Consider the following 144179-nt stretch of genomic DNA (forward strand, 5'->3'; position numbering starts at 1 on the left):
TGCAGAGTTTTGATATTTGGGACTCACATTTGGGATCCTTATATCTAGGCTACACATAGTAAAACACGAATAATTCGAATATCGTGCAAAAGTTAATTTATTTCAGTAATTCAACTTAAAAGGTGAAACTATTATATTATATAGACTCGCAAAGCAAGATATTTAAGCCTTTATTTGTAATAATTTTGCTGATTTTGTCTTACAGCTTATGAAAACCCCAAATTCAAAATGACTTAATTTACTAAAGTTGAATTACTGAAATAAATGAACTTTTGCACAATATTCTATATTATTCGAGTTTCACCAATATAAAATTCAAATGATTCCAAATGTTTCATGTTTGCCTACTTGTTGCATATGTCTTGGTCATTTTAATGCATTTATTAAATTAATGCTGCCTTTATTGACCATAGGTTTGTAAATTCATACTAAAAGTTCAAGTGTCCGAGTGGAAAATATATATAAATAAATTAACAGAATTTTGAGATTTGAAATTGTAATTCTTTATTTTCTTTAAAACTTAATATTTTGCATAAATTTTGGAAAATAAATGTAGTGACTTTTTTCTAAGATCATCAGCTATGAAACATCATTAAATCAAGTGAGTTAGTGGCATGATGACATTCAATAATTCACTTATCACTTATACAGGTAAAAATTTAATTTTACCCATAGCTTCCCAGACAACATCATTTTCTTTCCTTAAAGGACAAACTGCAAGTTACATAACTTAATATAAATAGTTTAAAACAAGTGTATAAAACAAAACAACTGCATTTACAAAAATAAGCCAAAAAAAATTAAAAAAATAAGACTAAACTTGGACAATACTGAATCTTGGCAATCATGGAGACCAAGGAAATCCCTCCATCAAACTATACTAATATAAAGACTATTAGAAATTCAAACTAAAAAGATAAATCAATTTAAATTAGTGCATGATCCAAAAAACTGGCACATAATATGGAAATCTCTGTTAAGACAAAGGAATCCAATATTGAAGTGTGTTTCGACACTAATACATTGGATTTTACTCATTCGATGGATGTGTAGGCCACAATGTCTCATTTAAAAGAATGTTATCTGCTTATAAGGCATGTTGCATTTCAGCATCACACAATGTTGAAAAAATAAATCTTTTTTTTTCTTATTAAAACATACGGATTATATTCACGAGCCTGATAGATTTATAACTCCGTTCCGTCTCGAGGGTAAATAAGACTGTTCACACTGAAGCTGTTGTAGAAGTGTCCGTTGAACTGCGCGCTCTGGCCGCCAGTAGTAAAAGAGTTATAGTACATTCCACGGTTCACGTGCACACTGTCCTGGAGTTCACCCGCTCCACTCGCCTCAGGTGCTGAGCTGCCATGGTAATGGCTCAAAGCGCTGATATTTCGGCTGGACAGTTCGTTTACCAGCCCCAGAGAGCCCTGTCTGCTTGTCGGAGCCGAAGACGAGCTTAAGGAAGACATGCTGTTGAAGAAATTGTTGAAGCAAGGAGCGCTCGCGAGGCCTGCAGGAGACGCGGCTTTATGACTGTCACTGGCCGCATCAGTGTCAGGAGATGCGGGTCCGGTGAGGTGAGGGCTGACGGTGGGTTTGATCCCTGCGAGCTGTCGGTCATCCTCCGGTTTTGTGTTGCTGGCAGCACCTGTGCTGGAATCAGATCTGCGCTTCCTTTTTCGACGAAAGTTCCCGTTGTCAAACATCTTTTCACAGTTGGGGTCAAGAGTCCAGTAGTTTCCTTTCCCTTCAAGCAAGATGGATAGTATATTAGGGCCAAAATATAGCAACTTTTCATTTACTGTAAAATTCCATTAATTTAAACATTAAACGAGTTTTTAAAATTAATCACTGGGCCTATGACTAAAAGGATTGTCGTTAAGGGAGACTCATGTGCCAAGTTCTTAGATATTTGATCTGTGTATTAATACCGGTTTCATTTGTTAACAATGCCTATACCATTTTTATTTATTATAAATTTTGATTGCATGATTCAATTTTATAAAAATGTCAAGCATAATAATCAAAACAATAAAATACGCCCCTTGCACACTGTAGCTACATGTCTAAATTAACATTGTCCAACTTCTGTTTTCGAACAAGGTCTTTTGTTTCTTTATTTTTTCAACGTCTTAAAATATGGGGTATATTTAATTAATATCAAGACGTTTTCTTATGGGTTATTCCACTTGATAAACATGTTCAACATAAACATTTTTTCCTTTCGATGGCTATAATTTAATAAATAATGAAAGATAATGCTTTATCTTTTTCTTAAATAATCTATTTATAGTCCACTTTCCAAGAACCCTTTTAATTTATTTATGCAGGCTATTTATTTACTTGGGGCCTATTTATTTTATACATTTTCATTCTCTGGACATGTATGACTTTTACTTCAGAAATAAATCGAAGGTACCATACGTGAATGTGCTTATGAGCTAAGTGTTCTCAAGTCATTTTAAACTTTAGTTGCATTTTTTTAATAACTAAGGTCTGGACAAAAATGACTATCATGTCATTGTCGCTGTATCACAGTAGCTCACTTGTTTCGTAGCCTACTAGGTGCAGGAGCATCACTCACCTGGGTCGTCTTCGTCACGCGGCACTTTTTTGAAGCAGTCGTTCAGGGAAAGATTGTGCCTGATGGAGTTCTGCCATCCTGCTTTACTCTTCTTATAAAATGGGAAATTTTCCGCCACATATTGATATATCTGGCTCAAAGTTAACTTCTTCTCGTGCGCGTTCTGTATTGCCATGGCTATCAGAGCCGAGTACGAGTACGGCGGGCGCACGAGCTTTAAAAGTTCCTCTTGGCTCGCAATGGAGAGCCAGCCTAGGTCCGGACCGGCGAACCCAGAGGAGTTAGTGAGATATTGCCTCTGAGAGCCGTAAGCCGGGGGAATGAATGAGGGGCTGTTGTTTCCATGTATGTAAGACGAAGAGGAGTTGACACTAGGTCCATTGAGCCACAGGTATGGGTTTGGGGTCGCGTAGTCCCCGAGGCCGTAGCCAGTTGGTCGCTGCGTCGCAGGTAGACTCTGTTGGTGGTAAACACTGAAGTTGTCACAGTACACAGCCATATCCGGGGTCTCGTGCGCGCTTTTTGGCAGTTGCTGGAGAGGGTTGACAGCAGCGTTACTATTGTTATGGATCTGCGCGTCGATGGTGTTCATATCTCCAGTGCCTATAAGGCAAATGTGTCTCTCTGGAGCTCACGCTCTCACAGTAACGCACTGTGATACTATCTCTGACTGGTCAAGTTAAAAACAACAAGTGTCTGCTTTTTGTGAGCTAAATGTGGTCATATATACACCCAAGTGCGGCAAATACGGTGTCTTATGTTGTATTCTTGACTCCTTCAGCCAATAGATGACAATCTCCTCGAAGTAGGCGTGGCATATAGATTGGGAATGGGATTGCATGGAGATGATTTAAATCATTCATAGAGAGAGAAAGAGAGAGAGAGAGAGAGAGAGAGAGAGAGAGAGAGAGAGAGAGAGAAAGAGAGAGAGAGAGAGTCTCAAAACAATAGCGTGCCCTCTAAAAGCCCCTTTTGCAAATTAAAAAACTGACCTTTGTTTTAGCTATTGCGTAGCCTATATTATGAACAGAAAGTTCATAAAACAGAGTAGCCTGTTCTTGTTGTCTTTCTTTTTGAAATCTCAGCTGATTTGAAAAAAAAAACAACAACAAAAAAACAACATTATAACGCATTTGTACAATTGTTAAAATTATTTTACCTGAATAAGTTAGCTATTTACAGCCACTAGAAAAATATACGATCATTACATAAATAATCCGATATTTTCCGAAGCATCTTATTATTAGTGTTGTTGTTTTTGTTGTTATCAATTGTTGAAGTTTACTGGCCTATAGCCTATTTATGTAAAACTTCCCGGTCTGGAGTGTCACTGTATGCCTCATTAAATCGTTTTATAAAAGGTGTATCCGTGACAATAAGTTTGTTTCATTAATAAAATATTAATTCATCATTTTAAAATATGTTATGTGAAGTTACTGTACAATTAAACAAAATTTTACTCGCTGCTTAAACATAATTATGAAGGCTAAAATATAAAATCTGCTTTACAGCCAATATTTTATGCCTATATAGCTAATTTTTTTTTTTTTATGCCTAGCTAATCAGTTCCAATTTTTCATTTTTTTTTTTTTTCATTTTTTATGTTTTGGAGCAACACTGAGCATCAAAATGTCACCGTTTCAGAATATAAATAGTACTCTAATTATTCTTTATTTTAACTGATTTAATTTTTTTTTGATTTCTGCACTTGCCAGTTTCTGTTCCGAGAGGGCATCTTGTAAAACCTTTTCTTTTCTTTTCTCTAATTCAACAAGTAGGCCTAGTTTTCACAACCATTTTAACAAGAACAAAACCTTCAGCAAAGGATTTCGATGAGGAATATTCATCATCACAGACAACTGAATATCATATAGGCTACCAACGAACCATGACACTGTCATGACCGATGGGTCCGTGGCAGCTGTACACAGTTTGACCAGACAATTTTTTTTTGTATAGATAGATAGAATAAAATATACGGTAAAGTACACAATATTTTTTGTCATCTAAAATTACTCCCACATAAAATAATAATGTAGATTATGCAAATGATATCAATAATCACAATTATATCATATCAACAGTCCTATGCTAAGAATGATCTATTCAGATGGAGGCCTGAAATATTCTCAGGTAGGTTTTTGTTGTAGGTAGTTGCTTTCTTCAACTAATAGACAGGCATGCCATGATGCCTGTATCTTTGCGCCACCTAGTGTTGAAAGTGGACTAGTGACGTACTACTGGTATGGATGTTTCCATTACAGCGAGATATTACTCGCTACTCTCGCACGATGACGTTCTAATTGAAACCCTCTCAGAGAACTGACCCAGTTTTAACTTTTGTGACCCTGGACCATGTGTTTTTATGTAGGCATACATCAACATACACACCTATTATCAGTGTTGTGCAAGTTACTTCCAAACTGTAATACATTAGGTATTACTTGTTACTGTTATTTAAAAGTAATTCATTACCTTACAATATTACTTTCTCAGAATTGTAATGCGTTACATTACTCAAGTATTACTTTTGAGTTAGCCTACTTTCACCAAAATAACTAGAACTTAACTTTGGGGCTGTAACGATCTGCAAAATGAAACCGAAATCGCGATTCGCCACACGATTTAGATCCACGAACGTACAGAATCGCGACACAATTCCAACTCCCAGCGTTATTCTCCTTACCGTCCAGATCCAATGCTGGCTTATCTTTAAATTAGGCTATTAGTATTATTTGAAGTTAACATTATAAAATACGTAGACCTACACCACAAAATTACCACAATAAATTATTTAAAATTGGGGAAGTCCAGCATTATGGACATGACATTTGCAGTCAAAACATGAAATAAAAATTCTCAGAAAATACATGTATTGAAACGTATATAGGCTACTTCCTTAAAGGACTCCAGACATTAGACAAATATCAGTCTATGTTTTATTTTTAATATTAGGGAAAAGACACACATTCGTGACAAAAAAATTGGGGGCAAAATATATTTTTTGTAATTCTGTTAATTACACTGCGCAAATCGGATGAGGAAGGGTTGGCTCTCCAGTCTCCATAGAACTTAAAATATTCATTTTATTTTAGTTTTTTTAGCATTTATGAGGAAAAAACAATGTTACAGACGTGACCGCTCTGAACTGGCACTAAAAGACTGCTTTAAAACTTTCACATAGTCTGTTGCCTTTAAGAAGTAAAAGCAGACAATACACTGTAATACAACTGTAATACAAGCCTCACTGAACATGTAACGAGTAAAATATTACTGAAAATTGATTAGTAATGCCTTACACCTACTGCGTTACAGCAAAAAGTAATATGTTACTGTAATGTATTACTTTTGTAATGCGTTACTCCCAACACTGCCTATTATAGCATATCTATCGTTGAATCAAAGACACGTCGCCAACCTATAATTAGAAGATAGCCTACTCTTTCAACCTATGTGCCCCAGTACAAAATGGTCTAGCGAAGCCACTAGATGCCCATCGCTCCCGTCGTGTTGTCCACGATTTATTTCACCACTAGATGGGGCTAGATCCATTCAGAAACACGGCAAATGTCCCTGTATTTGTTGCATTGCAAATGTAGGCTATGTTTTAAGAATAAGAAAATATGTCAGTAGCCTATCACCATCAAAAGATTTAGCTGCATAATCAGAAGAGCTATCAAAAATTTAAAGTTATAACATTTAAAATGTAATTATTCATTAATGGCTTTCTGCAATTATTGGAACATGAAAGAGTGTATAGAAAGACACAATCTATACAAGTTATAGTGGTATTTTTTTCTTACACAACTGAACTTTTCCCACCTCAAGGCCAAAGTACCAGTATATATAGCTACTAATATTGAAAAAAAAAAAATTTTATTCTAAATTAATTTGAAAATGTTCTCATTGAGGTGCAACATTCCTTTTACATTACATGCTACTCAAATATATTATAATAACAAAAAAAACATTAGTATTATTTAAACACTAGTTTTTATTAATACATTTGACCTAATTTTAGTTAGGTGCCAGGGAAATATTTTAAAATTGTTTTTATAATGTTTGATTAGTTTAACAATAACAATGCTGGAATACAGAATTGTAACACAAATGGCACATTGCAACTTATATAAAATGCATCCTCCAGATAGCAGTTCTCTAAATGGGAATTTGACAATACGTTCAAAAGCAATATGGGAAGGAAATCCATAATTCAATATGTATGTGTACATGAGCGGTGGCATCATTAGTGTGTGTTACTTATATCTGAGACATGCTGTCACTGTGCTGCTACAGCAGAGTAAAGATCAAGGCCTGCTGTTGCCTGTACATCGAGAGGAAACCCAACTGAAGGAGAGGCTGTGTGTGTGCGTCAGTCCATGAAAACAATAGGAAAAGTGAGTTTCACAAGCTCATTATGAGTTCACCTCAGGCTCCTGCACCTTGGTGACAGAGCAAACGACATGAGAAATGAGAGGAGTGTGAGGCTTCGACAGGAACAGGCGAGAAGGGAAAAAAGCGTGTGAAAGAGGCTGCGCTCCCCTCTTCTCGAGTGTGGTGACAGAGACAGATGGAGGTAGATATACTCTGTGCTTCTCATTTACAATACAGTGTCACTCTTTCTCTCTTTTTTCTTTGTTTCCGCTCTGCTTCCCATTTCCATCCCAGTTTAAGTTATTGAGATAAAGGCCCATTTATACCCTGGTCACTATTCCTGTAATGTTCTGTGCTCATTTTATTCCTCCGAAGAACACAAAATTGATGCAAGATTATATAGACCAGTGTTTCCCAAAAGCTTTTGTCTCAGGTGCCATCAGTAGGGCTCAAATGAATAAAATATATGTTAAAAAGAACTCTTGCAATGTACTAACAGACCATTTTTTAAAATTAATTTATAATACACGTACATGAGTAAACACAGCATGAAATACTTTCGGAAGTTGATGTGCAGTCCGACATGCTAAATTATAAAAATATTTTTCTAATCATTTAGCTTTTTTAAAATAAAATAGTAGCCTATAATTAATTAAATAACGGTCTCTTAGTTATAATCAATGCTGCATGCAAAATCAATATTAAGCTATGTAAGCAGGTACTAATAATTACAAATTATTAATAAAAAAATCTATTAATTAAACAAATAATAATATTAATATTTGAATAGTTCTAATTTGTTTTATTATTTTTTTATTTCGTTATAGTGAAAATGTGCTATTGTTACAGAGATTTTGATGATTCAGTCATATAAATAAATATATTGTTGCGATAATTCGGACATTTAAAGCCACATTTTAGGTTACCTGACAAATATTTTGTTGTTGTTCAGTTCATTTTTTGTTATTGTGGGAAGATTCGTTTTGTGTCTATTCTGAACTTAAACCAGTTCTGCTTTAAACATGATAAACAAGAGTGACTTTGGATCGTATTCTAATGAATGCCTTTACAAGCAGTTAGAATCGTTCACCAGAGGCCAGATAACCCACAGAGAGCTAACTACAGTATGTCTTTAATATAAACACACACAAGGGCAGTGTATGGCAGAGACATGTGAAGGAAATACCAGTGGTTTGCTTGGCTAAGCTAAAAACATTTAGAGTCTAAATAAATCCTCAGAAACACACAAGGTAAACAGGGCTGAATGCTTTGTGTGTGTGTGTGTTCTCATAGCAGTGTCAATAAGAGCATAGAGCGCGAGGGCAGGGGACACTTCTGCATCACAAGCAACCTCTTGTCCACCTCTCACTATTCTGTAATGCGCTTCTGTGTGTCAAGTCAAATGGGCCATAAGCTCAACAACCTGAAGCAGATTTGTGAAATACAGATTGTTTTCTCAGTGCAGGGGTTGAGAAGAGGTCAGGCTGTTACACTGGCTGTTCTTCTTGTAGGCCCGGCCGACCTCACATCTTTCAGCAACTGGCCTGTACACCACAGCAGTTATTAGTCCGTTTTCACATTTTTAGATCTCATCTGTCTCTCTCAATCAGTGGGTAGCAATAGCCTACCATTTTGAGAGCGTTACAGAGTGCGAAGTCAGAGCAGAAAAAGGCGTTATTATTTTTGCGAGGCTTTTATTTTGAAAGTGAAAGCTGTTGACTCTTCTGTCAGACGCAGTTTAGGAAAATACTAGTGTCTGAGAAAACTACACAGTCTCATCCCAAGTCGTCATATAATTGACGTCTTGGGACATCTTTTGACCATACGTCAACATCCGCCTTTTTAGGGTACCCTTAAACGTCGGTTGGTTGACGATCCCGGGCCGTCACACAACTGACGCTTTACCTTTAACGTCAGTTAGGTGACCGGGTAGGTTTAGGATCCGATAACGTAATCTAATCGACTTTTAAGGGTACCCTAAAAAGGCGTCCTGATTCAGTATTTGCTGTTTTCAGGCCATATGTCAGTGTAATTATTCTAGCGTTATTTTCGTATCTTGCTACTCGTATCTTGCAAACCAGTTTTGGACCAGAACAGCTCGGCGAAAACTAACATTGTCCCACATAACCACAAATCTAGCAGGCTCCTGATCTGGATCAGGGACAAGCATTGTGTAAATTGCATCCAGAAAATAGAGCATATGGTCGGTGTTGTATAGACCCAGTGCATTGTGATGGAGGATCCCGTTATGAGCGTTGGCAGGACACATATTTGTATTACCCCCACGCTGTCCAGGGACATTGGTAATTGCCCTATGTCCTTTAAAGTCCCCGTGAACCGGAAGTTGCAAACGATTTTTCTCCAGTGCTGTGACGTATTTCCAAGTGAAACGGAATATTGAACAGAGGGCAGGGTTTTACTCTAGCGCTCCTCCTCTTCATCTCTCGCTCATAGCAAACTAACGGTTTGAGGGGAGTGGTTAAGCGTTTCCCCACCCAAGTTGTGAAACCTACGTCATCAGAAAAAGAAACCGTTCCAGACCGGAAGTAACTTTTCAGATTTTGATTAAAGATTACCAAGGTAAAACATTTTTTTAAATATATTTTTACTTGCACGGATTAATTGTTCACCACAAGACTAGTAATATGCGCTAACAAAGTAAATAGGTTCAATTTTGATTTCACGGGGACTTTAAATTTCTTCCGCCTGGTTTTGGTTGAAGTAAAAACTATATAAATACTGTTCGTTTTCTCACACAAAGCGCTCGTTTCGTGTCTTAGACCATCAATGTACTTACATTTATGAGTCATTAAATCATGTTTAATTTGGACTTCTCTGTGCATGCTCTTTGAGGTGGACCCCATATACCTCCATTATATGACCGACAAACTGTTTGACCTAAAGTATCAAAATTGATAATACTGTGGAAACAAAGACACCTACATCTTGGATGCCCTTGAGGTAAGCTAAAACATATCAAAAATTCATTTCAAAGTGAACTATCCCTTTAAGTCTGTGTTCCAAACATTCAAGATGTTTTACTTCAGTTAAAAAATTGAATAGATTATAACTACTCCACCATAAGTATAATTTAGTGCCCTAAAATCCCCCAAAAATGTAGTAATTTCAGTAATCCAGTCATTTTTGACTGACACATGAAGAGAACCAGAGGCTTAACATTTCAAGCTAGTATTGTGAATTTATAGTTTCCAAAAATGCCATGTTTTCCCACTTCTTTTAGTTACTGTGGCGGCTCAAACTAACCTAGTTAGGGACTGCTATTTAGCATTACCTTATACTGTTCAAACAGCAGTGTTAGAGAATGATTCTTAAAATGTATATAATTTATTATACATTTTACAATTATATAATTATAATATACAAAGCCAAACCATGCATCCCATGCTCTAAATCATCATATTAGAGTACCAGCAATGATTATGCTTCCACAACATGTGCACTGGGTCACAGTGTGATACAGTTAAATACTACCAGAGGAAGGCGCTATGTGTCTCCACACAGCTTCAAGTGTCGTACCAGACGTTCACATGCTGCATTGGACAGCAGCACTGGAGTGCGTGCGTTGGTGTGGCTGGACGTTTTACTACAGATGCCACCTGATAAAGTGCACATGAGCTGCCAAACAGCCTGGCACACAGGAGGGTGTAGGCCTCGTCCTGATGGCTGCCCTCTTTTTTTTCTCTCTTGCTCTTAAAGCAAGAGACTCCTCCACCCTGTAAACTGCCCCACAGACAGACCTCTGGCCTCTTGTTAGTGTGAAAATGTAATACAACAGTGTTTCTGAGGGAAAACACAGTGTGTATAGATTGGCAGAGGGTCGTTTGTTGTGTGGATATGTTGTTGTTAAGTATTGAGAGATGCAAATCCACAATGAATGTGTGAAGAGTTATTGTGCATGCATGTAAATAAAATACTCAACATCAATGCTAAATTTAATTTGCATGAATGTATAAAGGAAAATGGTACTTGTGGTCCTGTAGTTGATATTGTTTTCCATTTTCTTTCCCCCCCCAAAATTTCAGGCACTGTTTGTCTTCGATATATCAATTTTAAATGGTCTATAGAGGTATAATATTAAAGGGATTGTTCACCCAAAAATTCTGAAAAATTCTGTCATTATCTACTCACCCTCAAGTTGTTCCAAACCTGTAAACATTTCTTTCCTCTGTTGAACTCAGAAGACATTTTTGACAATGTTGGGAACCAAAGAGTTGATTGGACCCATGATTTCCCCCCCCCCCCCCCCATAATATGGAAGTGAATGGGGCCCTTCAACTGTTTAGTTAAGTATATTCTTCAAAACATCTTCTTTTGTGTTCAGCATAAGAAAGAAATTAATACAACTTGAGGGTGAGTAAATGATGACAAAATTTTAATTTGAACTATCCCTTTAATATGTCTTTCAATATAAATGTCATAAAAGCTGCAAACAAAATAATTATCATATTTGATTAAGATGTACCGTATAAAAATATGTTTGTTAAATTAATAACTTTAATGTATTAATTTAACAAATGGATTAACAGCAACAACTACAAGACTTTATTAATTGTCCGGTGCTGTTCGGTCATTTTAGACCCGAATGGCCTGAAAGGTTTTGGCACAAAAAAATAAAAAAAAAATAAAAAAAATTAAAAAATAAATAAATAATGGACATGATTCAAAAGGTTAAATGGTCCTAATAAAAAGTCACACTTGTACTCCTATTGGTCAAAATGACTGTATTGGAAATGATTGGGAGACGAATTTCATCTAGTGGAAAAGTTTGGTACTGCGCGCATACAAATTCTTACAGAACTAAATAAAATAAAATTTGGAACACTTGTTTAGATTAATGGCTTTGGTTTTCTTACAGTTTTAGAGTAAAACGTGTGTTTTGAAAATATATATTTAATATATTTTGTGCATTTTTTCATAACAATACATGTACTTTTTTTTTTTTTTACTTTTTTCAAGTTCAATTTTTAAAATTGTTTCAGCAATAATCTGCCATGTGTCGTCTTAAAAAAAGAGACCCAATTTAAGTCTGGGCACCAAAGCATTCAAGATTTATGACAGTTTAAAGAGTTGGTCTATTTTTAAAAACTGAATAATAAGAACTACTGCATAAACATATTTTAGTACCATAAAATCCCCTAAAAATATATAAGAAAAAACATTATCAAACTAAAATATAATACAAACAATAATAATAAAAACAATCAAAATGCTTTATTATAGTTTTAGAGTTTAACATGTCACATTGTAGAGCTTCCCAAAAGTATTTCACGTCGACTTCCAATTGTATAAAGTTCTTTCTAAGTTTACTTCTAAGTTTGCTTTTAGTATGCTTGTGTGATTCAAGAAGCAAAGCATTGTGGCTAATGTGCCCATTTGAGCATGAAAACACAAAGATGCAATGACAAGGCATTCTTGTGTGTGTAAAGTTTTACTGTGAGAGCGTGTGCGTCTGTACAGTGTATGGAGGCAGGTGCAGGCCGGCTTCTGAATTAGCTCTTTGTGTGATGTTAGTTTTAAAAGCACTCCTGCCCAATCTGTCTCTTTCTCTTCCTCCCTGCCTCTTCCTCTCTTTTCTCTCTTTCTCTCTCGCTGTCTGTAGGAAGTTGGGAGTGAAATGTTTGCTGCTGAAACAGTGGCAGGTCTGTAGTGCAGTCAGACACAGAGTCATATATCTGCAGAGCACGCTGCACTTCATCTATCACTGACACACGCACACACACACACACACACACACACACACACGCACACAAACACCTTTTATAACAGCGTTCATTGTTTTCAAGCCTTAAGTCCTGGTGACAATGAGAGGGTGAGGTTGCCATAGTTACCAATAGCCTTGGTGCTAAAGAAAAGACACTCAACTAAACGGCTGTCCAGTAAGTTAAGGCCAACCCAAGTATATAAGAGGAACTGTGTCTGAAAGTTTGGAAAATTGCAGTTTTGTAAATGTGCAAGGTCTTTCATTTTATGACTGTGCTACATCATTGTGTTACTGCATGCAAAAAAAAAAAAGGTTACACTTTATTTTAATGTGTTCGTATTACAGTTATTAAACATGTACGTACTGAGTAATAATAACTACTTAGGGTTAACTGTAAAATAGTGTTACCAAAAAAAACAAAAAAACACGTTTAGATCTTATGAAACTGATGTTAACCCTGTAAAGCCTGACATAAATAATAGTGCTAAAAAAAAATAATAAAAAATGGCCAAATGTCAAAAATTCTGAAAGCTTGTAATGAGATCTTTATGACAATATAGTAGTTTACTTACATATTATGTAATCTATTCAGTATCTCCCAATAATATGTCTTAGCAAGTTGATATTTCAATTTGTTTTATGATCAAAGTTATTATTGTGGGTGCAAAACAATGATGATTGAGAGATGTACAATGCATCATGGTCCCACTTTATATTAAGTGGCTTTAAGTACTATGTACTTACGTATATTGGACATTACAATGGACTTATTGTGTACATACACGTTTTTACCTTGTAATTATATATTTTAAAATTCCAGCATGTAATTCCAGCTATAATTAATTTATGTAATTACATTTGTAATTACACAGTTGACCCTCCCCTCACACCTTAACCTACCCTTAAACCGACCCATACCACCACACCTGTCCCTAACCTTACCCGTATCACACCTCAATAGCAGCAAAAGTGTTTTACAATACAACAGGAACACAATAATACATTGTACTTATTGTTCAATGTAAGTACATATTACTTAAAGCCACTTCATATAAAGTGGGATCCAAGGGATCAATTATCTCGATCATTTAGAGGCCTTAGAATTATCGGTATCAAATATGATTGGCATTATAGCATTAAAATTCATTAAATCGTATAGGGTTAAAATTCTAAATGTGGTCAAAGGGCAAAGTCTGAGTAATACATTTGGTTTCACTTTATTTGGATGGTCCCCTACATCTCTACTAACTCTAACTAGAGTGTTAGTAGATTATAGACTGGTAGGGATAGAATAAGTTGACATGTAGTTACAAAGTTACTTATAGTCTGTAGAGTGTCTGTTGGAGGAGCATCACAATAAAGAGTTGGAAGATGTTAAGCAGACAGTCTACTGCTCTAATGAGAGGTAGTTGACATGTTACTTATAGTCAACAGAATGTTCAAAAGGGACCATGGGTCACTCTACTCTATTTTTTAAGATGATTAAAAAAAATACGTATATTTCTTTGATCATTTTGGTGCTGCCTTCACACAATTTGTAAACACATCCACAAATCCTTCCCTTTTCCCGTCTCTATCACACACCGATATCCCCTGTAATAAAAGCGCATAGCCATGTAATCCCAGCTTGCCCTGAGTCTCTATCTCTTCTCACTCACGTCAGAGACCTGATTCCTCTCTGTGAACTGTTTGAACTCTCTTTCACTTCTCATTTACTGAAGGCATGAACGGATCATATCCCCAGTGCCACAGCTGAACTCTTCCTCACTTTCCTGACTGCTTCCCTTCAACTTCAGGTTTCATCACATCACAGGCAGTCTGAACGTTTTATCTTGATTGGGTGCTTAGCATTTGAAAGAGTCTCTTGGACGTTTTTCTACATTCTATTATTTCTCCACTACGACATGCGTGACATCATAAACCAATGTGGTTGAACACCACTTTGTGACATATGGTTTCGGGAAACAGTCACGCTATAGTCGGTTTAATCAACGATGCATCGCACTATGGTAGTTGAGCAGAGAGTTATGTCGTTGTATGGGAAACGCACCCCGGCATGACATGACAATGTGCTTTTTTGTAGTTTGATTTATGTAAATAAAACTGAAAAACTGTTCAACACTGCAACTGTAAGATATTTACATCACAGGCACACACTGTTTGGACTCATAAAGGGAACATTTTCGAATAATGATCTATCATTAGGTAACTGTGCAGGAAATAATGTAGAACAAATTAAAGCAATAAGCCCCAAGAAGCTGTGGTATACATTGGATTTAGAACACCCAAGGGGCGTTGTTACTCACAAGTTTTAAATTCACAGTAAACCACGTCTTCACGGGTCTTATTGCTTTTGTGTTACCACACAATGCATATATTAAAGGCAAAATATATAAGCCTAACATGTTACTTTTTAAACAGGCAATATGCACCACAGGATACCTACACTTTATTCTCTTGTAGGAGGCAGGACAACACATTTGTTTATCATATTGAGTCTGTTTCACATTTTTTCAGTTTGACCTTAAGTCAACATTTCCGCCCATGGTCCTGGACAGTGGTGGAGGAAGTACTGAATCTCAGTACTTAAGTAAAAGTACAAATACCCAGATAAATATTTACTTTAGTAAAAGTAGAAGTAACACAATGACAACCATACTAAAGTAAAAGGTAAAAAGTACTTTATTTTAAATGTACTTTAAGTATTAAAAGTAAAAGTACTTGCATAGCAATTTATTATCTTAATGTCTATTTTCTAATGATTAATAAAACATTTAATTCTAACTCATTCAACCTAATAGCCTACTCCTATAATGATGTTCAATAATGATGGAAAAAAATGTCACCATTTCTGAAACAAGCTTGCAATTAGGCAATATCATGCTTATCCTTACTATATGTTAATAACTATGTTTGGCAGTAAACGCGATTCATTTATGGTGTAATTCTGAACCTCTTGGCTTGCCATAATCCTAACCAAACCAAACATATATTACACACGGTGCGTTTCCTATGCACGTAAAAACAAATTTTCGCGTATGAGTTGCATGATAAACACACTGCGTGCGAGACGCATTTAGTGCGACCGGGTTGATATACTGTATCTATGGCAACCAAACGTCACTGGTGAGACAAACATGCAACGAACGGACGGTCAGATTACGTTTTGGCAGGGGAAAAACTGATCAGAAAATGTAACGAAAATGTAACAGAAGTTGTAGAAATGTAGTGGAGTAGAAAGTATAATAATTGCTGCAAAATGTAACGAAGTAAAAGTAAAAAGTATGCACTATTTATTGTACTTAAGTAAAGTAAAGATACGTGAAAAATGTACTTAAGTAAAGTAACGAAGTATTTGTACTTCGTTACATTCCACCACTGGTCCTGGATGGCATTAAGAAGTATTAACTATGACAAATTATAAAGATTTACTAATTAATTACTAATCACAGCATTAACGTGTCTGAGAAGTGAGCAACTGTGTGTTTTTTTACCCTGAATATGGTCATAAAACGCATCCCTTATTATATTAGTCAAGTGTTACCTAGTCACTCTGCAAGAACTAGTGATCTGGACCATTATTTTAGAATGAAAGTTTGTTTAGTAATTAAATAAGTCTTTATTATTTGTTATAGTTTTTTAATGAGGCTAAATGTATTCTGTAATTATTGATTATAAGGAACTATCTATTTTTTTTTTCAATCTTAAAGTGCAGTAGCTGAAGTGTTAATGTAGAACTATTTTTGAAGTGTTGATTTTGTTTATACGTATAAGAACATTTAAAAATTAATGTTTCTATAATTTAATGGGAACGCTACAAAACATTCTTAGAACTTTTTTTGTTGTTGCTCTGGGAAGATCCACCCTTAAACCTAACCATCAGTGGTGTGTAAACACGATCAAACGAAAACATACAGGAAATTAAAATACTTATGAATTGTAGTGAAAGTGTCTTGGATGCATTGTGTTCTTGAAAGTTATAAGTTGTCAGAACTTCGCAAAAATAATTTAACCTGAGAATTACAATAAAGAGTTTCTTTTTCAGCCTTATTTACTAATCTAAGAGAGTTTTGTACAGTTCGCGTTTACCAACTACATTAGTACCAGACCAGCAGAATATACAGACTGCAAAAAAAAAAAAAAAAAAAACATTGTCTCAATTCTGCTGGGGCTACTACTGTATATATATATATACATAGTATATATATAAAAAAGAGAGCATGATAGAGCAAGAGGGAGAAAGAGAGAATTCATCATATTTGCCCACACTTGAAAACACCCTGCCAATCATAACAGTATTTGCAGCTATTCTGGCAGAGAATGAAAAGAGCAGAGAGACGGGCGATGGGAGGGGGGGGATAGTTCACAGATCAAAACAGACAGCTCACTTCTATACAGCCCACGCCAAATATCAATCTAATAACTGCGGGGTCAATCACCACGGCAACCAGGGTTATATGTGACATTATCCACTGCGGTCCACCAACTGAAGAGAAGAGCTTAAAAGCCTGTTAAAAACTGCCTACGCTCACACAGGCACACACATATGTTCAGCTGGAGATTTTGATTTCTGTGCCAAATTATGCCCCATAACACGCCCACTCTGGACTGGCTCTTAGATGTGGAGGGAAAGGTGATCCCCAGAGAAATCTAACATGCAAAGGCACTAAAAAAACCTAAGTGAATACCCCATATATGGCCACTCCGGAGGTCCAGATGAGAAATGCGCAGGTAAAGCTCATTCAGGACGCAGGAAACTATGTGGATTAGAGAAATATTCTGTCAGAAATTCCTGTTAGGTGCTTGTCGTTTTGAATATTTGCCCTTATCCAGGTAACAATTTCAACAGCTGAAGGCCTTGTTTAGGAACAGGTCATCTCTTACATTTGCATGACCTGAAACTAAATCTTTATTAGTGGACCCAGTGGCTACAACAAACTATTTAATTTTAAAATGAGTACAACTGCAAAAAAAAAAAAAAAAAAAAAAAAAAAAAAAAACCCTTTCTTGTAACACAATCCTATGATAAATAAAGGTCTTTGAACCACTAGAATAAAAAAATAAGTTCTTTAATAGAAGATAAATACCAAATATTCATAAAACAGTATCTAAATGCATTTGTGCCATTAAAAAAGTGTCTTTATAAACATAAAATAACTGTGCTTAAGCTAAAATCGATCAGTTAAAATAAATGAATTGATAGTCTAACATTTATCAACCATTACCATTATGACTGCTAACATATTGCTTCCCTAGGATTTACTGTACTATTCGTCCAGCAACAACTAGTTTATCAATACTTTTCTTATACTGTTCAAAAGATTGGGGTCGGAAATATTTTTAAGAATGTTTGTGAAAGAACTGTCATTTGATCAACAAAGCTGAATTTTTTATAACCACAAATATAGTATGACTGTAATATATTATTACAATTTTAAATACTTTTTTTTTTTTATTTGAATATATTTTCAAATTGTATTTATTCCTGATGGCAAAGCTTAAATCAAGCATTATTGAATCAGCATTATTACTCCAGTCTTCAGTGTCACATGATCCTTCAGAAATCATTCTAATATGCTGATTTGCTGCTCAAGAAAATAATCTTATTATTATTAACGTTTAAAACAGTTGTTCTGCTCTGTAAAATTATAAATGAAGAGTTCAGATGCAAAAGCCTCTAAGTGCCATTTGAAATTTTCTTCTAAAATGATCATTTTTATCAAGCTTGTATATTTAAGTTCAGTAATTTCACTTAAATGGCAATGAAGATTACCTATTAATTGTCATTTAAGTGAAATTACTGAACTTAAATATACAAGCATTTTAGAAGAAAATTTCAAATGGCATTTAGAGGCTTTTGCATCTGAACTCTTCAAATGTCTTTCTTTTGATCCATGACACCAAACCTTTGAACGGTAGAGTAATTTGTTCACTGAAATCAACATTACCTAACTGTAGATAGATGGTTGATAATAACCAGGAAAAAAAAAATAAATGTAGAACCTTTGGATGAAATGCTAAAAATAGTTGTGCTTTACATGTTTTCCTGGGAGAAATGGGCCCTTATAATGATGGTGATGATGGCAGAATGCAAAGACTGACTCCCCTGTGAACACTGCAACTCCTTTTCATGACCACTCTCTTATCTATTCTTCTTCCTCTTCTCTCATTATCAGGAAACGTACCTACTCCCTTAAGCTGCTCATTAAGTCACAGCAGCTGATTTGCTAAAACAAGAGGCCTGTTGCTTTCATCAAATATGAATGAGGCATTGTTCAACTACAAGGCTGAAGTCTGATAATGGAGCAATCAACACCAGCACTGTCCGTGAATGGAAGATGAATCACTGATCTGTTTATGTAGAAACATCTTAGATAAAAATTAAAAATAAACCACCTCAAGGTAAAAGATCAGGCTTTCAGTCATTGTTTATTGAGTTGTACCCCTCTGTGTCAGGCTTTGATCCCTGTCTAGTTCATTAGCAGCAGGTGAGGGGAAAGGTCCCACAAAGAAAGTTACCCAAACAAACCCTCCTTTCCAGTTCAGAAGGAAGTCACGAAATGAAGCCTGCCAAGGTTATGCACACATCAAAATAAAAATAACCACAGAAAGGGATGAATTGAAGTGAGAAACGGAGAGAGAGAGTAAAAAAGAGGGCAGGAGAAAGAAAAAAGGCTTGTTTCTTTACACTCAGCTTATTAAAATCTGAAAGAAATATGGCTTGCAGGTTCAGCTGTCATGGCTGGCTCATAAACACGTTCCCTGTTTACAACAAAAGCCTTACTGTAGACCAGCCCGTCTGACCCCAGCACTGTGTGTTTGTGTTCAAAGACATGTACTAGTGTGTTCAGAGTCACGTGAACATCTGTGCGGCATTACATGCTTAACCTTTGACCTGTAGCATCTCATATGGCAGACATACTATTGTGTGTGTGTCTATATAGCCTATATCAGAGGTTGCACGCCTCTGGAGCAATTAGGGGTTAAGTGTCTTGCTCAGGGACACATTGGTGTCTCACAGTGGATTCGAACCCGGGTCTCTCACACGTCTTATCCACTGCGCCATCACCACCCCTTGTTTGCAGAAAGGTGCACAGATCTGAATGTTCGTGACTGTATATGTATGTTATCAGAAGCTCTGCTGAGCTGAGTGCGTGTTGAATGAGCAGCTGTGACTCGGTCATGTGCGTGTCTGGGGTTGTTTGTGCACACAGGTAAACCCATGATGCCGCAGCTGTGTGTCCTAACTGGCTGTTTGTGTCTGTGTCCTGCTTACAGAACCCGCATGAGAGGTTCTCCTCACTGATCTGAAGCCAGTCTGTTGCGTTTCTGGTGCCAGTGACAGGAAGCAGATATTCATGTTTGACACAGCACAGAAGGGAAAAAAGTGTGTGGAGATGTCAGTGTGGCAGTCCAAACATTCAGTCCCTCTACTCTTTTATTTCTATCGTTAATTCAACATATACCCCCCAAGCCATAGTCCCAGACTAAAATGCATGTTTTGAGCTGTTTTAACTAAAAGCAACTTGGACATATGCTAAAATACATCGGTGCCATTGTTTTGTCTCAAGATGTACACCATGTAATAAAAGGCCTAATTGCGGTCCGTGAAATCAGATCTTTACAAATTTGCACCGTTTAGGACAGGTATGTGCAGATTGCTCTCAGATGGACACTTTAGCTAATCATAGATTGTTTGTGATTGGTTATAATAGGTCAGTTCCAAGCTGATTTTGAGAGGACTGTATGCTGGTACTTATCTATGTGTGTGTGTGATTAATGTCCTGTTTGTGTCAGGATGAACAAGCCATCTCCATCTCTGTGGTGACGCACGACACAGTGTTGAAGGTTAGGATAAACATGGCACCATGCCAGAGACTGTACCCTGCTCTCACTCATCATACACAATCACTGACACTAACCAGAGCTGACACACACAGACGGACAGACAGTGTGTAGGCAAAGTTCATCTGTCTTGCATGCTGCAGGGAAATTAATACCCTATATATCCATTATTAAACCCTAATACCCAAATGTTTCTGTTATATTGTTGTTGCTAAGGTTTGTAAAAGGCAGTTAGATGGTTGCTGAGGTGATTGGCCTAGCTCTAAAAACATTTACTTGAAGTATTTTTATTTCATTAATATTCTAAGCGAGTACACTGGTTTAGAGTTCCTGTCCTGGGCAAAAAATCTATTAAATGAATTAATTCGAATTTTTTGTTGGGGGTGATTTAAAAAATAAGTAAATCGGGCGGGCGGTAATGGATTCACTCTGTGTGTGCGGTTTGCGGGAGAATAAAACGATTCACGGGACTCCCGCAAACTAGAAATATCTATGATTAAAACATAAAGTAATAGATTTGTATTCATCTGTTGCAGAAAAGCATCAAGAACAACTAAAACAAAATAGAAACGATTTACAGGACAGAGTTTCTATTTATAACGTTTGCAGCGTTAAGCGATGTTCTTGAACGCAATGCCCAATCAGAAACATTTAAGATACTTTTTGTTCAGCGCTGAATTCTGTTTGCTGGCAAATCCTCGAATTATACAAATTTTCCTCAGATTTGAAAGTATTGTTAATGCTTTCGTAAAATAATCGTAAATCGAATTAAAAAGAATAAAATCTGAGATTTTACTTTTAGGCCATATCGCCCAGCCCTAGTGTACAGGTATGTGCGCGTGTGTGTACGTACGCGTGTACAGAAGTAAGCATAGCCCATTTTGGTGGATAATTCTACAAATCAAACGAGAGTACTTCAGTAGTCTCAGTGCCACCTGATAAGGTGAGCTCCATCTTCCTATTGTAATCATCCAGACATCAGGTAATGGACACAGGAAATGAGTTCAGCGAGACAGCACAGGATCTCCAGAGCAAAACAATCAGAAAACACCTGCTTTCACAACTCTTCATCTCCCTCCCTCTCTTCATTCCATTATCTCTCATATATATATAGATGGCAGGGAATTTGGCTTATTAAGATATTGTGATTTTAATGGTTTCTTTTATCCAAAAGGGAAGAGAGGCTTGTAGGTGTAAACAGAGACATCTAAAGAGAAAGAGGAAAGAGGAGTATTAGAAATAGAATGAGAAATGGAGGAAGAGGGAGGACAGATAGGAACCTGGAAAGAAAATGATCTGTGCCAGATGTGGTGAGAGTGTAATTCCTCTTTCAGGCATTAGTAGGGTGCAGCCGCGGTGTAAATTGGTTTTTAATAGCACAGAGGAAGACTTTGACTGTTAATTATGTATGGCATCTCCGTTAATTCTAGTCCAGAATCTCAGCTCGTTAGCTTAACGACCACGGGTCTGACGTAACAATTAATACTGATAGCCTATATAATGTGGCTCTTATTCTGAAGTTGTAGTGATTCCACTAATAAAGTGATGGATCTGATGACTAATTAACCCCAATTTCAAACTTCATGCCCTTTCGCCAAAGCAGACGATTCAGAATTTTTTTTTTTTTGTGAATTAGAAATTATATAAAAAAGGCTGAGTTAAAGAGACAGTGCAACAAAACATTTAAATTGTCATAATTAATTTACTCAACCTCCTGTCTTGCACAATTTAGATGACTTTCTTTCTTCTGTGTAACAGAAAAGAAAATATTCTGAAGAACTTTCCGAGAATATTTTTTTAAACAACAATAATGGCCATAATAAAAAAAAAAAAACTATTATAAAAGGCGTCCATATGATTCATGCACCAGAGAGAGAGAGAGAGAGAGAGAGAGAGAGAGAATGAGAATAACTAAATTTTGTAAGAGGATTAACAAATCAGTGTGCATCAAATCAGTCAGTCAATGAGAAATTAATGCGAGTATGCAAAATATCAAGTAGGTCCAAGGTGTGAAACTACAGAATTTTGCTCTGAATTTGTAGGAAACTCAGTAGAATCCTTTCAAATTAAAGTCCCGTGGTGAAAATTAATCTTTTAAATATTGTTTATATGTCTATGTGGTGTTTTTAATATGCTTTAAGACAAACCATGCGCACATTCATAATTTATATTCTCTTTAAAACTGCAGTGACATCTAAAGAAATCGCTGGTGTTTCTGAAGTCACAAACCTTGTAACAAATCAGGTCAACGTGTGATCGTCAACGAGTGAGGCAAGGGTGTAAAGCTACATTCAAGTTATTTTAAGGCATGGAAACATTTTTTTTAAAGGAAATAACCATTTAAATATGTCATTTCGGTGATCAAAGATGCGTTTTAAGGGATAAAATGATTGACTAGGACTTGTAGGAGCTGAGAGTAGTGCACTCTTATTAGCTGGAAAGCATAATCAAATAAATCCAAATGTTTCATAAATGGATCGGCAATGGATTAATTATTTCTAGAAATTTGTAAAAGATGGGTGTTTCAATTCAGTGGCCGATGATTCTGTGTGGCCCTGAGAGGATGAATGAATGCTTAAATGAGCAAACTCTCTAAGTGCACCTACAGGACAATTCCAGCACACATGCAGTACAAATTAGGTTTCCAGGGGAACTAAAACAGTAATAACTTTCTCCTGTGTGTATGTGTGTACATAATATAGCATCTGTATGCTACCGGGCTCAAATCGCATTACAGCGCTTGGCTCCGGGGCGGCAAATCTCTCTTGTGTCTCTGTTCAACCAGAACAGAATTAATAAAGAGAAGATCCACAGCTGCCGAACACCAGAGCCCACGCCATCAACCTACTACACTTTCATTATTCACAATAATCTCATTCTGTTCCAGAGACCTCATACTGTATTCAGTGCACAGCAATATAAACAATGAACCTGGTCTCAGTCCCACAGGTCTGATCGTTTCTAATGCAATTTCACAGGTTCACATTCCTGTAAAGTATACGAGGAATGTAGAAAGGGACAGGTGTATTTTTCGGTCCGTGATGGATGGGCTTGAGTATTGTGGTTGTAAAACCAACTCTAAGCTCCACCCCTGACAGATCGTAAGAGCTACAATGGAGGCTACTGATCTATTTATATGGCTTAACTCCATGATATGTACATATTCACCTAAAAATAAATGTATAAATGAGGAATTTTTGCTAAGACACTTCGTGAGCTTAGAATTATAAGGTTCTATCTCCGTTTAGGGTAGTTCTGAGATATTGAGCATCAAAGTTTTTACATCCCAGCTGGCAAAACTGTTATGTAGTATAATCTTCTATTATAGCTCAACAAGACCATCACCCTACAGGTACTTTGTGAATAAAATATCAAAATCCTGGCACATTTGGAAATGGGATTTTTTAAGATGACCCCAATGGAGATAGAACCTTTTAAGTCTGAGAGCTCTGATTCTGTTTGAAATTATAAGGTTCTATCTCCACTTTTACAAATAAAACCCCACATTTCAAAGAATAATTGTATATAACCATTGATAATATAATATAATAGTATAGTATCAAAGCCAAGCAAGCAAGTTTGTAAGAAAAAAAAAATATTTTCAAAGAACATGGACATTGAGTAATTACACAATACTACACCTCACTCCTCTGTACTGTAAAAAAAAAAAAAAAACATTTAGGAAGCATCTTACATTAAAAACGTTTAATTTAGTAGATTAACACAAAATATTGTAACATCATGAAAATTATGTTTTCATCCCTTATTATTCTGTATGTCTGTTTTGTTATGTATGATGTACTTCATGTTATGTAATTTATGTTGTCATGACTCTTTCCAACCTTCTATCTTTACTTTCTAAATACTGCCTTGTAGTATGCTTTGTTAACTGCAGGCATGTACTTGAACATGGATAAATATTAGACAGATTAGACAATGGGACCCACTGAGGCACTGTCCAGGACTCAACAGGATAAACAGTCACAGTTGCATTGCTTGGATATTGAATCTACTGGAGATAGAACCTTATAATCCCAACTTGGTTAATGTTTTGTGAGATGGAACCTTTGTATTTTATTAATAACTACTAACAAAATATTTTTTTTTTTTACAAAAATAACACCACACAGGCATTAATAAATACCTAATACCTGACAATTGCATTCCTTAGCACCTGTACAGTACTTCCTAAATTGAAGGGTGTTTTCGTATAAAATTATTTTCTCTGTAGTTGTCTTTATGCCACATTTTCTTTCTGTGCCGTTGGTTTCCCAGATACTTTTCCAGTACCGCAAAACAAAGCAGTGTTTATACAAAACACAATCTTACTCACAATCTTGTCAGGCTACAGAGCTAAGAGGTGGGTTTTGATTGGTCCGTCCGTGTTCATTCAGGGTTTTGATTGGATATTGAATCTACTGGAGATAGAACCTTATAATCCCAACTCGGTTTATCTTTTGTGAGATGGAACCTTTTTATTTTATTAATAACTACTAACAAAATATTTTTTTTTACAAAAATAACACCACACAGGCATTAATAAACACCTAATGGATCAGATTATGTCAAAAACTCAATTTCGACCAAAAGTGGAGATAGAACCTTATAATTCTAAGCTCACGACTTGACATTTCTCTGTGCACGTTTTTGTTACGCGTAATCAGAATGCTTGCAGTGTTTTTACCCAGAACGGTTATGAACTACTTTAATAGCTCTTTCTGTTTCACCATTGGTTTCTCTGTTCATGCTGATTATTGAGGAATATTTCCAAATAACAAGTAGTATTTGTTTTGCATGCACACACATGGCTTACACAATTCAGGTGAAAATATGAGATAAACACTTAATTTTTTTTATTAAAACCCTGTGCACTACCACTGTTCAGACCTCTGACCTGATTCTTGTTCATTTTAATTATTCTGTCCCATTTTCATGCATAATAAACACAATTAGCTCCCCCTCCCTAATGACTCTAAAAAATAACCAAGCCAAGTTGCATGCAGGAGAATATTAATGAAGCCCAGAATGTATGTTGGAGAGAGATAGGAGTGGGCTGGATTCATGAATGTTGAAGTATATGTAATAGAATAGATAAGAAACTGAATATACATAGAAGTTGTATTCCGTCCATGAATACAAAAAAGAAACAAGGAATACGTTTCAAAACATGGTTCGTGGGCACGAGTGATAGAGAGGGAAGCTGTAAAAATAGAACAGTCCTTAGTTGGGGTTTGCAGTAATGCCATGGAAGAACCATTTTTGGTTCCCCAAAGAAACTTTCAGTACAGAACCATTTTTTCTTAGTGTAAAAAACCTTTTAATAATCTAAAGAACCTTTACCTAACCTTTTGCGCAATGGGATGATGTTAAAAGGTTCTTCATGGAACCACAAATGCCAACAAAGAAGAGTATGCAAAGCAGTGCATTATCCAGAACACATGTACTATGCTGATGATAAAATGTACACAGCATGCATGCCCGGCCTAGCCTACACATAAAAATCGAAGTATAATTCGTGCTTAAGATCCTTTTAACACTTTGCTTTCAAATGCAAGTGATTTACATTAATGCGTTAGGTTGACGGGTTGCACTTTATTTTATAGTACAAGAAAGTACTGGGTAATATAAAGGTAACTGGTTTAATGGTTATCACCTAGTTAGTACCCAGTGATTGTAATTACAATAAATATGTGCACTGGGAATCAGGACTGCAAAATAAAGTGCTACCCGCACTTCAATGTATTCTTTTTATCAGTTCATACATTTCCTAAGAATCAAACCCATGACCTTGGCATTGCTGCTAGTTTGAGCAACAGAAATGTTTCCATTAACGATTGGATCATCACCCAATCAGAACACACTTTTGCACATGTCTGTTAAGCACATGAACAGCACATGTATAGTAGGTTCTGTTCTCTCGCAATATTATAACCAATAAATCGTGCAATGTTTCAGATACATTTTCTGAAGAGCATATTGATAGTGGACAGGATTATGTGCGACGTCAATCGGTCAATACAGATATGATGACTAGATAGCTTTACAGTAAATTACACTGCATCACTTGACTACCTCAGGACCAGGACATGCAGATAAGAGTCCAATTAGAAACACATTTTCTCGTCTTTTCAATACATGTTTGCACAACATCCACATACAGGGCACTTGTTAATGTTAATGTAAGTCTGAATGGCGTCTAAAAGCTCAGACAGGTCAAGAAGAGTACTCTCTATTACACCCAGTGAGTTAGCTAGTGTGGATCCTGCAGTCCAGACATCACTTTACTGTAAACTGTCATCTACAAGATCAAATTCATGAAGCAATTTATGAGTTTATGAGGATGCAAATAGCCTGAGAGATGAATTATCATAAAAAATTTATACTCATAACAGATAAAGGTAGAGTGTACTTGTGTGTGGAGGAAGGCAGAAGGATTCTGCCTATTATAATAGGACAGAAAAATAAAGTTTCTGTAGGGGGGCTTTTTGAGGACAAAAGCCCCCAGCAGAGTAAATGACCAGAGATGAGGAGAAGGAGGGGCCGAGGAGAGGACCGGGGGTCCATTGCTGCTCACTCGAGCATTCCTTATGAAATCATCAACCAAATCCTCACTCAAATGCAACTGTTGTCAATGAACTCCCTTGCTCTCCTCCCCTTCCTCTAGAGCCCTGAAAGAGAGTCCATTCCAAAACCCTCTCTAAGGCTGGATTAGGATGCCAGCACATGTATTGTGAGCTGCTGTGTGTGTGTGTGTGTGTGCTCATTTCACACATGAGTGTGTGCCATTGTTTGTGATGTGTGAGAGAGTACAAATTATGACAGGGAGAGAGAAAGAAAGATAGAGATAGTGGAGGGGAAAAAGAGCTAATCTGCACCTCTTAACGTAGTTCAATTTGTGTGTGTGTGTGTGTGTGTGTGTGTGTGTGTATAGTGTGGACTCTGGATCCACTTTACATGAGAAAACCAGGCTTATCCCAAATATTTATCCGTGCTGAGAGAGACGTTTCCCTTGCCTTTTTATCCCTACAGGAATCCTATTCTTCTTTCCCTCCTTCTCTTTCTTAAGCTCACACTCTCTTTCTCTCCCACCACCTTCTTTTTTCACTCTTTGTTTACAATGACTCAGCTTACTCATTTGCTAAAATTGAATATTTTTCAATTATGAATTTATTACATGCTCCATCAACAGCTTCTGTAACCACAGAAAAAGATAATCCTTCAATTTGAAAAAAAGAAAGTCTATGGGACAAAGCAGTACACACTGTTTTACACAATGTTTTGAAAATATATTATGAAAAGTATACAAAACTTATACAAAAACTTGCAAAAATGTACATTTTTATGTTCTTGTATCATAACACAATTTGTATTATAACGTATTGTATCCTATACTATCCTATATCCACTTCCAAGTGTATACTGTATATACTACAAATAAAGGTGCTCTGTTGAACTGGGAAATGTACGCAGTGTGGCGTTTGTGTGTATGACTTGGTTAACTGAATACAGTTTAATGAGGTTGAACCCCTGTAAATCAAACTGGCTAGTGTTTATTGTTTGCTGAACTATATGTTAGGAAGCAGGAGTTCTTTATGTTTGAGCATCAGGACAGACGGTGTACAGTGAGCATGGCATTGTTTCAGACAGCTAATGGGGATGAGATTGGTGCTAAATCAAGGGCGTCGTCATGGAAATGACCTATGACAGTGTAATTTCAGTATTTTCTGAGAAGCTCTGTGGGTATTCTCTCTCATGCTGCTGTAGTCATGACAACTCTGACATACTGTAATTCAATTCAGAGTCTGTAGAATCTTGTGTGTATGTGTTAACCAGTGGGATATTGCTTAAACTCATCATGCCAAGCTACGTTGATACATTCGTGACACTTCATGAGCAAAAAACACACACATACTCACTCACACTCCCACCCTGACCCTGAGATGGAGATGTAAACCGGCTCCATTCATCCAAGAGAAAGGCTCGGCGAGGAGAGGGAGGGGCCAGACCGTCACCCACGGAGACCAGAGCAGGGAGTCATGGGAAAGATAAGCTGTGGGAGTGAAGCGAGGTAAGGTGAACATCTTTTCACACATTTAATCTTACACAGACAAACAAAAGCAACAGATCAGCACCGAAAATAAGTTTGTGTAAAAATATCACATCAATACCTAGTTTATCACTTCACATATGTGTCTCGTTAAAATAATACAAACAGTCTTTTTGCAGCCGTGTATCGGAACCAGCTGTTTAACCAGTTAACCTTCGGGCAACCGACGGCGCTCTGAAGCCCCCCCCCCCCCCCCCACTAGTTTAATGTTTATGAATGGATTTAACATGAAAGAAGATCATTAATCTTGGCAAACTAAATATAATTTTAAAGGTCTAAGCCTCGGGCATCGATGTCAGTGCACTGTTTTTCGATGGAAAGCTTATAACAAATGTATTTCTTGCATTTAGGTAAGCAGTACACATAAAAACGCACGTAAACAAAAACGGAGTACTCACCATTATTTTGTAATAACGAGCCAGACACGCATCCACTGTTAAAAATTCCAGATTGAATGGAAAGCTGAGGGTCCACTGAATAACATCCCATAGAGCATTTTTTGTCCAAAGAAAAAATAATGTTGTAATATCCATGGTTATTCCTTTGTTTACATCGCGTTTCTTCAGGGTGAATATCATGCGGTTTTGTTATGCAATAAAATAGTCCATAGAAAACAGACTCCCGGTAGCAGACCCTTATATGGGTGTGTTGCTTAGAGTGTAATGAACAAATTACGACCGCGCACACACACACAAATACAAAGATAAGCGATATTTAGTTCAAAATATGCAAACACTGCAGTCCGTTTTTTTGACGTCATGATATGCACATCATATCATTCTGTCTTTACAACGAAAGCTAATAAAAGAAACGACATGATATGACTGATAAAACGTGTAGCCAACCAGTGCACGATTCCAACGATGCCCGGGAAGTTTGAATTTCTCACACGAACATATGTTTTTATTTGCTCTCCGTCCGGTAGAGGAGCTAAACTCAGGCTCTGCAGAGCCACACCCACCGCCGTCATGTTTTGACAGCCTGCAGTGCTATAGCTAAGAGCTAAGATAACAAGCTAAGAGGTAGCTAGTCAACAAACATCTGTTCGTGCAGACATGCAGACTGTCATAAAATGATTTGTCAAAAGAAGTATTTTTCTGCTGAAGTAACGTTAGTTATTCGAGATCACTCGAAGATGGATTATGTCGACATTGATGAGAAGATGAGTGATGAGAAGATCGTGACGACGGTGATAATTATGCTTGAGGGCGGAAAAGATTATCCAATTTTCGGTGAGTTGCTTTATACATAACTTATGTAACATGCACACATTATACGTATGTGTGTCTGTGTGTGTGTGGGTGGGTGAGAGAGAGAGAGAGAGAGAGAGAGAGAGAGAGAGAGAGAGAGAGAGAGAGAGAGAGAGAGAGAGAGTGTGTGTGTTTGGTTTCCAGTTGTTTCATACGGAAAATGCATTGTGTAAAGTTGTGTCTGAAAAGATTATGCTACTTTATATGCATTTATTTATTTGTATATATGTATTTATATGCGTTGTACGGTTATGCAGTTGTTTGCCGTTTTTTTCTGGCACATGTGGTGTGCTATCTGAAGGATGGAGGGGCTGGACACCTGTGCAATATACATTTTTTCCTAGCACACATACTGTATATTTTTACAGTCTAATATACATAATATTTATAGTACAAATGCAAATATTTGTACTGTAAATATGATGTATGTTGTACTGTAAATGTATATGTTGTATGTATATATATATATGTATATATATTGTTTTTTTTTTGTTTTTTGTTTTTTTTGCAGAAATTGGTGGGAAGAATTGCAGAAAATATGTGCTATATAGGAAGGAGTTGTATGCTTTCAAAATGCCACATTCCTGTCTGATGGCCGGCCATCAGTGTGATTGTTGGTTCTTTGTCTGGTCATCCATATGAATGCTGTCTATATCACTGGCCATTGATTGTTGATTGAATGGATGAGCTTTAGTACGAATGCTGTGTAAACGACTGCCCATCAGTTTGATTGTTGAATGAATGGCCAGCTATATAGAAACTAAACAGAATTATTTACTTGACATGCAGTGCTAATTATCTTTCCATTCTTTCCCATGCAACAGCCATCAAGTTGAATCTTCAGATGATGAATGGCATCCAAGCACCAGCCAGAGATGCAAGCTCTCAGTTTCTTCACTATTCTTCACTTTTTCCATCCTTTTCAGAACATTGCAATTGTCAAGAGGATGGTGGCATCAAAAGCTAGGAATGGACTAAAGCAATATATGAAGGCCAAGCCAACAAAGTACAGTATTTATATCACTTGTATTTTCTATTGCAAAGAACCTCAGTTATTTATTTTTTATATTTCATAATATTTTACTTATGTATTTTACATATATATTTTTTTGTTCTGTTGTGCAAATAAATCACTTGCATAAAGTCTAATGGTTGTGTGTATTATTTTATAATTGCATTATTTTATGAATTGACTGAAATAGCTTGCAGTGCCCTGCATAACATTTGGTCATTAGGTTGCTTTTTGATGTATCCAAGGAGGTTTCTTGGTACCTGGACATAGTCTTGGAAAAAATATTGTAGTAATCTCATTTTTCATAATATCTTCCTCAAATTTGAAATATAAACTGATGAGACTTATGTCTTTCAATCAATTACCTAACTGGATTCCTACAGGTTTGTTTTCATTTATTTTTACATGAAATTGTAAAATATTACATGCAGTATAAATTACCTTCAAGACACTTTAAATTCTATAACTTTTTGTCTGTGTAAGTTTTTTCAACTTTAACAGTTGGGTAATACACTCTAAAGTGTCTTCTTTTTAAACATGTCTAAATTGTGCATGTAGTGCAAATAGTTGAGCAACTGCAAATATTTTAGTTTGGGCATGTTATTTCTGGGGATGTGCCTCAGGCAGGGGGAGGGAGAAAGGGAACTGACATAGTCTTGGAAAAAAGTTTGCAGGAACCCCATTGTTCATTATATCTTCCTCAAATTTGAAATATAAACTGATGAGACTTGTGGCTTTCAATCCTTTATCTATCTGAATTACTCCAGGTCTATTTTTATATATTTGTACATGAAATACTAAAACATTTTTGTGGCGCACATTATTTTTGAGGCATTTTTAACTTTTATAACTTTTTTTCTGTTTGAGCATTATCAAATCTGATTGATTGTTAGTAGAGTCCCAACTGTCTTCTTTCCAAAGATACCTTAATTGTGCCTGTGGTACACTGTTCTCAGGAGCTGTATTTATTGTTATCCAGGCATGTCATTTTCAGCTGTGAGCCCCCTTGTGGAGCTGAAGGTTAACAGGTTAAGAAACAAACCGATCAGTAATTGCTTCTTGCGAGATTTGCAACGCTGCAGTTCTCACCCTGCCCACCAGGGGGAACTAGAGACACACCTCCCCAATCTCCACAGCAACAAAATGAAATGTTTTACATCAACAGCCTCTCTCAGGATGTCCTCCACCACACCCTAAAACTCTCACGCGCTCCCCGGCAGTTCAGCACACCGCTTTGAATTTAGCGTGAAAGCACGTCTGAAATGAGAACGTTAGGGATGTGTGTAATTGAGACGTTATGAAGTCATTCAAATCCAGTGGATTGAATGGAACCCCGACCCTCCGTTCTTCTCTCCTCCCCTTCCTCTACGGCCTTGAATGAGGCTCTGTTCTAAAGTGCTACATGCAGACCCTTTGACGTGACGTGTGTAAATGAGTTTGTCTGTGTTGCGCATGTGAAGATACATCTCAATCTCATGCGTGTGTGTCTGTGGGAACGTCTTCATCAGACATTTCATCCTGCACTCCACCCTCTGCAGGAACAATGCATTAGATCAGTCCTCAGACTTCACAAGCTGAACAAAGACCTACGCTGGAAAACACACTCTTGGTTTCTAGGCTGAGAGGAAAAGTGATTGTCCTGAAATTGCAGCGCGTCTCTTTGATGTGCTTCTCGTATTCTCGAATAGCTGAGCTTGAGGAAGAGAGGTGCTAAAAAAGGAATGCAGGTCAGTTACATCACATCTAAACCAATTATTGTGTACCAGTGATGTCATTAAGATGATAGAAAACACAACTGCATGTTGTGAGTGTTCATTTTTCATCCTCCTAAGGCCCACACAGTATGAATTTACAGATTATTCACAGATTTCTCATTCATAAATGAATGAATCCATCCATCCATCAGTTGTTTTCATACTCATTTTATTGTTCTGTGACTAGGTACTAAACTTTCAGCCCATTCTCATCCCAAGGCGCCATGTAACTGGGAAGCATTTTGACCATGCTTCAATATCCGACGCTTTAGGCACCCTTTAACGTCAGTTAGATGACGCTTTCCTAGTGGTCTAACCCTAACCTTACCCCAGACCTAAACCTACCCGGGTCATCTAACTGACGCTAAAGGGCGCCTAAAGCGTCGGATATTGAAGCATGGTCAAAATTGTCAGTTAGATGACGCCTTGGGATGAGAATGCATTAAAACTTTAGAGTACTAAACTACCCACTAAAGGAGTAGGAGCAAATGAATTAACATTTTCCATTCTAATGTGTGTTTTGGGTCATTGTCCATCTGTACTGTGAAGCGTGTTTGCTGCATTTGGCTGAATCTGTGCAGACAGTTTATCCCTATAGGCTCTCTATACACTTCAGAATTCATCCGGCTGCTTCCGTCTTCTGTCCCACCATCAATAAACACCAGTGTGACCCAGTGCCACTGGAAGCCATGCATGCCCATGCCATCACACTTCCTCCACCATGATTTACAGATGATGATGTATGTTTTGGATCACAAGCTGTTCCAAGCCTTCTTAATACTTTTTTCTTTCCGTCATTCTGGTACAGGTTGATCTAAGGGCACGTTTACACGACAACGATGCACTAAAAAAAGGAAAAGTGCTTCCTTGTACAGACAACAGCATTGTCAAAATGATCCCCGTTCACATGGATCCACGAAACCAACTGAAAACGCTGTATTCTGCTGCCAGGCCAGTAGTTGTCAATGTCACTTTGTAAAGAAACACTATGTGTCAAGACTGAACACGTAATATGCATGCACATGACATCACCGGTTTCCCAAGTTAACATTTTTGTAGTTTACACCGAGATGATAACTGTATCGTTTTCAAAAACTATAGTTGTCAGCCCAAAAAAACACAGTTGTCATGTAAATGAACAGCCGAAATGCATTAAAAGTTTCCAAGGAATGCTTTTCCAGAACTGGTCTGGTCTGGTTTTGGCAAAGTCTAATCTGGTCTTTCTATTCTTGGGGCTTCTGAATGGTTTGCACCTTGTGGTGAACCCGATGTATTTTCTCTAGTGAAGTCTTCTCGTAATTGTAGACTTGGACAATGACACATCTACCTCCTGGAGAGTGTTCTTCACTTGGCTGGATGTTGTAAGGGGGTTTTTCTTTACAACGGAGAGGATCCTGCGAACACCCACCACATGTTGTCTTCCATGGATATCCAGGCCTTTTTATTGTTGCTGAGATCACCATGGCATTCATCTTTTCTGTGTAACCGTTGATTTGTCTATTCCTAATGTTTCTGCCATCTAACGATGGTCTGTTTCACTTGCATGGAGAGCTCTTTTGACCGCATGATGTGGGTTAAGAGCAATTGCTTCCGAATACCACATTTAGAATCAACTCCAGACCTTTTACCTGCTTAGCTTAAGAAATAATAGATCACACCTGTCCATAAAAAACGCTTTTGAGTCAATTGTCCAATTATGATTGGTCCTTTGAAAAAATAAGTGGGGGAGGGGGTTCACTTTCAAGAGCTGTAATTCCTAAATGCATAAACCCTGGGTCAGTTGTGGTCTGATGGTTAGAGAGTCAGACTTGTTACCCAAAAGTCCTGAGCTTGATTCTCAAAATCGACAGGAAAAGACTGAGGTGCCCTTGAGCAAGGCACCTAACCCCCCAATTGCTCCCCAGGCGTGTTTACTACTAACTGCTCCTAATGTGTGTGCACTATGGGTTAAGTGCAAAGGACAAATTACAAGTATGGGTTACCTTTAGGGCTTGACACTTTAACACCCACCAACCTGCTGAATGCAGGTGGATTTCAGCAGTGGCGTGTAACAAAGTCACTCCTACGAGCCATTTAGGTAGGTTGAATTTTACATACATTTTTTAATTGTAATGTAGTCTTTTAAAAGGGTATCTGGAAATATCAAGCTAGTGCATAATTTTACCCAATGTCACTATTTTGAAGCGGCCCGCGTGTGTACGTCATTCATTGTTTACACAGAGATTTCGAAAGTGTTACTTTTCATTGTGAAGATCTAAATCTATTTAGATGTACACGAAATCACAATGGGAGACGATTTCGATATATCAACAGATAACATTGATTTTTTTTTTCACAACCGCGCGAGAGATCACTTCCGGCGCTTGCGCAGACAGAAGCGCCCGTGCTCTCAGACCTCTTTGACATGGCTGTGGTTACAAGAGGTAAAAACAATATAAATACTGTTAATTTTCTCAGACAAACCACTCGTTTCGTGTCTTAGACAATCAATGTGTACTAGCATTTCCGAGTCATTAAATCATGTTTAATTTGGACTTCTCTGTGCATGCTCTTTGAGGTGGCTCAAATATCAAAATTGAAAATACTGTGGAAACAAAGACACCTACATCTTGGATGCCATCGAGGTAAGTTAAAACATACCAAAAATTAATTTCAAAGTGAACTATCCCTTTAAACAGTCAAATACACACAAAATAATGTCAAAAAGCTGGTCTTGGCGAGTATTCACATAAAAACAGCCATGTTTTAAGTGAATGTAAACAGCTGAGAAAGAAAACGCATAAAAGAATAAAAGATCTGTGCGTCAGGTCTTAAAGTGTCAACAGCCTAATATACAAGCTGCCAAATTATTATATAATCTTAAAAATATCTATATGGCAGTTTTCCCCCATGGTATTAATGTCAAAATTGTGGCCAGTGAAAAAGTTGAGTGACTAGTAACTGGAAAAAAACACTAGCCACAGTGGCTGGCGAGCAAAAAAGTTAATGTCAAGCCCTGGTTACCATACTTGGCCTTCAGTAAACGTCACTCCCTCAAGTTAAACCATCAGATGTGTGTAAAAACACCTGTTTTTGTCAGTTTTCAGATTAGTGTTCATGATATCAATAGCTACTGACGCTGATTAAAGAGCATCCTGACTCTCTACTTGATTTTGCATCATTAAACACACAATGACACACAATAACTCCAAACAGCATGAACCCTGGCAGGGAGTGTGTTATCATACAAGCACAAGGACTGCATGATGAAATGACACACACACATACTCTCTCCTTCAAAAAGCACACAAACACACACCACATGCTGTTTGAAGATAGAGCTGATAAGAGAAGGGATCTCTCTCGCTCTCTATGACACATGGACACGGCCAAGCACTACATCACTCACTTGTGTGATGTGACAGGTCAAGATAAGACCGGAATGAGCTCCTCGTCACTTTAAAAAATCTGTCCTCATCATCCCATCCTTCCCCTCTCTTTCACTTTCTTTCCTAACAACTGCACAAAACTTGTTTCTGCATCCTGACTGAAGGTCTCCTAGATTGTAATTGTGGTTTGTGTGCGCTGTTGTTAAGCTTGCAAGGAAACGGAAGCAACATGAAACCAGAGCAGTTTTGGACTCATCTTGTGGTGTTTTTGTTGAGATGCTCAGATTAGAACCGAGCGGATCGTATGTCTCTCACCACATACTGACCAGCTGGACACAAGCAAAAGCGAATGTGATCTTACCGCAAGTGTAGCAGGCCATCAATTTCATTTCCCAGCAACTTCCTTTTTGTGCCATAGAATAGGATATTTTATATGGCATTTAACAGCCTTACTGTATTATTCCTTTTTAAAATCACAAATTTATATATTTTCTGAACACAGATTTTATTTTTAAGTTAGTAACTGAGTAAAGGATTGAAAAGTAGAGAGTTGACAGTTGTCCTGTGTGTCAGCTGAGTTGTGTTACCTTACACTGAAGCTCAAATAGTGGAGGACAGTGCGGGCAAGTTTTGATTCACAAGAAATGACAGAAATAATTAGATGTGTCCCTGAAATGTGATGTAAATATGTGTCTAATGCACAGCAATGTCTCATGCAGCATTGTTGGATGTTACTATTAAAAGTAATATGTTACTATGCAGCAGTAGTCATTATGAAAAGTAACCACTCAGGTAGCATTTTTACTATTTATAGAAAGTTACACATTAAACGATTAAAGTTCATACAAAAATAATCACCCACCCATATGTCATGTAAAACGCGGAAAAAATTTGTTTCGTTTGTGCTTCGGCTCTGCGTGAAATATGTTTATTTCTCATCCCCAAAAAGAGAGAGATTATCCTACTGCTAATAAAACATTCACTACTAGGCTTAAGGAGTTAGCAGTACTCTGTAACTAATAGACACGGTAGGCTACGTACTTGAAAATAAATTCCAGCACAGCGCTGCAAAATACATAATGAAATGACCCTTCACAATAGATCATACTTTTCAATTAAATTATGGGTTGTTTTAACTTTGGGTCAAATATGGACAAACCGTTGTGTTAAATTAGGATAACATTAGGGGTGGGAATCTCTAGGCACCTCACGATTCGATTCGATTACGATTCAGAGGGATACGCTTCGATGCTAAAGCGATTATCGATTATCTGAATCTTTTTGTGTGTGTGTGTGTGTGACTATAAAATACTTTGCTTTAAAAGTACAAAGTAATGAGCCATAAAGAATTAACATACAATATATTTCATTACCATCGCAAAGAACCAGCAGTGTCCCTGAACTTGCTTCCTTGAACTTGCTTCCCTGAACTTCCTTGGAAAAAAGCTAACGTTATCCCGACATGCTTCATTTACAAAAATAAGTCAGATTATTGTCAGAGGTATTTGTACACCATTGAGGACATATTTATGAAAAAAAATATTGATTTTAAATAATAAATGACATAAAGAGTTATACATAGTCCCTTTAAAATACTATAAAGTAAAGGCAAAGGCAAAGTAAAGGCATGAATAATATTTCAAAAAATGTATCACGGTTTCCAGAAAAATATTAAGCAACAGCTGTTTGCATTGGTAATATTATTAGAAATGTTCAAATGCAAGTGCAAATCAGCATTTAAAAAAATTGTTTTTAAAGGATCATGTGACACTGCAGACTGGAGTAATGATGATACATTAGATTTTAGAATATATTTTTTAAACCAGTTATTTAAGATTGTAATATTATAAACTGTTATACTGTATTTTAGTTTAAATAAATAAGAGAACATAAGAGACTTCTTACAAAAACCTATAAGTGACCTCAAGCTTTTCAGCGGTAGTGTACATTTTCAAATAAAAATTACATCCTGATAGGACAATTGTGCGTGTAAAGTATGTGAAAGCACTACGTATACCATTAAATGGGTTTTTAAATAATTTTACTGTTCGCTCTCAAGTTTCAAAAAGGACACAAAACAGAAAACGCAATAGTTTCATAAAAGAAAATATGACTCATACACTACATTACAAGTCTTTGAAGCCATACTAAGGTTTTATGTGAGGGACAGACTGAAATGTAAGATTTTAACTTGGATGTAACATTATACTTAACTTATTTTACTTTGAAAAAGTAGTCTGATATTATCACATGAGAAATGCCCTCTCAACTCAAGACTCAGAATCATCTGGAGATATAACCATTCTTCATCTCTCTCACTCTCTCTTTCACTGACTGCAGTATCTTTCTTATTCAGAGATATGATTGGTCCCTGGAGGTACAGGTCAAGTTAGCACCCTGAACTTGAGGCCTTGTTGTGTCAGCCGTAGCGATACAGAGTGCCGTCTGTTCAATTACGCTCCCACACAATCGTTTCCTCGACAGTCATCCACAAGCCATCCAATTACATGTTACCAAACGAGTTTTCTGTTCTGAGCTGCCAGCGAGGACCTGGAGAGTTCCACCGCCTCCAACCACGTGTCTGTGTGTGTGTGAACGATGATTTCAGGGCAAAAGGGTTTCCGCGACGCACACACATGCAGAAACGTTTATTCTGAGGTAAAAGTGCGAGCGGGGTACATCCAGCGGCTCAGTCAGACGGACGTACAATCACACAATCCTCTCTCTGTACTTGAGAGGAAGAGAGAGAGAGAAAGCACAAATAAATGACGGCTTGTATTTCTCAGACTTCACTCTTTAATTCAGAAAGCAATTACTTCAGATTTTCCACTTCAGAGGGACAGAGTGAGAAAGTGAGAGAGAAACTGCACAGAGATGATACTTTGAATTAGTTACATATGGAGACAGTGATGAAAGGCTCGAGAAAAAAGGGAAATAAAACTCCTTCATATGTGCATTTGTGTGCACATATGTAGGAGAGAGAGAGAGAGAGAGAGAGAGAGAGAAAGAGAGAGAATATGTGTCTTTCTATATATGGAGACTCTTTTTAGTGGGGAGAACCACTCACACACACACACACCCGTGCCCTTCACAACTCATTCCCTCGGCTATCACAAATGCTTTAAAATAGATTACAGTAATTACGGTAAGTAGCTGAATTATATACCATGCTTCTGTGTTTTCTATAAGCACATAATTATGTGATAAGGAGATGGTTTCCTTTATGGATATAGAGCAGTGGCTGGTTAAAATCTGTACATTCTAAGTTAATGACAAATAAGAGTGTCCATGATAAAGAAAATGAAAAAGTGTAGTTTTAAACACATGGCCAAGCTCTTAGTAACGATGTATTTTCTTTCTTGGATCTCACTAAGACGTATTTTCTAGAAAAGTTTATTGACTTTAAAAGTCATACATGTGGTGAAACCTTAAAATGTAACAACATATTTTTCTCACACATTGAATGTGTTTACACAATTATATCACGAATATCATTATTAATTAATTTAAATACAAAGTATTAAGTTTTAAATAAATATGACAATAAATAAATTGTATTAAATAAAAAAGACAATGTACAAATTATCTGATATTTTTTAAGAGACTGGCACAGGATCATGAGGGTCTAGAGGTCCGACTCCTTTATGATATAATTTCCCTTTTCTTCTGTTTTTTTTTTCTCTGCATGTTGGCATTTTTTGGCATGTTGGCAAGTAGTTTTGTTAAAATACTCTATTTATAAATAATAATAATAACTAGAACGTACATTTCCAGACGAAAATGTGAAGTGGTGCTTGCAGTGGCAAAACTCACCACCCGGTTGCTAGGGTGTTCTGGGTGGTTGCTAGTTGGTTGTCAGGGTATTCTGGGTGGTTGCTATGCAGTTGCTAGGGTATTATGGGTGGTTGCCAATGTGTTCTGGGTAGTTGCTAAGGTGTTGCTAGGTGGTTGCTAGGGTGTTCTGGGTGGTTGCTAGGGTGTTGCTAGGTTGTTAGTAGGCGGTTGTTAGGGTGTTCTGGATGGTTGCTAGGTGGTTGCTAGGGTGTTTCTAAGGTGTTCTGGAAGGTTGCTAGGCAGTTGCTAGGGTGTTGCTCGGTGGTTGCTAAGGTGTTGCTAGGTGGTTGCTAGGGTGTTGCTAGGCGGTTGCTAGGGTGTTCTGGGTGGTTGCTAGGGTGTTGCTAGGTGGTTGCTAGGGTATTGCAAGGTGGTTGCTAGGGTGTTCTGGGTGGTTGCTAGGGTGTTGCTAGGTGGTTGCTAGGGTGTTGCTAAGGTGTTCGGGATGGTTGCTAGGCGGTTGCTAGGGTGTTGCTATGGTGTTGCTAGGTGGTTGCTAGGGTGTTCTGGGTGTTGCTAAGGTGTTGCTAGGTGGTTGCTATGGTGTTTGGGGTGGTTGCTAGGGTGTTGCTAGGTGGTTGCTAGGGTGTTGCTTAGGTGTTCTGGATAGTTTCTAGGTGGTTGCTAGGGTGTTGCTATGCGGTTGCTAGGGTGTTCTGGGTGGTTGCTATGGTGTTGTTAGGTTGTTGCTAGGGTATTCTGGGTAGTTGCTATGGTATTACTAGGTGGTTGGTAGTGTTCACATATGGTTATTATAGAGTTTTTATATTGTTCATGGCATGATTTAGCACTTAGCTAATCAATATTAGCATGTAGCTATTCACAGCTAGCATGTTTAGCATTTTGAAAGTTCTATGTGCTAGCATGAGTAAAAAGAGCCAACACCCATCTCTATACGATGTTTTGATGCAGAGATGTAGGTCTTACAAAATGGTTGCTAGGGTACTCTGTTTGGTTGCTAGGGACTGGCTTGGCAGCTGCCAATCATGAAGCTCCAAAGTCAATGTGAATGTATAAACCAACCCCCATCTCTATACGATGTTTTGATGCAGAGATATAGGTCGTGCAAAATGGTTGCTAGGGTACTCTGTTTGGTTGCTAGGGAGTGGCTTGGCAGCTGCCAATCATGAAACTCCACAGGCTGCTTGTCAGTATGAATGATATAAACCAACTCCTATGCCTCTATGACATTCAGAATGGAAGATATCCCTCTTTGGATTTTGGTTGCTAAGGTGCTCTACAATGGTTGCTAGGGCGTTGCCAGTAAGTGTTGAGGTGATTCAGGATTGGCTGTTTGCTGGCCCAAGTCAAACGAGCCCACCCTCATGTTTCTATGACACTTCTATCCGGAGATATCCCTTTGATCTCTTTCAATGGAAGTCTATGGGAGTTGTTGCTAAGGTGCTCTATATAGTTGCTAGGGCGTGGCTTGATAGCTTCACAATGATCCTGAGAGACTGATTGGTCGTCTGAGTAAAATGAGCCCGCCCCCTTGTCTCTATGACACTATGATCCAGAGCTATGTTCAATACAAAATCCCTATGCAATTTACCATAGTAGGAAAAACACATGCATTTGATGGGACATCCTTCACCATAGTAAGTCAATGGGGAAAATTTTGGGTAGCTCCTGCCCCCCAGGGGTGCAACTTTTACCCCATTGTGAGGTATGTTCTTACAGAGGCTGCCAGCCTCTTCAAATGTGGCAAATCACACGTTTTTCCGAAATCGTTGTTCGGAGCTATGAGTCGTCAAAGTTTGTCTCAATGTTAAGTCTATGGGATTTTTTGGAAATTTGTTCGCCCCTGGGTCGAACACCGTACCCCCGATCTCTGATAAAAGTGATAGGACACTTCTCTTCAATAGGCCGCACGATTTGATGCCTCATTCATGGGTCTGTGACAAAAACTGTGGACGTAGGAGTGCGCCAAACTTTTTCCTGGAATAGTATAATGCTATACTAGAAATTTTAAATAACATTGGGGTCAATGGGGGAAAATTTGGGCAGCTCCTGCCCCCCAGGGGTGCAACTTTTACCCCATTGTGAGGTATGTTCTTACAGAGCCTGTCAGCCTCTTCAAATGTGGTAAATCACAGGCTTCTGTGATATCCTCGCTCGGAGCTATGAGTCGTCAAAGTTTGTCGCAATGTTAAGTCTATGGGATTTTTGGGAAATTTGTTCGCCCTTCGGGCGAACATCGTACCCCCGATCGCTTAGAAAAGTCATAGCACACCATTCCCGAATATTCCGCACGTTTTGAGACCTCATTCATGGGTGTGTGACAAAAACTGCGGGAGGAGTAGCGTGCCAAACTTTTGGGCCGACTCAAAAAACACAATAGTAATAGTGTTGCCTTGCTTTCAGCAAGCACCACTAATAAATAATATGTTTATTTTATATAGCACCTAATAATAATAATAATACAGTTATGCCAAACGATTTAATGAGTTTTTTAAAAAAAAAAAATCTTTAAATGCATGGATAACTTTTTTGTATGACTGTATGAATTGCAAATATTTATAGGTAATTAAGTTTTGTTAAAATAATATTTTAAATAATAATAATAGGCTACAATTATAATGCCAAACTACTTAATAATGGGTCACACTTTATTTTAAGGTTTCCAATGTAATCATACATTTCATATTAATAAGTAATATTAATTAACTACATGTATTTACATAGGGTTAGAGTTAAGGTTATTATTTGTGTTTAATTATGCAGTTAAGCATATAGTTATTCAACTACAATAATTTATAGCTATTATTTAAGTATATGTACCACGTGTAAAAAGAATACTGTAAAATAAAATGTCAGCTAATAATTTAATTTAAGTATATTTTATGTATTTATTGTATATTTTATGTATAATTTATGTATTTAAGTATATTTTGAATTGCACTGTATGTGCAATGTATTAAAAAAAAAAATTGGAACATAAAAAAAACTTCATGCAATGGGCTACGCATAAGTTCCGCATTTGACGCAAGGATGCTCAACAGTTTCCGGTTGGGGAGATTAAAGCGGAGGAACACCGAGGAAAACAGGATTATGGCAGAGTCTTCAAAATTTACTGTCCTCCCGTCTTTGAAACGAAACGTTCATACGTTTAGATGTAATTTTATAGTTATGTTTATTTAATATAATTTTAAAAAGAAGCATAAACACAACGAGGGATGTCTATTTTATCTGTTTTTGTGACTAACGTTTCTTTAGTATAACCATGGAGTATAAAATTCAGTATAAATGCTCGGTATTGCATTGGACTCTACGTTATCGAGCATCCTTAAACCTTCACCGGAAATACCGCCGTGCATAGATCCCATTGAGACTTCAACACATTTACCCTGCTTTAAAAACACAAAGCATTTAAAGAGAGAGAGCAGGAATCAATCAATAATGGCAGTAAGAAGCACATGCAGTGATTTATTTGGGAATATGTAGCAGTAAATATTAGCATTTAAGTATTTCAGTAAGTATTTCATCGGCAGCGTGGTCGCAGGTTGACACACTGGCCTGGATAATGGGGATTTCCGTTGCTGAACCCCTTTAGCCAACATCTGCCCGTCTGGCACATCTCCACCTCAGTCGATCTGTGATTCCCTTGCCCAACCCCCCGAAAGCATGGCAAGAGAAAGCCCACCACAGGTCTCTAGTTGGCACTGCAGCATTCTTAGTTTTGGCTGAGGTCGCACATATTCAGTGAATGTTGTACTCTGCTGAATGCAAAATCATTCGGCAATGCAAAATATTTTTTCCCCCTGTGTGTTGCAAGCAATGAACCTGAAATTGAACAGTTCAAACTCTCTACTCTCTCTTTATGAGGGCATAGGGTTCAGGGGTCAGTCATGAGGGCTGAGCTGTGACTGTAAATCAGGGTTTAAGCCCAAGATAGGAAAGGTCAAAGGCCAAGCCTCAGGGACCTCCAGAGATGTCGCCGCTCTTTTCTGTCAGAGATGATCTGGATGAGAGAAGTCTGTGTAGAGATGTGTGACTCTGGGTCAGTGGACTAGGCCTGTGTTTGGTCAAAGGTCAGCCAACAGACCATGTTTAAAAGATTCAGACGGCACAAATTCTTTGACTAGAATGTCCACATACCCCACTTACTTTCTGCTAAAATAGAGATACAAGAACACATCAAGAAAGAGCTGAAAATGCATCATGTTCTATAAATGTGACAATGAATAATAATTTAGCTTGCTCATCGTGACAGATCCTGTCTTGTACTTGAAGCCCATATGCAGTTATATAATATAACTGTAAAGGTCAAAGTTCTTCACAAAAATCCAATTTGCCTCCATAGCTAAACATACAGACAGAAATTGTCTGGATGACTGGTAGAGCGTTTAAAACATTTTCATATAGATGTTCCCTTTAGTGTTTACTGGAATGAACACTTTCTGTGGGTGTGCAGGGTAAAATGCAAGAGGATCTTTATAGGGGCCATAAGAGCTGCTGTTGTGGGCGCTCCAAGATTGTGGTAAAGCTTGTAAAGTCAGAGAAGTGCTGAAACACACAAACTCAAGCACACACACACACATACCACAGCGCACCACAGCGCTTTTTGTGCGTCCACTCTTCCAGCTAAACTTTGAATTGCTCTGTACAGTACTGAGGAACAGGAGAGGCACTAATTGGAGGGACACACATTTGCTGGCCAACCACAAAATGCCTTGGAATGCGGGATAATTACTACTTGGCCTCTGGAATTTGATTGAAATACTTCTGTCACAGAATATGGGGACTTTTTAGGAAGAGCTGAGTTATTGATGGCTGGAGATGTTTGTTTCTCTCACCGCAAATTGTACAGCCGTATAAAGCGGTGAATGAGAATGGAGGGGTACATGAACCAGCAGGAGATCATGAAAATATGCTCAGTGTTCAGTGTAGAGATTTGTTGTTTAAGAGACATTTCTAAAAAATAAATAAAATAAAAAGTTAACTGCACATCATGGAAAAGCTTTGCTTTTTTTTACTATTTACTGTAGTAACGCAAAACTTCTATTCAAAGCAAAACTTTCTTCTCAGTTCATTGAGAGAACTAAACTGCACAAATGACATCACAACCATGAGCACAACATGAAAGTGCCTTTCTGCAAATTTGATGAATGAAAGTGTGAAATTCCTACAGTTTGGTGGATTTTGGACTGAGCAGGTTGGAAAAATGTCAGAAAATGTCCATCTTAAACACACTGGTCAAGCTCAGGCTAGTACAATCTCATAATCCTGACTAAATATTCAAAATTTCACCACCATGATGATGTTACATAACATTTTTACAATGCAAATTGTAACAGAGTGGGCCTTAACAGGGTGGGCGTTATAAGCATTAAAGAAAAATGCAAACAGAAGGAATAATTGAACACTTAGCAAGAATTTTAGTAATTTTTAAATCTATTTAGAACAGGGTGGACGTGTTTTACACTATTAAATAAATCTTCTAAAAAAAATAGGGAAAAAAGAGAAAAGACTGATTATACTTTGTTCTTGTAGTTGCACTGCATTGTGATTTAGTGCAGGTTTTTTTTTTTTTTACACAAATGGAACCAGAGCAACAAGGTGGACTGTAGTTTAAGCGACCTCAATTTAATTGTTCTACAGAATTGTTGATGTAGGGTTGATGTAAATGTATGGGTTAGTGACGTCTAAAACCCGGCTGTAGTCCCAATCGAGTCGTCACACGCAAGGAGGAATGCAATTTGGAGGACAGGGTTTTAGACAGAAGTTGATGTTTGAAGTTAGCAAATGATTAAAATCACTTATGAACTTTTAATGAAAAACAGTAGCTCCTACTTTATCTGTGTGCAGAAAATACTGTGCATTATCATTTACAGCAACACCAAAATGAACAGTATCAGTATGGATAAAGATACTCTGATAGTACAACATCTACTGATCTTACTCAGGACAATGGGCAATTCAAGGGTCTCCATTCATTCTAGGAGAGCACCTGACTTTGACATAAGCTTCAGTCTAAAAATAACAGAATTGAGCTAGGATCTCTTTCAGTAAGGACAGGAAGTGACAGACCCTAAGAGTGCTGTCCACAGGAAGTGGGCTGGTTTATGTTGGCCCATCATCACAGCGTAAAACGGCCATGTGCTACACACATGCTCATATTGAGATGAACATCCGCTCGAAACCCGCTCACTTTCTGATTCTCTCTTTCTTCTGCTATCTGTCTTACTTCTGTTCTTCTCTTCTTTTTTTGTAGCCCGATGCTACAATTATATGTGCCATTAAGGACGAGAGGTGGGGACAAATAAGTGTCACTCTGATGCTTTTCAAATGCCATTATGCATAGATTTAATTGTTTTACATTTGTCCTAGACCTGTAAATTATAATATGATTGAAACAATACATTTGAAAATTTGAGGAAAAAACACGTGTTGGGTCATCTAAAATCTTCCAAAATGGGAGAATAAGCCTCGAACATTACCAGAAAGGCTATTTCAGGCTTTAGGAGCCAAATATGAAAAGTTCTCCCTCCTTTAGTGGACTTAGATATCACAGGTACTACCAAAAGCCCAGAGTTTTGTGACCTTACGGAGCGTGATGGATTGTGAATACACAGCTGAATTTAAGGCCTTTTAGGTCAGTAGTAATACTTTGTAATCGATACAGAACTTATGTAACAAGTGTAGAGATTATAAAATTGATGTTATATGATCATATTTTCTTGATCTGGTAAGAACTCTAGCAGCTGACTTTTGGACTAACTGTAGTTTGTTTATTGAGGATGCAGGAGGACAACCAGCAAAGCTTTACAGTAATCCAGTCTGGAGGTCATGAATGCATAAACTAGCTTTTCTGCATCAGAACCAGATAACATGTTTCGTAGCTTGAACATTTTGAAAATATGATCATCAAATGACAAGTTGCTGTCTGTCTGATATAACACCCAGGCCAACTGTAGAGGATGAAGCAACATCCAATGAAGCAAATTGTATTCCAAGAGATTGTTTGGGTTTTGGGTCGTCCAATATGAAATACCTCAGTCTTATCCAAATTTAATAGAAGAAAATTTGTAATAATCCAATATTTTAAATCTTAAACACACTCTGTCAACTTGGAAAATAGAGATTTCTTCTGGTCGTGAAATATATATCTGAGTATCAGTGGCATAACTGCGTAACATAATTCCATGAATACTGAAAATAGCAGAGATCCTAAAACAGACCCTTGCAACACTCCATAATTTAATTACGTTAACTTGGATAATTGCCTGTTTAAATAGACAAAATGATAACAATCAGATAGGTACGATCTAAACCACCCTAATGCCTCTGTCTGGACTCTGTCATGATCTATTGTGTCAAAAACAGCACTGAGAACAAGCAAAACTAGTATTGAGACACAGCCTTCAGAAGCTGTACTAGGTAAGAAGTAACTAGACACAAAGAAGACACTTTTTCTAGTATTTTAGACATAATTGGAGGATTTGAAATTAGTCAATAATTTAACAATTCATTTGGTTTAATATAGGCTTATTATGCTAAATTATGTGGAAAATGTTCGTTTTTTTAAGTTAGTATAGGGTACTTGGTTAACATGGAGACAACAATATCAGTGATATGAAACATGAGATATGTGTGATAAATATAGACAAAAAAATAAAGAGAAATTAATATTATTGAGTCTGTATTTGTGTCAAATTATGCAAATTTGCCTTAGTAACACAAATGGATCAGCTATTTTATTCCAAGAATGTTTAAGAAGAATGAATAAAATTACACTATAATTTGAGATGCGATTTGACTGCTGTGTTTTTTAGGGGTGTCACGATTCTCCAAATCCTCGATTCGATTAAGTTATCGATTCTAAGGTCACGATTCGATTCGATTTTCGATTTAAAAAAAAAATGTAAAGCGCAGATTGCTATGCAATTTTTAGACTACACATTTATGCATTATGCAATATAATTTGTTCACAATGTACACTACACCATTGCCAAATTTAAAATATAACAAAAACAAGTAACATAACTTAATAGTATAACATTTAAAGCCCCTGAAATGACTAGAAAAAAAGTTTAGTTTGAACAATAGAGTCAGTAAAACGATCCGAACTTTCCATCACGGACGCGACATGGGGCGTGGCAGTATTGACGATACCATTTTTTATTTCGATTTCGATACCATTGAATTAATTTCGATCCACCCCTAGTGTTTTTTTTTCTTCCTACATGTATCAGAAAAAAATGACAATGGAATTAAAAGTGCACAGAAATGTGTGTATTATAAGCCAAACACGTCCAAGTTGAAGAAAAACTCTATATTCTCCAGCAAAATGCAATCTGAATCCAACATATATGCATGCAAGGAAAGATGTGTGGTCAGACAGTACACATAACTACTTTCTTAGCTTCTATTTTCTTCTTCTCTCGCTCCCTTTCTATAATCACAGGAAGAGAGTTTTCCCGCTCTCCATTCATCCTCAGCTCAACCCAAACAAGAACCCATTTCTCCTTAAACACTCTAAGTCTCAAGCCTATAATTTAGATTTAACTTAATGTATCCACCAAATATTTCAGCAAATCAAAATGATATCCTCCATCTTGGAGTAATTATGTGTTCATTTTGTTTTTTCCAGCACGACCACAGCTTGAGACGAAAAGTCTCGATCTCCACCATCAATTCCCCCGAGCAAACAAGCGTGTGTTTGCGTTGATCGTGTATGCGTGTTTGCATGAGGTCACATCAACCTCCATCGCTCTAATCCCACCCCAACGCTCCTCCGCGAAGCGACAGATCATCAGAGGAAGACCAGAAGCATTCACAGAGCAATTGTGAATGAAACTTTACCCGGCGCAAAAAAAAAAAAAGTGGAAAGAGAGAATGACAGAAAAAGAGAGGGGAAAAAGCAACTGCAGGCTCGAAACCACAGCCAGGCTTGAGTTTTATGGGAAAATACTTCAGAAAAGTCTGATTCCACAAGAAACAGACTCGCAGGCGAAGACAACACACACAGACAAGACATTTTTGAAACCCTCGGGGCTGTAGACGCACGCACTTAGTCACTTCACATGCAAAAATGCTAATTGGGCCACAGATGTTGCTAATTTAGAGATAATTACAACTGTCCAGTTACAAACAAACTTGAACAACAACATGGAATGTTGGGAAATCTGTGAGGATTCACACATTTGGAATATTTGGGTTCTGTCATCTCACTAAACGCACCCATTTTACCGCCAAGTGTCTCGACAAACCCTCACTGGAGGGTTAAGTGTGTGAGACAAACATGAAATAAAAACGAACAGTGTGTGTATGGTAATATTAAAGGAGAGAACGGAGAACGATTCTGTGACAGCGAAGATGGGGGTGTGTTTTGCTGTGTGTGTGGTTTTAATTATCTAGACTGCAGAGCTGCGGGTATGCGTCTGTATCTGTGTCAATGTGTGCGCGTCTGTGTGTGTGTGTGTGTGTATGTGCTGTGGGTATGTGACTTTGCCAGGACGTCCCATGAGGCAAAGCGCTGACGCCTCGCAGCCCTGCCAAAGCAGCCACAGACTCCCCCCTCACTCACTCACAGACACACACACACACACCCACACAGTGAAAAACAAGGCACGGCCCAGCCGCCGAACTCGGGTCGCCGTAACGGAGGGGCAACGACGGGCCACATCACATCTGACAAAACAATCATACAAGTTCAAACAAACGCGCATGAGTCTAAAGACTATACGAAGTCATTAGAAAAGGAAGAAAAGTGTTTATACTGACGTCATTCTCTCTTCTTGGAGAGGTGGGAGAGAATGAGGCAGACTAAACATTGGGAGGAATATTCGATATGCACTATCATTAAATCTGCTGCAAATGAACCCGTTCCGAGAGATGAGCCGGAGACGTAACACTTATCGGGTCTTAAACTTGAACTACAAAGCAGAGAAGCTATTTGATGTTCATGATATGCAGTTTTAGGGGCTGCTATACATTAGGCGTCTCCTCTCGGGCCGGCAGATCTATAGTACTGACAGCTATAACTACAGATAGTCCAAATGGAGCTATTTTCGCACTAGCTGTGATCCGGTGACAGGCCTGTGTGTGTGTGTGTGTGGGGCATAAAGTGCTCACTAATGAATACCCTAGAGAGGTTTTGCTTTTGGAGAGCACACGGAAAGTATCGTTGTGCAAATGACACTCGCATATCCTTTTATGTGTAAATATGCTTTGCATGCACACCACAAGTATATAAGAAAGAGAAGTCGATGGAAGAAAAGGCCACACGCATCCCTCCTTGCTGATTATATGTTTGGACAAATTGGTTTTGTAGTACAAAGCGAATCCAGACAGTTGTGGCGAGGCGTTTCAAGTTGCTTGTGTATCATATCTGTTTGTGACGAACTAATCTAAACTCGTTTGTTGTTCAGTTTATGCGAATTCTAAATAAAGCCTGAAGCCGTTTTGTTTGAAGTGTGCGAGCCAGTGAGCATTTAAGCATATATGTGAACAATTGTTTCATTATTCAATATGAAAAACCATGTTAAGATTGTAGCTTTTGTCAACATGTACAGTGAAAACCAGTTTCTGCTCAAGTGCATGAGGGTGGTCTGACACGTGGTCTGTTTGGGTAGTGTTCATACTATAGGGATGCACTGGGGCAAAGAGGCTGGGAATTATGCATAAATGAGGAACACTTGAACGCATACTTCTCTAAAGAATACTTTTTTTTTTTTTTTTGTGATGTCCTGAGAAGTTAAACTGCCCAATGTTCTTTAGAAAAATCCATCAGGTCCTGCAAATCTTTCAGTTTTCCAGCATCTTTTGCATATTTGAACCCTTTCCAGTGACCGTGTGAAAAGAGTAAAATTGAGGGACTCAAACACAAATATTAAAAAAAGTTTAAACATGCACTGATACTCCAGAAGGAAACACAGTGCATTAAGAGTTGGAGGTGAATACAAGGTAAATTGTACTTAATTTGTCTTCCATGGAACCATGCAACCATTTTATATATATATATATTAAAAATAAATTATAAAAACAATTGGGACATATTCATCCTGTTCAAAAGTAATGCATTGCGATTCCTACTGGAGCATCAGTGACTATTTGAATCCTATTAAACAACAGCATTTATTATATTGATCATAAATACAGCATTTCTTAGTCTTGGTTAATGTTAATTTCTACATATACTGACATAAGTTAACGTATTATGAGCAAACGTGAATTGACAAATAACAATAGTATATTTAAAATGAACATAAACCTAGATTACTAAATGCTCATTGTTATTTCATAATACATTAATTAATGTGAACATTTTAACCTTTATTATAAAGTGTTTGAGACCTTTGGGACTGTACAAGCATCCATCCCCCATTATGTTTGTCTTCTAGCAGGTGAGCAGACTCATGTGACTGAATTGATTTCATGTGCAGACAAATAGCAACAGAAGTGGGATGTGGCAGCCGGCGACGGGGAAGGAATACATCCGTCACTATGGTTTAAATTGCAGGCACTTTTTCCTCTCTTAAAAACCTTTGGGGATTTACTTTATATCTAAATTTGGTTTTGACAGCTGGCAAGTCGACAGATCCACCGGGAAAAAATTCAGGGCCTCCCAATAGCCAGTCAATCCCTGACATGATCTGACACAATGTGAAGGTCGGACAATTTGAGTTTGGGTCTGGCTTCGTAAATGTTTTGATTTCATTATTCCTTTTTCACCCTATTATTTCTTGTTATCCTCTCCTATATGTATGACAAGCAATAAAAGCATTCAAGTAAATCGTCTATTGTGCAAATCATTTATGACAGGCCAGTTGTTCTATTCAGTTGCCTAGCTCCTCCCAATGTGAATTTTGATTGGTCTAAAATTCTGCTCCAAATAAGCATTTATGAATCAGAAAGTATAACATGATTGGCTGTGATTTTCCACACTGAAAGCAAAAATGCTGCATGAGTGTGTTCATCCCAGTGAACCTGTGATGAGAGGGAGAATAAAAAAAGGTGGAGAGAATGGGAACAAATGGTGCGACAAAGACTGAAAGAGAGATTGATGGAAGAAGAAGAAAGAGGGATGAAAAGCAGGAGAGCAGAATGGCTGGCAGGGAGTATATTTCTGCGGGGGTAAAGGGATCTTCCTTTATTCGGAGAGGAAAGAAAAGTAGACAAGTGAGAGGCAAAACAAAACACAGAGGACAAAAGGAGCAGAACAATGAGGAAGAGCCGTAACTTTGCCGTTTTATTCAGACGAGCATTAATATTTAACATCAGCCTGACACGTCAAACACACATGAATGTAATGAGAACATGAAAGGTGGAGCTCCGTTCCAAAACCTGTGAGCCGCCTCAATGCCTACTACCTAAATAGGCAGCTGCCTTCTTCGGCAACTTCCTAACAAAAATGGATTTGGTAATCGGCTTGGAGCGCTTTACATAGATAGCAGCTCTGTGTCACACAAATAGCTCTCCACACAGGAGATGTGTCCTTAATAGCATTTTGCATGTGACTAAGCTGATGTGATGAAATGTTAGGGCTGTCGCGGTTATGGAATTTCCCTTGCGGTAATGTTGAGTGGCTCAATAGCGTGATATGCGGTATTACCGCCATTTATTTACTTATTTAATTTATATGTATTTGTTGCTATAAATAAAGTTTACGATGTGGACAAAACGAGGACGTTTTCAGTAACCAATGTAACCGAAACTAAACAGCGTCTACAGTATATGCGCATTGAAAGACTTTCACTCAGCGCGCATATTGTTATGACAACGGACTTTGAGCGAGTCATTGAACCGTTCATTCAACGAAGACGTTTAAAAAAGCTGATTCATTAAAAGAGATGTAAAGAAACAAGATGTTAATTATTTTTAACTTTGAGGTTCAACTTTTCAAGGCTCAGCTGAGCAGCAATGCATCGCATGGGCAACGCTGAAGCTGATGCTTCACATAGAGACTCATATAGCATTGATTCAATGCGTGACTCACTGATTTTATTTCCCCGCGACTTCCTTGTGCTGTGGGATGCTGACCAGCGCTGCTGCTGACGCGCATTTATGGGAAAATATCCGTGAAGAGAACGTTAAAATGATGATGCGACAAATATTTCGCTTCCCTTTGACACGACAAGCTTTTCACGACTTCAAAGACAGACGCAGGTAATTGCACACGCTCTGCCGATCATTTACTGTCTGTGTGAAGCCTGTAGGCTACACATCACCATGATAAACAGTCTTTTTATCATTATGAACTTGTTTAACATTCAATACACATGCATTAAGTTCAAAACAAGAAGGGTATAGCCTTATAAAAAAAAACGTGAATATCGCGGTTGCTGCGGTTACGTGCAATCCTCTGCGGTTGACTTGTCAGAAGCGCGGTACTACAATATTGCGGTTACCGCGACAGCCCTATGAAATGTAAAAGAATTTTTGAATTTGGTGCCCTCTTGACCAAGGAAACAAGATGGCGGATATTGATTTCAGTATCTGCAAGTGAAGACCCACCCACTGATCTGTAATAGGCCTGTAGGGTGAGTGGGTCCCACACCCTTGAATAATGAGGAGCTACTGTTTGTAGTCTCTACACTTTAATGAAATGTGACTTCCTGCTTATTATGACGCAAAATGGCGATTTTTACGGCATAATAAGCAGGAAGAAAAACACTAATCCACACAAACACAAATCCTTATTCCTCCCATCTCAGGGGAAAATAAGCGAATAAACCATGACCATTCAAAAATATGACTGGGTTTCTAAAGATGCAAAGCTTAATGCCAATGGGTGAAGTGTCCCTTTAATATTGAGAACAATTTTTAGAACTTTTTTTTTATGGTTATCTTTATCGTCCCTGGTGTGAACGGGCCTTTAGAATTTGGCCACAATGAGGCATCAGAATTACAATGCCTAAACCTGGGCTTAATGAATGTTTTAATGTAGGCTATGTTGAGATACAGTTATGCATTTAACAGGTAAATATCCATGTTAACATTTTTGGTAGTTTACTATACAAAGTAAAGAAAAATAAAATTATCTCATTTTTGGAGGGCTAATGGAATAGTTCATTACTTTAAGAGTGGATACATTTGCTAATACAGCCAGGATAATTTGGATGGATCAAGGTCAATGACATCTATTCTGTAGAATAACCCATCTATGATGCCTTATAATGCTGAATCTGTAGCTATAGGTTATGGGAGCACCACCATTTTTTCATCTTTGTTCTTTAACTAACCCAAAGAATAACCAAAAACTTGTGTGCAACTCATCTGGCTTCAGGACAACAGGTCAATGTTGTTGTTTTTTCATAACGTAGATTATTTGAAGAGAAGCACTTTGAATTAAAACTTAAGACCGTGAGGGAGCTGCATAAACGAAGGTCAGACTGATCCTCAAACCTCAGCTAAGCACCACGATAAAGAAAAGGAGTTTTCCGAGGAGAGGCCTCTTCTCTTTCTTTTATTGTATTTTTCATATCCCTCCTCACACCTGTTTACTACAGGAAGTGATGATGTCAGCCTCTCAACCCTCTGGCAATTGGCAAAGAGGGGAAAGTGTGTGTGTGAGAGCGTGCGTGTGCGCAAGGAGGGTTTATTTATCAGTAATCCCGTTTTTTTTATTTCCTCTGTGCTCAGACTCGCACAATAACACTCAACTGTGCGAGTTTATGCTTTGCCCCTTTCCTCTCTCATTCTCTGTCTTTCTCTATCACTCTCCCTTTCTTTCCCCATTTCCCTCAAAGAACTGAATTTCTCCTCTTTACACGCCTCTGTCTAATTACTTTGGAGAGGAAGGAGAAAAAAAAGAGGGAGAAGGATTACATACAAAAAGAGAGTGAAAAAAGAATACGCCGCATTCTTGTACTGCTCTACACAAACGCAATAAAGAAACGGGGGCTGGAGGGGCACGATGGTCTATAAAAAAAAAAAAGACTCATTCCAGCAGGAGAGGCAGGGGGAGGGGGCTCTGAATAAATTAATCAGCACGATTGGCTTTTTAGAGGCTGGAATCGAGAGCCGTGATTGGCCGAATGACTGTGAGGAGGGGGCTCTGATTGGTCGATGTGGCTGTGAGAAAGGGGAGACCCTGACTAGCCTGTGTTACTCCGAGGCTACGCGGGCTGACCTTCAGCACACACACACATACGGCCATACAAACACGCAGAAGCATCACACCTCTGTGTGTCTGGAGAGGGGTAATTAAAACTTCAGGAGGAGGGAGGTGAAGAGGGAACCGGGAGAAAGGTGGCCAAAAAAGCAAGTTTGTGTGTGTGTGTCCCTGCTGTGTCAGCCCTGCAGACAGACATCTGCCTCATTATCAACAGCACTTCACTGCATGAGCTCCATTATCCCTCTCTCAAGTGTCCCTGTGTGTGTGTTCGCATGTAGTGGCTGTAAGCAAGAGAATGTTCCAGATAAATGAAAATATATCATGCCGATTTCCATTCACGCATCTGGTGAAGAGCAAGTAATACATTTAAATATGTTAAAATATTCAGAAATTCCCTCCCCTCAAGCAGTTAGCTGTGTTTGTATGAGTGTTGTGTGAATATAAAAGTTTTTGTTGATATCTGTGTGTCATTAAATAATTACATAAATGATGCAAGCAAGTTAACTTCTGAGGATGATCACTAAAATCAAACTTGTAATATTTGAATGTACTGGTTTTATTAAGATGATTAAATATCACAAACCTGAGTACATTGGGTTACATTAATTAAGGAAAGTTAGTTTTAAAGGTAAAAATAATTTACTCACCCTCCAGTTGCACTCAACTTTGCTCTGGTGTCCCTTTTTTTTTACACAAAATGACTAAAGCTGTAGTCACAGACTTCGAGCTCGTAAAATCTCTATGGACACTGCAGCTGTTGTAATTTGACATCACACTCTGCTTCTTTTAGAAACAAAATTCAACACATAAAAATATGCAGTATACTCCAGTTTACCGCAACACTGCAATCCTGATTTGAGCATTTTGCTCTTTTAAAGCTGGTGTCACACTGTGAGGCATCGATCTTCTACTGGTCTCACTTCTTTGGTAATACGAATTCGTTGGGCACAGTTCACCAAACTTGAACTTTGGAAAGCAGCTAAATCAGCATGGAATCTGTATGGAAGTCAATGGACCTAAATGTAGTGTGACAGCCCCTTAGTGTTAAAAGAAAGAATGTACTATTGCAGACTAGATCTAGACAACAAAAAGAAAAACAACTAAGTTTAGAAAGTACTGCACTCATGTTCTCTACAGTCCTCTAAAGCTGGATAGTTTGGTCACACTATAGATTGGAGTTCAATTCTTACTATTAATCAACTATTAACCATGATTTTTTACTCAAACTGCCAATTATTGCTTATTAATAGTTACTAAGGTAGTTGTTAAAGGGATAGTTCACCCAAAAATGAAAATTAAGTCATTAATTACTCACCCCCATGGTGTACCGACCCCGTAAGACCTTCGTTCATCTTCGAAACGCAAATGAAGATATTTTTGATTAAATTTGAGAGCTGTATCACTCCTCCATAGGCTCCGGGATTGAAACTTGACGGCCCAGAAAGTCATCGAAGAAAATGTTTAAATATTCCTTGTGACTACAGTGGCTCAACTCGACGAGAATATCAAGCGACGAGAATACTTTTTGTGCGAAAAAACAACAACAAAAATAACGACTTTATTTGACAACTCCTTTTCTTCCTTCTGAGCCTGAGACGAGAGTTCAAGAGATTTCCACGACGCATGCGTGAGAACCGAACAAGAAGTAGTAGAAAAATAACGTAGTTCTCGCGCATGCGTCGTGGAAATCTCTTGAACTCTCGTCTCAGGCTCAGAAGGAAGAAAAGGAGTAGTCGAATAAAGAACACAGTGGTAAACTGGTTACCAACATTCTTCAAACTATCTTATTTTATGTTGCACAGAAGAAAGAGAGACAAACAGGTTTGGAACAACATGATGATTCTGAAATGAATTTTCATTTTTGGGTGAGCTATCGCTTCACATTTCTCTTTGTCTCATAATACAGCATTATGTGGAAGGTTACTTCTATAATAGTCTTCAACATTTCTTCTTCAATTTTATCTTACTCAAAAGTAATTAAGGTTTGGAATGTGATTAAATGATGGCAGAATATTTATTTTTCGGGTGAATCCCTTTAAGGGTCAGATAAGGTAGACAAAGTGCTTACGCAACAACTGCATTTTACAGTATACAGTGTTTTTTTTTTTCACTCTCAGCTTAGAACTTTGATTTATTTTCTCATAGCTTTCCCATTATAAGATTTGCTTTACACACAGTGGTCACCGTACAACCATTGAGCCGCCCAGGCAATATCAAGCCAGGTTAAATGAAACAATTGTTTTATAATTACAGTTCTCATTTTGTGTTGTATTTCAGATCAATAGTCGCACCATAAATATCACTGAAAGACATAAGTGCATTTTCACACCTATATGCGATGCTGAATTAGATAATAGATCTTCACGGCTGATGGTCACAAACTCTTATATTTCATAAGAAAGTTTTTTTCTATTGATTTTTTTCTATTGTATATCTGCTAAAACGACTGAACAGCAGTGACAAAACGAATTCAGAACTGAAAGTGTGTGTGATCTCAAAATGAATATAGGATAGTTAAATAAGGGTAAGTTTACATGTTAACAATAAACTAAAAAACGGAAAAGTCTTTTAATTATTATTTTTTTTGCGTACAGACGTCACAGAATCAAAACAATCCCTGTTCACACTTCTGAACAAAAATGACTGAAACTATGTATTATGGTGCCAGGCCAGTAGTTAGCAATGTCACTTTGTAAAGAAACGCTATACCTACAGTATAGACTTATGTAATACGCATGTGCGTCACCATTCTCACAAATTAGCGTTTTTGTAGTTTAAAACGAGACTAACGGTATCAGATTCAAAAACTTGCACTTTGAAACCAGTTGAAAATGGTGTAGTTTAAAAGGCCCCTAAGACTGGGGTCAGAACCAACACTGCAAGCGCCTGAAATAAAAATCACTTCTTCCATTCAAAGACCTTGAAGATGCAACTAACAACGACATCTCGTTCAGAGCTGACGTCAAAACCACCGGACTCCTTTAAAGGGCAGATTTGATGTGGCGTCGCTGCTGCCCATCTGAGTGAGTGCGTGTTAATGTGTCAAGGTACACCGAGCAATAGAGTAGAAAGAGGTTTTTGTAAGCAAGTGTATATGAGTGTGTGTGGTGGAATTCTTTGCCGTCAGTAGAAAAGGAGCACTGTGAAGGTGAACTGGGGAGGAGACCAACGAAAACACCCCTTCCCACACGCACACACTCGGCCGTTGAGCGTCAGTAGTGTAGTGCTGACTCTCAGTAAGGCTCTCTGTCGTGGACTGAGTTAGTCAAAGGAACATTTCAGCAAAAAATGGAAAAAAGGAAATAAGAAAAACATGCCAAACTTCCCCTGTGGCGTCAGATACCTTTAAAGGTGAAGGCTAGTAACTGAAAGAGGCTGCGCGTTCTTCACCCACAGGGAAAAAAAACACACACAAACAAATCACCTTGGATTCCTAATTCATGTCTATAAAAAGACGACATTTTCAAATAAAAGACCTGATTGTAGCACATTCGCGGTTCAGGTTCTGTGCGTTTGCTGGTTTCCATTGTGATGTGACTATGCTGATTATGTCTGACGGGTTCTGTATTTCATTGGGAGGCGACTGAAGCTTCTTTGAGTTTGGGTTCGTTTGGGCAATTCCATCTGGACCCTCTCCACACTCCTGCAGTGTTCACAGCCTCCACTGAGACAGAAGAAGCCCACACAGCACCATTAAATATCCAGCCTCAGAATTCAGTTTTTATCTCACTTTTCAACTCTTTGTTCTAATGCTACAAAGCTTCATATATATATATATGAGAGAGAGAGAGAGAGAGAGAGAGAGAGAGAGAGAGAGAGAGAGAGAGAGAAAGAGAGAGAGAGAGAGAGAGAGAGAGGAAGGCTACTTAAATACAGATTTGAAAGAGTACTATAAATTCAATGCTTTAAATAACCTGAAGGCCACAAACAAACGTGGTCATGTTTCTGAAAAACGGGGATGTTTTAATGGGATTCTATTAAAAAAAATCTATTTAAAGAGCAGAGTGTCAGTGGATGAGGAAAATGATTTATTTTCGACAGCATACTTTTGCTGTTTCCATGGTTACTTATGTTACACTTATTTGACCTTCCATTATGGGTCTAGGGGAAACAAAAAGCGACGCATTGATTTTCATTTAATCCATTGTTTTTATTTTCATTACATGTTTCGATTACGTTGGCTTAACCGGAACAGATAGCCATCTCTGACCAAAATCGATTTTTTAAAAATATATTATTTTAGACTTGCTTGTTTTGATGTTGTCCGTCAAGTTGAATCCTCTGATATTGTTAGGAAAACTAATGGCTGTGTCAAATGCTTATTCCATCACAACACATTGACATTGCTGACTCAATTTAGGTATGTAGGTCTCAGCTCTTTTTGCCTGGAGGGCACCAACTACCCTACAGCGGTTTATGAGCTATTGTTCAATTCTTTTCTGCAGTCCAGGACAAGCTTAGAATGAGCTCCTTCTCTCTCTCTCTGAGCATGCATTTACATTTATAGTACAGTATGTTCTAAACTTAACCATAGCAACTTGAAGTGAATAAAGAGAACATAACGTTAAATAGCAAATGTGAGTTGGGTGCCTTTAGGGCAAGTCATTCAGCTGCCATTTTGGTAACAACCTAGCGAGACGTTGGATTTTGATGGATTTTCCTGGACCTAGTTAAGGTTAACTTTGTTTTGGCCTATGTCTGTATTATTATGGTTTTGTATTCTTATTTTATTTATTTTTATGGCTGATTGTTTATTTATGTATTTTTTTTTATTGTTTGTCGAACAAAAAAACTAACAGCTACAACTCCATTCTAAAGTTTGGGGTCAGTAAGATTATTTTTGTTGTTGAAAGATATATATACAAATATATATATATATGTTTTCCTACTTATGTTTTCCTATATATAAACTAAGCTTGGATTACTGGATCCCCTGTGGTAAGATTAACTGCTAAATTGTAACACATTTAGTTCTTTAGTAACACAACCCACTTCTTGGGGCATTTTAGGAAGAAAATCTGCAAAAAGATTAATAGTATTTTAAGCATAACTGCAGGGCTGAAGTATGACTAAATTAATCTGACTCAAACATTCCCAGCTTTGAACCATAATTTAAGTGTGATTTTCAAATTATTGTTCTGCTTTTCTACTGTGTGTCGTCAATGCGGCTCACAACGGCTTCAGCTTTACTGCCAAATAGCAGGGATGCAACATGGAGAAAGAACAAGGAATGTGAGAGAATTAAGAAACAATAGAAACTGTGCAGCATACACACACGATTCATCACCATTAAGAGAAAAAAAAAATCACGGTGGTTTAACACCCCAGGGTTACCAGCACGCCAGAAACACTTCCACTGTACGCTTGGCAGTGCCAACGTGCCAACAACACGTACACAAATATGCACAGAGCAGTAAAACAGAACACTCCTACTTCTGTGAGTGTCTATATCTTTTTTCTTCTGTTTGGGAGTGTGTAAATGATATTTGCAATTGCTTCTGATTCTAAATATGTGTGAGTGTGTGCCTTCGCCTTGTTAAAGTTAATGGGCTTAAGCTGAACAGCAGCCCATCCAGAGCAACAGTTGTAAACTGCAGCAAATTATATCACACAGGAGCAATAACAGCTACACACACACACATAAAATGGGGTCAAATGAGTTAGATATCTAATATATGAGATATGCTGAAATGCACACTTAGTATCCCTTCTAAAAAAAAGTAGTAGGCCTACACTTGGCATACTTTTTAAAAAGAGTTATGGAAATGATATACTCTCAAAGAATATACTTAAGTGTAAATTAAATGAAATGTTTTTGAACACTTATTTTCATTTAATGGCTACTATAATGCAATTGTTTTAGTTTAAATTTACAGTAAATGCAATTAGCTGAACTTAGCTGAAGCAACTGATTTTACTTCAGTGTTGTGATGCATTTTCAAGTGAATTGGAATATTGAATAGAGGGCAGGGTTTTATTTTAGCTCCCCTCCTCTCCATCTCTCGCTTATAGCAGACTAACGGTTGGGGGGGAGTGGTTAAGCGTTTTCAACTCAAGCAGTCAAACTGAATACTTTTTGTGCACAAAAATACCCTAAAATAACAACTTTATTCAACTATTTATTTTCTTCTGACTTGTTCACGAGAGCGCCACAAAAAGATGATGCAGATGGGTCTCGATGTAATGTTTCAAATGGTGCTAAAGTGTGCATTTCCTGGATGTCCGAATCGACCCGAGAAAACGTAAAAGTGCCTTAGCAATGCCACAAAATGAATAGCTAAACTTTCACACTTTCCCATCAAGTGATCGTGAGCGCCATCTTCTCAGTTCTCGCGCATGCGTCATGGCGCTCTTGTGAACTCAAGTCAGAAGAAAATGAATAGTTTTGAATAGTTGAAAAAAAGTCGTTATTTTTGGGGCACAGTCGTTTATTTTTTTGCACACAAAAAGTATTCTTGTTGCTTGATAAACTTAAGGTTGAGCCACTTCAGTCACCTGGACTATTTTAACGACGTCTTTACTAACTTTTCTGGGCCGGCAGAAGGAAATTACATAGAAGCCTATGAAGGAGTGAGCCAGCTATCAGATTTAATAAGAAATATCTTAATTTGTGTTCCGAAGATGAACGAAAGTCTTACAGGGTTGGAACAACATGAGGGTGGGAATTTTCATTTTCGGGTGAACTAATCCTTTAAGACCAAGAATGTGTGCTAACTAAGTAAATAGGGTCAATTTTGATTTCATGAGGACTTTAAAGTGTTGTTTTTATCAAATATTACCTTTCATGCAGTGTGCAATATAGCTGTTTGTGAATGTAAAATGTAAAAAGAGTTTTAAAGATCAAAGTGCACAACACAGCTATTGTCCTAAAAGACAGAATCGATTTTGAACAGCTAAAACGAGTCATCAACAATTCTAGTCTCACTTCAACATGGCATAAACATACACGCCACTTTCAAGTCAAGTGGCATGTTATCTCTATGCATTTTGATCTATCCGCGTGTATGTCTACGCCGTTAAATGTCCGAGTGATTACGCATGTATTTACACACCATTAAATGTCAGAGCGAAACGAAGCAAAATGTAGATCTACATCTGGGGAGCGATATTTTTTTTCCTAGGATGGTAGGGGAAGACTCATAAATCATATTAACCCCAGAGACGGGTAGGTTTAGGGATGGGTTTAGGGTAGGTCATATATTTATATATACAGTAATGTAACATTAAGTCAACGGCGTTCATAAACACGCTGAAAAGCGATTATGCGTTTATAGCACGCCAAAAATGGAAATACGAATTGGCTGTTAGTAAACAAAGTGTTTGACCAGCCCTCAAACACTGTAGTTGTAGCTAAGGCCTGGAAGAATGTTTTGTGTTGTCGACATGTTGAGAAGGCACTTCAAATCCACTTTTATTTCATTAATATTGTATTATCTGCAAGTATTTTTTTAAATTACTTTTAAGTATATACACAACAAATGCATATTCAATACAATTTAGCTCACTTATTTTTCACAATAGATATGTCATGTATTAAAAAGCAAAAAAAGCAATTTACCAGGGAATGCGGTAAAAATCTGTGAATATATGTCTACAGTAAAAGTTCATAAAGAAAAATACAATTAAATGCTTTTATTGAGCATATATATAAAAGTTTGGTAGCCTGTGAGGTTTAAGATTTGTATATTCGAGAAAGACACAAGACAAAAAGGGCAACATTTGCTTGGTGCAATCGAAACAACCTAACACTCACAACCGGGCACCTCATGTGCCAACCGCTGTAAATATTTAGAGGTCAGCAGTCACTGAGTGGAAAATCAAAGCCCTCAAACATGTGAATGTGTGTGTACGCACATCGCAAACCACTCTCACTTTCAAAGAGTTCTTTTAACTCCCTTCACTGACAGGGAAAGAAAGCAGTTATCTGTCTGTGTGCGTGTGTGTGTGTGTGTACTTATCAGGACTGTGCCACAGCACTCAGGGCACCACATTAATCAAAACGTTTCCAGTTTAAATAAACAACACAACCCAGAGCAAGACTAAGTGCACCAAAGCGGACAGACACACACATTCACAAACCACTAATCTCTTTGGTGTAGCTCTATCTCGGCTTGTAAGGCAGAGACGGTGTGTGTGTATGGTGGTGGCCAATATCTACATAGGAAAAAAAAGAAAGACAGCGACAGGGTCTGATATCAGAAAATGTTTAAGTCACAGCAGAGTGTACAGTATGTGTTTGCGTGTGTGTCGAGAGGTCTGTGTGTGTACGTGGATATTCAGTAAAGTGTTTTTGTTCTTATTAGTGCTGCTTGTGAAGCAAAGCATCACTTCAATTCATCATTTATCTTTTTTAGGAAGAAAGTTTTGTGTATAACTTATCCCACAAGGTTTGTATACAGACATCAGTGATCCCTCAAATCATGCTGTTTTTTAAGCAGAGATGTGCTTGATCGGCTCTGCGATTTTCATCTGGCCGACAAAAAAAAAAAAAAAAAACAGAAATGGATTTTAAAAATCCCATAGATTTACACTAAAAAAGGTTTAGATTGAAAAATCTTGTCAATCTGTAAATCTCCACCCAGAACCCCATGGAAACCACAAGAACACCCAAGCAACTGCCTAAAACACACAATTGACTAGGGCTAGGAAGTATATCGAGTTTGTATGATATTTCGATACTTTTTTTGCATAAACAATATAGGATGAGGCAATACATTTATGTCGATATAGAGTAGAGCCTAGTTTGACATTATGAGATTCTCTATCTGTAAATGTTAGGAAGCAGGGCCAAAAATGAATACTCGCCAAGCTAGTTTTTTTTTTCACAGAGATATAATTTTTGGGCCATATCGCCCAGCCCTAGTGGCCACCTAAAACATCATGGCAACCACCCAGAACATCCAACAAACTTCACTCCTAACAACTGGCCATTAACGCCCAAGCAATCGCTCAGAGCACCCCAACATCCCCCAGAACACCATAGCAACCACCTAGAGCACAACAGCAGCTGCCTAACAACGTGCCAACAACTGCTAAGCAACCGCCCAAAAATCTGATGTCCTAGGGCCGGCTGCACCAGCTGGAAGTGAAAAAGTTGGGTTCAAGCTCTACACTGGGCTTAGCTACATAAAGCCTCCTGACAAATATTTACACCAGTTGCACAAACTAAAACTATGACCAGGCCAATTACGCCCAGTTATATTAAGATGCCATTCAAACTTTGCTATTAATAGTCCTAACATCACAACAAGTGATGTCACCATTTGATTTCAATGCGTAAACGTTGCCTAAAGAATCAACGTTTTTATACCTGATCTCCCAGTACAACGCAAATGTGCATGTACATAGTTAGCCAATTTATTTTAAAGTCGGGAATTGTCCCTTAAGTGTGAGCGATCTACAAGCCTTCAGCAAACAAAGCACTCATTCTGAAATCGGAATAAAATTGATTTGTTTTTAAATGTGCTTACACTTTATGCACGAAAAGAAATGGTTTTTGATGAAAACATTCCAGGATTTTTCTCCATATAATGCAAAAGGTTCAAGGTCCAAAAGACATTTTCAGTGCAAACTGCAAAACGATTCCAGACGATGAATAAGGGTCTTATCAAGTGAAACGATCGCTCATAATTTAAAAAAACAAAAAAACAAAGGCCGTTTCTCAATATGCCTTCTTGTCTGTACTTGTGTTCTTGTGGACTTGTAAAACGTCATCAGTCGCGGCCCAAGTACTGTCCCAATACACAAGTTTGCATTTAGGCAAGAACGGTTAAAAATCCCGGATGTGTTCTTGACACTCCCATTTTACCGAGGATGCATCGGTTGGTAACTTGTGTGAACTTGACGGCAGAAATATCCCATAATTCATTTCGGCATTCGCGGAAGGAGCGGGAAACAGAGAGAGGTAGGTCAAAAGTATTACCGAATACTACCGACGTTTTTTCGCGCCGTTGGCTAGTGATGTACACAAACAAACAACAGAAGCAGAATTAAAATGAGACATGTGTTGCTTTATTTTTATGAATATATATTACATTGTAGTGTATGTAGAGTAATCCCTTAGGCTTGGGCGATAAAGCCTGGCTGTATAATAATTCTCGTTATGTTTGGGCACTGCAGACGGCGTCTGTGCGGGGGTACTATTGCGCAATACCAGCAAGAACACATCGTCTCAAACTGTCAGCAGCGTTCTGTGTGCTCGTCACCTCGAGAGTTCGTTCTTCCAAGAACAACTAGCAAGAGCTTTCTTCCCAAGAACACAAGTCCGTTCTTTGCACTCTTGGTTTTGAGAAACGGCCAATGTTTAAGTTTTAGAATCTCAAATGCTCGCCCTGTTCTGTTCTGTGATGCACATTCGTGACTCTCCTGTTCGAACTCGTTCATCAAAATGAACAAATCTTTTTCCGAGTCAATTCTTTCATTTCGTTCGTTGAATGAACCAAATGACTCGAAAAAAGATTTGTTATTGTTTTTTTAAATGAATCGCTTCGCTTTACAAGACCCTCGTTAAAAGCCCTTTAAACAGTTTGCACTGGAACTGTCTTTTGGACCTTGAACCGTTTAGTTACCAGAAAGTGCATTATATGGAGAAAAATGCTGGAATGTTTTCATCAAAAACCTTAATTTCTTTTCGACTGAAGAAAGAATGACATGGATATCTTGGATGACATGTGAGTAAATTATCAGCAAAACTTTTTTTTAAAGTGAACTACTCCTTTAAGCTTGTGTATATTTTTAGTAAAAGTTGTTAAGTTATTAAGCAATTTCTCATGTAGTTTTTTTTCTGTTGTGTTTTATATAATGATCACTAGGTACTCTATGCATTTTTTATTGGGTTTCCCTGTAAAGACATGTTGTTGTTGAAAATGAAGTAAAAGATTTTGTTGGTTCGCAGTTTCATTGCCTTTACTGTGAAATGAAAGTTTTGTCTTTATTAAAATCAATAGTTGAAAAAGTCATGACTTCACTTTACTCCTAGGCGTAAGATTTAGTCTATGCCTAGATGGTGCAACAGGTATTAACTCTATGCAGGACTCAAAGCGCATTTTATGTCCAGCCTGTCTTACAACCGGGTGAATGACCAGCAAGTGGAATCGGCCCCAAGTGTTTTGCACATCTCCACTCACATGTTCTTCTAGTCACATGTACAGTACATCTCCATCAAACGCATGTACGTCCACTCAGTTTTGCATCTTTGTCAGGCTTATAACTGAAAGGGTGTGTGTGTGTGTTCTCTGAACCCCACTTCACCTCCATACATTCTCCATCCGTCATAGCCTCCGTTTAACCATGTATGTTTAATGTATGCCACAACGCAGGAAAATCTAAATGTGGTGTGTATGTTTATGTGTGCAGTTTCAGGGAAATCTAAATGTAGTTTTATGTAGGGAGTTTGCGTGCGTGTATGTGAGTGTCTGTTTTTTTTTTTTTGTGTGTGTTGCGGCAGGTCACCCTCTCTCTCGCTGGCCCTCTCTCTGGAAGCCTACCATATAATTTACTTTAAGCCAACCAGTCGCTATTTTTTTCCAACCACTAATTAATTATAATTCTGCACAGTTTCATACAGTCAGTAAAAAGGCATGCAAGAACCTACCAAATGAGTTCAGAGAGGGAGAGAGGAAGAGAGAGAGAGAAAGGGCTCTTGTGGTTTTGTGTTAAAGCATTTACCCTGCCTGTCGTCTTTGTGCCTCAAACACAAACTCACTTTCAAGACTTTTCACATATTGCAAAAAGGGCTTTAAGCAACTGCAAGATAACCAACTGAGACAGTGATGAAATCAAGCAGAGAGAAGCAAAAAAAAGCCTGTTTGACGCTGCGTGGAATATATCAACAAACTATGCACTGACACACAAGCAAACACAAGCCTCAATGAAAAAGGAAAGTTGTTGTTTTAATATGTTGTTGGTAAGGAAATGTGCAGAATTAGGCCCAAGTAACTCATTATACAAACCACTTACAAAACAACCTGGTACGTGTACAAACAAACCACATTTTCAGATGTTATTAATCTCATATCAGTTATTCAACTGCCATTGTTCCAATCAATGTGACATTTAGCCAGATTTTGAACATGTCAAACTCTGATTGGTGTGATTTTGTTATTTTCTAGCAATAAACATAAATTATAAATTCAACAGATTAACAGTCTAAATTAGGACATTATTGTATGACTTGGTGTCAGACCAAAATCCATATTTTAAGGGGAATACATACATTTGATGTTTCGAAGAAACATTTTTTCATTCTAATTTAATTTAGCATCTATTTATATAATCTTTATTAAAACATTTTATGGATGGATTTTATACCTTTATGTTGGAAATCTCTATCTGAAAATGCTTCTCATGATCGGTTTGTCTGTCATTAAAGTTTGAGTGTCTGTAGGTCCACCTCATGAAAGAGATTTACTGAGTTGCTTCCCTGACTCATCTGTCAAAGCATAAGCTGACAGATGAGACTTAGCCTAAATGTTTAATAATATTCCTAAACTGCCACGACAAACATCAGTGACATTTAAAAAGTAAAATCTGTTATTTTAGAACAGTGAATTCATCCAAGTTAAGTTGAAATTTGTGGTCTACGGTCTTTTAGTTATAGTAACTTTTTAATGTTTAATGTTGTGTTATCTTGTGTCTTTGTCTTGTATCGTGTTAGTCTAGCAAAATTATCTGCTGAAGTCTATTTCATAAATAGATATTTATATATGCGTTTGCAGACGTACAGTCAACTTGCTCTCGAATGTTCACGATCTGCCTTTGACTGTTCCAATATGGAGGACAGATTACATACAGTATTGAACCATTAAAACAGTCACTGATGAGGAATCTATGTATATACAACTATGGTTTCAACTCTCTGATTGGTGGAGATTTCTAGGCAGAATAATGGGTAATGTAGTTTCCACTGATTGATAATTTTAAAAAATAAGTTGAAATGATGCAGGCTGATGGTTTCAACAAAAGCATACACCAATGGTTAACAGCCGTGCTGCTCACAGTATTCTGCGTTAAAAGTTTTTAACTTATCTTTACGTTTATTTATATTAAGTTTAAAATGTCCTTTTCATTGATTCCCCTATGGAGAAAAAGAATGGCATTTTCTGGTTTTCTGGAATTCAATCTTATTTTTAACGTAAGATCGGGGCAGCCATATGTAACGTGAATGTGCGAAGTTTCCGGATGTCATTCGCTTCCATAACTGTCCATTATGCTGCCGGAAACAAACTGGTATTCAATTTATTATCGTAAATATAAACACGCTGTTTTATAACGCAAATATTTGACCATTTACTAAACTTTTTTAATCTTAGTAAATTACCTAGAGCGACGAATGAATTGGAAATCTTGAAGATTTACAGAAAGATTACTTCTGCATTGCGAAATATGGATATTAATGTGGCAAGTCATTGCTTGCAACCACAAATTAAAGTCAGTCTGAAATGGAAGTTGCGATAGTCTTTTCTTCTCTATTGTGATGTACAGTATATCAGAGTGAAACGGCTCCTTGAGCAAGAACCAATTTAGGGTCCATTTGGGAACTGATTGGATGGTTGTGGTTTGCTATTGCTGTGACCTCATGTAAGAGACAGCTGCAAGAGGGAGAAAAAGCTGATTAAAGATTACAAGGACACAACAATTTTAATAAATATTTGATATTTGTACAGTCTGTGACTATACAAACCACAACATGTAAATAGAAAAATGTTTGCGTTATTTTGCCACTCATTTGGATTAGTATGAAAGCTGCAACCATTCACATCCAGTCTTTGTGCTAAGCTAGGCTAGCGGTGGGTGCGTCAAACAGACTTATAGCACGCACGGAGATGAAAAAGGTATGTATGGACTTATCTAACTCTGGGGGATATGGTGAATAGGCTAAAGTCCCAAAAAGTCGGAGTGTTCCTTTAAATGATTCATTTTAATCAATGCGACTCTTTATTGAACATTGGTGTCTTATTTAACACAGCCTCTCCTTGATGCTTTATGGTCACAATTGTCCTGCCCAGCCTACACAGATACTAATGTTGTTTGGCTTTTGATCAGCTAATATAACCGGAAGAATCAGAGGACAAAGGAATCGCATAATGCTTTGAGCCTAGAGTTTGCTTCCTATATAATAATGCTGAAAAAGCCAGTCCACCCACAGCGGCTCCACTGAAAGCACTCAATATTCCATGAGCATATAGAGATGTTCAAAGTGCTCAAAATCATAGGAATAAATTAAAGTGAGTCCATGCAGTTTGGAAGGCATTCAGCGGTTCTGCCCTGAGCTCTGCCTGAAGACATAGACTACGCACTCCGCACTTACAGCCACTTCCATCTGTACCTGAGACTATTACGGCACTAGGACAGCCTGTCAGAAAGACCAGAAGAGCCCATGTCCCTGTAAGAACATGATACTCCAGTATGGTTTCAATTGCTAATGTCCCAGAATGCATCTGTCCAAAGTGTTGGCTGTGGACATAAATACACAGACCATTACACCTCAGTTAACCACTTTTTATGGTGACATAAAACTTTTTTCCATCTTAGCACATAACAGCCCCTGCAGTGAGATAAAACAAGAAAAAGAGAGAGAAGCATTTAAAATATTTATTCAGTAAATCTCCTTCCCTGAAACACATTCCCACACTGTAATGTCATACATCAAGCTGTAAGCACACAAAATACAATTTAACTCTCAAATATGAAAGCTTGTCTTCATTTTGTTACCTGTGCCAATACTCCTCCATCTACTTTATGTCCTTCTCTCTTCATTTCTCTTGCTTTCCTCCACCTCAGACATTCAGGCCCCCTCCTTTTTTCTCATATACTGGTTTTTGCTAATGCTGCCTGCTATAAAGTAACTATGTCTTGCTGTTGTCAGAATGGTCATGAGCAGTGACTCATGAGCCACAGAAAAGGGCAGAGCAAGAGAGAGAAAGAGAGTTTTGTTTGTTTGTTTGTTGAGTTTCCATTTGTTTGTTGCCATGTTATTTTCTCCATAACGTGTATTTCCTATTCAATGCCTTATGGAAAACACAAAAGTCACATAAAATTCTGTCAAGTAAAAGCATGCATTCCCTTGTGAAAAATAAGTAATATACGTTATATAGTACATTGTTGGATATAATGCATTACTAAGTATTTAATTACTTTCCCCTCTTTTCAGTAATTCAGACTGATCTCATGAAATGGCGTATGTATGACACGCCAATTCGTATTTCCATTTTTGGCGTGCTATCAACACGCATAATCGATTTTCAGCATGTTTATGAACGCTGTTGACTTAACGTTATTACTGTATATATAAATATATGACTTACCTCAACCCCGTCCCTAAACCTACCCGTCACTGGGGTTAATGGCATTTATGAGTCTTCCCCTACCATCCTAGGAAAAAAAATATCGCTCCCCAGATATAGATCTAGATTTTGCTTCATTTCGCTCGGACATTTAACGGTTGATGACAAGATGACGGTTCGTTTCGGAGTGGACATACACGCGGATAGCTTAAAATGCGTATAGATAACACGCCACTTGACTTGAAAGTGGCGTGTATGTTTAAGCAAAAGTCATGATGCCATGTTGTTAATTTAAGTTACTTCAGATGCAACTGCTTGATAGAACACATTTTTGAATAAAATATATAATAAAAAATAAAATACATAAATTGGTTAAGATGCACTTAATGTGTTACATTCATAAATGCTGTAAAAAAGTATTGTTAGCTCCTGATGCATGTCTACATCTGTATAAATGCTTATCAACATATAAACCATGTAATATACAAGCCTACAGGCTCTTATTGTAAAGTGTTACAAAGCTTTCATACTATAATTTTCTCATGTCAAATTATCAGCATTCAATATCAGCTGAAGGATATTACAAAATGTGTGTTTGTTGTTCTTTCTTTCATTCCAGCTCCAGAAAGGATCATCTATCACTAAAAGCCCCCCACGTGATGGAAAACATTTCGTTCACCTTACGTAACGGTGCACAATATAACCTAGTACATCAGCAGATTACATCAAACATCACTGCATTTAGCGCTAAACTTTCACCTGACCTTTGACCTCTCTTTCAACTCACTGAACAGCGCGGGTTTCTTTGCAGTCTCCCGGTTATTTTGAAGTGGTGAGTTATCATGTCACGGCTAATCCCCGGAGGACAGATGCTTTAAAATAATGCTTGGCACTGGATTAAAACAGTCAGCTAGCTCCCCACGGCAGATTGAGACACCCCTTGAGAGTCTATTTTCTCTTAAATTTGGTTTATATTTAGCAGTAATTGCCTGAAGTACAGTAGTGTTGATGTCTTTTATAAACACTGTAACCTCTCACCTCTTAGACGGCAGCAGTAACCAGAAAGGAATCTGCTGGGCGCTAGTCATTAGCTGAGACGCTAACGCTGGGTACGAGGAGGCAGGGCCTGAGCGAACCGTTTTGCAAGGGAAATCTCTCCATATCTTCAATCAGTACAGACTCAACTTTGAACGGATAAGACACTTACCCCTGATTTCACAGAAACACCCTAAGGGTGTTACATGTGAATCAAAATTGTGTTTGGATTGCCAACTAAAACCTGTTTGTTTAGCAAATGGCAGTGCGGCATTACCGTATTCAGCATTCAAGTGTGAGAGCTCTGATTTGAAAATCTCATTTTAAGAGATTATGTGAGATGGATGTTGCAATATTAAATTGAGCTCGCAGCTGCATTAAAATTGCATGTTATAAACTGTCTCGCCACACTTTTTTGCCTTTTCTCCCCTCTTTCGGTTTCACTCCTCTTCTCTGTCAGTGCGAGAGGATATATGTGCCAAGCAGACATAATAAAAAAAGAAAGGCAAGGGAGGGTTGGAAAAAACTTGAGCGGGACACACTTTGTCGTCCTGTAGCACATTTTGAGTTTCGGTATCCATGAATCAAATCATTATTGAAGCAGCCGTCACACAAGCCAAACAGACAGGAATGCTGTCTTTTTTTCAGGCCTTCAGGAAACAACTCAGAACCATTAACACGTTTATGTATGTCTCATAAGCACATTTTATGACAACGAATGCTGTGGTTTTAAAATCCATACGGAACAATTATTATAATTACAGATGGCACAGACAGAGACTGTATTGTATTAGTGTGTTCAAGGGAACGGGTTAATACGAGTTACATGTAAACAAATGAGGCTATAACGGGGGAGAGCGAGGCTTGATTAGATGGTTATTAGTTAGGAGTGGGGAGAGTGAACACGAATGAGAGGATGTTAATTTGTCTTGGTCTACATGCTTCTTCGCATAGCGTGTTAATCGCCCAGACGCCATGCTAACGATTTTACAACAATAATGGGGCGATTTAATTGAAATAAATTGCCATCATTACAGAGTGAGCGCTGCCAATCTGATGGCTGTGGGCAGCAGTGTTCGGGTCAGTCTCTCCTGCCGAGCTCTAGTTTTCTTTCTCCCCATTTCTCACTTTCCCGTATTGCATTGCTTTTTTTTTTTTTTTAGGTTATTTTCTTTTCCATTAGTTTTTTTTTTTCTCTTGGGGGTGAGATTCCATTTAGTGCTATACTATTTAAATGACCGCTTACTATTTATTTCAGCAAACTGAACATTAAAAAAATTACGAAATGTTCGAAACAAAAATGTTCGACTTCATGCGGGGCTGTGCAGGCTGATTGGTGTCTGACTTGATGCAGTGCATGCTGGTTAGCAATTTTGTCTAACTTGAGATGCTGCCAACCCCGTGTCACAGTGACATATGCCATCAAAGTACCATGAGAGTGATTTGAGGGAATTCAGTCACCACAGTTTCTCTAGAGCACTAATAACTAACTGTTTTACGATTGGCTGAATTCACAGATGACAATGATGATGTAGTGTTTGTGTTTATTCTGACACCTTCTATTCCACTGATGGTTACTAATCCATGTTTTTTTATGTTCTTTTCCTATAATCTAAATGTTATATTGTATAATTCAAAAATAATTATGTATTTAAATAGTGTAAGCTTATGTTGTTAAAAAATATGTAATAATCCACTTTATTTGCGATAGTGTGCAAAAGCTGCATGAGTGTCAACTCCTTCCCGACATCCAGTGGCAAATTTTTGAGTTGGTTCTCACTGCGGAACATGAAATCCAGGGGGAGGAGTCAGATCCAGATCCAACTCCTCCCACCTTACATACACCTAAACCTACCCAACTCCGCCCCCTGATCCCTAAACCCACCCCTAATCCCTAAACCCAACCGTAATCCTACCCATCTCCACCCCTTGGATCGTGATCCGACTCCTCCCCGTGGATCTCATGTTCTGCATTGAGGAGCTACTGAAATTTTTGCCTATCGGTTAAATCTGTTGAGAACACCTTATTTCTGTTGTCAAACAAGTTTCCTTTATCTCATCTTCCATTGGTAGGACAAACAGATAGCCACGCCCCAAACTCACACCATTTGTTGCTTTTATCAGGCAGGTTGTATTGATCAAACACACCATTTGATAGCACCACAGAGACACAGTGTTACTCCGTTTTAGGGAAATTTATTTACAACTTACAAATATCTTGTAATGTATTTTCTGTGGGGAAGTAATTTAAGTAGTTTAAATGTCGGCAGAGAAAAGCAGCTTTAATAATTCCTACCTTTTGAGCTCATGTAGGAAGTAACTTCAGATTGATAGTTACTGTAAGCAGAAGGGAAAAAAATAGGAGCTATAAATAGCTGTGTTTTTTTATCTTTCTCAACAGCTAAGTTGGCAAATCATGTTTTGTCATGATTCAAGTATTTACGTTGTTTAAACAGGCTCCTCCATCTCATTTGTTGTTTTTCTGTCTCTCAGACAAGAACTAATGAACTGTCAGCTAAGACTTTCCAATAGGGTGAAGAAACTGTTAATGAATGATTGCTACGAATGCAAGCACAAGCACGTACACTACACACTGAAAAAAATAACATTGTAACAATATCAGAACGTATGCATTCCTATTTAATTTGCAGGCACGGCTCGTTTTGAATGCTGTGGAAACCCCATTTTGACACGTTACAATAAGTCAAGGTCAGATTTCAATAATGCGACAATACAGAGCGAGAAAAACAGTTTTACTATGGTACAATAAAAAAAAAAAAAAAAAGTTTTTTTTAAAAAAAGGGATAGTTCACTTTGAAATTAATTTTTGATATATTTTAGCTTACCTCAAGGGCATCCAAGATCCAAGAACCGTTCTTGTCTGTCAGACATATAATGTGTATACGGGGTCCACGTCAAAGAGCGTGCAAATTAAACATGATTTAATGACTCGTAAATGTAAGCACACATTGATGGCCTATGACACGAAACGAGCGGTTTGTGTGAGAAAACGAACAGTATTTATATAGTTTTTACCTCTTGTAAACACAGCCACGTCCAAGTGATCTGAGGCAGCGGGCGCTTCGTTCTGCGCAAGCGCTGGAAAGTGCCGGAAGTGATCTCTCGCCCCATATACCTCCATTATATAACTGACAGACAACAACGGTTTGACCATAAAAAAAATTTATCAAAAATTGAAAATACTGTGGCAACAAAGACACCTACATATTGGATGCCCTTGAGTTAAGCTAAAACATATCAAAAATTAATTTCAAAGTGAACTATCCCTTTAACCATGGTATGTAAACATTTTTTGAAAAAAAAAAAAAAAACATTAAAAACTATAAAACATGGTTTCATCATGATACACGTTTAAACAACATGGTTTTGCCACGGTATGTTCAAAAACAAGACAATATCTTATAAAAGGACGCGTTTACTTTTATACCTTACTTCTATGATATGCAGTTCCCTTTTCATTTATTTATTTATTGCTTGTTTGTTTGTTTGTGCTGCCTCTGGCCCACTCTAAGAGCTTCATTAATTGTTCTCACAAGCGTTCTTAAAGGGATAGTTCTCCCAAAAATAAGAATTCTGTTATCATTTAATCAGCCTCAAATTGTTCCAAACCATATGACTTTCATTTTTTAGTGGAACACAAATGACGATATTTTGAAGAATGTTGGTAACCAAACAGTATTGGTGACCACTGACATCCATTGTATATGTTCACAGAAGAAAGTCATACAAGTTTAAAACGACATGATGGTGAGTAAATCATTCCAGAATTGTCATTTTTTGGGGGGAGGGGGTGAAATAATCTTTTTAAAGACTTTCACACACTTCTGATGTTCATCCCAGTCGTTTGGCCCATACGTTGTACATGCGCTGCAGTGGGAGACTGTGGACCACAGAACAGCCTAAAAAAGCGGCCGAGACTGTGTAGAAGGCATAACAGTCATGGTGTACCATATACACTACGAGTTTATCTTCTAAGGAAAGGTGTTTATTAGCTCGCAGAGCCCGAGAGTCTGTGTTTACTGTGGGCCCTCACACTGTGTAAACTCACACATGGGCGAATAAATACACCAAATAAAGAGAAACAAAGATAACTTGCAACACTCATCTAGAAGTAACCTGTGGTGGGATTGCGGGTTTTGCTGTACAAAACCATACATAATATGCAAAACAGTCCTAGCTGGATGATCCATTAAACGAACCCTCTCTGTGTCCTACTTAGCTGACTTTCTTTCTGAAAAATGCATTCCTCCTCCATTTCATGATGAATGAAATCTGGTGAGATAAAAATCTCTGCAGGCAACAAACTTATTTGCTACAAATTACCTACCAGAGCTGTTAGAATTATTATTTCCGAGACAAATTGCAAGTTTAATAAGATCTTCAAAGAACAAACAGCCCATTTAAAGCCCACTGAAGTGTTTAATTTGTCAAATGACAGGTAATAGCAGGTGTATTTTGCTCCATGTCATGTCAGCGCTCGGATATTAAGTTGTATGAATTTCAGGAATGAGGAAAACGTCTCAACTCTTCTCTTTACGTTTACCAGAGATACGTTTTAAAAAGGTTTAATGTTTACGGATAAAGTGTTGTGCAGTGAAACGCACACCTAAATGAACCAGAAAAATCACTAAAGAAAACACAACCAATCCTGCAAACAGAAAAACATTCACACTATAATTAGCAAAGAGGTGGAAAGTGTAGCATATGCTTACTATGCGAGTTACGATGGATACAACAAAGCATAAACACACACATGAACAAACAGCAAGCGAAAACCTCGAGGCTTAATGTTTTTTAGGGGTTTATGCGTTTATGTTTGAGCTCAAAGAGAATAAAGAACAAAGAAATCAAAATGCATTCTTAATTTCTCTGCGGCATAATTTCTTGTGTATACCGTACCTTGTGAAATTTAAACACAGGGATTGTGTTTCTCACCTTATAGACTTTACAGAAACCTCAAGTCAGACTCAAATTTTGTCATCTTTTACTTAGCCTCATGTCATTCAAACCTCAATGATCTTTCTGGTGTGGAAACCAAAATGAGATGTTTTGCATAATGTGTGAGCTGCTCTTTTTCAATGACAGCTTGAGAGCCTCTGTTCAACCTGCACTGAATGGGAAAAGTGCAACTACATTCTGTAAAAAAATCTTCTCTGTTCCACAGAAGAAAGAACAAGTTTTCACTTTTTGGGGAACTTTCTGTTCCATGAAGAAGAATAGTAGTACTTTAAACTTTGTCTCTGTTGCAATTACTTGTGAGTTGATGACTTGTCCCATTATTCATTTGGACGGGTGCAGCAATTTTTAGAAGGATTTCAAATGTGTGTGGAAATACAACAGATTTTCAGATAGAAAAGAATATATTTTATTTACCATCTGTGCTGACTGAAGGTCACATGCTGTTTTATTAATTATGCCTGGATTTGTTTGCTAGAAAACACTGTTATCAATTAGCGATTTGTCAGTACTTCTATTGAAGCTTTTATAAACATCACAATCATACTGACAACTCATTTGTCATTAAAAGCTCACAGGTGCACAATTACCTAAGTCCTGCTGGCAAAAAACAAACAAAAACGCTTTAATTAGCTAGCTCCGTTCCAGGCCATGTCCACACTAATATGTTTTCGTTTGAAAACATATATTTTTCTCTCCGTTTTGGCCTTCCATCCACACTGAGATGCCGTTTTAAGTCAACAAAAACGTATCCTTTGGAAAACGCTCTCCAAAGTGGATAAATTTGAAAACGCCGTTTTCGCTTTGTAGTGTGGACAGTGAAACCGGAGGTATTTCAAAACGATGATGTAAGTTTAGTCATGTGATCCATGTAGTACCAATAGATATTCATGTTTATTGGTATTGTGCCTGTTATATGTTATTCATTTTTACACTATTGCTAAAATATGTTACTTAATATGTGCTATTCTTCATAGCACAGAACTGCAAAGATGACAGATAATGTACTCACATTTGCTGTCCTGCGGCAAAACAGGAGAGCAGTTGCGTTTTAGACCAAACATATGGTGACTGAATGCGACCTGGACGCGGATCAGTGATGGTGAGATATTTTGCTAAATCAAATTATCCTGTTATTGTGCGATAACATTATTATTTATTTTCCCATCTGTATCATCTTAGTGAGCTTTTGTGAAGTTTCACGCATCCGCAGTATTGTGAATTTAGAAATTTCTCATCCACACTGAAACGTCGGAAAACGCCTGAAAACGCTAGTGTGGACGGAGAGCGTTTTTAAACGAAAACCCCGTTTTCAAATGTATCCGGATTAATGTGGACGTAGCCCCAGTTCATCCCAAAGTTGTAAAATGGGATTGAGGTCAGGCTCTGTATAGGACAGTAAAGTTCTTGAAGCTCATCCAACTTTAAGGTCTTTATGGACCTTGCTTTGAGGTACAGTCAGGTACAACTGTTCCCACAAAGTTGAAAGAACATTGTCCAAAACGTCTTGTATGCTGAAGGATTAAGTTTTCCCTTCACTGGAAGTAAGGGGCCCAGCACCTTTTTATTTTAAAAATAAAATATTTCGGTGGAATTTTCTGTGATAATTAGCAGCATGCAACAGACATGCAAAAACACCCTTACACAGAGTGCCTTTAAAGTCAACATGAAATCAAGACTGACCCTATTTACTTCCGTAATATGCTAGAAAAATGGCTTTGAAACAACTTTTCACCTCATGTCACCAAACCGTCAAACCCATCTCTAAAAACTCCCATTTTTACTTAAAAATATGTCAGAAACCATTTCTAAAAAAAGTCCCATTCCTGATATCAATAATGCGCAGAACTAGACATAAACACACAGAGAAAGAAAGAACATGACATGTCTAATAGGACTGTTTTATTGATTTCCCATTTCCATTATTCAGAGACTTTAGCTCCCACTAAGGCCTACTTATTGTGTCCACACACACAGTGTGTTCTCTGTGGGGACCCAGTATTTCAGGAGTTACTGGCAGACGCATGTGCTACTGTATGTTATGGCCTTGGTCATGCAATACTCCCAAAGTGACATTAATCCACGAGCACACACGCATACACAGAGACACAGACCGCTGCTTCACTAAAACGGCTCCGGTAATAAGACACTCCCTCAGAGACTCAACACACGCAGGTAGACACACACAGACATTTTGGAAACATGCGAGCACTTGCGCACACACATGCATGCAGATACTGACAGAGAAGCTCTTTACTTGAGACCATCCACTTCAGTATACTTCGGAGAAGAGTTGTTTAAGTGCGGCACAACGGCAGATGGGGGGCTTGAGTCTGAGTGGAGGAGTGAAAGATGGGGGGGGGGGGGAATGGAGGTGTGGAAAGGCAGTAAGTGGAGCTGAATTCAGCAGGACAGTAATTATTTCTCACTGCTGGTATTTGACACCTGCCAGGGAACGTCTGTAAAAACCCTGCAGCAAGCAGAACAGAACAACGCACAGAGAGAGAATCTCAGTGCTTAGGATTTGATTGATAACTGTACTTACTCCACTCGACCTTTTACCCCCTGGGCACTGAAAAGAACAATGAGACACTTCTTCATAGTATGTGTAAGTATCTGTGAGAAAAAGTGAGAGAATCTGCCTCTGTGTGTGTGTGCGCGGCCTCGTGCACATGCATGTTTCCGTGGTAGACATTTGCTTCCTGCACTGTAAATCACTATTACGCTCTGCTATTGCAATTTTATAGTGTCACCTCACAAATCCCACCCGCTCAATTCAATCACACCCATTGTTCTTTGACGGGTCCTGCTGAGGATGTGATATTCCCAGCCAACATGACACCTCTGTCGTGCTGGCTGCCTTCATAAAGACGTGTAAGGCAACATTTCTCAAAAACACAATTTGGACAAGATTTCTGCAAGCAGGGCTGAGGCAGCACTCTTTGTAAATGAAACAACAACAACAAAAAAAACACAAATCTGTAGTTTGGTGGCGGACATGACCTTTTAAACATGCTATAGTTCAACTAAATTTAAGATTGTTTATTTAACCATGAAGTTGTTTGCATTTTCATGACACTCATTTGACTATTAAGTTGTGTGAAGAGTTTATTCTGCCTATCTCTTTGTTTTCTTGTGTTTTCTCTTTGTTTTCTTGGTTTAAAGAGTATGTTATTTGTGGCAGTGTTGTAGTCGAGACCACCTCACTCGAGTTCGAGTCGAGTCCGAGACCAGAGACGGTCGAGTCCGAGTCGAGACCGAGACCAGTGAGGGTTGATTACCTAATTTACTTTTATTTACTTAGAGAAATCCTTTTTTTTTTTTACTGAATTTACTTAGAGTTTAAAAAATATGATCAGTTTAGGGTAAAAAGGCCACACAGTAGGTGGTGTTAAAAGTAATTTTATTACAATTTGTCATGCGTAGTTGCGCACTAGAAAATCACCAATCACTGGGCGTGTCAATCAATTTAAAGAAATATTTTATTAACATACATTAATAATCATGAAAAATATTTTTAATTGAACTCGAGTGGACTCGGGAATAATTCCGAGTCCTAAAAAAAAAAATGTTCGAGTACGAGTCAATTCCGAGTCCAAATGGACACGAGTCCATGACAAGACCAAGACCATTAAAATATGGTCTCGAGACCGAGTCCGAGTCTCGAGTACTACAACACTGATTTGTGGGCATATAATGTGATGCATTGCTCATTTAATTATTAAAAATCAGTTTAAAAATTGCTCAAAATACACATTTTTATTGAACATGTTTTCAATTTCTGAATTAAAATTAAGATTTTTTTTGTGTGATGCCAAAAACATCTAGTCGGAAACTATCTACAGATTGTTAAAAAGTGTCATTGAAAAGCTGTATTCTTGAAAAAAAAAAAAAAAAAATGTTTGGCATATAGCATGGCATGATATTTTACTAGCAGTTGTGTTTTAAAATGAAAAATGAACAATGAATCAAGGTCATTATTATTTGTTATGCCATATTTATATTGGATTTTACACACACATTTTCCTACAAATAGAGAAATATAGTTAAATACATACTATGCATGTATATTTCCCCATTTGTAGGAAAAGGCGTACATACATACTACATACCATTTTTTACCATTAAATATTTTATTTTAAAATAATTATTAAGGTGTGCTCTCATGTAGTCAAGGTGCAAGGAAACTATGTTAATTTTACTAGATGGTTATGCCACTTGACATTTGTAGAGTTATTAAATCAAACTTTTTATAGGAAATGCTATTAAAATTTCTCAAAAATGTGCAAAACCGACAAAGACTGCATTTCTAAAAACCTGGCACATGCGTTTTCAACAGACATCCTTATTTGGCCTTGACCCTTCTACTGCACATTTATGAGAATTATGCAGAACAGAATACATGGTAAAATCCCATCTTTCCTTTCAGATGAAGAGAGCATTATACTGATAAACATGAGAGATAAAGATTTTTCAAACTATTCAGTGTTTAATTTAGTACAATAGTGTCCATGTTTATATACATGTGTAAATCTGGGTGCTATTTACACAATGCAGCTGAAAGCTGCTTTTGTCTGGAGCAGGAATGACACACACACAGACTTCTTTCTTCCAGACATATTTTTTGAAATTTGAACATCCTGTCAAAACATGAGCAGATTGCAGCATGCACAAAAATATAAACTTCTGCCTTTATTAAATATTATGTTTCCCTCTCTGTGCATACATACAGGCTTACTTTAAAGCTATTTTTAGGGTTTCTTGGTGTTTAGCAGTGCAGAGATGGTCAGAAGATCCTCAAATTGCATTTTTTGATGGCTAAGGATGAAAGAGATTAGTTGAAAATTAGAGGCTTTCATATTTACTCTGCTGGTGTTTTTGTCTTGTTGTGCCGCTCTATAAACCAAGGCGCTTTGCAGAACGTTTCTTCAGAAGTTCGTAAGCTACTGCCTCGGTATGTGTGTTTGTTTTTGCAATCAGAGCCTGTTCTGTGGCTTATTGGTTTAGTGTAATTTGGGAGTAGCTCTATTAAAAGAGATGCTTTTGTTGAAACAACATTTTGACAGCGTTCCCCATGCACCTCCCAGAACATTATGGTTACAGTGTGGGATACAGGCTTCATATAGCTGAACGAAGACAGACTTGAGGAAAGTGACCACACGACCATCCCTCTGACCATACTTAGACACGGTAACAGTGACTTTACTGCAGGAGAGAGCATGTGTGCGTGTGCGTGTGTGTATGAGAGAGAGAGAGAGAGTACAGTAGCAATAGTAGGCTTCTTGCTTGGGTTGGCATGGTCTTGGTGAGCGAGAATTAAACATAGCACTGCTGACAGAGAGAAATGCCTTATACAAACAAGATCCACTCTCAGAGAGACGGCGCGAGGGGAACATCGAAAGGGGAGAACGATTAAGTAGAAAAAGCACAATAAAATGACCAAAAACTACATTTTTAGATCCTAATCCTAGAATGTCCACATTTGAACCTAGCTTAAAAGATATAGCAACCTATACCAGTCAATTTGTTATCTAACTCAACTAACAAATGAAAACTTTAAAACGTTTGTTCATCTAATGAGCTCAAAAAAAATCTTGTCAAGGCAGCTTAAGACTGTTTAGCTTTTAACAGTTCAAAGAATTACAAACCTCATTAGCTGTCCTCCAAATCAGAGGCTCCATCCTTCGAAGGCAGCAAACTTCAAAGGCAACGCGTTGTGAAATGGGACGTTCTAGCCTGTAACAAAAGGATTGTTCAGCGTCAGATTTGTACAACTTGGTCCATGCATGTACATAATAAAGAGTAGTAGCCAATCTTAGTTATACATTTAAAATACTTGTATTTAAAAGTGTATTCCGGCAATTGTGAAAGGCTTTGTTGTGCCGCATTCGGCTTTTGAAGGTGCAGTCTCTGAATTAAGATCCAGCTATTCTTTCACTCTTAGGTTTGATTTTCAAAGCCTATACAACACTCTTAAAAATACTATTTTCTACTATAAACAACCTTTTGTGCAATGGAAAGATTCCATGGATATTAAATCAATGGCAATTAAGATCCTTAAGAGTTTACATGACATGGGTTTTAATGCCTCTTAAAACTAAAAGCAATATATATATATATATATATATATTTAGTTATGTATGTTAACTCACATAGTTGCAATGCTATGCACATTGCCTATACCTCAACACATCCACAAATCTCAAATATGGTAAGATCAACAAATGTTAATTCAGTAGTAGCCTAATATGAACTCTGAAACAAATGGCAACTAACTAACAGTGACAACAAAAGGGACCTTATGGTGGAAAAATATGTGATGGGAGAAAAAAAATTTTTTTTCAAAGCTTTCAAAGAATATTTGCTTATCTCGCAAAATTTGTACGTTCGGATCCTGTTTAATGTCCCGCTGGCAGTGTTTCAGACAGCTCCGTACCTTAGCAGTGGAGCGGTTATTATAAAGAAATATAGTCAGTGCCTAGTTGTTCAGTAAAGTTGGCACCAGCGAGCTATTCATACATTCAAACTTCACGGATCAATCATGAGCTCAACGTTGTAAAAAACAAATGACAGCTCTTTCCAATTAACGTAGACAGCGAGTTACAACCATAGACTGTAAAAAAATAGGTTGCAATCTAATGTTCCTCAAAACAAGCCTTATAATATCTCAACAGCTGAGAGTCAAGTCTAAAGGGATCATCTGCAAAAGGCAAAAGTTTTTAATAACTTCAATGTAACACACTATACTGTCACCAAATTCAATTCACACATCACTGCTCTCATGCTGGTTACTACAACACTTAGTTTGGCAAGCGATAAAAAATGAAATAGGCCTATTGTTTTCAGTTTACACAAATGAGGTTTGTAGCCAGCTAACAGTTACACAACCATAGCTTTTGCATGATAATTGCTTACTGAATTGGTGTTGTTATGGTTGGTGTTATTGATGGTGTTACACTGTATAATAGTTAAGTTATTGAACATTTTTTCTAACAACATTGGTAATTGATTTTATTTCATAAATCATAAAAACATCATAAAAACTAAGTGTTGTAGGATATAACCAGCAGGAGAGCGAAATGACGAAACTGAGCAAAACTGAATTTGATGACAGTACAGTTTGTTACAGTAAAGTTATTGAATATTTTTCATAATAAATCATACAAATATATGCAAAAGCAAATTTTTTCAAACTAACAAAGTGTTGTAATATGACCAGTAGGGGACCATTGATGTGTAAATGAATTTGGTGACACAACCCAACCGTGTATAACATTAATGACTATTTTTGTAGTAATATTTTTCAGGTTTTGCACTTTGCAGACGGTCCCTTCGGATTGGTCTCTCAGCCGTCTGCTCATTATGATATTATAAGCCTCATTGAGGAAAATTAGGTTGTAGCTCTCATTGTCTACATTAATATTATTTGAAAGAGGTGTCATTTGTGTTTTAACAACGTTTAGCTCACAAGTTTTTGAGCCAGGAATCTGTGAATATATTGCCAACTTTACTGAACTCCTTGAACTAAGCACTGACAATATTTCTTCAGAAATCATTCATTCTACTATCATGTTGAAAACATTTATAATACATTTAATACTTTGTGATACACTACACTCAGCCAGGTAAGATTGTATCACAATAAAACAAACATATTAAGATGAACGGCATTTATTTTAAATAGAAATCCTTTGTGACATTATAAATGAATTTACAGTCACATTAGATTAATTTAATGCATCCTTGCTGAATAGAAGTATAACTTTTTACTGACTTTAAATCCCAGATTTCCAGTGTAGTGTCAAACTTCTAAAATTCATGAAGCCAAATCTGCATATACAAACTTGTACCCAGAGGATGCGGCACATATCAATACACACTTACATAAGAGTCATTCCTACCAACAGCGTCCGTCTCTTTCCTTTCTCGCTCTCCTTTTCCCTGTCTGTCCTATTCTCTCTCTGTCACACATAACACTCAGGCACATAGTCACACCTGGTCTTCATCAGTCAGTGGGCTCTTCAAAGAGCGGCTAATGCCCAAGACTAGGAGAAAAAACACAGACCTAGACAATCTGGCATCCAACAGCTTTTTCTCAGGTTGGCAAAGAGGTGAAAGGTTTACAGAGGCTCAGACAGCTCTTCCCTCTGCACCTCTGTCTGGGTGAGTGTCTCAATGCCTTCCTGATCTCATAAGTGTATGCAGGATGGTCTTGCTTCATACACCCCCACAGATCCGTACAGAGATCAGTACGGATCAAGGACACCTTCATCAACACAAGGCTAAAGAAATGTGTTCCTTACTCATATTATATTCAAAGAGGAAATTCACTATAGCACCATATTGTTTTTCTAATGTGGCCTATGTTATTTGTGGAGGATTCAGTAGTCTACCACAATCTGCCATAGTTTCAAACAGAATACATGTAAAGAAAGCCAGGTAAGACACTATGCTGAAATTAATGAGGATGAAAAACTAGGCTTTGATGGAGAAACTTGTCTCTATAAAGGCCCATACTGTAAATGTCCTAGCCCATACAAAAATTAAAAAGTATTATTGCATTTTATTAAGTATACTTAGTTGAAAAGTTCAAGTATGTATACTTTATGTTGCAAGTATACTACTAACAATACTCTCCTGTTCGAACAAATCTTTTTCTGAGTCAATTCCTTCATTTCGTTCGTTGAATGAACCAAATGACACGAAAAAAGATTTGTTCATTTTGATGAACGAGTTCAAACTGCAGAGTCACGAACGGGCATCACAGAACAGAGCAAGGCGACCATTTGAGGTTATAAAACTTTGTTGTTGTTGTTTTAAGTAGCTATCGTTTCGCTTGATAAGACCCTTATTCATCGTCTGGAATCGTTTAAAGCCCTTTGAACAGTTTGCAGTTTGCACTGAAACAAACTATCTTTTAACTAACTAAGTGTATATGGAGAAAAATCCTGGAATGTTTTCATCAAAAACCTTAATTTCTTCTCAAATGAAGAAATAATGATAAGGATATCTTGGATGAAGGGGAGAGTAAATTATCAGCAAAAGTTTGTTTTTGTTTTTTTAGTGAACTAAGACCGATCTAAAACGACAGGCGAAGGCCTATTCCTTGGCTGAATCCCTAAAACGGAATTATTTGAGGGGACAGCCATTTGTAACTGTTAGTGGTTACCGAAACCATGTTGAAAGTTATAGATTGCACAAAATTTCTATCCCACATTGCACTGCTCATTCGCTCACTCGTTTTCATTCAATGACTAATTTAGGGAATAGTGATTGAGGGTTTAGATTTCGGATTCAGCCCTTGTTTTATTTTCAAGCGCCCATTTTCAAATCAGCTACTGTTAGCCTACTTTAACAAATTTAGTTTTAATACTTGTTAAATTTAGGCCTACCGTTCGTCCAAGGGAAAATGTGCTGCAGCAGTGCGGGCATTGCCAATGCCATCTGTTTGCTTACGTTCCGAATCCTGCACATGCGCGTAACGTAACTTCCTCACGGGAGTCGACTCGTGAACAAAAATTAATTCGGCTTGCAATAGACGATGAATGGGGCGAAAAAGTCCTTGCAACTCAACATATTCGCCTCACATATTCTGCAGCTTGTGCAGTCAGTCACGTCCGTGGCTCTTATGAACCTGTTGGTGAATCAAAGACTGGGCAAGTTCAACAAACAAAGAAATAATAGCATCGAACAATCGGTTCTTTAAGTGTGCTCCACAACACAGCACGTCTGGATAGGCCTATGTTACAGTATGTTGCTCTGTGTCATAATCATTATGTAAAAGCACCCAAAAGCATCTTATGAAAATTTCTTAACCACCTGCACGTTTTCCATGGCCATAATAGCACAATGTTAATTAAACCAAGAAAATTGTGCTGAATTTTCTGAATTAGGTGCGATTTATAATGGGCCTAATTTACATAGAAAGTATGCCTGCTTTAATTACTTTATTTACATAGCCTACTCATGTGGCAGTGCTATTTCAGCACATTTTGCGAATATTGAATTGGATTGCGGATGGTTAATGACTAGTTGATTATTTTAACACTTTGGTTCCCTTTATGTTGCTATTTTTCTGTTTTTATAGTTGTGGTAAAGCAAATCAAAATCTTACCCCACCTTAATGGGATAACTGCAAAATATAGGCTACACCTCTAAGGTATAGCCTAGATATGATCTGTAGGCTATTATATTTTTTATACACAACTCAGTACAGTCATTTCAACACCCGTATTTGTTAAAGGGATACTCCACTTTTTTGGAAATAGGCTCATTCCCCCAGAGTTAAACAGTTCAAATTACCGTTTTCAAATCCATCCAGCCGCTTTTCTGATATTTAGAAGAATATCAGTGACCAGACAGTTTCTGGTCTAATTGACTTCCATAGTAGAAAAAAATACTATTGAAGTCAATGAGACCAGAAACTGTCTGGTTACTGATATTCTTCTAAATATCAAAAAAAAAAAAAAAAAAAAAAAAAAAAAAGAATCGGCTCAATACATTCGAAAACAGTAAAACCCAACTGTTTAACTCTTTGGGAGTGGTAAAATAAGCCTATTTCCAAAAAAAGTGGAATATCCCTTGAAGTGATCACCATGCATGGCGATTAAAATCGTACAGAATGAGAGATTATGCCCAGAAATGTTTCTATTACATTTGATACATTTAAAGTAGGCCATTCTCAACTTTTTTCTCTCTCTCTTTTTATAGGCATAAAAAGAGAGAGATATTGATGAGAACTGAGAGGGAAATTTGTATGTAGACCACTGGGAGAAGCTCCGGAGGGAGGGAGAGACAGACAAAAGAAATGAATGAAAAGGAGAAGGAGAGTTCTGTGAGATGTGTAATTTGTATTTTGCCAACAAAAGCTCTTATCCCTATACAGTCCACCTTCACGAGGCCACAGTTTGCACCTCCTACTATTGTTGGCCAGAAAGTAAAACACTGTGAGGGAGGGAGAGTGTTAAACAGAAAGAGAGATTTGGGACTGAGGTTGCTTCGTTGTCAGACTCCTACCGTTTTCTGCCTGACAGAGTTTATTTAGAGATAATCTCTGCTCTTTCATCCCCTCTGGACTATCTTTCTTTTTACTCTCTCTCACGCTCTCTCACACACTCTTTGGCTTGCTGTTTCTCCGGTGGTGTGGGGTTAGAGGTTGGTGGGAGGGTCGCAACGGTTTTTGGACTCGTTTAACACGAGCTGCTGATGAGCTTTGTGACTGGAGGCGGTCAAAAATAAAGTTGCCAAACTGTGACACAAACATGTGCACCCAACAAACAGGTCTTGAATTACGGGTAGAGAGAGTGTTTTGCAACCCGACTGTGAATACTTTCTCTTATCTAATATTCCAGTTTTTAAACAACATATATTTATTTAAGAATCAACACTGCATAAGACAGACCATTTGGGAGCCAGTTACGTCACTTGCACGTATTGTGGTGGCAGAAAAACAGTGGTAAAATGTGGAGGAAAATGCCTACAATTCACAGAAAAAGAGAAAAGATCAGAAAAGATGAAGAAGCCCTTTGAAGCCAAACACAGACATTTGTGGTTGCAGGCGATGGACTAGATGAAACCTGCGATGATTAGTCTCAAGCATGAATTTGATGTACTGTAAACTACAAGTAGGTCTACATAATATTCAAAAATGTATATCAAAGGGGACATAATGTATTAACCCTAGTTACAGCATGAATATTTAAACCTATAACATTTTACATAGATAACATTCAACATACAACACTTTAAACATTTGTTTAATATGGTTAATATTTAATATCTCAGACTTTATAAGAAAAAAAGAGAGAATAACAATTTTATATCTCCCAGTTCTGATTTCTCTATTCTGAATTGTGAGAGATAAACGTACATTTTTTATTCTTTTTCAACGTGCAGCCTCACTAACTGCTACTGCAAAACTTTCGTTTTCAGTCCTCACACACACACACACACACACACAAAAAACATCATCTCTGTTTGCAAACATCCAAATGATCTATTGCATTTAGATTTTTTTGCTCAAAAAAGTTGCCCTGTGTATCATGACCTTCAGTATCTTATGCAATGTTGCTTTGCAAGCATCCATCCATCCATTCTCTAAACTGCTAGTCTTCTGCAGGGTCACGGGAATGCTGGAGCAATTCCCAACATCTCGGCCTGCAGGAGGGGGAACACCCTGGACTGTTGGACAGGTGGCCAGCAAGCTTGTTTTTTTTTATTTTTTTTAAAGACAAAAGTGATGGACCCAAGCTGAATGCTGGGACACTGGGACAAGCTGTATTATCTAAAACGGATATCTCAACCAATCGGATAAAACAAACTCTCAGCTCCTCATATTTGTGTGTGTGTGTGTAAGGGGTGAATAAAAGAAGTGGTGAATGGGGTGATGGCAGCTTTGTGAGTAAAGAAACAGAGAACTGGGGAAGAGACGTGGCTCTTTGTCCACCCCCTCAGTCATTAGTAGTAAGAGAGGAGTCCTCTCTCAGCCTCTTTCAGTCCGTTTCATCTAAGTCCCTCTCTCTCTCACTCTCTCGCTCTCATTTCTCTCGAATCCGGCAGATTGCATGTCACTTTAAAACTCCTGTTCTCTCTCTCTCTCTCTCTTTTGCCCTCGCTCCCTCCTCTATCACTATTTCTTTTTGATGTTGGCCTGATCAGCGATGTTTGAACTGAAAATCCAACAGCTAAAAATAGAACTTGAACAAGCTGAAAATTGGCTTTAATCTGCTTGCGTTTCGTAAAGTGTGTGTATATGTGCGAGTGTCTGCGTGTGTGTGTGTTAGGGTACGTTAAGAATCCTAGTGGGTAAACATGCATAATAATCATAGATTCATTCTGACCGAAAGCAAGGTTATGAGTTTACATAAACCTCAATAATAATTCTCATGTGTTTTGTGGAAGAGCCAAGATTCTCTGTCTCTTTCATAACCATGAATAGGAATCATTCAACATTAGCAGCCAGCATGTGTGATATGTGGTAGCAGTAAAGACTGGATTTGTAGTACAAGAAGCATCAAAAGCAAGGGAATACCGTTGTATTAGTCTGATCTGTTGCCCATTATGTGTATGGCATACTTGTACATTTCATTCATGTGCAGTTCTGCTGTCAAATTGATTAATCGTGATTAGTAAAAGTTTGTTTATTTAATGTGCACTTATATATATATATATATATATATATATATATATACATAACACATGTAAACACAAACTTTTATTTTAGAATTGATTAATTACAATTAATCGATACAGCACTCAAAATAACATTTTACATGTATATACTTTCTCATCCTAAGAGAAACAAGAGGTTTAAACCACCTTGTGAGGTATAATCAATCTCAAGACCCACCACAAACTGTTTAGAGTGAAAAAAAGTGTTTTTATTCCCTTTTCGTTCATATTATTGTCGTATTCATTGAAGTGGACTAATGATTCATTGACATGGAACTTGCAGTTTAGTGAGTCATATTTTGGATACAGTAGCTGCTCTGATGGATTTGAGTTTATTCAGTGAACAATTTGTGAAACTGATTTAGACCGCCAAGTTATACATTTGTGAGTCTTTCTGAATGATTAATTAAAAGAACAGAGTCATAAAAACCATTTATTTGTGATTCTGACTGCACATGCAGGTTAACTGTTGTCACAAGTAAGTATGTTTTATGTTAATTTAGTTAATTTATAAACTTGCTGTTTATAAATTAGTTTATACTGCATACTGTACAAATGAGCGTGTACATGAACCAAGATTGAACCAAGATTGAACCAAGGACACCCCAAATCAAATCCATCTCCTTCCCGCCATCAGTCAATGCATTTATCAAACTACAGTTGATGAAATTCACCTTTCAGGCATGTATGCACTTCAAAGAACCCTATTTCAAGCACTGCTTATAATATATGAAAATGGATGTGCTTTTGGTGTTCATGTTAACATGAACACATTCTAAATATTTGGTGGCTTTAACAATTTACAAATTTTCACAGTTCAGAATCAGAACCTTTGGAAATATTTGTTCTAGTTTTGTGATGTGTAGCCATTGTGAAAACCAAATTTTGAGAAGCTTGAAGGGAAAAAAAATCTTTCATAAAAGATCAAATAGATCTAAAATAACTTTAGAGAGCTGTGAATTATTTAAAAGGATGATGTCACCGGCTTATTGGATTGGCTGTTAACTGTGACATGGTTGGCGATTCTTCAAAGACAAACACACATATGCAAGGACATACTTTAACTCTTCCACCCAGTGATTCAGTGCATGGTTAAAAACAGAATACTTGTCCGTACAACAACGGTAAACACTGTTTGCAGTGAGATTAGCATTGTATTTGCATTTTCCCTCATAATTCACTGCTAGCATGACGGCCATTCATTTTAGTATTACTGCAGATCATACTGGAGGCTTACTCAACATAACTGTGACTGTACGGAGCACTACTAAATAACAACATAGTGACAGTTCATCTAAAACTGAAAATTCTCTCATAATTTACTCACCCTCAATCAACTGTATGACTGATATTTTGACCCCCTTAACTCAAATTGGACCCCCTTGACTTTTATTGGACACACACAGGCTAAATACGTTCTTTTGTGTTTCACAGAGGAAAGAAAGTCATGAAACAACATGGTGAATGATGACAGACTTTTATATTTTGAGTGAACAATCCCTTGTGAAAAATGAGTACACTTTAGCATACTTTTAGTACTTATTTCAGACATTTAATTGCATGTTATTTGCAATTAAATAAAAATGCATTATAGTTTAAATGCAACAGGTGAACTTTTTTTTACCCAATAAAGGACATAAATAAGGACTCAACTTCATAATCACCTCATGTTGAATAGCATCTATGAACAGTTTCAATCAGGCTTCCGTCCCCTTCACAGCACTGAAACCGCACTCATTAAAATTACAGATGACCTTCTTATGGCTTCTGATTCTGGGTTACTTTCAATTCTCATTCTTTTGGACCTCACTGCAGCTTGTGATACCATTTCTCATCCCATCCTCCTCAGTCGATTATCATCTATTGGTATCACCCACACTCCTATAGCTTGGTTTACTTCCTACATTTCAGATCGGAAACAGTTCATACAACTAAAAACCCAGAAATCCGTTACCTTCCCCGTCTCCGCTGGAGTGCCCCAAGGCTCTGTATTGGGGCCTCTCCTTTTTATCATTTACATCCTCCCTCTTGGTTACATCCTCCGTAAGCACAACATCAAATTTCATTGCTACGCGGACGACACCCAGCTCTACCTTTCTACTAAACCATCTTCTTCACTCCCACCAACCTCTCTTACCCTCTGTCTCCAAGAAATTCATTCTTGGTTTTCCTCTAACTTTCTCAAACTGAACAGCTCAAAAACCGAAGTCCTCCTGGTGGGCACACCTCATACCCTCTCCAAAGCTAATAAAGTTTCCATTACCATTGATAACTCAACTGTCCTTCCCTCTCCCCAGGTTAAGAGTCTGGGTGTCGTCCTTGACAGCACTTTATCTTTCCACTCTCACATTAATAGCATCACCCGGTCAGCCTATTTCCACCTGCGCAATATTGCCCGCCTCCGTCCCTCTCTTACTCCCAAAACCACCGCCATCCTGGTTCACAGCCTCATCACATCTCGGTTAGATTACTGCAACTCACTTCTGTTTGGCCTCCCTAATAAGTCGCTCCGGAAGCTGCAGCTCCTACAGAACTCTGCTGCACGCCTAATTACTCAGACCCCCATTTCTCATCATATCACTCCCATCTTGCAACAGCTTCACTGGCTTCCTGTTAAACAGAGGATCATTTTTAAAATACTTCTCATCACCTTCAAAGCAGTTCACAACATGGTTCCTTCATATATATCAGATCTTCTCCATTTAAACATCCCTACTCGTTCACTCCGATCCTCTCACACCTGCCAGCTTTCTGTTCCCCCTGCTCGGCTTGTCACAATGGGGGGCAGGGCTTTTAGTCGCTCTGCTCCCCATCTTTGGAATTCCCTCCCTCCAGATCTTCGTACCCTTGACTCATTTAATGTTTTCAAATCCAAACTCAAAACTCTGTTGTTTAGACAATCATATTCCGTCTGACCCATATCACACCAATGCTGTCTTGCCAATTTTATTGTTTTGTTTTAATGTGTGTTTTTTTTTTTTATCTGCGTTGTACAGTGTCCTTGGGTGTCCTGATAAGGCGCTTTAAATAAAATGTATTATTATTATTATTATAAATACATTGTTGTGTAACTTCAGTTTTCTTTAACATATGTTTAAGGTGTATTGAATGTCATTTCTATTGAAACTTGTCATTTATTTAAATATATTTGTAATGAATTACACATTTGTATACATACTTTTTAATGTAATATCAAATAACAAAATGAAAATTATTATGAAATATAAGTATTTTGTGTTTTTAGTATGTTAGTCAACATATTAAATTATTTAAAGCAAAACATTATGATTTTAAATACTTTAAAGTAAAACATTTTAGTACAGTTTTAAAAATTCCAATTAAGTGTGAAACAGTCATGAAAGTGTGCCTGCTTTAAATACATAGTGGCTTTTATTTCATTCATATTATATTATCTGCAAGTACTGTTTTTTTTTTAATGTAGCATAAACGTTTAAGAGTTGCACATTACATACAATTGCATGCTTATTTTACACATGGAATCCCCCTAAATTTAAATCTGTTCCTTATACTGATATGGATTCAGAAAACTTAATATATGAGTCATTTAATGCCACTTTTATGATATTGCTTTGTTTTTTTTTGAGCTTGATAGCCCTGAACTGTCATAGTACGACAAGACCCGTTAAGACATTTAATCAGAGTTATTTAATAAGCGACGACACTGTCTCAGATATTTAGAGCAGCAAATTCAATTTTTAATTGTTTTAATCTCTTTCTCGCTGAGTGTCTGTCTGTTGTGGCATGTTTTTTTCAGGCTCTTTTAAGGCCCCAGCACTGTGTACAGTGGGGTCTATAGAGACCGGTCAGTAATCCTGCTCTCTCTTAAGGCTCAGTCTGAATCTCAATAGGAATGTAGGGGGCAGATTTACTCCTAAATCCGTTGGTAAACATTGCAACGACGCTGCTCTCTGAGTACCAACAGGTCTCCTGTAATTGTTCTCAGTGTTTGCCTGTGTGAGTTCGTATACAGCGGAGGGTGTTTCTTTGTTTGTTCTGGTGACTCAGAGTTCTTGGCCAACTTGCTTATTGAGTTAGATTCTAGGCTAAGCTAATCTCTGCGAAGGGAAAACGAGCACATGGAGAAACGGATTTGTTCTGCTTTTGTAGTGGAATTATTAGACCCTTACAACAATGTTCTGTGGCAGTGCCATGGTGATGGTATCCGTGTAACATGTCTTAACAAACATGGTAATACCGTAGTACATTTGTGTTAGTGAATGCTAAGCTAGCAGGCTAACAGCACATGGATACTTGTGTGCGATAAGAAAGTATAAGGGCAGGTCATATCAATAAACGGCTTGACGTCGCTTCAAACATTAAAAAAGATGTGGCTTTTGTGTGCGAAAGCCTCAAGCAAGCTGATAAATGGGCTCTAATGGCATCTCAGATGTTGAGCAACAGTGACCATAGACGTCACATATAACATCTCTGTTCCCCATCAATGCTGCTGACGTCCGATGCTTCAGAGACGTGCATTAAACTCTTATCAGCGGAGAATGTGGCGTTAATTCAGGGTGTCTGAGCGGTAGATTAGGAGGAGATGGAGCGGGGCTTTAGGGTGAGCAGGAGGACGGGAGGGGAGCCGAGGGCCCAAATTCCAGGGATGCCAACTGGATCAGGGATGAGGGCTGGTGTGTTTGGATATGGTGGATCAGCAGCATTTGCACAGGCCTGGGACCAGTGATCATCCGCTCTGCTTTGGAGGAACAAATCCAGCTTCAGCCTTTAATAGCGGTGCATCATCGGGCATGATAACTCACATCTCGTGGAAACTGAACATTATTAAATCATTTGACTCTTAAGTCGTGTTGACTGGTTGGATTTCATTGCGAGTAAAGGTGACATCATTGTGATCTCCTCCCTTCATTGTGCAGACTGCTTTGCTGGTCGCTGACAGATTTATAGGGCATCCTTGCACAAATATGCATCCTCAGAAAGACTCTTGAATACATACATACAAATTGAGGGGTTATGAGAGTGGTCACTGTCTTTCTGAAGGATAATGGGAAACAGAGAGGGAGATGGGAAAAAAGATGCTGATGTGAGAGATGATATGTGAAGGATAAACGGACTCTCTGGTATATAGACACCAGTGACAAGTGGTCGACTTCTGAAATGGGAAGGCAGAGTCCCCTATTTGCCTTTGGTTGTTTTTTTTTGTTTTTTTTGTAGTCTAATGTAAATTCATTCTACATGGTTTCTGGTTTGAAAGACTGGTAGAAAAACAGCATTTAGGCTACCTTAAACAAAACAAAAAGCAATCCTATGCTATTTTTTTTTAATCGATCAAAAAATAACAAAAACATTTATAATGTTATAAAAGATTTATTTAACATAAATGCTGTTCTTTTGAACCCTAAAAAAAATAATCACAGTTTCCACAAAAATATCAAGCAGCACAACGGTTTTCAACACTGATAATAATAAGAAATGTTTTTATGAGCACCAAATTAGCATATTAATCATTTCTGAAGGATCATGTGACTATGAAGACTATGTGACTGATGTCCGAAATCTCCACTCAAACCTCTACTCCCTACCCCCCTATGTAGGGGGTAGGGAGTAGAGCACTATATAGTGAGCTCACCAGCATAATAGAAACAAGAAACACCACTTTCGGACACTACTCGATCGTCTCTCGGCGCCGTTGATTACATCATCTAGCTGGTGCCGAGCCGCCTCCGGGCTAAATAGATTTTATAAAATAAATACATTACATTATATTGAGCTTCTCCAAAATTTAAAAACTAAAAGTAATTTCTGGCCGTTTCTGTTATAATGCGCTACTCCACACATGATTATAATTTATTTTTACGATCAGCGCAATGCATGATGGGGGTTAGTGACCATCGCATTGGATACATTGAGTGGACTATATAGGGTATAATAATCATCACTATACATTCGGACAGCACTACAAAATGGCAAGCTCACTATATGAAGAGTTCAGATGCAAAAGCCTCTAAATGCCATTTGAAATTTTCATCTTCAATGATGATTTTTATCAAACTTGTATATTTAAGTTCAGTAATTTCACTTAAATAACAACTAATAGGTAATTATCATTGCCATTTAAGTGAAATTACTGAACTTAAATATACAAGTTTGATAAAAATCATCATTAAAGAAGAAAATTTCAAATGGCATTTAGAGGCTTTTGCATCTGAACTCTTCATATAGTCCAATATAGTATGTAGTGGGTGATTTCAGACACAGCATGAACAAAGATTCTGAAAATTCAGCTTTACATCACACTGTAAAAAATATTGTTGGTTTAACTTAAAAAAAGTAAGTATCCTGGTTGCCTTAAAATTTTAAGTTGATTGAACTGGAAAAAGTGAGTTAATACAATGAAGGAGAAATCATCATTAATTTAATCATCAGAAACTCAAAATAATAAGTTATCTCAACTAAATAAATTATTTAAGTTGATTTGACAAAGGAAAAAATGTTGTGATAACAAATCTTGAAAATATTTTTTTTACAGCGCACAGGAATAATTCACTTTTTAAAATATATTCAAATAGATAACATTATTTTAAATTGCAATGATATTTCATACTGTATTTTTGATCAAATAAAAGCATAAGGGACTTCTTTCGTAAAACATCCATTTCAAAAATAATAACTACAATAATACAGAATTTTATTTAATATTTTATTCATTATATATTATCTTTTATATATTCTACTGACTGTTGTTTGGATATTAACAATAGCATTTTGTTTTTGACATTGTCCCTTTGAATTGTCTCCTTGAGAAAAAGAAGAAAAAAAAACCTGTCAAACTATTTTTCACATCTCATTGACACAGTATCTAACTGATATTCATTATGATACCAGCAGGTAACATCACTGTATGCAGAAATAGAACTAGTGACACAGATATGCCAGTTTCTCTCTGTATCGGGCAGAAATGCACAAAAGTCCAAAGAAGATATACTGTACCTTTTTACTAAGGCACATTTTCTATGAGAGCATTACACACGGATCTGTGTGTGTGTGCTTGTGTGTGTCCAAGGTTTAGAGAAGGATAGACTCTGTATACCTTGCTGAGGGATACGCCTTGCAAGTAACTGAATGTACAGTAGGGAAGGTTGGCACAATGTTCAGTATATTCAGCAGAACTGATCTGGACTTGACAATTCTGGGACAGGAAGTAAAATGTAATCATCTTCACTGCAACTGTCACATCTAACATGAATATTTTATATTTTCTCTAAAATGAACTCATTACCAGTTCTCTCTTACACACACGCACGCACGCACACAGACAATCAGTCAAAAAAACAGTCAATATTGAAAGAAAACAAACGCAATGTTATCAGCTCTTTAGGTCATCAGTAAAAGAATGCAGACTGATAAGAGCTAAAAGATCTTACAAATGCTAACTCTCACACACATAGTGTCTCAAACTCAAACAGATTAAATCCCCATGTGGTGTACCAATGCTTTAAATCTCATGCTCAACCTGGGCTGTTTTCAGGGATTTAGCCACATCTGTAATCAATGAGGGAGTTATTGATTCGTGATTATCTCCTACCTCTCACAACTCTCTGATGTTGTGAAACATGGCCAGTAGGTGTTCACAAAAGACCTTATGGATTAGAGCCATCCATGAAAAGTGTTTTTCAAGGGATAAATGCAGCCCAGTTTAATATTCAACCTCGTGTGAAGGGAGGCCCTCGTCCTCACCTCTGCTCCATTGTGTGTTGTAGCCAGAGGCTGGGGTTAGACTGAGGGGTGTTGCTGGAGAGAGAGTTCAGGGGTTCACTCGGCTCTTGGGGTGGGAGGTCACCCATCCGTTCTGTTCTTCAGGTCTCAGAATGTCTGACGCTGCATTCTGTAAGCAAAGCCTTGGGCTATATACAGATTTGGTGATCACGAAATTGACATTATTATCAAAGTTTAACACAAAAAGAGCTGTACTGTTTAATATTTTTATCGAAACATGAACATGGCTTCTAGGAATTTCAGCATGTTTGTGGAAATAAGCATTTTTTGTGACAATATAAATGAATTACTATTGCTTTTGATTAATTGAATGCATATATGTATGCATTTTTATGTAGTTTAATTTATATTCATTAAAATACCGACAGATAACAGAGTATGCAGAAATAGAACTAACACAGAAATGCCAGGAAAAAAAACGCACATTTTCAGGCACATGTCTTGTGTGTATATATAAAAGACATACAAATCTATTTAGGACACTGGTTGCCATGAACTATGGTCAATTAAATAGTTAAATACAGGGCTTAAAACAGTTTCCAAAATGTTTTTTTTTTTGTGATCCAAACTATCACTGAAACCACATCCATAAGACATTGAAAATACATTTTAGTCATCGACCACATTTTGTGTCCCTCTTTACAGTTGTAGCAGTCATTTTTACCACTTGCTGCCAACAAGCCACTTGTCAGGATTCCACACTCACTCCTCCAACTCGTTCACAGTCCCCTGAGTTTTAATCAGCATCACCTGCACCTCCCTATATATTCAACTTCTCTTCACACAAGCATTCCCTGCGTCCCAATTTGCCTACTTATACTACGCCCTAAAAGTATGTACTCTTTTTGTGAAAAAAAAAGTACTTTTGAGTGTGTAACAAAAGAGTAGGCAAGCTTTGGGACATATATTGCGTCATCTTTAGCAGACCGCTCTGTCGCGTTCATCCTATCACCATAAACTGCCCTGTCAATCATCTCGTCACAGTTAAAATTTAATTTCTTACCGTTTCGGAGAGAAATGTTGTCGCATGTTCACCTGCCAGTTGTGGGTCTTTCATCCAGAGACTCTCCTCATGTGTTTGCACCTATTTTACAACGTATTATGGTAACGGTAACATATTTTTACAAAAGTTCACAATGCTTCTGAAGATGCAATATAATGTAGCCAACATTGAATAAATACATTTTCGTCAGGATAGATACTTATAATTAATCACTCAAACCCCTTTATCTAAACAACTCTTTACAACTGCAGAACTTGCGTGTCCTCCATGTCTGTAGTTTTTTAACACTTTTTACTCGTGTTTGTAGTTCTAACCGAATCCTCGTCGATATAGTAGACCATCTGGGTTTCTTTGGAACACTCATTTCAACATACTATGATTTGAGACGTACCAATTCTATTTTCGAATACTATTTAGGACGAATAGTATGCGAATTGGGATTGGGAATCGCCATTTTGAAATCGCTCTGGTGGGAAGAAAACCGGAAGTGTCGCTTTTAATCATAGGAGAGTCGCGAATTTGATGGCGTATTGTTGTTTTAATGTAGAAATTAGTTATTCTAAAAATACATTTCTTTCATACTTTAGATTATATACAGTGAAATTCATTTATAAATAAAATGTTTTTTTAATACATATTTCAGAACGTAAAAAAAGAAGCAGGAACAAACTATAAACATCCTATATTGGATATTAACATCCAATAGTGTAAATCGCGGCAGCAGCTTCAGGTTGGTAGTCCAAGGCATTGTTGTCTATGTACTTCCGAGGTTCTTCCCACCGGAGCCTTGCTTTCGATTTGAAAATGGCGGCTGAATGAAATCAGCATATTCGTTGACTTATACACAATGCGCGCTGCCATGACGACGACTCCGGTTGCCAACTTTCGGTTCGAGTCTGATCTATGCTTTTTTGCCATGTGTTTTAGATTGTGTCATACCCAACTACATCGCTAAACTAAATTGAAAAAAACATTCATCAAATGTGATCTATTTAGGACGGATAGTATGCGAATTGGGACACAGCAATTGTCTAGTCTCGTATTTACATGACACTAAAGACTTTTACTCGCAACTTACCCGAGTTCCATCCATCGCTCACCTGCTAACCTTCACACGGAAGTTCAGTCTCCAGTCATCAGCCTGTTCCCAGTGACTCTCAACCCGCATATGTAAACAAAGAGTCTGGTTATCCTTCAGCTAAGTTTCATCCTGAGAATTATCTGCTTGCATACACTATATCTCTGTCTGGATCTCCAAACTGTAAATAAACACTATTTTACTGACCACCTGTCTAACTCCTGTTCCATCAGTGACACCACTAAAATTCCCATAAACACCATTGCTGGGGTCAGAAGTCACCATTTAGAGCACTGCATCCAACTTGTCAATCAATAAAATCAATCTTCTTTCTCAAGGCTCTAATAGATATAATGATTGTGACTGCATTAGTATTCACAGAGGATATTATTTTGAAATGGGCTATTGGATGGGTGATGTTTATATGTCTTTTTACTGAATGTCTTTAACCCTGGTGTCAGAGAACAGTGTTGATGTGACCGAGGATCCTCATGTTTGCATGCTGATTTTACCACTTGCAGGCTAACAGCCCTTGTCTTAAAGCAAACACAGATGGCCAGCTACTAGAACTCCCTGTCTCTGCTTCCCTCTCACACACACAGACTCCTCTGGTAATTAAGAAGAGTTTTCTTCACTTTATGGTCTCATAAAGTTCTCTCTGCAAACATGTTTGTAGCTTTAAAAGTAATTGAGTCTTTGTTTTGGTGCTTATCCTACAGAATTGCGGCTCTCGTCGACGCTTGTCACTCGGCTAATCAGCCTTCAGGAGACACATGACAGGTTTATGAGATGAAAACTCAACACACACACGCTGACAGACACACACAAACCTACACTTTCACACACACCTGTATAGAGACATAAGCAGAAATACCTGATGGCACAACCTGTAATTACGCACACACTTGCACTTCTGGTTTCTGTTAAAGAAATGACAGCAAATCCAAAAAAAGATCATGGTGCAATATTGAAATGTTCAGCATTATGTGCTTTTATTCCCAGCAGCATGTGATTTGTCAGCGAACTAGTCAGTGAGAACATGAAATGACACACACCAATAAACATTGTTGCTGTTAAGTACTGTATCTATTTGACACATTAATGATATGTTAAAGTTAGCATTAAACATAAGTTATGGTTGTCTTTTCTTATTGTGATGTATATCAGACTGAAACGGCTTCTTGAACAAGAAAACTTGGCGCTTCATTTTGTCCATTGGGAGCTGATTGGATTGTTGGATGGTTGTGGTTTACTACTACTACTGATGTCATGTGAGTGACAGTTTGTGCCGCCCTCACTCCAGTAAACACGTCATCAGAGAAGAGATAGGATTTCTGCAAGAGGGAGGGGAAGTTATATTGATTATGATTAAAGATTACATGAATTAAAAAACAATGATGTGCACAGATAAATACTGCAATTTTACATTAGTAAACTTTGAGCATGATCGTGCAAATTATGTTTGTATGATTTTCAAAGATGTCTGTCTGCAATTTTAAGGGCGCCATGCCGCCATCGGCCGACTAGTCTCTCACAGTACAAATTGTATTTTGTCGCTATAAATGCAGCAGTTACAAGTAGCCTAATCTTAAAGTTATTTTAAACTAAACATTATTTTTGTGATGACAGTCTATTTCTGCTGTGTAAATCTATAAAAATAACTCTATCAACTTCGACGCAAGTTTAGCCCTGACAGAACGTTGTCATAACCCCTCAAACCCCGCTATATTTCGCACACTAAAAAAATAGTACGAATAGCAAAATCTTTGCTATTTTTAATTGTTTTTCTGCTGACTCTCTCCACGCCTCATAGCGCGGTTTGGGTTCGCTGAGCGCAGCTAATTTGACAGCGAGTAAGTTGATTGAATAGCCTATTCGGGTTTGGTGTGGGAGGCGCCTGCGGCTCTCTCTCTCTCTCTCTCTCTCTCTCTCTCTCTCTCTCTCTCTCTCTCTCTCTCTCTCTCTCTCTCTCTCTCTCTCCCCCCCCCCCCCCCCCTGAACTCGCGAGGGGGGCGTTAGGCGGCGAGCACCGCACTCGCAGCAGGGACGCGGTTTGAAATCTGATCCTAGTTAATTTTTTTCCCTCTCTCCAGAGCCCGGTGCTCAAACTGTTAGTGGGAGTCTGTGAGCCAAGCTTTCACACAGCACCAAACGCCCCGCACTTCACAACTGACCCAGCGGCGCAGCGGAGCAGTTGTGCCCGGACAGCGCAGCGGAGAAGAGCGGAGCTTCCTCTGTGGGACCCCGATACTCTCTTACGACCAAACACTACATTGGCGCTCCTTTAGATGAACAGCCTAGTGTGGTTTTGATACACTTTTGAAGGGTTTAAGGACTGGACAGAGTCGGATAGCTCAAGGCTGTGTGGTGAACACAGCTTCTTCTCAAACACTCCACTGACTGACTTCACGTCTGCTCAGATTTTTCTTTACGCCTGGATTTAAAAACTTCAGTGTATTTGGATGATTTGCCCCCTGAATGTGATTCAACTAACATCTGGAGGGACCTCTCAGACCAGTCTTTCTCAAAAAGCCGATCAACGTATTTTATTGTGATCTTGTAAAGGATTAGCCTACTGTCAAGACGGAATTTGGTGAGAAGTTTGTTATTATTTATTGTTATTTTGTCTTTAATAATTTCAGATAGCCTATGATATTATTAAAAACAGAAACATGAATTATGACATTAAAATATAAAATTATAAAATAAATAGGCTACTCTGTCATGAAAATAACGTTAAGGCTGCTCATGCATCATTCACATGGAAGCAACGCCACATCAGAGCTGTCTCTGATATAGGCTAGTCATAGGGGCATATTTTACCTGTTATTATGTGGCAAGCATTTTCCACACAATTTGAAGCAGACAGGGCTGTTCAGACTCTTAATTTAAGCTGTGTAAAGACTCATTTGGAGCGATAGGAAAATGTCGTATTCCTCAGTAATTGTCTTGTTCTGGTTCCGAAAGCTGTTTTTCAATTAGACTTTTCAATCAAATCCTTCTAAATGGAAACAAAGTTTTAGTGTAGAAGTCAGCCGCGGTGACATGTGGTGTGTGCCTGTACGCTTTCAGTCGGACAGGTGTTGCGCGGTGTGTGTGTGTGTGTGTGTGTTTGAGAGAGAGTAGCCTACCGCGTGTTCGGAAAGCTGCTCTACCAGTTGTGAGGAGAAGCCGCACCTGTGCTGAAATAGGCTACAGTAGCCTACATTTTCAATAAGTCTCAATTTTAAGTCTCTTCAGTGTATAATTTAGCCTGTTGTGTGGACAGTCGATCTGAGCTGTGAAATTGACTACCCGTTTCCTGAGACACGAATCAGAAACCAGCCTATAATTGTTCAGAGCAGCAGCCGGTCTTGTCGTGTCCTATAGAGGTGTAGGTGTTTTAATGGTGCCGAACCCACCGTGGGATGTGAGGTGATGGAAAACTCAGTCGAGGGTGCTTGTACTGTATAAGCCGATCTTCCTGTTGAGCGCTCGAGCCCTTTTTGCAGCACTTAAACAAAAAACTGCTAATTCCCTTTAGACAGTGTATAGAGCTATTCACAGTATGTTGGGTTTACCTGTTGTAAACTTCTCTCGTTAACATTCCCTCAGTTGACGTGCCTGTCTGATGAGAGACTAAACCCTTTACAACTTGACGTATGATGACGCATTTTAAAACCAAAATTACATCCATTTCTTTTGCGGCCATCTCTGCAGGGCTTCATTTGTGTTGTTTTTAGCTCACACTGAAGCGAACCTCGCCAGTTTTTCATCCGCCGTACCCACGGGCCATCTGAAACCAATTGTAGCTATCGGAGTGAATTAGAGTCTCTGGAGGTGTTAACGCGGGCTACTGGGGGCAATTAGCCACCTCATGTACCAGAGTCATTCAAACGACTGGAGTCCATGGTGAGAACTGTTAGGTTTTCACATAATCTTGAGTACTGCTTTATTTTTAGCAGATTGTTCATATAGGTCTCTTTGGACTTTCTTTCTGTTTCAGCTTGTCAGATTGCCTGGTGAAATTTAGTTGTTGAGCTTAATTTACCGATAAAGAAAATCAGTTGAATGTCTGAAAACTCATTAAATAGAGTAGAGATGTCTTTGGAAAACTTGAAAGATTTGTTTGCAGTGTGTGCAGCAATCGTCATTTCCCACTTTTAGAAATTTATACACCATTTTTTTGGGGAGATAATCATTACTTTTCTTGTCATGTTTCCCTTGCACTTTTCAAACCAGCTCTGGTGGGACTAGTAAAGGTCTCTCAGAGACATTCACACAACTCAAATGTGAGAGGTCATGCCAGCAGGGAAAAGTGAGGCTATTTTCAACTGGAATCCTCTACTAATTATGACCCTTAGTGGACCGGTGGCGGCTCAAAATCAATACGCCACTCTGTGGACTGTCGAAAGTTTGGGAGTTGAAGTCCTGAAGAAGTGTCATCAAACTTTCTCTCTCTTTCTCTAAAGTTTGTAATTCTTTATTTAGACCTTATTAGTTTGTAAGGTAATTTTAGTATAATATAAAGAAGAAACAAAACAAAAAGTGCACAAGAGCATTTTACACAATGCACAATGCAGTCCAAGGGCTAAAAACGGCATGAATGAAATCGAGCAAACAATAAACAATGGACAATGCTACTGTGCTCTCTCGCCCTTTCATCCTCCATTTTTTTAAATTACCCTTAGGTTCACTTTTTCTGTGAATGGTTTCGTGGACAGTGTCATGCCAGATGCTGCTCAAGATGATGAGCACAGAAAAGTCACTGCCCGAAAAGTTTAGAGGAACCCATAATTTCACAGTGACACATCTGTAAATGTGGTTTGTAAATGGCTCCTCTGTGATTTGTGCGTGTTTGATGTGTTCCCATTTGGGGATGTTTAAAAGGGTGGGTTAGTGAGTTTAATTCTCACCTTTATGCAGTTGTCTACACTGAAGCAATGCACAAACCCCGAGCCGCACACAATCCCAAATGCACGCTAACAGAGCTTTCAGAGAGCCGCAGGAGGGCGAGTGAAGTCCTCGGAAGAGGATTACAGCCAAACTCTAATAGAGACACCTCAGACTTCAGCTTTTCATCTGCTCTCTCTCTCTCTCTCTTTTACTTTATCTTTCTTTTACTCTGTCTCCCTCTTAATCCCTATTTTCATTGGCAGATTTAGACTGGGCTGGCCGTTGACATGGCTGCACAATTACTGAAGATTACTGACATTTTTGAGTCCCAGATTTGTTGCAAGGTGTGACTAGCGTGTGATAGGATTTCATTAAAACCCTCTTTCACCCAAAACTATCAGACATTACACACATGAATATCCAGGATATGACTGCATATCCTCGCATGGTCTTGTTCCAGTCTGTAGTCGTTTGATTGCCATAGAAAGAGCGTTGTATTTTTTTGTATATAACACTTTAATATGCATTCAAAGTTGAGTGAGGGGGCGAAAAGTTTGAGACAAAGAAAAAGATACGGAAAGACAGTAAAAACATAGTAGCTAATGTTGATTTATTGACTCAACTGATAATCATAATATTTCAATGGAGTCCAAATCAAATTCTTCAGTAATCCCATAGATAAACACTGACTCTACTGAGAGAGTTTTACACACCACACGGCAGCACACTCCTGCGTATCAGTCATGTCACACAATCCCATCTGCCTATATCCTAAAGTTTAACATGCAAAGAAGTATATCCAATGAAGTTTGGGATCATTAAGATTTTTAAATACTTTTATTGAGGGAGGATCACGTGACACTAAAGACTGGAGTAATGGCTGCTGAAAATTCAGCTCTCCACCATAGATAAAAATTACATTTTAAAATATATTAAAATAAAAAACATGCATTTTAAATTGTAATAATATTTCACAATATTGCTGTTTGTACTTTTAATGCAGCATAAAAGTCTTTTATCAAAAATTTAATAAAAAAAAAAGTCTTACCAACCCCATACCTTTGAATGGTAATGTACACTCTAAAAAATGCTTGGTTGTTTTAACCCAATTTTGGGTCAAAAATGGACGAACCCGGCCATTGGGTTCAAAATGTCATTTAAAAATGTAACCCAATGGCTGGGTTCGTCCATATTTGACCCAAAATTGGGTTAAAACAACCCAGCATTTACATTGTGTTCAAATGAATTAAACTCATGATAATGTACAGTCATTATCACAAAATAAACTCAGACAGGGTGATCAGGATAGTCTTTTATCACCCCAAAACTGTCTATTTTTGTGATTATAGACCGATTCTACAATACATTTTAGGACATGAAATATTAATAGGAGAAAGAAACTGCATACTTTGTCTAGCAGAACTCAAAAATGGGTTGCCTGGTCAAAATGGTCAATTTATATAGTATAGTGATCCTACAAAAATATATGACCACAGATTGCTGTGATTGGCCAATCAGAATCAAGTATTCCAAAAAGAGTCATGATGCATAATAGTATAAGGCTATTTCCAAGAATATATCAAAAGTTTGTTTAGGCCTCTCCATCACTGTTTTACTCTAAGATAGTATGGCTCAGAAACACGCTCTAAAAACACACCTACGATACACACTCCACAAATACGCTCCACAAATAAACCCTTCTCCCCTAGAACAGCCAGCCCAGCGCTGATACACTATCAGCCCACAGCACAGTGCACACTCCTGCTCCGCCGGCCAGAGAAAACACTGAGTTACTCAACACACCAACCCGGCTTCTCTCTCTCTCTCTCTCTCTCTTTTCAGTATGTGCTGACCAAGAATTGAGCGTCTGCTCGTCAAGGGAAAGAAAAACAGCGCCACACTAGCCTCAGGAGAGTTTGTGCGTCGGTTGGAGAAGAATGCCACCGTTTAAAGTTAACACAAACATTTTGTGTGTCTAAACCAAGGCTGTTCTGAAATAACAGGAGTTCAAGTTTAAAGCAACCCAGAGTTCTCACATTTTCTCAACATCTTTGAGCGAAAATCTCTCAGCGGGGAACCACACCGTACAGCTCGCAGTATATATGTGTGTATTTAAAGCACTTTACATTCCTTTTATTGTGACTAATGTAAACTCTCTATGTGGCAAGACACAGACAGACACACACACAAAGTGTGAGGGGAGCATATGTTTTCTTTAGAGAGATAAGTGTGTTTGTGTTAGCTTAGTGAAAGGGGTGTTTCAGAGTAGCTCGACCAGAGAGAAAAAGAAAAAAAAGGGAGAGTAAGAACGCAAAAGAGTTTACAACAAATCCCAGTCTCGTCTAAACTAGCGCAGGACACATAATATGAAATCACTCCGTTTCATGCTCTCGTGGCAGTTGTGTGTGGTCGTCGCACTTTATTTTTCAATTTACAGTATACGCAGAGAGCCTGAGACATAAATGGACGTCAGCATGGCATTTCAATAGAGTGCTTTGAAAAAAATTGCAAAATGTTGATTGAATATATGAGGCCATTTTTATTCTTCGTTATGATTGTTGAATTTGATCTTGCATTTCAGGTTGGGAACAGGCAGGAGTGTGTTTGTGGCAGTGCCACATTGACAGCATGTGTGTAAAGGTGGAGGATGTCTGAGTCTGGTCTCAGTGGTGAGGACACTCGTCCCCGCGTCGTTCCGCCCGGGATGGTCCCGCTCTGTCTCCTCCTGTACCTCGTGTCCCTCATCGTCCCCTCGGTGGATGGCGCCCACCTGCTGTCTCCAGAGCCCACAGGTCGGACATTACACTTCACCTTCTCTGTCTTACTGTCTGCAGGGTTCCCAGAAAATCACAAAAACCTGGAAAAATTTTGTTTTTCATGCCTGGAAAAGTTACACTGTTGTTTAGAAGTTTGGGGGCTGTAAGTTTCTTATGCTCACCAAGGCTGAATTTATTTGATCAAAAATACGGTAAAAAGAGAAATATTGAATATTAAATATATTTGTGCAATTTAGAATAACTGTTTTCTATTTGAATATATTTTAAGTTGTAAAATTGTTCCTGGGATGCAAAGTTGAACAGTCTTTCAGAAATCATTCTAATATGCTGGTTTACAAGAAACAAATCTTGTTATTACCAATGTATAAAACAGTTAATATTTTTGAAACCGTGATCATTTTTTGGTCAGGATTCTTTGAACAAAACAACAAAACAAATCTAACTGACCTCAAACTTTTGAACAATAGTGTATGTTTTGATCTGAAATACTTGGTTTAGATTTCTCTTATAATTCTTGCTTTGTCAGTGTTTATTCTCTGTTCAATGAATCTGTCAAACCACAAATTGGTCTGAAATTGTGATTCATTAGTGAATCATCTAAATCTGAATTAGTTTTAAAAACATTTAAAGGATGAACTGGAAAGGTGGTGGACATTTCTATAGTGAGTATACATTTCTACAGTTATGATTCAAAACACACAGTAAGTCTTGTATAATAAAATACAAGTGACGTTTGATTGGTAAATGAATGTGTCGTTTCTCTTCCATGAATCAGTCAATCTGTGTTCACACTGGTCTGAATGACTCATTTTAGTTCATTTGAATCTCTGCACCTCCTTTTGAAACACCAAACCTTCTTTAAATGCTTAAAAACGCATAAAAAAACAGCTTGTTACTATTTATCACATGCTGAAAATGAAAGGGCTGTCAGTGATTCTGTGTTTTTAAGGAGCTCGAGTTACAGCCTCTTCGATTGGGCAGTGTCACGGGCAGAGTTTGTACTGTGGCACAAAGTGGGTATTGTTGCAATGAACACTTGTGTAGCTGATTTTATGTAAACACACTTTGTCCTTGCCATTGATTTATTATCCCACAGTTGACGGATGAGGCCCCGCAGAGTGGATTACATGACAGCTAACTGTGTGTGTGTGTGTGTGTGTGTGGACTGAATAAAAGCTTATCGTATCGCTCTAGGCAGATAGTGTCTGAATTTTCTGCATATGTGGGCAGGTATGAGAGCCCAAGGTGCTGAGAGAGGTGTTGATCATTATCAGTTGTTTGTTAAAGACAGGTTTCTTGGCTGAGTTCTCTGTTGTGTTTAGATTCTAGATGGGTCTAGCTCTAATAAACATGTTACAGTCACTTAGAAAATAGAAAGGAGCTTGATGCTTTCTTGGCCCATTTCTCTGCTTTCGGGAGAGATCGTCTGATTGGTGGTGGTTCTGATTTCTCATACTGATAACGGGCAAATATTAGGAGACAGCGAGAGAGTTACAGTTAATGTTCACACATGGTCCAAGGGAGAGAATGCAGAACGTCTTCAGAAACCACAGAATAAACAAAGAGGGATTGTTATGAGACAAGAACCTGCAAACACTTCACCACCCAGCTCCTTTTCACTCTTAATCCTAACCACCAAATCCCCTGTTTCTCTCTTTCTCTCTTCCACTATTTATCCCGTCTTTTTATGTCTGTTAATTCAGTGACAGTGAGTTTAAATCGATCATTTCAGACAGACATATTAAATCAATAAGACACAAGAGGCACTGCATTTTTAGTAAGATGTGTTAGGCACAGCATGGTAAACCATTTTCATCTGATTATTTATGGACATTTTGCACATTTGTGTTAATGTTTTCTCTTCTTTGTTAGTAGTTGGGGTTTGTTCACCTCAATAATGATCTTTGAAACTCACTGCAGGTCAGCAGATGAGTTTATATTGAGAAGAGAAACACGTCCTCATGAATGCAGTCGAGAACCACCTGTTCACACACACATGGAGTGACATCCTTATATAACACTACCTGCGCAGTAACGCACACACCTATACACACAGAGAGAGGCAGAGGTGTGTGAAGCACGTACACACTTGCTGGCCTGTCAACCTGTAGGATGGGTGTCTTCAATGTAATTATAAATTCCCCTGAAGGACATTACTAAGATACTTAAAAGTCATAAGTGGTAAAAAAAACAGTGCTCTCTCTCTCTGTGTGTGTGTGTGTGTGTTGTTTGGACCAGTTCTTGTCTGACGACTCCTTTTATTCTTTTTTGTGCATCTTACAGTATATACATTTCTGTGGCTTTGATTTATGTGTTAAAAAACTTTTTAAACTTTCTAACTTTCTATTCATCACAGAATCCTGAAAAAAAAGGCATCACAGTTTCAGATGCCAAAAAATTATTAAGTAGCACAACAGTGATGAAAAATGTTTCTTGGGCAACAAATCGGCATTTGAGAATGATTTCTGCAGGATCATGTAACAGACTGAAGAATGGCTGCTGAAAATGTAACTTTGCCATGACAGGACTAAATTGCATTTTTAAATATATTAAAATAAAAAAAATAGTTTTTTTAATATATATATAATATTTCAAATAAACACAGCCTGGGTCAGCATAAGATACTTTTTTTTTTCAAAAACATTCACAAATCGTACCAACCCCAAACTTTTGAATGTTTTTTCTGGAAGGGTTAGAGTTAGCCTATATTAATTATAATTAGGTTTATATAAAAACAATAGAGGTCTATGGTATGCCGTGTGTGTGTGTGTGTGTGTGTGTTGCTGATTTCCCTCAGCTCTCCTATACCACTTTTGGCAGTCATGAACAGATGGCAGAAGTTATGTGCTGTAAGATGTCCAACAAACACACAGAGGGACATGTACACTTCTCCTTTACCACCCATGGAATGAACCTCTGCCTTGGCAATATTCCTAGCCCAACACATACACTACCATACACGCCTGCACACACACACACACACACACAAACAAACCGGTGCTTGATGTGTCACAAAAACAGCAGCAGTCCATATATCTATCAATCACCCTTGCATTATGGTTTGATTTAAGCTTTAGGCTGGTATATTAGTATTTTAAACTGTATATTAGAGTCAGGAACTGTGTGAGTCCTGTGTGACGGCTGCTTTCTCTCCTGGGATGCTTATGAATAGTTTATAAAGCATTAATAATGCATTAATGACAGTGTAACAGAAAGCATAAATAATGCATTTGTGACAGTGTAACAAAGCTTATGGCACACACTGATCAGTTTGTAACTGAAAGTGATCTGGTGCTGGCTTTGTTTAGCAGTGTGAGAGCATTATAAACTGTTATAATGTTACACAGGGACAGCGGGCCCTAAGAATTTTTGGGTTTTAGTTATAAGCAGTTTGTGGTAGACTAAACAGTCTGTCACGTGTTTAGGGGAATCTGTTTTTGTTTATAATTTTGAGTTATAAATGGTACTGCATAATACACTCAGACTGTGTGTATGTGTGTGTGATTTAGGCTCTTTCTGAGCAGCTGTTGCCAGTTGCTTCTGGGTATCATTGGCTGGAAGGAAGCAAGGCAGAGGATTAGTACTTTTCCTGCCTAGTAATACCCCATCTCTCTCTCTCTCTCTCTCTCTCTCTCTCTCTCTCTCTCTCTCTCTCTCTCTCTCTCTCTCTCTCTCTCTCTCTCTCTCGGTTCTCTCTGAAAATGCTATATTTCTATTCATACTAAAAGACAGAGGGGGTAAAGGGGGAAGGGCAGAGGCCATGGAGAGGTGACCTGTTTGTGTGTCTATTTTCTTGATCGCTTGTGTTTTCCTTAAGGGCAATTTGAGGTCGAGTTGAAGGAGTAACATCTCACTCAGCTCATTTCTTATTCTGTCATCATCACAATGACATTTTTTACAGCACACTTTTGACATACAACAATTTAGCAGTGATACATTGGCCAGGATGAGCCAATTTTGAGGTTATCTGCAGTGGTATTTAAACAGATTAGTCAATGGATAAGAAATATTTTCTCTATCTATCTATCTATCTATCTATCTATCTATCTATCTATCTATCTATCTATCTATCTATCTATCTATCTATCTATCTATCTATCTATCTATCTATCTATCTATCTATCTATCTATCTATCTATCTATATATATATATATATATATACAGTATATATATATTAGTATTGGCCCTTGAAATGTATATGGGCGGATATTGTTAACTGCTATATTGTCCTCTCTTGGTCTAAATTACACAACAAATAAATATTGGGTTACACTTTTTTATGCTGTCCTTGTTATGCTGTAATTATACAATTAAGTCCTGAGTACCATTAATTAACAATGTGTTTACTATAGGGTTACAGTTAGGATTAGGGGTTAGTTGAGGGTTTGTTGCTTGTATTTACACACAGTTATTTGTAAGCACATGTAACGTGTAACAACGACAGTGTAAAATAAACTGTTACTAAATACTAAATTCAAATGATGTCACCAAATATTTAAAATATAACATATGTGACTACTAATGTGAATATTATTGGGAGTGTGTCCGAACTCCTAATAAATGTAACATTTAGGGTTAGGGTCAAGAACAAGCCATAATTTCGACTTCTAATTAAACAGTTTCTATTGTTCCAAAGGTGTACAATATATTCTGTTAAGCCCACTTGTAAGAAAACTACTTAAGAAATGATTTGGGGGAAGAAAAAAAAAAAAAGTTTGTGTGAAATATCCAAAGATTTGCTGATGCTACTTTAGATTAAGAGCATGTGTTCAAGCTACTGCAGTGTGTTTTGAGTGTGTGTTCTGTACAGTGTGCAGGGTTTGAAACTAGGCCAGTTCGTCTATGGAATGACAATTAAGATGGTCCATCACTGATTACAACCTGTGTGTTTGTCTCAATGTGTGTGTGTGTGTGTGTGACTCAGTGTGTGTTGTTGAAAAAGACGTTTTTTTTTAGCAGAGAGATAAAGCAAGTTATAATATTTAATATGTGCATGTGTGTGTTCTTAAAGGGTTTGGCTCAGACTCTGGATCTACAGAACATCCAGCTTCCGTTACTAATTAGAGCACTGATGCGGGAGGGTTTGTGTGTGTGTCTGTGTGTAGACAAGGCTTTATTTTTGGATGCAGCAGCTTTCTTAAACTTTCCTCAGGGGCACTCCATCGCACACACACACTCCTCGACAGGACAAAATAAAAGGGGTAACAAGCTGCAAACTCTTCTCCGCCCACCTCTCTTTCTGTCGTAATCCTAATCTCCGATTGTTTCTTTCTTTCTTTTTTTCTCCGGCCAGTCTCATTTAGAGGAGGATCAGGCTCAGAAAGTGAGGTTCCTACATCCGGCATCTACGTCACAGACAAAACAGTGGAAGGAGACTTTAGCGCCAGAAAGATGATCCTTTAAAGTAACCAGATTGTAGCATGCAAGAAGTGTGTGTGAATATGTGTTGTGTTCAGTCTGAAGGTCAGATGACCGTAGGGGTTGTTGACTGAGTGTGTCACGCCAAACGACTCAAAGCAGCGGGAAACGGCAAAAGAGCATACTGGCACAGCTCAGGTCGGTGTGTGTGCGAGCGTGTGTGTGTGTGTGTGTTTGTGTGTGAGTAGATAAAGGTGCAGACTACTTACCTGCTATAAATCAGCTGCATGTATTGATTACAGTTTACAATAGATCACGTACCTGTGCTTTCAGTCATGACTGTGTGTGTGTGTGTGTATCCTCCCCCTCATTCTCTTGTTTTAACCTGTCGCTTTGTTGCAACACCCAAAACAAGTGGAACCAGAGACTGTTAGTCGTACAAACATTTATCACATGCTGTCAATTGTGTGTGTGTGTATGGGGTCCTGTTATTCCCTACGTTATGGGGACCAAATTTTAACATTTTGGGGAAATTTTTTGGTCCCCATCAGGAAGCAAGCTTATAAAAAATCTGAAATATCTGTGTGTGTGTGTGTGTGTGAGAGAGAGAGAGAGAGAGAGAGAGAGTGAGAGAGTGAGAGAGTGAGAATACAGCAACAGCATAGTAGCGACTCACTATACGTCTCTAAAAAAACAAACAAATAAATCAAGAGGCCACTTTAACCACCTCTCAACACACTGATGTGTTTGTAAATCTATATTTTTATTTTTATAAATCAATTTTTTTTATATTAAGCTTTCTTTATATTAATGACTTCTGAAGGATCATGTGACACTGACAACGGGAGTAATGACGCTAAAAATTCAGCTTTGCCATCCCAGAAATAAATTACATTTCATATATTAAAATAGAATACTGTTTTACTGTATTTTCGATCAAATAAATGCTACTTTAGTGAGCGTAAGAGACTTTTTTTTTTTTTTTAAATCTAACAAATCCCAAACTTTTGACCCCAAAACTACTGCTAAAAATGCCCTTCTCACACAAACAAAGTGTTGACCTGTTTCATGTATCATAAAAGCAGTCAGATATATTCCAGTAACTGCTGTGTTGCCCATGGCAGCATGGTTTAAATCACATCTCACATATTACCCTGCACAACTCTGGCAAAACACAAAAAAAACCTTTCATCTTTTCCGCTTGATCAAAGGAAAAACTGTCCTCAATACATGCAAAAGTGTGTGTGTATGTGTGTGTGTGGTCTGAATATAAATGGGTGCTTGAATGATTATGAAAATACATGAAGCTGAAAGACATGAAGATGAGATGGTATGATTACAGGCTTTGGAGGAAGGTAGCGTTGTGGTCACGACATTTGTGCGTTTTATGTCAAGGGATCACATCCAGGATGGTTGACCACTGCTGTATTCTAGCGAACTCTTGCCTTTAGCCAATCAGTGTTGTCAAGATGTCATTTCCTGTGGCTCCAGAGTAGTCACATGACATTTACGACTCAAAAACAGGAGATTTTCCAATCACAAACTTCGGGATCGTACTTTACCTGAGCAACTGCAACAATGGAAATGCTAATAGATTAACACAGTCTCATCCCAAGAAGTCATATAACTGACGTCTTGGGACGTCTTTTGACCATACGTCAACGTCCGCCTTTTTAAGGGTACCCTTACATGACGATCCCGGGCCATCATACAACTGACGCTTTACCTTTAACGTCGGTTAGGATCCGATAACTTCATCTAACCGACGTTTAAGGGTACCCTAAAAAGGCGAACGTTGACGTATGGTCAAAAGACGTCCCAAGACGTCAGTTATATGACGTCTTGGGATGAGACTGCGCTGAATAGATACATACATTTCGGAGCACATAGTTTTACAGAGTAAACCAAGGTTGTAAGTCTTCATAAAAGCCAAAATCTCACCTGATCTGTGGCCCTCAAGAGGTTTCTATATCAGCCTTGTAAAACGTCAGCGCTCACACTGGCTCTATTCTCCACTCTCCTCCTGGGAAATATGGGAACACACAGTAGCCATTTATGATATTTATTTATAACCCCTTCCCCCACGCACATTAGTGTCTTTCACTGGGTCCAGCGTACGTTATACAAGCACACACACTCCCTCTCTTTCACAGGATATAGAATAGACACACACACAGCGGCATTTTATTCTCTGATGGAGCCGCCATCTGATGTCAGCGCTGTGGTACCTTCGTATTTGAGTGGTATGGGGGGTGGGGGGTGGGGGGGGGGTAGAGAAATGAGTGAAAGACAAGATGAAAGGTAGAAAAGGGGGACAGAGAAGCAGACGTGACAGCGTTCAAGAGTGAAACACAAGAACTGATATGAGAAGTGATCAAAGAGATATTAACACTTCTCGTGGCCTTCAGACAGCCTCAGACAGAGTGGTGTTTTTGGACTGTGCACTTAACAGCATGTGTGTATGCTTTCACATGTAGCTGGGCGATCTATAATTCATATGCCCGATTCAGTATTCTACTCAAGCTTAGTCTTGTCTGCAAGCCGTCTGCCAATACACACCTGACCTCATACACACACGCACAAGCGCAACATCTTTCAAATATATCAATCCTTTGTAAGTCTGTCACCGCTCTTCCCAGAGATGAATGTCACTTTGAAAAGAGAGAATAAGAGTGATAGAGATGCTACTGAAAGAAATCCAGGAAACTGTGTTAGGTGGAATATTTATTCCAGCATTCCTGCATTTCTGTACCTCAGCGGGTACAAATGGTGCTTCTATTTCATTGCTTTAACCCCCTTTTTAATGTAAATGACTACAGTAATTGTTAATTAAGGGTTAGAGAACAACATGGGTTCGATTCCCTGGGAATTTATGTTGAATCATATCATATCTAACAAATCTCATGGGATCAAACGCCTGTATAATTAAATGATCTATTAGCTAGCTATAAACGTCAGCTTTCCCTTACTCGCTAAACAAGATTTATTTTAAACTGTCTCTACGCCCTTACAATAGAGGGTATGCACGTGACGTCATCGTCGGCCGGAGTGCCTGCAGTTTCTTACAGTGAGTGGCAAAAAGACTGAGCGGCTATATTTGTTTTCAGCTTGAATGCCGCGAAAAACAAACACAACACAAGTGGGAAAGAGCTTTGCGATTGACTGTACAACTAGATTTGACAAAAAAATCAAAGGTATATTTTTACAGACTGCTATAGAAAGAGGAGCAAATGGATCGCTGCAGTTCACAACTGGACTGGATTTGCAGTTATCATTTTGTGTCAATATGCTGAATTTAGGTGCAAAACCATACCTATATATTTGTATTGTTATATATATTAACAACTTATCAATTAAATATTTATCATTGCATTATTGGATGTTTTTTAATAAACACTGACCAAAAAAAAACTATAAAGTTTTAGGGCTGGACGATATGATGATATATATATATATATATATAGGCTATATATAACACTGATATAAGTGATCACCCAGATTTAGACCTACCTATTGTATTTATATAAAGCGTTCACAGGTAAATTTGCTTTATGTTTAGGTCTATATTGCTTTTATTTCCCCAGTGTTGAAATCAGGCAAACATAAATGTCAGGCAACACAATTGCTGCATGTCAATATCCACTGGATCTTGGATCACTGGATCTTTAGTAAGTTGTAAGGAACACTATATTGAGTCCAACATTTAGTTTAAATTGATAAAATTGTTCGTTTTAGTCGCATTTTCGCAGTTTCCCCTATTAAATCCAGTCACGAAGCAGATCTTTTGCCACTCAGTCAGGCTGAGGGGGGTTCTTCCAGGCACTTCAGAAAAATATCCACATTTCTGTCATGACAACTCTCATATCCATACAGTATAGCATACATGAATTACCCGTAGCAGATCTATACAGGTGGAGCTGGGGAAGATGGAGGGTTTCTGAAAACGCACTGCAACTGCTATAGCAAATCCTGACCAAGTATTTTGAGCAGCAAGCTCATTGCATAGCAGGAACCAATCAGCTGCACCCTATAAAGAATGATGTGTTTGCAAGCGGATTGAGTTACGGACGTATCAGCCTGTGCCATCTAGAGTTTCGTGACATAACTCTGTATTTTGTTTTCGGTAATTTTGTTAACTGCAGATTGAATTCACTTCATTAACATCTCTCTCTCTTTTTTTCTCTCTCTCTTAGACTGGGTTTCGAGTGAGGTGGAACCGGATATGTTTCTGGAAGACCACGTGGCAGGAGTCGGGGACACGGTGGATCTGTCCTGCACACCGCGTGACTTCATGCTCCCCATCGTGTGGCAGAAAGATGGCAACATCGTGTCTCCTAGCAACCGTACGCGGGTGGGGCAAAAAGTGCTTCACATCATCAACGTCTCCTATGAAGACTCGGGGGTGTACTCCTGTAAACATCCCCGCAGCAGCATGCTGCTAAGCAACTACACCGTCAGAGTCACCGGTCAGTCTCTCCTCCTCTCTCCCAATAATACTTAAGTTGAGGTCTTGTTGTTCCTTCCCTGCAATAGACTTTGGTGCACAAGCCCAGGCACGCAAAACATTAATTGGAAACTCACCAGTCAGACTTGTTCTCAACAGGCAAATAGGTCTTGAGACATACTCCCAGCACACGCCTACAGGCTGACTTGACGTTTATCAAGCACAATAACACTCACTCAAAGGCTGCATGTTGCTTCATTTTCCAAATTAACCGGGCTGTTTTAAACTGTGTATGGTTTTACCAGAATGAAAATGAGGGTGTTATAAAATATGGCCTCTATGGGGAAGTAAGGTGGAAAATAGTATATTTTGGTCACTACAAATGAAAATCAGTGTGAAAGGTTTTAGAATAGACACTAGAGTTGTTGTTTGTCTGTGCATCACACATGGCCCATTGAACTGGCCTGTCAGGTATTATTATCTTTTACAGGACAAACCTTAAAGAATGGCATTTGAACACTGCTGACTGCGCAATATACTGTATAATGTCTGTTATAAACATAGTTTGCATTATGCAATGCTACATTACATCAGCAAGTGCTTTTTAATATAGCCCTAGTGTTAGTTTATACATTTTTAGTTCATCAATTCATTATTACATATTAATTATTAGTGTTATTCTGTTTTTTTTAAATAAGAACATTTGTTTATTATAATTAAATTAACTATTGGGAAACAATAATTTAACGTTTGGCTGTCCAATCAAGGAGTGTTGAATTTGCACCGACATACTAAATACTGCAGGTTCATACTGTAACAAAAAAAAGATATCATTAAACTCGTAAGACAAACAGACATTACATGATTGAATGCAGATTCTTTTTTTGTGGGGCGCGTGCGTTTGTTTTTAATGTGTGTGTGTGTGTGTTTAAATGGTCATGTGACGTGATCTTTGGTTCTGTAAACTCGAGGACACAAGCTGAGCTGCTCATTGACGACTAATTAGAATGTAATTATCTGGAATCTCTTTATCATTTAGAGCAGATGGAAAAAGTAAGAGCACAGGGAGAGTTTTTTTTTTACCAACATGTGTTTGGCGTTAGGCCAGGGCAAACCGGCTCTCCTTCTCGCGGCGTATGGGGAAAGACGGAGGAAAAAAAGTGAAACGGGCACACAACCTGCACCAATTATTGCATGCCGATAAAATGTCCACAAGACAGCAATATCCTGTTCTGCACACTTTAACACTAGACGCAGCTACCAGACACACTGACAGACAGCAACATGCAACACACAACATATCTTTACATCAATAGCTCATATAAAATTAGCAAACCCGTAAGACATTTGTTCATCTTTGGAACCCAAATTTCATCTTTTCAATGAAATTTGAGGGCTTTATGCCCCTCCATTGACAGCCTATGCAACTACCAATTTCTAGACCCAGAAAAGTAGTTAAGACATCATGAAAGTAGAAATGAGTTTGTTTGCACAAAAAAAAAATCATAATTTACCACTTTATTTACAAAATATGCAACAACGTCTGCTCTCGCGTCAAAAGGTTATTCATATTTTGTAAATAAAGTGGTATGCATGAAGCGTACAGTATGTCTTAAGATGCTTCACACCAGGTTTGACATCAATGACATGGGTTTTGTCAGTGACATTGTGGCAATTTTTGACATTGGGGTGTATAATTCCTTTAAAAACATGAAACACCACAGAACAACAACACAAACCATCATAACTCAAAAATATATAACATAAACCCCCAGTTGCCAATGAAGACTGTGAAGCCACAAAAATGTGAAAATATAGCATAAATCTGATGGTTTGGTGAAACTAACATACACACACACACACACGCATTCACACACACACAGAAAGCTTCAGTGTCCCAGTAACAGCATATCTTTAGTACTAAATAGGTCTAGTGTTGGATTTCACGCTCCTCTGGTATTTTAGGAGTGTGTGGTGTACAGTTTTACCTGTGTTAATGTTCACAGAGGAGGAGCTGAAGACAGAATAATCTCTTTTTCAGGGTCATAGTGTTTTTTCTCTCCCTCTGAATAAGTTCATTTAGAAGCAGGATACGGCAGTGTGTGTGTGTGTGTATTTCAGGACATGTGTGTAAAAATACAGCTGTTGTCAGAAATCTCACTGAATCTCGGCTAACATCTGCCATCCATTAACCGCTCTGTGTGTGTGAGTGTTTGAGGGTGTGTGTGTGTGTAGTAATTGGTTTTGATTTGTTATCAGTTTATTTTCCTCATTTTGCAGATCATATGAATAGGTTCATTGTTCATACAGAAAGGCCACTGTGCGGTGTAGTAATAAGATCGCTCTCTCCATCTCCCTGTCTCTCTTAGATTCTCTGTCCTCTGGTGATGATGAGGACTATGATGAAGAAGAGGACGATGCAGGTAATGGAAATGGTGTGTTTCACCCTCTTATTTCTCATTTCATATCTCTTTTTTGATTGAGATTTTACGAGGTGTCTGTTTTGTAATAAATGCATGTGATTGCTGTCTTTTTTAGCTGGGGATAGGTTGCATTTCATTTCATCATCAGCTACTTTCTCCCCGCTTGATACAAAAATGCAAATTCTCACGAGAGATGGAGAGAGAAGAAAGGAAAAGAAGAGAAATACTTTAAAGTCTAATCGCATCAACTGAAATGTGACTTAAAATCGCAGAAAAAGCCACAATATTTTCAACTCTGTGTATAACAACTAAAGAAAGAAACTAGAGGAAGATTTTTTTTCTCTGTTTTAGTGTTCATTTCAGTGACTTGGAAAAAATGAGCACATTAATATCTCTTCAGTGTTGTTATTCTCAACTAAAACTATTTAAAAAATATTTTTTGGAAATTGAAATAAGGCTAAAATGAAATAAATATTAGATGGAAAACTTTAACTAAAACAAAAATGAGAAATGTTGCCTTGGGAACTTACTGAAAAAGTTAGTACAACTGAAAACTAACTTACATTTTTTTTAAACTAATACAACTGACAAAAGCACAAATTTACTCAAACCTAAAGAAAATTTTAAATAAAAACTGAAAACATAGAAATTAAAGCAAATTAAAAAACATTATTGTGATATAGTCAAATAACACAGGATCTCTGAAACTCTACGTGACACACATACAAGATTGCTGTGAGTCTTTCTCTGAGGGAACAATTTGAGATGCTGGAGACATTCTCCATTTGATCTTTATTTAATATCATTGCTTTGTTGGAGAAACAACTGAGATTTGAAAGAGATCTCATTTTTTTAAAAGTAAGAGAGAGGGAAGGGAAAGCTAACACATCTGTCTGTTGTGGTGGGATCGGGGTTGGGGGAGGGTCTCAGCAGGGTTGAGGGGAGGGCATGAAACGAGGGATTAAGCGAAAAACCAAAACCCCTTTAGAGTTTAATGACCAGTAATCCAGCTCTAATTAAGAAAGAGAGAGAGATGAGGGCATACTGGAGCTGAGAGCTGTGAGGTCTGGGCTCCTCTGGAACATTTGAGAAGAGTTGAGGTCGTGTGACATCTGATGACATCATTCTGTAATATCTTAATGATGCAGTGCTGGTTACTGCTCTCAGTTTGGCTGACTGAAGCAAGCTGTGCGTAATATCAGCTGTGTGGAGTTGAACTGCACTTTGATGGCTTTTTTTTGGCTGTAGAATAAAAGAAATGAAAGAAAAAAGTTGGGTCACTGTAGATTCGCGGTTCCCACTTCAAAGCTCAAATTGTCTGTATTGAACTCTATAAAATAGCAAACCACACACACGCACACACACAAACAAATACACATAGGGGCCAGGTCCACTGTTGGGTACAGACCCATGCTGAGTTCTCCTGACAGTTCCACTGACCATTTGGGAATGCAGCGCAAACTGGGCGAGAGAGAGAGAGAGAGAGAGAGAGAGAGTGTTGTATGTAGGCAACACTGTGTCAGTTATGCCAAAGGAAATGCCAGCCTGCCAATCACCCTTCACATTCGCAATCTGATAGTGTGTGCAAATAATGCACAAGAAAATTATATTCAGTCTAGTTAATGGGTTTATTGTGTGTGTGCGCGCTCACAGATGTGTGTTTGTGAGCTTGCATGTATGTCTGGAGCGAAATGTGGCGTCTGTGGGTTTAATCGCCAAGTTCGCGGGTTGATCGGATCTGGAGTTAATTGTTTGAGGAGGGATGAAAGTATGTTTACTCAATCTCTTAAAGACACACACGCACTTACAATGTACAAGACTTTCCTGAAAATGAAAATAATGACTATTATTATTTTAGCTAAAGAATGTTACTGTAAGTATTTATGCTCTGATATTTTGGCATTAGCTACTAGGAAGCATAAACACAGACCCGACCACATGACAGTCAACATTATATACTAAATTTGTGGGAAGATTAAATGAAGGAAAATTGGTCCGTTATTATAATAGGCCGTTATTATGAGGAATCCACATTGTGCGATCATGGCTCTGTGAAGGATTTAACACTGGGAATCTTTTAGAGTTCTGTCTGCAAGAGCGCGCTCCTAACACTCACGTAAGAGTGTATGTCAGTGTGTTTGCTTTTCCAAACAAATTTTAATTCAGTCTGGGAATTAGGCAGCCAGTCTGACGCTGCCACAGAGCGCACAAGGAAAATCTTTCCATAAACATTCACCCACACGAAGACTCCCGGAGAGGGAACACCCTACCGCCTGAAAAATAGCACTGCATGTCAACATACACTTATACAGACCTCCATTTGCACCTATGGATTCATATAGTGTACTTTGAAATGTTTTGGGAAACTTTCATAACATAAGTTATAGGTTATATTTTCAGCAGAATGTGATTTGATTCTCATATTTATATTTCTGTCCAACAGAAGCTCCATACTGGACCCGTTCTGACCGGATGGAGAAGAAATTGTTGGCCGTTCCTGCCGCCAATACGGTGAAGTTTCGCTGTCCCGCTGCTGGCAACCCCATGCCCACCATCCATTGGCTGAAAAATGGCAAGGAATTCAAAGGAGAGCAGAGAATGGGCGGGATTAAAGTAAGGCAATAAGAATATAGATTGAGAACGTGTCCGTGTGTATGTGCAAATATGTGATTGTGTGTTTCGGACTAGAGATAATAAGAGTCAGCAATTAGTAATAATTTACGCAGATCCCCAACATCTGCTCTTTCAAGAGCTCTCTCTCTCTCTCTCTGGAGTTTATTTGCTTGTTGCCTCTAGAGGATACGTCCACCTGTTGCTGTTCCTCTGTGAAAGAGCAGAGGAACACAAAGTCCTGTGTGGTCTTCTTATTTATGTGTCGAAACGTTTGTGTGCGGGTGTTGTTTGTGACGTGTATTGGAGAGCGTCCACTGATTCTTTCGATTATTTTTTATTTTTTATTACCAATCTTTCATCTCTCAGGGATGTTGCTCCTTAGCACTCAATAACCCCAAATTGAGACTTTTACTAAACACATTTAAATCATTTTCTCTTATCTAAAATCACACATGTCCTATGAAGTTTCAGATGAGATCTCAAACTCTGGTAGTTTTTAGCAGATTTGCAAAGATATGAAAGTCTCAATATGAAGTATTTCTCAAGTTCTTCTGATGCTATCCACATTTGTTTATAGCGGAATACTACAACTGTGTGTCAAAAATTGCCTCATTTGTTTCTAAATTAATTGTGTTTTAGGAGAAAACCCTGAAACTAAGTTAACAACTGGGACCTTCTGAGTGACTTTTGCACACACACACATTCACACAATTAGATTCTTTAACACAGCCTTGCCTTGCATTGACCTGTACGCATAGAATATAACCAGTGTCTCCTAAGAGAGACATTTAGAAACAAAACATTGACCTCTTCAACTCTCCACAGCCATAGAGTGACCATCTCACCCTTACAAAAACACACACGTATACACACACCAGGGGTCCGCACTGACCCAGGGTCATCCTTTATACTAGGCCTGCCCTCCGCATCAGCACAGTCGCTGTTGGCATAGAGATCTCTGACAGCATCATAATAGCTTTATTTAACACACACATACACAGGTGCTTGACAGCTCACACTAAGTGTCTTCTGTCTCTATTAAGACCAAGGTTAAAAGTCACGGCTCTTATATATATATATATATATATATGTGTATAAGTATTTGTGCTTCCCTTGTGTGTGTGTGTGTGTGTGTGTGGATATGACAGGCCTAGTAGCTTGATAACGCACTCAACGATGTGTTAAAACGCAAAGCGTCATGCTAAATTAAACATGAGGAGTTCTCTTTCGGAGATCAGCATCTTAAAGCTCTTTTCTTCATGGCAAGGGGAACAATAATGGTGACTATTGGCGCTGGAGCTGGTTGCAACGTTAATTGCTGACTAAATGCGTTAAGATTGCAGAATGAGTTTTAAATTCTAGAAAATGAGTCGCATGCCGTACTGGCTTTGTTTAGACCGTTGACTTTCCCACAGCTTTCCCCTTCAAAGAGCCACACACACATTAACACAAACACACACTTACAAACACACACACACACCTCAGACACTTTCTGCCCCTGACTGGCAGGGTTCTAAGGTCAGAGGTCACCTCTCTATTGAGTCATCAGAAGGGGGAGGTTCTGAGAGGGTGTTGCCGTGGCGATTTAGAGATCTTGATTGACAGGGGGAGGCGTGGCTTTTGTCATGCTCACATATGGTAGCCGAAGTCGCATTGTTAGAATGCTAATCTGTGGCACTGTGGGTTAGTCACACCTCACGAACACATACACACTGATGTTTTGTGAAAACGCTGCATTTGAGAGCGTGTGCAGCTCGCAACATATTCAACAGCTCAATTGACGAGCGAGTGGAGAAAGACTGTTACGTCCTCCGAGAGATGACTCAATTTCAGTCGCAGTTCTCTGTGGGACCACCATGCTTGGAGCATCAGTAATGAAATGCTGAATCTCTAATCCACCGACAAATGTCTCTTTTGTCTGTAAGCCACATCAATATATGTATGTCTTTATTAAGTGATTGGGTGCAATTAGTTATTCATTAATGTGTAAATATATGTTTAAAAGTCAAGTGTGTAATTTGAGATGTTCTATCCCACTTGAATGTTCAGATAAGTTGTGGGTATATCCCTGCTGAAAAATCCAGCATAAGGTATGTTTTGCATGCTGTTCTGCTGGTTGATGGTTTGCTGGTCCCAGTGTTGGGAACGTTCACTTTCTACATGAACTAGTTCAAAGTTCAGTGCACACATTTTAAAATGAACTAGTTGAGTTCATAGTTCATACTTCTAAATGAAGTTCATTTATAGTTCTTTTTTTCCATATGTTGCGAGCTCTTTTTATTATTATTATTGCCACAGCCCATATACAACCACAGACAACAATGTAAGATTTTTCCCATCCTCACCGACCTCGTCATAAAATCCGTTTAAATGATCATACGAAGCCTCTTCGCGCGCTGCTTTGTCGACGGCGGCCGCGGCGCGACACTGCTGGCTGGTGTTGCCAGATTGGGTGTTTTTTCGCTACAAATTAAGGTCTGTTTACATGTGTTTTACCCTATTGTACGAAGTTAAACTGAGAAGAACGTGCGTTCACAGACACCAGAATGAACACATTCACAGTAACGTTCATCAGGCAATATACACTCTTAGAAGAAATGGTTCTATTTAGAACCAGAAATGGTTCCATCCCCCGCTTCATATATGGAACTCCAAAATGGTTCTATATAGAACCATTTTTTTTGGTAAAAGGTTCTATTGGCCAAGTATAGAACCCAGAGGAACCCTTTTTTAAGAGTGTATAGAACCTTTTAGGGGTTCCAAATACGTAGTGCTGATAGAACCTTTTCTTCTAAGAGTGTAGTATGTTCAGTTCACGTTCGCCCAAAATATGAACGCGTTCATTGAACACACGTTCAGGCACAACACTGACTGGTCCCCTGCATGGGAAGCGGGGAAGTCTTAATGGTCCCAATCTAAAGAGTGAAATTAATACCGAAGCAGTGTAGCAGTTAGTGTAATAAAAAACAGAAGATAAATAGAAAAATAGATTCACTCCACAAGTGATGGTTGACCATTAGAGATGACACCTGTGGCAGAATCACTGAAGATAAGAGAAACAATAAGAACAGGGAAAAGGAGAAAAGACAAGCAGATAGCACAACTTCAACAGACTCAAAGCCACACAGCCTTGGTTAAATCAACTGCATAAAAAAATCACTGATCTCACCAGGAGATGATTGAACAACTCCAAAAACATCATGAACATGTTCATTTATAAGTTACTACAGTATTTTTGCTTTATTTCTTTGGTATGGTACATGTATGTAAGTTGTTGAAGTCTGTTTGAAGTCACCATTATGATGACAGTGTTCTTTTTAGTTGGGTCCTTGAGTTTGGTTGAATTAATTTTCTTTCAGCAGTTGATGAAAATCCATGCACCATTGCCTACTACATTGCCTACTTGAAATCAGTGACCTACAGCTCCGTTTTGCTTGAGAACAGCATGACTATTCTAGTCCACCAGCTAAACCAGTCATGACCAGCATGGAATTCATGCTGGTTTATGCTGGATTTTTCAGCAGGGTAAGATTAGGTTTAGGAGTAGGGATAGGGTTAGCACTATACTTTCAAGGAGAAGAATATTGTTCCAGGATCAACAAAATATGTTGATCCAGGAACATGTCGTACTTGGAAAAATCACAGTGACCCCCGGCCGTCTGTACAATATCGATGGCTTCTTTTAATGATGAAACATGTTTTCAGTAAGACCACTGTACCACTTTCCATTGAGAGAGAGAGAGAAACAGTTTTGTCGTTTTAATGACTAGCCCCGGGGTCAGTTGTTTTTGCTTCCTGTCTCTGTGGGTCAAATTAAACAGAACCGCTGTCGGAACGAGCCCGCACCGTTTTGACACAGCCATAAATCCTGGGCATAGACACAAACACACACATACTCAAGAGAGACCTGAGCTTCTTGCCACCTCATGAGTCCCTTTACTTCCAATTTTCTCTGTAGTTCTGTCACAACTCACTAAATGAATATCCACCGACCGCACTAGTTTTAACTCCTAACCCCAGTCTGACATCAGAGTTAAAGAGGCTTAATATGTTAACAGCGTAATGCCGGGAAGAATTTGAGCAGTGCTTTTCAACTGATTATCGAACTTTGGCTTGGGTCATTCTCGTGCTGTTTTTCTGTGTCTGAATCAGTAGGGTATACAGCACGACATCGCAACACTTTTCAGCTCTTATCTTTTGATGAAGGATGGGATAAATGCACTAACCCTCTCCTCCCGTTCCCTCCGGATAAAGAGCTCGGGTAGATTGAGGAACAGCTGGGAATTCCTCACAGCATTTCTTTTCAGCAGACACATTGAGATAAATGTCTTACACACCTATCAAAATGTCAATGTCAAGTAAGATAGAGTCCTAAATTAAAACTCTGGCCCTCTCATACTCTCACTGGACATGAGTAGCTGACATTAAATACTTTTTAGTAGTTAACCAGGATTTCAGTCCAACGGGGCTCAGCTTCCAACCTGAGCACGAGCTGATGTAGCTCAAATTAATATTTCTTGCCTTTAGTCCAAGGTTTAATTCTTGGTAAACCAACAATTTAATGAATAAAAAATAAAAGAACATAATACAATACAATCACTTATTTTAAGGGTTAATTTATAGTTAATTTCAGATTATTTTAGGGGGCTAAAGCCCTTCTAAATACTAAAAACAGCATTTTGCTTGTTCTTTTATTTTTATATAGTTGTAGTTTTATGACTTTTTAATGGTTGAGAGACTGAATAAATATTTTAAAAATGTAGGAAGGTTTCAAATGAACTAGTGTTCATTTTTTACAGGACACTCAATATACTATATTTTCCCTTATACATTTATTAGTTTGAACTTGATTTAAAAAAGTCAATGGACACATATGCCAACAACTCCCATACATACATACACTCACACACATTTCTCATACCGTGCAGTGTGTCAATTTAGCAAACACCAAAGGCTCACTGTGTGAGAGTGAGGCAGCAAGAACGAGGCGAGAGGAGGTGAGGATCCAGAAGACACGGGGGAGGAGGAGTGCAGGGGGTACAGGCGCCCTTGCCAACTTTCTTAGGCATGTGTGTTTGTCTATGTGCGTGTTGCCCTCTCAGTTGGTGTTACCATGCAACTGTTCAAAAACACAGCCCATAATATTTACACAGTTACATTTTTTTCCACTCAGACCTTCAAAGTACCAGAAAAGGAATGAGAAAGAGACAGTGCGCAAGAGGAGAGAGAGAGAGCCATATGCAATTAGAGTGTGCTCTATGAATGAATGAATGTGTGTATATGTGTGTGTATATGTGTGTGTGTGTGTGTGTATGAGGTGAAGGACCCATCTATCTATCTATCTATCTGTCTGTCTGTCTGTCTGTCTGTCTGTCTATCTATCTATCTATCTATCTATCTATCTATCTATCTATCTATCTATCTATCTATCTATCTATCTATCTATCTATCTATCTATCTATCTATCTATCTATCTATCTATCTATCTATCTATCTATCTATCTATCTATCTATCTATCTATCTATCTATCTATCTATCTATCTATCTATCTATCTATCTATCTGAGAGGCTTAATATGTTAATATGTTTCTAGTTAAAAAATCTGGTTTATTAATTTCCATTCATTTTAATTCTACTTCCTTACATTTAATTCTGCATTCTGTTTGGTTCTTGAATTCTAATTCAATTCAGATTTATCAGCACAGTGGATCTTACTCATAACATTATACAGACACAGATCATTTAGCACCTGCTTTTCTAAAGCAGAAAAACCAGAGGAAGGATTCAAGCGGACCTCTTATGTAACGTCCCACTTTATTATTAAAACTCTCTCTCTCTCTCTCTCTCTCTCTCTAGTTGAGACATCAGCAATGGAGTTTGGTCATGGAGAGCGCCGTTCCATCTGACCGAGGGAACTACACGTGTGTGGTGCAGAACAAATACGGGACAATCAAACACACTTACCAACTGGACGTGCTGGGTAGGAACACGCAACACACACATTCAACCTTTTAACTTAAACTTAACTTCATCTCTGACTGCCCTCAACTCTTGTCCAATCAGAGCGCTCTCCTCACCGGCCCATCCTACAGGCGGGACTCCCGGCCAATCAGACAGTGGTGGTTGGCAGCGACGTGGAGTTTCACTGTAAGGTGTACAGTGATGCTCAGCCACACATCCAGTGGCTCAAACACATCGAGGTGAACGGAAGCCAGTATGGGCCCAATGGCGCCCCCTACGTCAACATCCTTAAGGTACAGTCATCTACTCTGGCACATCAGAAGAATTCATGAATGAACCACTTTTAAGAGAATGATTCAACTTTGTTGGTTTTTTTTACGTCAAATGCAAATTATCAAGAACTTTCTTTTTCAAAAACTTTTGTAGTTTCTCTTTTCCCAGAGGACAAAACGATTTAATTACGAAAACATTGTTAGCTTGTTAGAATAGAACATTGTTGAAGGCACAAATGTGTCCAAGTGCAGCTTAAATTAAGCCACATATTAAGTCTCATGTGAGCTTTGAGTGACTCTTAGAGCACCTCCCTCCAACTCCTAATCCCACCCATGTTAGCATCTCACTATAGGCTGTGCAACTGGAGAATTAGGGGGCTCTCGCTCTCTTTTTCCTCTCAGAGGAGTGAGAGAGGAGGCAGACATCTGTTTTGGGCTAAGCTAACCGCCGCGGTGGCGTCGCGCAGGGAGACAGCCATTAGCTGTGCTGCCCCACTCTCTCTTCAGAGAAGGAGGGAGGGAACGAGGGAAGAGGCTCCCGAAAAAGCCATGGAAAAAATGAGTGCGGGAAGCGAGGGAAGGGCCGAGTCAGCAGGCAGAGGAGGGGAGTGCGTCGGCTGGCCAGACCGCCACGCTATTTTAGACTCCCACATAATTGAAACAGTATTTTACTGGGAGCCGCGCGGCGGCTTTTCCCTTCCCCGCAGTCTCATCTGCGCACCCTCTAAAGCCTTCCCCAGCCCTCCCAGACTGAGAGTGCTGAGCGACAGATCATGTGTGGCACAACGCCTACGATCAAGGGAAAGGACGGAAACAGAGAATAAAGCAAATGAAGCATCTGAAAGAAATACAGAAACAGATATGTGTGCACTAAGGGGCTAAAGACAATATTTGAGCGTTTAATTATAACACACAGAGACGTCAGTTGCCTAGCAGTTAGCGTGTTGAGCTGTGGCGCCAACGCAGGTAAAACGAGTTTGAATCCAGCCCGCAACATTTCCTGAGCTTGTTTTAAATAAAGAGCCATACAAATTTGGTGACTGCATCTTCATGGGCTGCATTTTTTAAGAGGTGATGGTATTTGTAGTGTATTTACATGCACGGTCTGTGTTGGTTTAGTTCCTGAATACAAGGAATTACACAAAAAACAGTGCAACATCTCGTTGAAAAGGGATGTTTTGTGCTGAAAAGAATGACAATGAGTTCTTTTATATACTCATGATCATAAATTCTTGAGAATTTAATTCAGTTTGCAATTCCCAAACAAAGCTTAATTGAAATTTGAATTTAACTTCAAGTCAAAGAAATACAATATAATTCAAAATGATTTTTAACAAAAAAAAAAAAACGATTTCCTGCAGTTCATGTTCATGTTCATGAACCAGTCAATGGAACCTATCCATGGCAAACAAGGTGGAAAACGTGGTTTAGATGATTAAAATGTAGAGAAAAAAGGGTTATTATAAATACTGTTCACTGAAAGGTTCTTCTATACCACTGCTGTCGAAAAAAAAAAAAACTTTTAGAAGCTTTATTTTTTGACAGTTTAAACTGGATTATGGGCGTTTAGTGAATAAGATGCAAGTTTTTGTATTGAAATAACAATTGACTGTTTTGTGTATTTGAAAGTGTATCAGCATCTTAAAGAAGTGCTACAACAAGCTGCTTGAGTATGTTAAATGAATTAAGTGTGTGTTCATGTATGCCTCTGACTAAGTATGTGTGTCTCTGTGCAGAGTTTTGTCAGTAAGGTAAAAGAGGCCCACGATACGCTGACTCTGTATAATGTGTCAGAAAAAGATGCAGGCCAGTACTGGTGCAGAGCCAACAACTTTTTAGGCATTTCAGAGAATACGTTCTGGCTCACAGTGTCCCAGCCAGGTAAATCTCTCTCCAAACATCCGTTGTCAGTCAAGACCTTGGTGGCGTAGAGTCAAACTCTCTCTATTTCGCACTGCTCTTCTCGCCCCTTTCTCACACAATAAATAAGGTGACCTGGTACGAGGACTTGTTATGTAAGGCGAGTGTATGTCTGCTTCATTTAAATGTTCGCTGCTTCTTCTTCCTCCCCAATCAATACAACAAGGGCACGTTGAATAAGAGCCGAGACTGTGCCGGATCACATTCTTATTGATTTCCTCATACCCTGCCTACACACCGCTCTCTTGACACACTTCTAAATAAATAGGTGTCCGTTTTATCTAGTGAGAAGTTAAATTCCCGGCTCTTTTTACAGTGTTTCCTTTGCACAAACACGTTTTGGATGAGAACTACCGTGACCCGCTGCTGCTGATGGGGCGTTACGTTTTCCGCCAGGGTTTGGGCTTTTACTTTGCTTCTAGGTCATCTCATAAGTGGGTATACTGGTGATGGGTTAACTGATCTTCTATCGTTCAGGTCTTCCTCCCGGTGCTGGGTGATGGTCCTTTCTCACGGGTTGTGCTCTAAGCATCTGTCTTTCTCTCTCTCCGTCTCTCCCTGCTTTTCCAGACTGCGGGAATAAATACTACGGATAAAGAGCTGGAGATTCTCTACCTGACCAATGTGTCTTTTGAGGATGCGGGGCAATACACTTGTCTGGCAGGGAACTCGATTGGCTATAACCATCACTCTGCTTGGCTTACAGTGTTACCAGGTATACTAGTCTCACTCTCTTGGGTTTCTTTTCACTCCTTTCTTTCCCAAGTCTCCATACTTCCCATTTTCCATGTTGTCCTTGCATGTTTTATTCATAGTTTTGCAGTTTTCAGTGATATTCTCTATGGACCTTAATCCCGGCAGCCTCGCTTTTAATAATGTCAATTAAATATGCCAACTAGACTAAAGTACTTAGTAGAACAACCTGGTGGTTTGTAATTGTTTTTAGATTTAAACATGACAAAATGACGGATGATGGGTTTTGCTCATGGACTGTTTCCACTCGATAACACATGCGCTCATGATGGAAGTGTTTGTCGTGTTTACTGGAGTATTTACTGATGGCACACAGTTCTTGTATCTGGGAGGCCCGATTCATTAATTCTCATCCTGTTATCCAGTTCGCCGTTCTGCTGCTGTAATTAAAATCGCTCGTCTCGTGCAGAGCCACTGAACTCTATCTGTGGGGCTCATCACACAAGTGCCAAATAAGCCTCCCGGAGAGAGGGGCATTATGGGATGTTAGTACGTACCTGCATGGGGGCGCGCTAGCATGTTAATTGGTTTGTAAGGTTGCTGTAAATTAACTGCAGGCCTTCTGCTTCATAACTTCAAACAAACAAACAACTAATGATTGACTTAAGATATCTAATCTAACCATTAGTTGGGCTTGTTTCTTAAATTACTGTTAGTTTTTCAATTTAAGTCTTGAGACTGTAGTTAGTGGCCAATTTATTTTTAGTTTCATGTTCTATTCGAATGATAAACTGCATTTTGCGGTTATGTGTATTAGAAATAAACAGGGTCCAAAATGAACACAGGTCGAGATGGATGAATGTATAAATATTTCTATTTAGCCTTCAGCTGTTCACATTATGATTTTGTTCCTCTGATTTTATACTCCACATATGTGTCACCAAATTTAGCTCTAGAAAAAAAAGGCATCCTAGATAAACCTCAAAACCCCTAGATAAATTTCAGCTCATAAAATGTCAATTATTTTCTTATCGAAGCAAAACTCTACAAGTTTGCTTTTGCTTGCGTTTGGCATGGGATAAGTGCTCATTTTGGACCCTAATGAAAGACAACACTAATAGAAAAGAGGGCCATTTTAATATAGTTGCTGATAATTTACTCACCCCCATGTCATTCAAGATGTCCATGTCTTTCTTTCTTCATTCGAAAAAAAAAAACATTTTTGATGAAAACGTTCCATGATTTCTCCATACAATGCACTTTACTGGTAACCAAACGGTTCAAGGACCAAAAGACAGTTTCAGTGCAAACTGTTCGAAGGGCTTTAAACGATTCCAGACGATGAATAAGGGTCTTATCAAGCGAAACGATCGCTCATTTAAAAAAAAAAATAACAAAGTTTAACTTTTATAAGCTCAAATGCTCACCTTGCTCTGTTCTGTGATGAACGTTCGTGACTCTCCTGGTCGAACTCGTTCATCAAAATGACCGAATCTTTTCTCGAGTCAATTTGTCAATTCAAATTGAAGTACATTATATATAGTGAATGAATATGCGTCCATTTGTACTACATCCATCACAATGTCATTGTCATGTGATCTAGCTTCACTGCCATTCACTTAACCTATAAGACAACACATTGATACATTTGTCTCATAATGTCATCACACACATCTAAACTGTGCTCTTGTGCTTTGTGTCAGCGGTGGAGATGGAGAGAGAGGATGACTACGCGGACATTCTCATCTACGTGACGGGCTGCGTGCTCTTCATCCTCACCATGGTCATCATTATCCTCTGCCGTATGCGGATGAACACGCAGAAGACGCTCCCGACGCCGCCCGTTCAAAAACTGTCCAAATTCCCCCTCAAGAGACAGGTAACAGAAAGTAGATACAAGATTTGATCAGCCCATTTATCTTCCTTTCTCTGTATCTCCTCTCTGAATCGAATCCCAGAATGCATTTTTTGTAGTGTGTAGTGTTTGCGTAATTTGTGTGTATGAAGACGTACTATGGATGTCGTATATGCAATGTGGCAGTCGGAAAATATTCACGCTCTCCCGGTGACTGCCAGTGTTTAGGTCATGTTTCTCTCCTGGTGAAACTCGCTCTCTCTCCGTTGTTTTAAACAGTTTAAATCGCAGGAGCAGGAGCAGCTGTCTCTCTAATCTCTGTCACTCTCTCGATCTCTTCTTCTTTTCCCCTCAAGTTATTTCCAGCAATCAAAGCCTGACAATGTCACGCTGGAATCAAGCTACATAATCATGTCGCAGTGTTTTTTTCTTCTTTTTCTTCACATAGTGTCTGTGTAGGTGTGTTTTGAGGTAGTTCTGATTTTCGCAAATATTGAGATATCATTGTCAGACAGTTTGATCTTCCTGCTGCTGACATACTTTCTCAGTGTTTCATGAAAGTCTACATAGATTTGCATTTCCTAAAGGAAATCGCAGTGCTTGCAAGGAACTGTCCTCCAGTTACAAGTTGTTCCCATGACATTCAAGTCAGTTATGGATGGCTAAAGAGATGCAGAACGATGCAAGAAAGAAGACCAATCACAATTCGACAACTTTATCTCTCTGTATCAACTGTGCATCGAAAGAAAGAGGGCCAGATTGAGGTTGTTGCACCCTTTCAGCGAAAGGGAAACGGCAGCAGGGAAATGTTGCTTCACACACACTTCTGTGGTCCATTACATGGAGATCTGACAGCTACAAATCTTTCTCTCTCTGAGGAACAGACACCATGTTTCTGTCTGCAGCACAACACTTGAGTTGATGGTCTTCTTAAAATAGACATCTTGATTCTTCTCTCTCTCTTTCTCGCTCTTACGCTCGCTGTCTTCTTCTCTTTCAGAGACAATAACATGCTGTTTTTATTCTTTACCCAAGCAGGTGTCCTTGGAGTCGAACTCTTCCATGAATTCAAACACCCCATTGGTCCGGATCGCCCGCCTGTCATCCAGCGATGGGCCGATGCTGCCCAATGTTTCTGAGCTTGAACTGCCCTCTGATCCCAAGTGGGAATTTCCACGTACAAAGTAAGTTAAAGATGAACATCAAATGACCACAATAATTCTAAAGCAAATAGTAGGTTCCTTGCTCACCGTGAATGATTTTGTAGCAGACTGACGCTGGGAAAACCGTTGGGAGAGGGCTGCTTTGGACAGGTTGTGATGGCTGAAGCCATTGGGATTGACAAGGAGAAACCCAACAAACCTCTCACTGTGGCTGTCAAGATGCTCAAAGGTTAGTGTGTTCAGATGCTGTCAATCATTACTTTACGTTTATGTATTTTTAATTTCATCAAATCTCATTACTCTGACATTGTGGATGTGTTTAACTGCCATTATTAATAATAAATGCGCTACCATTCAAAAGTTTGGGGTCAGTAAGATTTTGCCGAAATGAATAGTTTTGTTCAGCAAGGATGCATTAAATTGATCAAAGGTGACAGTAAAGACGTTTACAATATTTGTGAATATATTATAAATGCTGTATTTGAAATTTCTGTTCATCAAAGAATCCTGAAAAAATGCATCACACTTTCTACAAAAATATTAAGTAGCACATCTGTTTTCAACATATATAATAATAAGAATTGTTTCTTGAGCAGCAAATCTGCATATTGAAATGATTTCTGAAGGTTCATGTGGCACTGAAGACTGGAGTAATGATGCAGAAAATTCACAGTAATAGATTCATTTATTAAATTGTAATAATATTTCACAATATTGCTTTTCGTAACTGTTTTCCTAGACGATGGCACGGATAAGGACCTGTCGGACCTTGTGTCTGAAATGGAGATGATGAAGATGATTGGAAAACACAAGAACATCATCAACTTGCTGGGAGCGTGCACACAAGATGGTCAGCGCACGCACACACATAAGATCGCAGCTTTGATGTTGGGCTTTGATTTTCTCTGACTGAATTGTTTCTGACTGTGTTCATACAGGTCCTCTGTATGTACTGGTGGAATATGCCTCTAAAGGGAATCTTAGGGAATATCTGCGGGCAAGAAGGCCTCCTGGGATGGACTACTCATTTGACACCTGTAAGATCCCGAACGAAACTCTGACATTTAAAGACCTGGTGTCCTGCGCCTATCAGGTCGCCAGGGGTATGGAGTACCTGGCCTCAAAGAAGGTAACACTTCTACTTATCTTAGTTTGTAAACTTATTTGAATAGAAATAATTTAAGGGGCTTGTGATGTTTATAAAGGGTATAAATGCTGCCAGATATTATTTTCCTAGTGTGTATTTATCAGACTTGTCTATAAAGGATGGCCCTCTTTCTGTTTGTGTTGCCAGTGTATCCATAGGGACCTCGCAGCCCGGAATGTTCTAGTTACCGAGGACAACGTGATGAAGATTGCAGACTTCGGTCTGGCTAGAGACGTGCACAACATTGACTACTACAAGAAGACCACCAACGTAAGCCGACAACTGATTATCAGTCTCAGAATGCTTGAAGGATAGGGCTCTTGGGTGGCATTGGACTGAAGCACTGAGATGTGGTTGCACACTGTATTTAGAAATGCCAAGCCTGTAGAAGTCGAATGAGTGTGTGCAAGTTCAGGAACTTTTGAAGGGGCATTTATGAGCAGCTTGTTATAAATCAATTTAGTGTTGAATAAGGTCTGGAGTTGGTACTAAGAATGTGTAGGTATTGGCGCGGACTGGACGGTATTGAACACATTGCGGTTTACCTGGCCCATTATGCATTGTAAAATGCAGTATTGGGGTGTAACTAACTAAAATTTTTCAGTAGCATGTCAGTAGCATATGGTTAAAACACTTGAGCTGCATCCGAAATTGCATGCTGTATATAGTACGTTCTATATCTGCATCTAAATTACATCTACATCCAAATTCATTTATAGTTGCTTGTAGCAAGATCAAACAAGGTTCCTTTTGGGTGTTGGATGGAACGTGTTGTTTTTAGATGTGGGATGGGTTTGGTGGGTATTTGGAAATTCGTTTGGACAGTTGGAGATTAGAGCACATTGGGGAGAGGGAAGATGTTGATGTGAACCACTGAAGTGTATTTATATTAGATAGGACAGTAGGAGATTAAGCTTATAGGCCTGTTGATGTTCGATGGGCGTCTGTATGTCTTGCTGGGTCAGCACCGCTGTTGTTCTGACTGATCTGTGTCCTTTCAGGGTCGTCTCCCCGTCAAATGGATGGCACCAGAAGCACTGTTCGACCGTGTCTACACGCACCAGAGTGATGTGTGAGTTTACATTGCCATTTTTTTCCCTCTCCATCACTTCATGCCATCTGTTCATAAAGTTTATCAAGCGGTAAAGGAATGCAAGTGAACACCATAACCCTACAAAAACAGCATCAAAGCCACCCGAGAGAGTGTGCCAGTGTTTTTTGCACTGGAATTCACGGTTATTACAGTACATGGTATTACATAGTCCAATTCAAAAGGAGTTCTTTTAATGAATCCATCAAAAAGATTGACTAACTCGCAAGTAATCAGTTGGAAGCAGATAATGATTGTAATGATCCATTTAATCACTTAATTCATCAGAGAGGTTACGCAATTAATAACTTACTGACTGAGGGTCCTTTTACACAACACCGTTTTCAACTGAAAACTGAAAACAATTATTCTTTTTTGTAGGGCTGGGTAATAAATATCGATTTCTCGATATTAATCGATTCTCATTTTTACGAACCGATGTCGATTCTTAAATCTCAAGAATCGATTCGTCATCCTGTTTCATTTGAATGAATGGAACGTTGTATAGCGGCTGCGCGCATCCAAAAAAAAAGTGCTTCGTTAGTGCCTTCATATTAGGCTAATGAAGCCTAGTAGGCTACAACTAGTCTCCCATAGTTTACAGCATTAGTTAAGAGATTTCATTTCCTTGAGAAAATTTGCCATTTATTGTAACTGATTTCCAAAATAATCAATATTGAATCGAATCGGAATCGAATCGAATTGTGAAATTTGTGTCAATACCCAGCCCTAGCATTTTGCGTGTTCATTTATCTGACAACAGCGTTTTTGGGGGCCTTAAAAATCCTAACTTTTGAAAATGGGTTTCAAAGTGCACATTTTTGAAAAAGATCACTGTGTAAACTACAAAAAGGTAAATTTGTGAAAAAGGTGACATCACATGCACGGATATTATGTGTTCAGTCTAAAGGCACGTAATGTTTCTTTACAAAGTTACATCGCCAACTACTGGCCTAGCATTCATAATTCAACGTTTTTAATCGTTCTTACAGATCTGTATGAACAGGGATTATGTCATCTGTACACATCTACACGAATAGCACGAAGGAAAAACTTTTACGTTTTTAGTACATTGTTGTTGTGTAAACATCCTTTGAGTGACAAGTCATCATGTCCGACTTGAAACAAACCAAGATTGTTAACGTTGCATCTAGGTAAGCTTTACTTGACTGGATTTTTGTTGTTGTTGATAATTTAGCATTTATTTATAACAATAAATTATATTTAAATGTAAAAAAATGAATTCTGTAGCAAACATTTTGTGTGCGTCTTCACTCTCTTTTAAAAGTTTAGTAAGAGATCAGTAAGATTTTTTAAATGTTTCTGAAAGAATTCACTAATTCTCACCAATCCTGCATTTAATTACCCAAAAATATAAAGACATTAATAATAGTAATGACACAAATAAACTAACAATTTTGATCAATTTAATGATTTTTTTTCAAGTATTTATTTTTTTTAAAGATAAAAATCATACTGACCCAAAACGTTTTGAGTGGTTTTACAGACTACAGATGTGTGTATGTTAGCAGACTAGTGTGTGTACTTGCGCAGCAGGTTTTGATTAGTATGTTAGTATATTGCACACCGTCTCTCAGTAGACCGCCGAACACACATTCATCACACTCAGACTGGTACATAGAACTGCACTTTCCCAATATGTCTAAATACACTTTAATCACAGCTGGCCTGAGACAGCAGTAATACAATAATATCATCTCCCTCTGCCTATAGGCTCTACTTATGCTATGATATATGAGCAGTGAGCCTTCCATTCACTGTGCACATGTGTGTGTGTGTGTAAGAGAGAGAGCACCACGCTGATGGGCGTAAATGAGATTTGACTCTGACATAAAGCTAATGAACGAATAGTGATATAATGATGAGCCAATTATTCAGCCCCCATACGGCTTCTAACCGACTGTGTTATATGTGTGTATGTATTTGGCCGGGTAGCATTAGCTGGCTCATAGCTCCTGTTGTCTCTTAGCGTGGCTAATTTGATTAGCACTGCTCAGTGGTGGCGTGGGAGGAATGGGGCCAAAACAAAAGAGCCCGGAGTTAACAGAGCAGCTTGTGATAACACACACCCACATACACATATGCGCGTGCACACACACTCGCTCTAGTTTAATAAACTCACGTCTCATATCACGGACATACATTATAAGCCTCAGTGAGAACCAACCAAACTCCTCTCTCGCATCTGCCAAGTATCTACACCCCAGAGAGAGATGGACTGAGATAGTGAGAGTATTGTTAGGCCACTATTTCAAGCACAACCAACATAATAGTGGGCTAACTAAGTGTTTAGACATTTTCTCACTGAATTGGATTATATTTCGTACTATGTGTGATTTTTGTCCAATGTTTGCTCTGAACTGTGCCCTCTCTTCCATCTCAGGTGGTCTTATGGGGTTTTATTATGGGAGATTTTCACACTGGGCGGCTCACCCTACCCAGGTATCCCAGTGGAGGAGCTCTTTAAACTGCTGAAGGAGGGACATCGAATGGACAAACCTGCCAACTGCACTCATGAACTGTACGATTACGATTTCTTTTCATTTTAATGTAGAAAAACTCTTAAAACCTTCTTATTTTCTTCAAATTAAAATTAAGGACAATAAAGATATAGTTTTAAAGTCATTCTAAAAGTGAAAGAATAGTAAAGTCCACACCACAACTATAATGATATTGTTGGATTTTTTTTTCAACTGATAAACGATAAAAACATTGACAGACAATCAAAATCCATCATGCTTTAAACAACTTGTCCTACTTTATCGTGCGTTGGTGTGGACTTCTATATGGTTATCTTGGTGTGAATCTCGTAATTTCATTGTTATATCTTGTTTTTTTACTGATACTCTTGAATTTTATATTATTTTGATTTAATAAGTAACATCTGTAAGGCCGTGTGTCCACCAAAGCGTTTTTCCACGCGCCTGGCGTATGTTTTCAATTGTTTACAATGGGAGCGCCACGTTCAACTTTAAAATTCTTTCAACGATAAAACGCAGCGCTCATTACTGTCACTTCTTACCCAGCCGTCCAATCACAGTGGAGGAGGGGCGGGACTAATACTACACCAACTGTCGCAAAATTCTTTCTGTACAACGACATCAACCAGCAGAGTTAACTGAACAAAATAGGTAAAAAAAAAATTTAGTATGAAACAAATTATCTGCGAAATCAGTTTTAAGTAAACTGTGCTGCGGATATTCTGTATCATAGCAACGAAACATCTCAATGGAAAAAACGCTGCCAAAACGCTTTCAAGCGCCCAAAGAGCAGCGTCTTCAGCAGAGCGTCTGGCGTTTTCAGCTGGATAAAAATGCTTTGGTGGACGCACGGCCTAATGGTTCAGATTCGATTCAAAGGAAGTGTCTGACTTATATACACACATTTCCAAGGGGGTGAATATTTGCAGACCATATCGTAAATACCGTCATTACTAGATGACAACCCAGAAGATTAATCTGTTTAAATTGACTAGTCAATAGACAAAACCACAATACAACAAACAGTAATAACAACAGTTGTTATGCAAATGGCTTCTCAATCAATTTATAATTTACTTTGTTAATTCTAGCTACATTAAACTATATTCAACTTTTAGATTATTATTTCATCATACTATGACATTAACAGTCATTTAAAGGAATTATTAAATAGAAATATTACAAGACAAATGCTTAAGCCGCAGCCATTTTGGGTGTTTCCGCATGACGTTTCAGCAGTCAGAAAATTCTAAAGTATCATTTCTATTCCTACGAGATCGCATTTGCTCGTAATAGTAATTTTAACAAGGTGTAGATCCACCAATTGATCAAGTTCATTTCTGGCGCTGATCAGTAAATGCATATATTGTTTTGGATCGTGTGATTTGTGCAGGTACATGATCATGCGGGAGTGTTGGCACGCCGTTCCTTCACAAAGACCCACGTTCAGACAGCTGGTGGAGGATCACGACAGGGTTCTTTCCATGACCTCCACTGACGTAAGAGCTCTCGTTAACATCTTAAATCTCAACACCTAACTGTTAAAGCCAATTCTGATGAGTGTGCATTTGATCGTTTAGGAGTATCTGGACCTGTCGGTACCGTTCGAGCAGTACTCTCCAACCTGTCCGGACTCCAACAGCACCTGTTCTTCCGGCGACGACTCCGTGTTTGCTCACGACTCCTTACCTGACGAGCCCTGCCTCCCTAAACATCACCACCACACCAATGGGGTCATAAGAACATAAGGAATGGTGGTTTGTGGGGATCTTTCGGTTTGCTGGACTGGACCGGCATGTAGCGGTGTGCAGACGGGGTTCCCGGCACAGTGTGGATCTCAACGAGAAGCTTCAGACTTCCAACTGTTCACAGGTCTGAAGGACAGATTACGCCCCTGTCCTTCAGCTCCTCCTTTTCTTCCAAATCATTATTCAGCTTTTTGTCTTCGAAAAAGAGAATTCCTATTTTTGTATTCGGCCAGTTTCGTTTTTCCTTTGTCAGAAGGGTCAAACCATTCCGTGCCTACCAAAAAACAAACAGACTGACAAATGGCTGGACAGGAAACAAAAAGAACGGATCAACACTGTGTAACGGCACAGTTCTGAAGCGGTGGACGGGAAGGGGTTTTCACAGCAATATCTGACTGGAGTGAGAATCAAACCCATGGCCAGTCTCTTCTCTCCACTCCTCACAAAGAACGTTTTTCATCCTTTTTTAATGAGAAAGGTCTCCTAGATGTGAGATTTAATTAGAAGATATATAACTGTGTGCTTTGTATGTATCTTAAAGTTTTTATTGTAAATATATAGATATAAATATGTATCATATTGCAGTCAGTAGCAGTGTACTTAAGAAAAAGAAATGACATTTTAAAAGAGCAAGTGAGCATACACTGTTGAGATCATGTAAACATTTAATCTAAAAGAAAAAGCAAAACAAAAGTTTTATTTGATTTAACATGTATATTTGTAAAGCTATTTATAGACATAGGGTTTTTAAGGGGGTCTACAATTATAGTCGGGTTTTGGTACTGTAAACAAAGGGTTTTTCTTCTTTGAAATTTTGTAAGTTATTTACCACAGATTTACTTTTTTTCCTTCCATTTCTTAGTTTACATTGACAAGAATGTATGAGAAACTAATTGGTGATATCAGCAGATTAAGAGGGTGAAATTATGAATTCTAAAGCAAGAAATAAGTATACTAGAAGTTGCTTTGCCCGATTCTCGGTATTGAATTTCGCGATAAAAGGACCACAAGCGCTTCTGCTCTTCACGAGGAAACCACGCCGATGTTCAGACTCACACTTAAAGCACTTTTCATCGTTTTTGTACAGTATGAAAAAAAAACAAATTCATATTTGGGCTTCCATGCATAGTGTTTATCAAAACAATAAGTTAAAAAAACATGGTTTTCCCTGAAGATGGGCGCTGTGATCCTTTCATATGAAGGAGTGCTATGTGGGTTAAACCTAACATGGCACATAGAAATATGGTGAAACCATACTGTACGTTATGAGTTTGTTGCTCTTATTTGCTCTTTTGCTAATGAATATGTATAATAACATTTTTGAGGTAATCCTCCGGGTCGGTGTGTTTGCAAAGTGCCAAAATCTTTCTCTCTGCTCTGAGTTTTATGTTAATGAGTACAGAACCGTTATTGCTATTCAACTCCAGCGTGCATGGTTGTCAGATGAGTGTCTCTGGCCCTGCGAATCGAAGCGAAGCATTATGGGATAGCTTGGACGTGTCTCAGGGTGTCCTCAGACAATTGCATTCAAGCAGAAAGCCGGCAATAATATAATATAATGGGGAGGAAAAGAGGATGATTCGCTTGCTGCTAAACTACGAAAACTGTAGATTTGATACGAGATGACTGTACAGCTTCCTCCTCCTGCAAAACATAGCATTTTTGTACTTGTTAAGTGCCTGGGAGGGAGTTGAGTGGCTGAATATTGCGACGTACGGTTTGAATGTACGGCCACGTCGACAAAACGATATAAGCAGGGTGTTTCTTAAAACGATTGAGCAAACGGCACTTTGTTACCTTGATTCTCAGATTGGGTTCTCAAAGATATGGATGACGTCGTTCTGTAATTTCTTCTTCCAGCTGTGGGACAACATGTTTGGTGTTTTTGAGTGTTTGTCCATTCGTTTACTGTTTGGTGTGGGATGGCAGGGCAAGCGATCGCTCTCGGCTTCCATTTTTGTACAACCTGTAACCTCCGGCTCACATCCTCCGCTCTACTACTGACAGCCCTCTTGCATTGTTTCCAACCTATCAAACAATGTTGCTGGTCCTTTTCCCTCCTTGACACAGATCGACATTATTTATTTCCTTGTATTTATGTTTTATTTGATCCGTTTCCTTTCATGACCTTGTCTTGTTCAAAAGGCCAGCATTCCTTCATGCTTTTGTGTTTTAGGATGGAGGTAGAGCCGAGATGCATTTAGGGGTTGAAGAAAGTTTGCAATGTTTACAATGAACATCCAGACAGTGTTAAAGGACAATGTGTTTCCCCAGCACTTTTAAAGCGGCTGGATGATGAGCAATACTGGTCTGATGTCAACACACGCATTTGTTCTTTTCCTCTTAAGCTCTATTTGATAGTGCCATTCAGCTCTTATTAGAATTAAGATAATAAATTAAGTTATAGATTTAAATTCGCAAATGATTGTTGTATGTCGAGTAGATATAGGTGTGTTTTTCTTTTGTTTTGTTTCAATAGGGATGAAAACTTCTTTACAGTATTTTCTTGCAGAAGAATTGCATTGCATTCCAGGTAGATTTCTTTCTTCACGCGGTGAGGTGACATGTTTGCAGAATTAACGTCATTCAGCATCTGCATCCCTCTCTGTTTAACATAAGATTGGAATAGTTGACTAACAGTGTTTTGTTATTTTTCCATATCTCTGTATGTGTGGAACATTCCGTTCTGTTTCAGTTGTGCCCCTTACGAGCTGTTAAACCTCTTTACACTCTATCGGTCTGTGCCTGACGGAATTATGCTGTCAATCAAAACCTTTTCAATAAACACAACAAAACGAGTGTTCGCTTGTCACTTACTTTTTAAATCTATACATGCCACGTTCACTGTTTCATGTTTTATTTAGGCAGCAATCGGAATTTAATAAGCATATTATGATGTAATCCTCAGTCATGAGGAATACTAGTGATGCAACGAAATTTGGGCAACCCAAAATATATGAAGCGTTAAACCAACAACAAAAGAAAATGTTTTGGCCTAAATGCTTTTGGAGGGATGAAATCAATTGTTTAATTGTATTGATTGTTTAATTAGCACTTCTCATTTTGACTGTTTCATGCACCCAACAAGTCAACAGCGTGGACGCAAAAATTGTGTTACAGTTTAAAAGGTTAAAAAAAAGTAGCCATTTAGTCATTACCATAATATGAACCCTGACAGGGTGATCATGATCACATGATCTTTTATCACCCTGTCTGAATTAATTTTGTGATGATAATAATGAGCTGCATTTAAATAATCCCATTTACCATATGTCTCTGTACTTAATAAAATAACATGGACATGAAATATGGGTTAACCTAACTTAAAAAGCAACAGTCTTTCACAAATAAAATGATCACCCATACATTGTTTCCTTGCTCCCTTGCCGCAACGCAATTATCTAATCAACCAATCACATTCATTTGCTTTAATGCATTTAGGGGTGTGGTCCTACCCTGGTCAAGACAATCTCCTGAACTCCAAACTGAATGTCAGAATGGGAAAGAAAGGTGATTTAGCCCACTCATCTCCACTACAACTAGGAAAAATAGGCTACAATTTGCAAGAGCTCACCAAAATTGGAAAGTTAAAGACTGGAGAAATGTTGCCTGATCTGATTGAGTCTCGTTTTCTGTTGGGACATTCAGATGGTAGAGTCAGAATTTGGCGTAAACAGAATGAGAACATGGATCCATCATGCCTTGTTACCACTGTGCAGGCTGGTGGTGGTGTAATGCGTTTTTTGGGTAATGCTCACTTTAGGCCACTTTAGGCCCCAACTGGGCATCGTTTACATGCCACGGCCTACCTGAGCATTGTGGCCACCATGTACCCATCCTCTGATGGCTACTTCCAGAATGCACCATGTCACAAAGCTTGAATCATTTAAAATTGGTTCCTTTAACATGACAATGAGTTCAATGCACTAAAACGGCCCCCACAGTCACCAGATCTCAACCAAACAGACCATCTTTGGGGCGGCCGGGAGCTTCGTGCCCTGGTTGAGCATCCCACAAATCTCCATCAACTGCAAGATGCTATCCAATCAATATGGGCCAACATTTCTAAAGAATACTTTCAGCACCTTAAATCAATGCCATGTAGAATTAAGGCAGTTCTG

At 38.3% G+C, this 144179-nt stretch overlaps 2 protein-coding genes, 1 long non-coding RNA gene and 1 other non-coding gene across 13 annotated transcripts; 2 read left to right on the forward strand and 2 right to left on the reverse strand.

Moving 5' to 3' along the window:
• Window positions 1-618: 618 nt before the first annotated feature.
• foxi2 (forkhead box I2) lies at window positions 619-3303 on the reverse strand. Its single transcript, XM_089117421.1, has 2 exons — window positions 2588-3303; window positions 619-1750 (listed from the first exon to the last, which is right to left on the reverse strand). Exons 1-2 carry the CDS (start codon window positions 3177-3179, stop codon window positions 1188-1190), a joined length of 1155 nt encoding a protein of 384 aa, XP_088973547.1. The 5' UTR covers window positions 3180-3303; the 3' UTR covers window positions 619-1187.
• Window positions 3304-28209: 24906 nt separating this feature from the next.
• On the reverse strand, window positions 28210-85819 carry LOC120479362 (uncharacterized). The gene is made up of 3 exons (XR_016145639.1): window positions 85603-85819; window positions 81859-81946; window positions 28210-28578 (listed from the first exon to the last, which is right to left on the reverse strand). It is a non-coding gene; the product is annotated as an uncharacterized LOC120479362 (transcript).
• On the forward strand, window positions 28835-31164 carry LOC120472316 (uncharacterized). Its single transcript, XR_005620949.2, has 2 exons — window positions 28835-29867; window positions 30710-31164. It is a non-coding gene; the product is annotated as an uncharacterized LOC120472316 (long non-coding RNA).
• Window positions 85820-101249: 15430 nt separating the features above from the next.
• On the forward strand, window positions 101250-142857 carry fgfr3 (fibroblast growth factor receptor 3). Of its 10 annotated transcripts, none has more exons than XM_089116884.1 (18): window positions 101250-101809; window positions 106673-106883; window positions 116421-116693; window positions 119041-119106; window positions 121538-121707; window positions 127565-127688; window positions 127772-127962; window positions 129678-129822; window positions 132258-132433; window positions 133445-133593; window positions 133680-133801; window positions 134312-134422; window positions 134511-134701; window positions 134867-134989; window positions 135721-135791; window positions 138214-138351; window positions 139704-139809; window positions 139891-142857. In XM_089116884.1, exons 2-18 carry the CDS (start codon window positions 106739-106741, stop codon window positions 140056-140058), a joined length of 2469 nt encoding a protein of 822 aa, XP_088973010.1. In that variant the 5' UTR covers window positions 101250-101809; window positions 106673-106738; the 3' UTR covers window positions 140059-142857. The 10 variants fall into 10 exon arrangements, with proteins under 10 accessions (XP_088973010.1, XP_088973008.1, XP_088973006.1 ...); XM_089116882.1 differs by lacking the exon at window positions 129678-129822 and adding an exon at window positions 130432-130576 and having other exon boundaries at window positions 132258-132439; window positions 133448-133593; XM_089116880.1 differs by having other exon boundaries at window positions 101251-101809; window positions 132258-132439; window positions 133448-133593; window positions 133677-133801.
• Window positions 142858-144179: the final 1322 nt, after the last annotated feature.

The sequence above is a fragment of the Pimephales promelas genome, chromosome 11 (assembly GCF_988280905.1).
Source record: "Pimephales promelas chromosome 11, fPimPro1.hap1.1, whole genome shotgun sequence".
In the NCBI taxonomy this organism is placed as follows: Eukaryota; Metazoa; Chordata; class Actinopteri; order Cypriniformes; family Leuciscidae; genus Pimephales; species Pimephales promelas.

What these genes read in the sequence shown, in the direction of transcription:
- foxi2 (XM_089117421.1), bottom strand. Translation starts at nt 3,179, where the DNA reads ATGAACACCATCGACGCGCAGATCCATAACAATAGTAACGCTGCTGTC. An exon ending in GCGTGACGAAGACGACCCAG is followed by an intron (nt 1,751 to 2,587) that starts GTGAGTGATGCT and finishes TCTTGCTTGAAG; the next exon opens with GGAAAGGAAACTACTGGACT.
- fgfr3 (XM_089116880.1), top strand. Translation starts at nt 106,739, where the DNA reads ATGTCTGAGTCTGGTCTCAGTGGTGAGGACACTCGTCCCCGCGTCGTT. An exon ending in CCTACGTCAACATCCTTAAG is followed by an intron (nt 127,963 to 129,677) that starts GTACAGTCATCT and finishes GTCTCTGTGCAG; the next exon opens with AGTTTTGTCAGTAAGGTAAA. An exon ending in CCCTCAAGAGACAGGTAACA is followed by an intron (nt 132,440 to 133,447) that starts GAAAGTAGATAC and finishes TTACCCAAGCAG; the next exon opens with GTGTCCTTGGAGTCGAACTC.